The sequence below is a fragment of the Arctopsyche grandis genome, chromosome 10 (assembly GCF_051622035.1).
Source record: "Arctopsyche grandis isolate Sample6627 chromosome 10, ASM5162203v2, whole genome shotgun sequence".
Lineage (NCBI taxonomy): Eukaryota > Metazoa > Arthropoda > Insecta > Trichoptera > Hydropsychidae > Arctopsyche > Arctopsyche grandis.
Window position 1 is genome coordinate 6,416,570 of NC_135364.1, and position 144,179 is coordinate 6,560,748.

The window sequence follows — 144,179 nt, forward strand, 5'->3', positions numbered from 1 at the left end:
TTCGCGCCTTGAGCGTGATTGGCTGTCGCCTAGTTTTTGGACCAGTCAATTTTTAACTGGTCATGGCCACTTTAACGGCAAGCTCGCATCTATGGGCTTGGTATCTGAATCCTTTTGTCCGTGTTCTTTTCCGGAGCAGGATGCAGATCATATTCTGTGGTCCTGTCCTGGGATGGAGGCTGAGAGGAGGGTTCTGCTGGACAGCGTCAGGGGTTCTCTCATTGGCCCCCTACATCATGGGGATCTAATAATGAGTAAAGCATCGCTTAGAGCTTTCGAAAAGTTCGCGGAATGCTTTGGGAAGCTGTGTTCCCCTGGATGCTACTACTCCACTTAATTGCAAAAGCATTTATGTGTTGATTTATTATTATTATTTTTTTTAATATTATATTCTGTGAATGTGTGTGTGTGTGAGTGTGCGTTTGATTTTTAGGTGAGTGTATGTATTTGTGGTTTATGTGTGTGTGTATGTGTGTGTGTGTGTGTGTGTGCTTGCGTGCTTATGCACGCATAATCATGCGTACATGTATGTTTACTTGAGGTGTGCGTGCATTCGCACGGCACATCTCAGGTTTTGTTTCCTACCGCATGCGCGCTTTATGTGTTCATGCGTTGTTGTTAATTTTGTACTTGGTTATGTACAGTGTGGTTTTTTTATTAGAACAGTGATGTGCGGTTGTTCTTGTGCGATATTCATGAACAACCGTCTCGTTCTCCGACGAAAGGGTCTCTTGGACTGTATTCGTCGGGGGGGGGGGGGGGGGGGTGGCCTCATGTTGAGGGCTTTAAGGGTCAAATTCCGTGACCTTTAAAGCGGACTTAGTATGTATTAGAAGTTCATTCAGAATTTAAAAATTATATGAAAACTTTTTTTAATTTGTTTTTCAATTTATGATTAATTCAATATTTGATGGTTTATTATCCTGGAATCATTTGACATATGGCACATCATGTATTTTGGTTATATTATTTTATAAATATTTTGTTTTATATACTTTTTTCACTTCTAGATGTTTTGTATCGTGATCAAATTATATTCTTGATTATTTTCTCTATTCTTGTAACTATGGTAGTTTGGGACAACCATGTGCACACCGTGTAGTGTAGTTATATCTACATATGTATGAATATTCATGATATACATATATTAAATATTAAATATTTTAATAATACGTAAATTGTCTATAAATAAAATTTTATTATATTTTATCATAGTGATATGAATAAAATTAATAAATTAAATAAATAAAGATGATAAATAATATGATTCTTATTAAAACTATTCGGAGTGGAGCCGAAGTGGGGTTGGAGCAAGTACTGATGTGTCAGAGCGGAGCTGAAACGGAGCAACTCAAAAAAGTGGTTGCAATCTCTGATTTTGAAGTTATATTAAAATTTTTTGACTGGTTTATTAAAATTTATGGAAATATAATTTAAGTGTTAGTAATGAATAAACAAATACATACATACATACAGATTGTTTCTAAAAAAATGAAGTTTGTGAGTAAAAGCCACATTTTCTGAGAAAAATAAGTGCTTTGGTAAAAATAAGATAATAAAAATTAATTAGTTAATCTTTCGTATTCATTTTTTATTTTATATTGTTTTATTTAAATCGAACCTTTAAGGTCCAAACCAGTGCCGGTTTTAGGAGGGGGCTGGGTTGGGCGGCGCTCGATGGCACCAAATAAGTTAGGGCGCCGCTCGATGCGTGAAAGACGCTTTAAAATTTAAAATTAGAGCGCCCAAAGCCATACAAAATTTTAGATTAGAGCGGCAAAGGCGGAATTTTTTCTAAGGGTGTTTAGAGAAAAATTGCCCGAGGGCGCCATTGGGTGTAAGACAGGCACTGGTCCAAACGCACTAGGTGACAGTGCGCTGGAGCGACGCAGCGCAGCACGTCAGAGTTGGTACAAAAGGTCATGGATCGTACTCATGGATCGTACGAACTAAGCCATCGAAGGCAAACTTAGTTGGGACCAATAGCGTACAAAATTTCGAAATAAAAAGTATACATCGAAAATTAAATGAAAACTATAATTATTATATTAGAATTAAAATTAAATATTGAAAGTTAAAACAGAACATACACAATTTAAATACATTTTCGAGATCGAGCTAAAATTAAATTATCAACAATCATATACAGGTAGTCCTCGACTTAAGATGCTTTGACGTACGATGATACGCACTTACGATCGAAAAAATATCAAAGATACTCCGAAAATTATTTTTTCGCTCTTTTTTCGCTTTTAAACAATAAGTCGCACTTTAAATTTGATTTCTTTTGATTTATAATTGATTCAATTTTAATTTTAATATAATTATTATAATTTTAATTTTAATATAATTATTATAATTTTAATTTTAATATAATTATTATAATTTTAATTTTAATATAATTATTATAATTTTAATTTTAATATAATTATTATAATTTTAAATTTGATATGCCGCTGGTACACTGCGGAATAGAGGGCGGATTCTGATGCAGCTAAAATGCAGATAAAATACAATTTTTATATTTATACTTATTTGACTTTCTCTGAGCTTACCAACTTTTCATCGGGCTCAGCTTTTAGGAACGAATGTGCGATAACAGTTTAGAAATAATCTAGTAGTTTTATATTCTAGAGATATGGGTGTATCTATTTTTATTATTATTCTAAGTTTTGTAGTTTCAATTTTTGATTCAATTAAAATCCCGTAAAAATCACTCAACGTCATTTGCTCCTTTTGCAATTTCATCGTGGAATCTTTTAATGGCCGTAATATCTCAAAGATGACATTAATTTCGATCCATTTACATATGTTCTAGGAAGTAGTACTCCATATAGTTTACAACTATTTTTGAAAAAAATTCTATACATAAAAATAAAGAGTTTAACATCGAATAGAATTATTCCATCTAGTAATACAGTCTATTGCATTTTCGTTAAATTTCATTATATGTAAGACAAGGTATTCTAAAATTTTTAACCAAGTAGCGAGCTAAAAATATAATTGTATTTAAATCGGAGTCATTAATAGAATCTTTGATTTCTAATTGTAAAGTATGTGCCACACATTTTATTCCGATGAAATGAGGGAAAGAACAGTTTTAAATGAAAGGAATCAGGTCCATTATCTGTTGTAATATAGTGGATTTTTTTTAAATATATGTATTTTTAATATGCTTTCCTGTATGTTTGTCCATTAATTCTATCATACCCAAAGTGTAGGTATATATTAATTTTAACAAAAATATCGGTTCGGTTTCGATTATCGTTCCGGAAAAATAGTGGTTATTCCGGTTTTTGGTTCGGTTTCCCTGCTATTATAGTACAGCTAGCGTTATCCTACACAGACAGAACGGACACACAGAATAGTGATATTGTATGTATAAGTGATCAGTGGGTTTGATCCGCCATACTGTTGGTTAGATTTGAGGGTATTTGTGACACAAAATAGATCGTTTCTTATCAGAGTTTGCCAATTTGATCTTATCATTGTTGAAACAGTTCCTCAAAATTGGCAAAAAATCATCTTTCCTGCTGTCACAAATCTTCTGTATTTATTGTGCGTATAATTTGTAAAAAATATGTACAAAATCTAAATCCATAGATGTCTCAATGGATTAATTATATAATTAATTAATTGTTATTTCGTGTTCTTCTGCTTCTGGAAATACAGTGATTTATGTAATAATAAATTGCATTGATTGTAATTAATTGTCCAGGAAGGCGTATTGGGGTCTTCCTGTCAAGCCTTCCTGGTATGTATCTATGTAAAAATAAAATAAATAAAATATATGATGCCTGTTAAAATTAGTATATGTATGTACATATGTAGTAAATACATGTTTGTATATTGAAATATAAAAAAAATATGAAATATTATTGGTACATTTTATCGCATCAAACCGACGAAATTGTTTGTTTTATTAAAATGTGTTGAATGTGTTGAAATCGAACGTAAAGTATAAATACAAGACATTGATTAATTGCAAAATGCAGACGCAAAAGAGAAGTTTGTGCAAATGTTTAAAATATTACTTTTTAAAATTACAAGTGCTAATTGGGCTTACGTAATACATGGATGTTTTAACATTTCAATAATGCGAAGCCTTAAATTTTTGTCAACAAGCTATCTATTAATTTAGCATAAATCTGCCTAACCAATAATACAATGAGATAGTGAGACATAAAAAAACTTTTTTTCATTATTTTTGTAAAGGTGATAGTTCATATTCAAAAGTGTCTGTTTTAGAAATTGAATACATTGATTACATAATACATACACATGTATTTACATATGTCCTTCTCTCTATTGTTGGGGCTCATTTGCACTGCATGCTATGCAGCCTGCTATCCATTTTCACACCGATCTGATATTATGTATGTACACTGTGAAACATTTATATTTCAACGTCATTCAATATTTGAATGGAAACACACTTGACATGAGCACATATTTAATCAGCTTATATAAAGAAAATTGATGATGTTGACTAGTTGTATTGAACTATTCAAAGTTTTCAAATTGTGTCTTAATTTTCTAAGCTGTTCATTTAAAATTAACATAGATACATATTACACAATTTTAATATACACATGTACATGTATGTACATACATATGGAAAATATTATATTATAAGTAAGATTTTGGAGTTTGTTTCAAACTTTTTTTTAAAATCAATAAATAATATTTGATGTTTATGTAATAACTAGTGTTGTACCCGATGAAATATCATCGCATGGGTTATAGTTAGAGACACGTATTTTGCGCACTTTGCTATTAATGCTTAATTGTTGTTAAAATTCGGAATAGATGCTAATAGATGCTAAATTCGTAATATATGCAAATAAATGCTGAAATAACAAACAAAATTGAAATTTTTGTTGTTGTTTATGAACAAAATTGAAATTTTTGTTGTTGTTTATATGATTGCAAAATTGAAGTTTATAAAATTAATAGACAATTTAGAAGGGTCTTCCTATCCTTTTGCCCGTTTATTATTTGAAGAAATTGAGGGGATAAAACAGAGCTTGCAGTTTACCATAGAGGGCGTTTTTCCTGTCGAAACCAAGCAACTGCTTTTGTCTACTACTAAAATTCATCAAAATGTTTTATTATTTAAAATTAAACTCTTTATAAAAATAGATGCTAAAATTGAACATTTTTAATGTCCTAAAACGCTAAAATGCAAAATGAAAATGCTAAAATTGACAAAAGTAGATGCCTAAAATACGGGTCTCTAGTTATGGCATATTAAGTTATTAAATAAAAAAAATTAAAAGAAATATGTCAGTGCTGTGTTCGATCTGCACGCGGTTGTATTTTTTTCATATACCTTTTAAATATATTTAATTTAATATTTATATTTAATTGTTTAATATGAAAAAAGGTAAAAAAAACTACCTACATACATACATACATATAAACAATATAAAACACCAATAGACAAATTCATCATTTAATTAATTAAATTTTCAATAGATGGCGTTAAATGCTCAAAGAATTATTTCCTTAGAGGAACCGTTGGTAGTAAACAGAATCTATATATATATATATGCTTTTTCTTTTATTATATTTGTATTGTATTCGTAAATTTTGTTGGCAGTGTTTTATCTGTGACATACACATGTATGTCGAACCGAAACTAGTATTATATTACGGTGAGCGTTATCTTACACAGACACACATACACACAGAATAGTGCCATTATATGTATGATGCAACATAATATGTAAATATTATGTTGTGATAATATATAAATATTCATTATCATCCATTATTTATTATTTTAACTATGTTTTTGTAATTGTTCTTTTTTGTTTTCTTTATATTGCCACGTGGTGTTCACTGTACCTACTGTTTTATTTTATATTTTATTCTGTATGTTTGCCAATTTCAATAAATAAAAATAAAATATTGTATAAAAATGATTATACATAAATGCTATTTGAAATAGATGGAATGATTTAATCCAAATGGGTTTATTTGAAAAGATAGAATGAAGTTGAGAATGATGTTTATAAAAAAAATGTTTATAAATATATAAACAAAAGCAAATATTTAAAAACATTACCAACAAAAATATGTATGTTGGATCATTTTCAGTTGATTTTTCAAAGAAAAATCTGTTAAACAGAAATAATTTTACACAGTTTAAGTAATGTATTTGGTTGCAACTTTCTTAATTTGTCCCAGACGACTGTAAAAACTGATGATAGCCTTGACGCTACCTCTACTTGTTTTTTCTATTTGCAGTTACATAAGTTCAAAACAAATGTGACACAGTTTGAATTATTATTTCATATCCTATATAAAATCCAGAGTGTAAACGAATAAATGCATACAGTATGTTGCATGTTGAAAAACAAAACACACGTTATATTTGATTCTTACCTAATAGACAGACATATGAATAATTAATGGCCTCGGTGACAGATTTGACGTGTTGACATATTATAAATATGTATATGAACTAAACAAAGTTCATTAAACAGGAGCGTAAATATTTTTCTATGGAAATTTGAGAAGCGCTGATGTCCAATATAAGGTGTATCATCGTTTAAAATCTTCGTGAAAGCTTTTATACTTTGGGCATCGCATAAGGTGAGACAAATTTTGTAAGCACGTTGGTTTTAGTGGTGAAGTTGAAATCATCATTTCGACATGTTTATTATCGAATCAAATACAATTATGGGGTGTAGTCGAAATTAAATTAAAATAAAACCATCTATTGTTACCATATATATAAGTATAGTAATAGAAAATAAATAAATAATAGATAAAGTAAAAGAAAATATTTTTTTAATTGATGTGAAGCTTCTATTTAATTTCAAAAGAGTGATCTTCAGTATATTTTCTTTGATACAAATTTTTTTGAAGACTGAAGCTAGTGTTTGTCCCGTTTAATAGTGAATAAAGTCTACATAGAATTTAATAGTAATTTTAATTTAATAGCGAATAGAGTCTACAAAAAAATAGTGTTTTAAATAACGTGATATATATGTATATAAAAATATGAATTCCATTAAAAGAAGAATATATGTAAATAAATACTAAAATATTGATGAGTATGCTTTTATCAAAAGTTTTAAGTTATCCAGATGCTTCAAATTACTTTCGATGTTAATTTATTCGACTTTAAATTACATCTTATTTAAAATTTAAAAAATATTTTAATATTTTATGAATTGTGTATGAATTGTGCATGTATATTTTATTTCATTTTAATTTTTTAAAATCAATTTTAATTATTGGAGACGACAATATTCAAATCTTTATATAATTAGAGTGTAGATAAATATGGAGTGCTACAATATTCAATTAGTAAATATTAAAAAATAAATTATACAAATACACATGAAAATATCGCTTTAACAAAAGTTCAACAACTCTAAAAAATAAAGAATTAATATCATTAAGGGCATCATGGCAAGTCTTCTAACTATCGGGAAACTTTATATGATAATAATACACATAAAAATAAATATTGACTTAAGTAAATTTGGTTAACTTTTTTTTATAAATAGTGATTTATGTTTAAAAAAAATTATAGTATCTTTATTTATATAATAGTGGTCTTACCCGGCTTCACACGGTATTTGTAAAAAGCCATGTGAAACGTAAAGGAGGTATGTAATAAAAACCGCTTAACCCTTTGACTGCTACAACAACGATAAATCGTTGTTTTGAAATAGGCGAAGATTGCTACGACGATCGTTGTTGTTGTCATTAATTGTCGTATTTCAATACTTTCTTTGAGTCGCCAGCGCATCAGTGGCAAGAAACATTTTTTTTATATACGTATTTATATTTATTTTTCAATCATGCTTTATAAATATTTATCAATTTTTTAAATAAAAACTCTTCAATTTCGGGTTCATCATCAAAGTAAATTTCGGGTTCGTTGTCAATGTCATATAAGGAGTTATTACTTGGGAATTGATTATTGTCGATAAATTAATTTTCAGAATCAGTAGAGCTGCTGATTTGTCGAGTTCCTCGGCGAGGAGCTATTATTTCGCTTTCATCACTTTCACTGTCCGATATCATTTTGCAGAGTTAAAATAAATGGCAAAAAACATTAGAAATCCGCTTTCAATTATATAGGTCACGAGACGTCACGAATTCGTGCAATCAATCAAATGCAACTGAAATGCATACAAAATGTTTATGATACATGTTGAAAAATTATTTGATTATTAGAAACTTCGCATCCTTGTGTGTCTCGCTCACACGTACACAATTAAAACCAAGAAAGAAAGAGAGAAAGACCGCTACCTGTTTCGAATATATCGCATGTTGTAAGGATTCATCGATGTCTAAAAATAGATTGTTGAAAAAAATAGAGCGTCGGAAAACAATCGTCAAAACTTATTTAGTGTATATATGTAGGTATCTCTTTCGCACGCACGCATGTAAAAGCAAGACAGAAAGAGAGTGCACTGCTTCTTAAAAATGTATATAAAGTATTATAAAAATTACGAGCGTTCGGCGAAGTAAGTATGTAAAAAAAAATATTATATTTATTTTTTTTCAAAATAATTACAAATGTTAGCATTTTTCGCTTGGACATTGAAAAACCTCGTAGCAGCCAAAGGGTTAAACATCGCTAATCTAATAGGTAACAATAATTTGTTTTTTTTATTCCGGAACTGAAACGGGAATTCAGATCTGGAAATTAAACATGCATCCGGATCCGGAACTGAAACAGAAACCGAAAAGGGAATCGGTATCTGGAACTGAAACAGGAATCGGGATCCGGAACTGAAAAACGAATCTGAATCCAGAATTGAAAACCAAATCTGGATCCGGAACTGAAAAGGGAATCGAAATCGAAAACGATATCGGCATAGAAACTTTGATTTGTTCGATGACGGAACGGATTATACGAACCAATACTTACATACAAAGTCACTTTCGAAATTATATATTAAGATATCTTATTATATAAATAGTAAAACATCAAAATTAATGTGGCAACAAAGTGAAAAAATTCTGGTTGGGTTGATTTATTTAAATACAGTCCACCCTTATATGTTTATGACGCGTTGGATCGATTCAGAAAAATGGGCGTTAGAAATGTTATATATTATACATATACAAGAATCTGAAATTCAAATCGCATTCTACTTGCATTGGATTATAAAATATATTCTAAATAATTTCAACGCAGTTAATATTTCTTTTTCAAATTCTTGTTTCATAGCTATGTATTTTTCATTACATTTTCTAAATATACTGTTAAATAACATGTCACAATGATTGCTCTCACTGGGTCTGCGTTTAACGAACAAAAGCCGAAGTCAATAGTCATCCACCTGTTCCAACACATTTATTATACATTGTATTTAAGATTGATTCGTTTTGTCACGTTTACACTGTCGGCATATAAAAGTGTAGTCCACGTTGTTAATGTGCGCTTAAATTTGGGTTTCCATCTTTGGTGCAGTCACCATCCAAACCAGCGTCAGTGACATCTTTGGCAGATCAAGATGTCCAGGTTCTTACACCTGGCTGTGCTTGTAGTGGTGGTGTGCAGCGTAGCAGCCACGGTTATTCCTCAACCATCTTGTAATGGTGGTAAGTAAATGAGTGGTAGGAATAATACTCTTTATATCGCATGAAAAAATAATAAGAAATATTGAAGAGTAACCAAACGAATCATTTCAGCCTCCAAAGAATATCGAAGACCAACAAGGCCAACACCGAAACCATGCAATGATCAAACACCGAAACCATGCGATGAACCACCACCTCCACCTCGTAACTAATAATACATTTTTTACAAAATAAATACTTGATTGAGTATTAATAATTATAATTTTTAGCACCAAAATGCTCAAAGGCCAATGAAATATACATTTTGGCAACGACTGGTGAGGCTACCTGCGACGACTTGTCGCCTAGAGGTTGCGCTCCGGTCAAAGAATGCCGGTGTAGAGATGGATATGTGAGATACAATGGCAATTGTATTAAGCCGTGTGATTGCCGTAAGTTAATAAATAGCTAAAGCTAATTGAAGAACGGTTGGAAAATTGAAGGTTTGACTGAAATAATATTTAAATTGCAGCCGTCAAGTGTAAGGATCCAAATGAAGAGTACGTTTTGGCTAGAACTGGCGAACCCACTTGTGATAATCCAAATCCATACTCATGCGTTCCAGTCACTGAATGCCGGTGTAAAAGTGGATATGTAAGAGATAGGGGAGTTTGCATCAAACAGAAATACTGCCGTAAGTGTTGAATGTCATTATTTAATTACACTGTTCGACAAATGACGACTTTTTTTGGTTCAGAGACGAGATATGACTTTTATTATAGATATATACCCAGTAAATACGAATCTGGTAATAAAAAATGTTGATTGGCTCGAGATTCGGATATATATGTGTTTTTTAAATCGCGCGATTTTTCTATATCTTGGTGTTGTTAGGTCGATGTCTCAAAATCTGTCAATTTCCTGCTCAAAATAAATATTGAAATCTATAGTCGGGTATTTTATCTTTTGTTAGTAGTACTTTTCAGCTTTCAAATCTCTCTAAGTAGTTGTCTAGTTCAAATCAAAAGTCAAAAGTATGTATTTTCACTTGAGATTTTTTCCCACTATTAATACTATTTTATATTGAGTTTTTTTCTATTGAAACATATTTATTGAGATAGTGTTCTGGCCACACTATTTTTTCTCTTCGTTTAAAAGGGTTAATTGGAAATGTGCTGAACTTTAAATTGGTAAATTTGCGAATAAAAAGCTCGTACTGGTATGTACATCACTGGTATGTATATTTACTCGGGTTTGGTGCATCCCCTCTAAAATCGCCAGATTAACAGAACGGCAGCTTTAAACGTAATTCTCGTTTTCTCGAATGATAGATTTCACATCAGATGACGAGTAACCTTTCGATGTGCACAGATGCAATTATTAAAATTGAGTTGGATCTTTCTGGCGAGTTTAATAAGGCAAGATTCGAATTACTTATCGAATCTTGCCTTATTAAACTCGCCTGAAAGATCCAACTAAATTTTAATAATAACCATTTTAATAATTGCATCTGTGCACATCGAAAGGTTACCCGTCATCTGATGTGCAATCTATCATTCGAGAAGATGAGAATTGCATTTAAAGCAGCCGTCCGTTAATCTGTCGTTCAATTTGTCTGACGATTTTAGAGCGGATGCACCGCATCCATTTACTTGTATTTACACGAATCTGAATTGAATTAATAGGGATAATATATTAAATTATATTTATATGAGAATTAAATAAAATTGCACTTAGAAAATTCATATTTCGACTATTCTTGTGGATATATCTATAATATTTACACATGTGTACATATATTTCATAATATATTTTACATTTACAGCAATCAAGTGCAAAGATGTCAACGAAGAAGTCGTATTGGCTAAATACAGTGAACCAAGCTGTGACGAGCCAACGACCAAAGAAATCACCCCAGTCGAAGAATGCCGTTGCAGGAGTGGATATGTTAGATACAACGGAAAATGTGTTCTACCAATTGAGTGCCGTATGTTTATCAAACAATAGTTTGTCATTATTGTCACGTATACATTCTGATTCATTTATTATATATGTATGTACAGCATCCAAGTGTACCAATATGTTTGAGGAATATGTTACTGCTAATATGAGCGAACCAACATGCAGCAAGCCAGTAGCAGTGCCAATTGCCTGGGTCAAGGAATGTAGATGCGCTCAAGGATTCGTCCGAGACAACGGAAAATGCATCTTGCCAATCACTTGCTGTAAGCAATATACAGAATTTTAGTCCATATGTACATATATACACTTTTCAATAATATGGGATTCGTTATATATAATATTTTTTTACTTACAGCATGCCCCGTAAATGAAATGTACATCACAGCCATATTCAGTGAACGCACTTGCGACAATCAAACACCTAAACCAATCGATCCCCCAGTCAGTGGTTGTCAATGCACTGGTGCATACGTTAGAGAAAATGGCAAATGTATTTTGCCAAGTGATTGCCGTGAGTATTGCAAAATTAAAAATAAATATACCGTTGTTCTAAAAGAAAAATATAATCAATGCATCGGATGTACGAAATAGATTTAATGCTGCACAAAATAATAAGGTTCCTGCATATTTTAAAAAGTTTGAGAACATTTTGATTTCGACTTATTTTTTGGGAAGGCATCAACAATGTGACAACTAGTAAAGCTGTTCGCTTGGTGTAAACACACCATTAGAATATGGGTTCATATGTTGCTAATTTGACATACTTATTAGTACCAATATTATTACTATTACTACTAATTGGGGAATACTAAATATTCATCGAAGAATATTTGTATTATTTATATGCATTGTAAATTTATTCCTTGAAATGGTCCAGTTCGAAATCTTGATAAGCTTAATTTTGATTTAAAATTGATTGGGCAAGAAAAAATTTTAGGGCATTTTAGAGTTACCAGAGTTGTGCTCAAAGACAGTATTGGAATTAATAGACGTTTTTTCTATTGATTGTGATATTTCATTGGATTAGAATATTTTTTATTAATTATCTAGCAAATTTTAAAAGTCAAAAATATATATACATATATTTTTTACCTAATTTTCCCCATGCGTTTATTTGGCCAATATATAAGGACTAGTTTTATATTTCAATATTTTTTCTAAGCATGCTAATTCAAGTGGTAAATGATTCCAATACTTACTTTGATCACAGTAATACTATATTTTGATGTTAAGACTGTAAAAGCTAAAAAACTGTAAATAATTGCGTAATTTGTATGCGCTTATATCTCATAAATGAGGGCGAACTACAAAAATCATTATCTTATTCGAATTCAGTAGGTCAAACTTAATAAAGATTGATTGGCTCCACTGTGGTAATTTTCAATGGATAATAATTTATAGAGTACAATATTTATTTTATTTATTTTATGATCAACTTCACAGCTATCAAATGCGCTGATCCAAATGAAGAATACATCAACGCCATTTTCAGTGAAATGACATGCAGTGAACAAGTGCAACGATCCATCTCTCCAGTCAAGGAGTGTCGTTGCAAACCTGGCTATTTGAGAGACAGTGGAAAGTGTGTTCTTCCATCGACTTGCCGTGAGAGCACTTTTAAACCATTTGGATCGTATTTATGTTTCATCGGTCTGATTTTATACATTTAATCCACATTTCCAGCCGTGGTATGTCCCGACCCAATGGAAGAGTACGTTCAAGTCACTTTGAGTGAGCCAAGCTGTGCCAATCCAAGATCATACCCAGTCCAACCGACTAAAGAGTGCCGATGCAGATCTGGATTTTTGAGAAACAACGGAAGATGCATTATTCCAAATCTCTGCCGTGAGTATAATAATGCTTTTACGCTTACATAACGACATAATTCAAGTATGTAATATTGAATTTGCAACTCATACAGCTTGCAGTAATGTCAACGAAGAGTTCGCAACTTCAAATCTCAGCGAACCAACTTGTACTGATTCCTTACCAAAGATCGTTCCAGAAGTTATTGGATGTCGATGCAAAAATGGTTACGTAAGAGATGGTGGCGTGTGTATTCCACCTAGCGAATGTCGTAAGTATTTTTTCATATTATTTAAAAAAAATAGCTTCTTTGTTTAGTCTCTGTTACCATTTGGTTGTCAGCACCTGATCATACAAGAGTTGATATTTTAATCAGTACTGCCTTTTACAGCACCAATTTGCACTGAAAATGAAGAATATGTCATGTCATTGTTCAGCGAGCCAACATGTATCGATACCGTACTTAGACCAGTTACTCCAGTTAAAGAATGCCGTTGCAAACCTGGATTAGTTAGAAACAACGGAAAATGCGTTACCCAAAGTGAATGCCGTAAGTTGGAACAGGCAAATATGTATTATGACAAAATCAATCAATGCTAAGATTGTTGTGTCTTACTTTCGATATCATTCCAGCTGTCCAGTGTCCAGATTCAAACGAAGAATACGTCATATCTCAATACAGCGAACCAACCTGCACCAACACTATTCCTTCACTAATTGTAACAGTACAGGAATGCCGTTGTAAGAATGGATATGTCAGGGATAGTGGAAGATGCATCCTGCCAAATTCTTGCCGTAAGTATTATCGCACGACTTTCAATTCTGATAATTGTAATTGATTATATGTATCTAGCGTTTTTCTTTATACAGCTGTAATATGTCCTGATGAAAACGAGGAGTACGTGACATGTTTGTTCAGCGAACCATCATGTGTTGATCGAGTACCAAAAACGATCACACCTTCTCAAGAATGCCGGTGCAAGCCAGGATATTTGAGAGACAATGGAAAATGCGTTAGAGTAACAGATTGTCGTAAGTATTTCATGTTTTTACTTTACCTATGTATATACATATATGTACGTAGTAACAATATATCAAGTTTTGTGATCGTGCCAAAAATTCTACTTTGAGATTTTGACTAATTCAAACTCGGAATCGATCATTGATCACGATTTAACAGTCTAAAACAAAGAGTGTGTGCTAATATAATATTTTAGAATGTGTGTTTGTGCATTTTGGAGATTTTTTGAACACGCTAGTCCTAGAAAACCGAAACTTGGTATCAAATACTGAAATGCTTATCGACACGACGTAATTTTTTTTTCAAATTTTTAAGTTGGATATTAGTGGTACGTAACCTTATAGGTGTCCTCTTTTTAAAGTTTTGGATTCAATTATTTAAGCCACGTAACGGATCGGATTCAATTTTTTTTACGTGTAATAGAAATGATACATTCAAATATTTTAAATATTTTTAGCTCAACCGGAAGTTCTCTACAGTACTTTTATTCTAAAGAATCGAAATTTTGTATGTTTTTATCAGAAAATTTTCAGTATATTAAACCGAAATTTCATATCTAGAAGTTTTAGTTTAATACCATGTAGCATATTAAATTTAGTGAAGATGCGTCAACCGTCAATGGTAGTTTACTCTTGTTTAATTTTTCTTCCACTATTTTTTTCGATTCTTTGAATATATGTGCAGTTTGAAAAAAAAATCCAGTATAATTCTTGTATCAATGTTATGTAATTAAAAAAATAATCAATAAGTTTGATCAACCGAAAGTGGGTGTTTTCACTGTTAGAAAAGTCAAAAATGTTGTGATCGAGTTGAAAATTTGAACTACTGAACATATCGAGTTGAAATTTATATTTGAATTCTTTATGTACTTAGACTTGATAAGGTTATGGATAAAATTCGTAAACCGAAAGTAGTAATTAAATAATAAATAAAAATTGAATAAAATTCGACTACGGGAAGTAAAACTTTTGGGTAGCTGAAAGTCGAAAATATTTGATTCCCTAGATTAGCGCTCTAACGAGAATGTTTTTATAGCCGCATTTCAGTCATTATCCAATTTTGTTTTTGACAATTCTTATTTTACCCAAATTTATATGAAGGTTGGTGACAACCGATGTTTTTTTTATCATTGAATTACATATTTGCTTTGAGAACATTGGTCCTTATACATTTGATGCAACACTGCATATTGACTGCAATTCAAAAGGCCTACTAGTAATTTTCTTACGAAGTATTTTTGGTCTATTCAACTTGGCTATTCTATTTTTCTGATTATCATGTATTTTGTGTTTTTAGCCGTAGTTTGCTCCGATTCAAATGCTGAATACGTGTTGGCACAATTGAGCGAACCAACTTGTGCAAATCCAACTCCATTTTCGATCGCTCCTATTAAAGAGTGCCGTTGCAAAGCTGGATACGTCAAATATAATGGAAAATGCGTATTGCCTACCGACTGTCGTAAGTTTGAAAAGTGTGTGAAACATCTGTACAAAGACTTATGCACGACTGATTGTTTGTTTTTTTTTTATATTTTTGATATTATAGCCGCAGTATGTCGCGATCCAAACGAAGAAAATGTTCTTACATACTTTTCTGAGCCAACTTGCGCAAATCAAATACCAACATACATGTCAGTACCAGTTCAAGAATGCCGATGCAAAGCTGGATATGTCAGGGAAAATGGAAAATGCATTATGCCGTCCACTTGCCGTAAGTAAAATAATTGGCTATTTTTCATAAAAAAAGCTATACATATGTATAGGGTAATGATGGGGATACAAATTATTTTTTGTTTAAATTATAAAGTATCTTCTTGAATACATATATAAGTATTCTAATATACACTATATAAAAATTTAAATATTTAAAAAAATATCTCTAGATACTTCATAGCAGATGCGACTGGTAAGATTTTCTATATGTAAGGCGCAGACGTACAGAATTGTACGGCACGACATGCCTAGGTAGACTCCAGCTGTGAACGGGCGTGCCTTATTTAATTGTTAATTCGTACGACTTTATTATTTCAACGAGTTTTTGCTTCATTTCTTCAAATATGGGAATCACCGTTATCGATCACTTTCAAACCTATGTCAATTCAAAGAAAACACTTCAAGGAGTGAGTTTTAGACTTGAAATTATCAGACGTGCTAGTATTTTTTGCGTGTGCAAAACAATAATAAAATGGTGTCCAGTCAAAAGCGCTCGCTACAAAAGTGCCCAGACGTAACCGCCCCGACGTAACCGTGAGACGTAAAAACTAAGAGAGACAAAACCACGCGCAGAAAAACCACTCCAGCAAAAAGCGCTGGCGACAAAGCCGCGCCAGAATATATGACAAAATTAAAATATCGAATTTGACTTTGTTTGTAGTATTTAAGCGATTTGGTATTAAAAAAAATAAAAATATTATAATTAAGGAAAGGCGGTCAGTATGCTTTTGCCCAAAAAATGGGTTTACTATTGTCAATTTCTATTGTGAACCCTTTTTTTGCTCTCTAGCTTTGTAGGACAATAGTAATTGACAGTAGTTAACCCTTTTTCTTGGGAAATGGAAAATTATTTATGTGGGATTTTCCGCTTTCGACATTAAATAACGCATCGGGCCGCCTTGTACAAACATGTACATATGTAAATTGAGGGGCGAAATTGATATTTGTTTTGTGGTGGGGCGGTTTAGTCTCGCACGTGTTTGGCGCTATGTCGGGGCGCTTTATTCTCTCGCGCCAAAGTCTCGGTGCAAAAAGAAGAACACGCGCCACGTACCACTCTGTGTGTCTGCGCCTTTAATAAGTAAAAAAATATTAAACAAAACAAATATATATATATACATACACATTAAAGTTTTTATATAAGAACACGACAATCTCAATCTGCAGGCGATAGCTGAATGTACTGCTAGTATTTATAATATTTCAAATATATTGAAAATGATTTCGTTTTATAGCTGTCGTCTGTAATGATCCTTTCGAAGAATATATTATCACAATGTACAGTGAACTCACGTGTGTCGAAAGCATACCCAATGCTTTGAACTCACCAATCCAAGAGTGTCGATGCAAGAGCGGTTATGTGAGAGATAACGGCATATGCGTATTGCCGACGTCATGTCGTAAGTTTGTTTGTAACAGGAATTCACATAATTGAAATTAAAGCTAATTATAAATAATAATTAAACCTTAAAATAATAAAATATTTATAGACTTCACTTCATTTTACTAGGCAGTAGGCAAATGCGGATTCTAATTGGTCGATGACTTGATATTTGTTATGAAATTTGCACACACGTCAAATAACGTCAGTTTATTATATGAGACAATAGCGCGTTTATTTACAAAAACGTTTCTTAATGTAAAGTGAGTAATTGTTTATCAGATCTTGGGTGTAAAATCTCGGTAGAAATCGAAAGGTCAATTCGATATTCTAGATTATTTCTATTTCTATTCTAGATATAGAACATATGTAGTTGGTAAGCTCTCGATGCTTTTAAAAACTCTTGTCAATTTGCTAGCTTTATCTGACAATAAAAACCATTCTTAATTAAACTTCATTACATAGTTCAAATAGTACAAATGTTCGACGACCTAAATCGAGTTTAAAATTATATTGACTTTTAATATGATTTAAATGGTACCCTGACTTAAGTGTGAGAGAGAAAACCGCGCCAGAAAAAAAGCGCTCGATCTTGCTGTCGAGCGCTTTTTGCCGGCACAGTTTTATCACCGCGCGGTTTTGTCTCTCACTGTCTTGACGCCTCGCGGCTATGTCGGGGCGATTACGTCAGCGCAATTACGTTAGAGTGGTTTTTTCCGGGCGATTTTGACACCGATGTTAACAGTTCTATGATTATTCCTCACAACAGGATAAGGGATTATGAAGTTATTAGGAAATTATTAGGAAATTAAACGGACAGCACGGAACTGTAAAATCTCAAGTGATGAGACGCTTGGCCATAACATCGATATTTCGATCGACAATGATATCGATAACATTCATTATTAACACTTTGAGTGAACTAAAAATAAATATGAGAGATAACGAGAACCTATAATGCAAATTTTATAAAAAAAAGTGAAAAAAGAAAAAGTTATAGGCGTTTAAACTATTAAAATCTGACATGGCCAGATGACGGTGAAAAGTAAGAAGGGGCCAAAAAAAAGCGCTCAATAAACGTTAAGAAGAAATACAAAGTATTTTCAAACGTTTACAATATGATATTTTTTCACCATCGTAATGGTGGATGACACTTCCAATTATATTGATGATCAAGATGAGCAAAATGGAAAAGTATGAAAACCCTCGGATAAGATCCAAAATTTTCCTTAATGGTGATCGTAAGTGAATAGTAATCATCTTCAATTTTGATAAAAACTTGAATTCAGAATTCAGTGAGCTTAGACCAGACGAAGAGTGAAAGTGAATCGCAGAAGCGACACTTGTCGCGCTTGTATTAGAAAGTTCGGCAACTTCCGCTTGGCCTCTGACGGTTCACGTATTTATTTTTGCCTACTGCCTAGTTAAGATCACCGTTCATAGCTCCATACAAGCAACATCAGATAATTAATTATAAGCTGTACATTTGAATTTTGTAGCTGTTATATGCAACGATCCATTCGAAGAGTATTTAATCACTTCGTATAGTGAGCCGACGTGTGTGGAACAGATTCCAAGATCGTTGCCCGTGCCAGTGCAAGAGTGTCGTTGTAAAGTCGGTTATTTGAGAAGCGACGGAAAATGCATACTGTCGTCTCTATGTCGTAAGTTTGTTTTGACAGGATTATGCAGACTATTATCTATTATCATATAATCCGAAATTAAATTTGGATAGCCAATGTTTTGCCAAGATGGTCTGTTTTATAAACAGTGTGTGTGTGTGCCTTTCAAAATATCCTTGTTTGCATTTCAGCCGCCGTATGCTCCGATCCCAATGAAGAGTACATATTGGCATTTGTTGGTGAATTGACATGCGATAGTCAATTACCAGCACCATGCTCACCTGTCAAGGAATGCCGCTGCAAAGCTGGATACGTCAGATACAATGGCAACTGCGTACAATTGAGCGCATGTCGTTAGTATTTTTTTTTATTTTTTTTTTTATTGAAATAAGCGTTTTAAATAAATATTTTTTTGAATTAAAACTTATTATGATAAATTCGAGATTTATTTCAGGAATTTTATTTTTTTCGCAATTTAAAATTTCCAGAATCCTTTTGGAAATCAGTATTTTTTTTTTTAATTTCAAGTTATTTAGATTTAAGTATTTTAATTTTTTTAAAGTACCTCAATTTTTTTGATATATTCTGCTCATTGAATAATAATGTAAAAGTTTTTTTTAAATGTGTCGACCATGGTTTAATTTAAGATGAATTATATTCGATGTGTACTCCATTGTGTAATATTGGTTTTTGTATTTTTCGGGTCAGAGAGTTTTATTTCATTGGTTAGAATTTATATAGTGATTAGAATTTATTTTAATATGTTTGTGGTCAGAATTTATATAAAATTGGTTAGAATTATATAACTTTGGTTAGAATTTATATAACACTGGTCAGAATTTATATCAAACCGTCACAATATATAGGCCAGAATACCTACCTATAAATGGCCAAAATAAATATTATATGGTCAGAATTTATACTGATTGGTAAGAAATTACATCAAATGAACCGCCACCACTAGGACTTTGTCTTTGAATGAACTATCGCTGATATACATAACCTTGGGCATTCTCTCATCCTGGATACGATTCATTTCACTAAAAGACGCTTAGTTACCAGTTGGAATTATTACGTTTCAACTATTAATAAATACTATTTTTTTTACTTAATACACTGCTAAGCTAATTTTTGAATTTCATTAATAACCAAATTATAAACATTATTTTTGAACATTTTGACCATTTGAAATTTATTTCAAATAAGAGTAGGTGGCTTATTTGGTAGGAACCATTTCAACAATGAAATCAGATAAATTGAAAAACGATTGACCTGGAGTCAGATACATATAATCAAGGTCTGGCCAGCAACACTAGATCAGGGATCGAACCCGTGACCCTAAAGTTGCTAGTATTATACGTTAACTACTGAGCTATGTTGATGTATAGATACATATGTACTATGTATTGGAATATTTTTTTTTATTGGAAACGCGTTGTTGCGATCTTGAAAGAAGTCAAAGCTCCTCTCTTTATATTGTATATTTTATTTTTCTAATCTTGATTGAAAGCTATTGGGGCTCAATAACATCAAGAAAATTTAATCATCTAAAATATGTCCGCAATTCAGCTTCCAGATGCGGCGATCCAAATGAAGAATATATCACAACAATGTACGAAGAAAGAACATGCGCCAATCCAAATCCATCCATTTGTTCAACAGTCACAGAATGCCGTTGCAGAATGGGAATGCTCAGAAGTAATGGAAAGTGTATAATGCCAAGTGAATGCCGTAAGTACTGTTCAATAAATCAACTGTTGAATATTATTCTAGATTGAAATTAAATGAATTGTGATTTTAGCATGTGGTCCAAACGAGGTCTACAGTCTTCAAAGCCCAGTTGAAGCAGAGAGCTGTAGCAACCTTGGTAAACCACGTTGTCCTGATACCAAACCAGGATGCATGTGTATCAACGATTATGTCAGAGACTGCTCGAACAAATGCATTCCAAAATGCGACTGTCCAAGGCAACCCTATGGCTATTAGACGACGTGATGTGTGAATTCTTGTCTGCTTGTGTAAATAAAGAATTAATCATATGTAGTTTTTGCTTTATTTGATTGATGCGTACCAAATATTACGAATGCGTGTACTGTGAATATTTTTTCGTATAATTTTGTATAATATTACATATGTTATAGTATGTAGGTGTAAAATGTTTTAATAAGACTGATCAAAATGTATGAGATATTTAATGGGTGGTTTTTGAAAGTAGGAAAATCGATATAATAGAATATTTCAACTTAAATCATGTACATACGAATTTGCATGAAATTTGAATTTTGAACTTTTAGCGTAGCTTCAAAGAAGCAATATGCTAAATTGTTTCTCATAAATAAATAAAGATAATAGAGGTTGTGCATAAATGTCAATGGAAAAATGGTGGAATAATGACTGAGAATGAATGAATAATAATGATGGAATAATGAATGAGAATGAATGAATAATAATGGATAATGAATGAGAATGGATTTGAACTAATTGACTAAACTATGCTTATATTATATTTTAAATGAAATAAGATAATATAATAGTCATTTTAAATTTGACGACCTTTTCATATAAAGAAGCTTCTAATAAACAAATGTTTTCCAATACATTAAGTATAGCCAGCAGTATAGCCCGCTGGTTGGGTTAATGCTAAACACTGAGAGGTTCCCGGGTTCAAACCCTGGGGTTATCTCGATTGAAGAGAATTTATTTGGAGTAGATCTGCAGTGCTGCTGATCAGACTTGAATATTTGTGACTCCAAGTATATCATTCCCTATCAGAGTTTGCCAATTTATCTGATTTTATCGTTGAATTGGTTCCTTATCAAATTGGAAAATTGCAAATTTAAAATTTACAATCTATAAATATAAGTTTAATACCATAGGTGTCACCTAGGAGCAACCTGTAATGCAACCTACAATGGTAAAGATATAAACTTTTCGTTTAAAATTGTAATGTAACGTGGGAACATGGAAGAGATTATCTAATATCTAATTGTATTTGTGGGTAAATTATGCTAACGGGACTTAGTTAGTGCCCGAACAAAGGATACGCTGGAGTTCTCACAGACCTGGGTGATTGCGTGCGTTAACAATAGACTCGCCAGGGTAGACCTTTACGTGTTTAGAAAATAGACACATTAATGGATCGGGGAAGCTGTGCTGTGCAACTTGTCCTTTATAAGGAGGTACACACGGCAGATCAAATATTTTGGAGTGAGCGGTGGTTTTGTGTGGACCTTCTGAATCATTGAATAAATGCTGTGAAGCGACTTTGGCCTTTCATTTGGAACTTGAACCCACCCCTACGCAACAGTAACAAACTTCAGTGGGACACTAAAAAGGTTGCCCCTTGTCTCTATTATTAAAAATACCCCATAAACAAAACCTGTGTATTTTTTCCCAAAACTAACTACAGTTTTGTTATGTACAGGAATATCTTTAAAGAATATTGCTTAAACAAATCGAAATTAATGAAAAAGGAAGATCAAAATGCCTTGACAGTCAAAGGGTTACCACATACGTATATCCATGTGCACCAATTACTAGTCCTTAATTATTCATAATATGAACGATATCGAAGAATTGATTGCGTTTTCAAATATCTGTGTAAATAATTTTGATTAACAACTGTGTGCTTTGTTGACACGTGTGTGGTTTCTCTGTTGAGGGTTATTTATTATTATATTAAACATTAATCATTTGCCGTGTAATTTATGGAGGTGAAAATAGGCAAGCACGCTCGTATTTTATTATCTGAATAGGTAAAGGGTTGGATATTCCACAATGAACATAGTGGGGAATGTCAGGAATTAATGCATAGAAAAAAGTGATTTATTACGGTGTGAGGTCAACGATTGTAATATTAAAGGAATGGCAAAATGCATTTATGTAATGGAAAAGAGGTCTAAAATTAGCGAATGGAGTACAAAATATTGCGCTGATAATATTTATGTTAGTAATGTATATACTTTGCATTTTATCAGATGGTTACGATTTTTGATGAACAGTTCGCTTTTGTCTTTATTTGTGCCACAAAAACAATTGAGTTAAAATATATTTAAATTTTAAAAATTTAAAAATAAAGAAATGTTACCAATTCAGCTTTTGGTTTATTCGATTGATGAAAACTTAAGTTCTTTCGAATTCACCTATTTTCAAATAATTCTCTTTATTTTAGTTCAATGTCTTAGGTATTTTTTAAACTCATAATGGATGGGTATTTTAATTATTTTATGCCGCATAGTTTGAAAAATGAATTGTTGGCGTTGTTTAAAATAATCGATATGTTTATTTCTTATAAATAACTCAAGACAAATAAAGGTTATTCTAATAGGCCGGAACGAAAGACACGATTTTTGGATTTTCATCGTACCTTTTGTCGTATCAAGGGAACGTTAAATAAAAAAAATCATTGCTTTTGAACAATGTCCTGTGCCTATAACCAATGTACATATTTATCTCGAAAAATGTGGTTTTATTTCATATATTTCTTTTTAAAAAAATAGTTTCGGTTATTTTACTATTTTTATGGGGTGAGCGTTTTTTTTTCAGAAAGCTGTAATTTTTTTCATGTTCTCGTAAATATATTGAAAACAAAAGTCACTGAAAGCTTTCTTGGGTGTATATACATGTTGTTACGTACGCCGCGGATTAAGCGAATAGAATCCCAGAGTCTATGTGACCGTTCAAGGGTTATCTGTTAACGGATTAACTAAGTGCTTGCACTTACACCAACGGATATCTGTTAACGGATTAACTAAGTGCTTGCACTTACTTCCAGGATTATATCTGGACTCTAAGTACATTTAGGCTAAACAATGACCGTTATTTGTCCTTTCTCAGAATCGGTACGGGGAGACCCAATGCCGGGGGAATACATATCCGAATACGTGACTATACAACAGGTAAACAGATTACACGTCCTGAGATATCTACCCTTTATAAGGCGGTACGTAGGCGATATCAGGTCATTCTGGACTGAGCACTGCCAGTGCGTGTATCTCCTTAATCATCAATAAATGCTGTGAAACGACCGTTGGCCTTTGACTAGGATCCTCCACCCACCCCTACGCAACAATATATATTTAATTTGAATACAAATAATACCGAAAAAATTACGAATTTCAAGAAATATAGGGAGGCCAAAATAACCTATTTTAACGAAAAATGTTTTACGTCAAAACATATCATTATGGCCTTTTTTCAGTAATTTTCAATACAGAACATTTCATAATATTCGTAAATTTTTTCAGTATTTTTTGTAATCAGATTAAAGATTAAAGATCCAAAATAACTCTCAATGATTTTTATTTTCAAAATAATAACGAGAACTTGAAAAAAATAACAATTTTCTGAAAAGTACCCTGCCTTCCCATACTAACAAACATTGCAAACTAGGCACGATTTTTATGGGGACTTTTGAACGAAATGGTGACTTCGAATTTTTGTTTATATGTAAAAACTTCGACCGATCAAAATAAACTTAAATAGGTGAATATTAAGTGTTTTTTAAATAATAAAAAAATCGAAACTATTCTTGAAAAAGAGATATGTATACGAAAAAAACGCACTTTTAAGAATTTTTTGTCAAGATAAATCGACTAGATTAGAAAATACAAAATTCGTATTTTTCATTCCAGTCTATCATAGTACATACATATGTATGCACATAAATGTTAATGCAAATATTTTTTCCACTAAAATTGACTAAATTACACTTATATTATATTCTTAAAGGAAATGAAAATATAAAAAATTTCAATATAGAGAGAGAGAGACATTTAGAATTCAAAGCACTTTTAACATACGGAATTGTTTCATTTGAATATCTTCTTTGATCAAAAATGAATCAAAGTATACTCGATAAAGGAACTAAATAATTTATTTTAAATAAAAAGTATTGAGATTTCACAAAATCTATGATTCATATCGTAGTGTATAAAATACGGTAGTCTTTCCTTGAGTGGACAGTTGTGCTGACATTTTCGTAGTAGATTTTCGCTCGTATTATACATATCACAAGATTGTAAAAATGTCAATGGAAAGTATTATCGATGAAGAATTTGCCGAAACATTCAGGTTGACAGAATCCATCATCATACTGCTTGGTCTACGTGTGTTTTATAAAAAAGAAAAAATGAACATATTTTCATGGATAAAATATAATATCGTTTTCATTTTAACATGTATTGGCGTGATTCAAACTATACAAGGTGAAATTACGTACACGTCAATTAATTGGGGAACGGATTTTTCAGAAATTGTCGACACAATGATGTGCTTTTCGTTTTCTATCGTTTGTATGAAATTTATTTTTGTTTATCGATAGCATTTCTAAGGTCCAGTTTGTATTTTCATCATTAATGGTGGAATTACGTAATTTCAGCACTTGTAAAGGTAGTCGGAGTTTATACGGGTAGAAATATCACACGAAGTTTCTTCGAAGATGTGCGTAAGATGTGGCCGCCACCAGATTCTAGACAAAGTGTGCTCGATATCAAAGAACGATGTATTAAAAGATTGAATTTCACTATAAAAAGTAAGCTCAATTCTTCAATAGATATAGAGTCGTGATCCAATATCTCAACTAAGTTTTTCCAGCCTCCAGGAGTTTTTCACAAAATGAGCTAATCTATTTTTCCCCAGTCCATTTAGCATATTCTTCTTGGGAACCTTTCTGTAGACATCCCGATAACGCATCTGAGATAGTAAAACTGAAATCTCTGCATATAAAAAATCACTAATTGGATTCTAGGGATTTCCTGACATCTGTGCTACCTATTTGCTCCCATTATACATATATGTATGTAGGATGTTTTAAGAAATCGTATTATTGAATTTCAGATTCGTCATCCTTTATATAAAATAAATGGTATCCAGTCAATTGCACTCGGAACAAAAGCACCGAAATAAGTGAAGGGCCTAAAGCCCTATACGCACTTGCGATTGTCGATCACGCGATTTTTTTTCTTGCGTGACAGAAACCGTGGCTGTGATTATTTGGTCGCATATGCGCGCAGTTGTATTTGAAACGGTAATTGGATTATTAGTCACATCACGATTGCCCAAAATACAATTGTTGCCATGAAAATCGCGAATACAGAATATTTGGCACTCGAGTTCTCTTTATGTAGTATGATAGTTATCGTTAGTATGACGGACTTTTCGGCTGCCAGATGTTCCGTTATATACATTTTAGTGACTATTCCGCGAGCATTTTGTGGCCAATAATCACCGAACCATTTTAAACTGTAAGTTCTATTTTTGCGACAAAGTGAGCGCACGACAAAAAAATCGCATGTGCGTATAAGGCCGAAGACGTCAAAATATCAAGAAACAAAACCACACGGCGACAAAGCCGCGCACTAACAAAACCACACTAGCAATAAGCACTCAGTGTCAAAACCGCACCAAAATATAAGATAAAAATATCGATTTTGTCGTTGTTGATGTGGGAATTCCCGTTTTCAAGGTTAAACAACATCTCAAATAAGGTTATGTTGAGACGGTTACATCGGGGCGCTATTGTCTTTCGTGCTAAAGTCTGGATACCGCAATATACCTAATATGTACTGTCACGTTCCAATGAAAGAATAAATAAATTTTCCTTTTTTAAAACTACTTGGTTAACTAACCAAGATTTCTTTATTATTATTAAAGTGTTACATTTATCTTATTGGAAGAATTCAATTATGGAACGGAGAATTTAAATGAGATACGTAGAACTGTTTCACTTTAACTTTGCTTCACTCTTTAACTTTGTTCTGCTGTTGATGTGTTGACTGCTACTCTTGGAGTCTCGATGGTGATGACTACCACTCTCGCAGTCGATGGTGATGATTAGCTTAAATTCTAACAGTAACGAGTTTATATACTCTCATTTAAAACAATGAAGTGTTGAAGACACGTGTCGTATAATTTTGGTTAGTTAGTGTTACTTATTAAATTAGGTGTGCCAAATCAATGGTGCTACTTAATAAATTAGGTGTGCCACAGATCAATGGTGTGTCTTATCCCTTCTGGTTAGTCGACTACATTGATAAGAGAGGTACATAACAGTACATACATATACATACATATAATGTGGTCTGTAAATATCTTCGTCAGTTTTATTTTTTTGCTATCAAGATTTTCATTGGAGCATTTTGAATATTACATACATGTAACTTTGACTTTACAGGTAATTATTAACTCATTCGCTATGCTTAATTTCAGCAATATTCTTCGTTTACATATCGTTTTTAACATTTTATAATTTCGACCCACTGATCGCTGTATTGATCCAGTACATCAGAAAGGGTCAATGCGTCAGATTAATTCCATATAACATTTGGTATCCTGTAGATATGAGGAAAATATATCCTATATATTACCTTTATCAGGTGTGGGAAGGTGATTGTTTAAATTTACACAACATATGTAGCAGATACCAAGTTGACAATTGGGCCATTCGGTGCATGAGTGAAATGGTTCAAATATTTTAAGTCAAAAATATAAAAGAACAATTAGCTGTTTTGAAAGATTAGTTGACTTAGTCACTCATACTATCAAAGGTTCAACGGTCGAACGTTTGCAATATTTTATGATGTACATTGTATGTGCACTTTGGGTTATGTAAATTATAGCAAAATTTGATTGTTTCAGGATATTCTAGTGCATTGGGTTTCGTAGCACAAGATTGCGTTTTCCAGTTAATGTGTTCTCATCTTGCTATGTTGCTAGAGATTCTTCAAGATGATATTCTAAATATTGTTCCAGAGGAGTGGACTTATAATGACGTGGTGAACAATGAAGCGTTATTGAAACAGAAAATGAACGATATTATTAAACGTCATGAAAAATTGATATTGTAGGAATTTAACATCACTTTAATTTTTTTTTATTTATTTATTTTATAATAATACCTACAAATTTAATGAAAATCCGTCTTCTTGTCACAGTGAAATTATAATTTCATATCCATATTACGTTTTCACTGGCCCTTATTAGTGAAATTATAATTTTTGACAGTTGGATGATAGTGCGTCGCCGATACGAATCGCGCCACCCCACGTCACAACCCCGTTCTTCTCCATCCCTACTCCAATGTCAAACTCACGCTCACACACCCTCCCCGCAACCCCACTCATGTCCATTCCCACTCTCCTCTAGGTCCACCATCTGTTTCGATTTGGATTTTTTTGATCCCGCATGTGTGGGACTGGATGTGGAAGCAAACATATCATAATATTATATCTTAGCGCGCAGCATTTTTTTTAAGGTTAGGTTAGGTTAAGTTAAGTTGGGGTTGGTTTTATTTATTGAAGATTACGTTGAAAGGGTTGGTAGTACGTATATATATAATTCGAATTCATACATAAATTCTATTCTTATATCCGTACTCACTACTCGAGTCAGTGAAATTATAATTTCACTGACAATAACAGTTTCATTGTAACATATATGTACATTGTTTTATTTATCTCCTGATAATTTCATTCAACTCATCTCAATATCTTTTGGGTTCAGTTCCCGTATATATTTTTTCGCGTTTAAAAAGCTACTATTTTCGGAATTGTGAATTGATACTATTATATAAAAAAAAACTACAACCACCAATTTTTAAATTCACAGAATGACCGAAGGTCTTGAGAGTGCTTGCAGTTTCATCATTGCATTGAATATGGTCACGGGATCAATTATCATTTGTTTTATGGGATTCTTAACAACTGTATGGCTTAATATACAATTTTAAAGTATATTTATTTAATTTCGATGAAATTTTTTTACGTATATTTCATGTAATAGGTGATGGGCTTAGCTAATGTTGTGAAATATTTGTATTCAACTTTTTCTACACTGTTGCAAGTGTTCATGGTGACATGGTACGCAAACCTGTTGATTGAAAAGGTATATATTTATGCATTTACATTCATACATATATATATATATATATATATATATATATATATATATATATATATATATATATATATATATATAAAAATATAATATTTTATATAAGAATGAACAAAAATCATACTTTTTTTGGCAAACAGAGTACTGGTTTATCAGGTGCTGCATATAATAGTAGATGGTACGATTGCAGTATTGGTTTCAAACGCTCGATGCTAATATTAATGATTAGGTACGTTGAATATACGTAAAATATCATTATGGTTTGATATTGATATGATTTCATTTTGTGTTTAACAGATCAGATAGACCTCTTCACGTTACAGCTATGAAATTTTCAATGATATCATTAAACACATTTACTAGGGTATGCAAAATATTCATTCAAAATACATTCGTATTGTACTTATGCGTTAAAAATATCATAGGAATTGTTTAAAATAAGGAATATTAATTTCATTTTCATTTGTTTCAGATTGCAAGTTCTTCGTGGTCATACTTTACACTTTTAAGGAAAATTTACGATCCAGAATAATTTAAATATAAGTTTCGAATATGTAAATAAATAATTATCAACTGTGAATTTTAATGTATTATAGTTGGCTCGTTTTTATGAAATGTTTTGATTTCATTATTTCATTATTATTTAATTTGACGAAATGCTCTCCGACTTTTTAAGCACTGCATACAAATAAATTCTGATTGTTTACATACTACACATAGTATTAATCGCAAGTGCCTGAGTAGCAGGTAAACTGAAGCTGGCGACCACGGGACCACTGAAGATAAACGACTGCCCCGAACTGAATTATGAACCGGCTCTGCTCACCGCGTTTTGAGTGGGATAATGAAACACTTATTGACTCTTGACAAGTCACCAACAATATATGTACAAATTTTCTTTTCTTTTCGAGCTAGAAGTAATGTATTTGGGGTAGTGCTCCGGTTGCCCTTAAAAACAAACCTCTCCTGTATAAACATATGTATGTTTGTAATTGGCATATATATGTAGTTGTATCGTAGACAGTGATTTTAGTACAACTGATCTTTTAAATTTGGTTGGATATTTAAATTCGAAGAATTTTAATATGTATATGTATTGTAAAAGTTTTAGATCATTTTTATATATGTACATATGTAGCTGCACTCAAGTTTGATGAAAATAAAAACATTTAAAATAGATTGATATAAATCTTACAATTTTTTTGTCCTTAAAAGATTAACCACACACTAAATCAATAAATTCGAATATTCTGCATTTGTACAATTGTAAATATTGATATTCGATGTATGTATGTATGTATATTTTCACTAATATTAGACATTAGCTATTCTGAACAATTGATGAATCCATGTAGATACATATAATATATTAATTCTAATCCTCTAAAATCTTATACCTGAAATTTAAAAATATCAACCATTATATTACAATAAATACAAATTGTTGTCCATATTGATATTACTCACACGGATTAACGAAGTTTAGAAATCAGAATCGGCCCTACCTTATAAGTGGTAGTGGTAGTGGATTGTTATGGTATGGTCGGACGCGGCGTTCACTTGCACGGACTTACCATCTTAATTCTGTTCCCTTCGCGGTACTAGCCAATTGTTATCTATAAATAAATTGTATCTAAATAATATTCTGATTTGTGTATCAAACATCATTCAGAGCCATATTTTTTGTTAAAATAACACATAATTTACACATAACTTTTTGAATACGAGGACTCGATTACCTCAGAACCAGTGGCGTAAAGTGAATTCCAGGCGCCCCCCCGCAAAATATTTTAAGGTGCCCCCCCCCCCCCTCTTATACACATATTATTTCCTTACAGGTGTTCCATAAATCTGTTCTTGTATTTTCGCGCTCAAATAAGTCACAAAACCTGCTTTACATATATTCCAAAAGTGGATCATAAGTTTTATAAAAACTAGAAAATTTCCTGGATGTTAGAAGAAACAAAACAATCTTGATGTCCATCGATATGCCAAATTACTCTTAGCCAATGTTAATATGACACTAATAGCACGATGAAGGACTTGACGCCAATAATTTACAAGACTGCAATTCTGACGAGATATACTATTCAATTTTGTCTGAATTTTTCCATAAATTGTACGTAAAACAGGATCCTCAGAAATGATTTGACCACTTTACCAGAAATGACTGAGAAAGAAGGTCTATGATCAGTTTGCATTAAGTTCGCCGTATTATCCGTAACTGCAGGTTCGATTACATCTCCATTTCTTGAAGAAGAGCTAGGTTGCTTTTCTGATAAAACTGCTGAAGGACTTAATTCGACTATGTCACTAGAGACTGAATTTTTAGTCAATTTTATATTTTGGTCGCGTTCTACTATTTAAGTCTGAATAAATTAAGATAAAATAATATTGTGCAAGATTTGGATGTACATTTGAAATTTTGCTTCATTTGATTTCATATGTTTGTAAATATTTCCAAACGGAGTCACGTACTATTAGCCATTCAAAGGTCACCAGTTGACGATGACCGCTTTAAATCGCAAGCCCTTCATTTGAGTGGTAAATCACAAGTGCTGAGGTCTTCCATAAATATCGTTCTGTCGACCGTTGCTTTGAGGCTATTTTGTTTCGCCTCGCACTCTGATGGGGTGTGAACGAAGAAGTTTTTCAAATGCCAAACTGGATTATCCATATTCAGGAAGCACTTCCTCCCAAATATATATAAGGGAATACTTAAGTAGTGTTGCTGTAGCCAATCGGAGAGATTAGTGCAAGAGAGTTGGATGTTTGTTGACAGAAATGCAGCAGACAAGTCTCTAGCAATTTAACTGTAGAAGTGGTTTATCAGTAGGGTGACCATAGATCCAGTTTTGGCCGGGACAGTTCCGTTTTTATGAGATTTGTGTCCATCCCGTGGTTTTCCGAAGTTTAGAAAAGTTAATCAATACCACGAATTACCACAACATTACTTGTGACTAGTTGAAGAGTTCTACATAGTTCTATGAGAGATAATGAGGGCATATATTACAAATTTTATAAAATATAGAGTGAAAAAAGAAAAAATTACAGGCGTTTAAACAATTAAAATCTGACATAACGAGAGGGTGGCGAAAAGGGAAAAAATGATCGGAACAGTGTGGAAAAATGCAGCAACGTTGATGAATACGGCAAATAGACGTCACCGATGATGATAATGGAGTATTTTCAAACGTGTCTATTACGATTATTTTTCACCATCGTAATGGCGGGTTTGATTTCCACATACATATATTGATGATCAAACCGGGCAAAATAACAAAGTTTGAAAACGATCGGAAGAGTGTGGAAAAGAAACGAAATTTCGACCGACGAAAAAATCAAAAGCGAAGTTAGAAGAGGCTAGTAAAAAGTTGAGTGCGCGCATTACACGCTCACCTATCCAACCTATTCATCCATTTGAAATGATTAATGAATGTGTGTGTACCTTCGTGGATGTGTGTATGTGTGTACGTTCACATCGCTGACGTCAATTGTGGTCGGCCTGACGTCGCACATGTCACACGCTCCACACCCCCCCCCCACTTCCACGCAACCCCGCATCCCGCGTCTCTTCGACCACTTGACTCTGATTGGCTGTGCGCCTCTGTGACTTTGATTGGCTGTGTCTCCACGCGTCCGTCACAAACATATCCACATCGCGTTCATTTTTGTATATATTATATACTAGTGTTTTTACCCGGCTTCGCTCGGTATTTGTAATATAAACAACTTAAACATGGTGAAACTAATACTAAATATTCATTTGTTTTTTTAATAAATTTATTTGAATCAAAAAATTGATATTCAATATTATCGATATCGTCGTCATAGAAACTTTGATTTGTTTTAGATGCTCCCAACCAAATATATTAACATACTTACATACATAGTTAAAAAGTCTCTTTCGAAATTATGTATTAGATTTACATAAATAAAAAAACCGAGTTATATATTTGTTTTTCAAATTCAAATGCACTTGATTGTGGACCGTTATACGGAGATATTTGAATATTTTTGGTTAAAATTGGTATTAAAATCAAAATTTAGTAGTTTTCTTAAAATTAATTTTAATATGAATCATCCGTTCTGCAGATAAGATCAATGTTGAAAAATAAATAATAATATATCTGCAACTTTATGTTTTTTTCAACTGTAAGAATAATTGATATAAATACCCAAAAGTACTACAATATGCATTGTTACACAATTTCCTACACAAAAAGGACAACTGGGTGATGTGTTTCACCAGTGTGTCGTTTCTACCGATCACGTGAATAATTCACCGGCCTAAATGAACCCATTTTACCATCGAGATGACCTAGATTCAGCCTCCAAGTGTAGAAATAAGTATTCGCAGTATTTTCGGTGTTTAATACCAACATTTTATCGAACAGTTTCTTTTCCTCTTTTATCGGCGTGAACTTATACAAATGATACGTAGCTGCGAGTGGTAATTTGAGTCGACGGTCATTAGCGTTCGGATCACGCAAGACGCCAATTAAAAAGCCGGTTTGTGAAGTGTTAACTTTTGAGACGGTAAAATAATTATGTGATGTAATAAATACATTATGTAAGTTCAGTTTATATACATATATGAATGTATGCATCTTTGTGTGTTTATTCAATAAAAATATTGTAGAATTGTAGATAGTTTAGTGTCAATGTATGTATATATTATATATTTTTTGCTTGCTACTGAAAAAATATTTGATTTATATCCATATAATATTTGATATTTAGCAATAGATAAGAACTTGTATTTCATAAAAATTTAAATAAATTTATGTACCTTGATTATTACATACATATGTAATAATCAAGGTAATGTAAAAAGGTGATGTAAAAAATTTACAATATTATGGTGTGATTACTGTTGTGTAATATTATAAATATGCTAGTGATAAGTCCGATGAACTATCATCTCTTATGACGTATTAATTAATATATTTGTCATGTAATTAATGGAAGTGATAATATTCGAGGACAATTGAACTATGAACATTTGATGTACTTTAAATTAATCGATGTATTTTATTTTGTCTCATAAATAACAAAGGACAAATAATGATTGAATATGAATATTACTGCAAATATTTTTTTCTATGCATTTGACTGTTGAACAAATTATATTTTTAAAGGAAAAAATAAAAATAATAATTTTTTTGAATAGAGTCATTTTACATAAACTCTTTTAACACTTTACAGTCCGATTCGAAGCGTGAATTGTTGTCACCTCAAGTCCGGAAATGCGAGACTTTTTTTTATCGGAGTCCGGGCCGATTTAAAAAACAACTATTTAGTATCTAATCCTAAAGTATTCCGATCGTTTTGAGGCTTTGCCATTTTGCGCGTTTTGGTCAACGATGGAAATTTAAATGGATTCTGATAGTTCGAAGGTGGAAAATAATCGTAATAGACACGATTAAAAATGCAAACATTTTGGACATTTTGACGTTTAGCGGTCAGTAACCTTGACTTGTTTGACTTTCCGCCACCTTCAGATTTTTTTTTACTTCACTAATAAATTACATATATAATGAATGAAAAAATGTTTATATTATAATTCAATATTCGTCTTATGGCCAAACGCCGAGACTTCATTGTTGACATTCATGTCTGAAAGTCGGACTTTGTTTACAACTCTCGAAGAGATCAATCTGCGATATTTTACGAGATTTATATTTTTATACATAGAAAAGCCTTGTTTTTAAAAAACTATTACATATATAAATTTGTTTTTACGGTTTTGATTACTTCTAAATTAATAATAGTAATGTAATGATATTTTGAAACAGTCTTCAATATGTTACTCTGCCTTTTATCTGGAAGGTAAAACCAGAACTTTTAAACTGGAGTTCGCGAATTAATGCTAAAAAATAATAAATTACGTAAATGTCATCTGAATAACCTTTGAATATAAAAATAACATAAAATTGAAGATTTTAGTAGTGAACAGTAATAGGCGGACCGTGGAAAATCAAAATTCCAAAAACGTGAAGAATAAAATCATTTTTCATACATTTCAAAATGAGACAATTTAAAACAGAATATGTGACTTTTTCAGAATAACACTTGCTTAGGATAATGTTCAAACATCATTTTCGGTTTTAATTTAAATTAACTGTAAGGTATAAGAAAAGTCATATCTCGTCTCTGAACCAAAAGAAAGTCGTCATGTGATATACCGGGAGTTTCAAGCATTCTTGACCATTAGTATGACACCAATCAATAAGATATTGCATGATCATTTGGCCGTAAAAAAGATTTTTTCAGTCAAACGCGCAGAAAGAGGCTTGTTTGAAAGAGATTGGTGCAAGGAAATGTTGCAAAAATGTAATCACGGTGCATCAAATGCTGTGTATAACATCTACACGGGTGACGAATCATGGATCTATGCATATGAGCTTGAAAAAAAAAACAGCAGTCCACCGCGTGGGACTTCCAAGATGAATCGAACCCGACAAAAGTTGTTCGCCCACGAAGCACTTCGAAGCAAATGATCGCCTGTTATTTCTGAAAAACTGGAAATTTCGCAACCGTACCATTGGTGGAATGTAGAACGGTCAATTCTGAATGGTACACAACCATTTGTTTGCCAGAAGTCTTCGGAGAAATAAGGAAAACCAACCGCCAAAGTCGAATCATTCTCCATCATGACAATGCGAGCTCTCACACATCAGCTCAAACAACCGTCTATTTGAGCACTCAAAACATCGAATTGATGGATCATCCACCATACAGCCCTGATTTGGCACCCAATGACTTGTTTTTATTCCCGCACATAAAAAATAAATTACGTGGTCAACGATTTTCGAAGCCCGAAGAAGCGGCTGAGCGTTCAAAACGCTTGTTTTGGAGGTACTTCAATCGGATTGCAAAAAGTGCTTCGAAAATTGGTTCCAACGCATGCAAAAGTGTATTAATCTTCATGGAGAATATTTAGAAATGATAAATATTTGTTTTTTCATTACTAGGCTAGAAACTTACAGATAATCCTGCGACATCATTTGGGGATTTTCAAAAAATCTTTTGCGAAAGCGAACTAATAAGAGTTTTGTAATAACTTCGTCTATTGTTACTAATTAAGAAAAAAAAAACTTTTTTAAAAACATACCTCTTCTATAATTTGTATATAAAATTATTATTTTGAATAAAATACCAATAATTTTATTTTACTAACGCCATCTATGTTTAAAACTAAAAACTGAATAACGTCAGGCACTTTTCAGAAATTCAAATTTCAAACGCGTCTAAAACGATATTTTTTCTCCATTGTAATGGTGGAGGATACATTTACTTATATTGATGACCAAAATGAACAATATGGTAAAGTATGAAAATGATCGGATATTTTTTTAGGCAATTTTTTTCCTGAATTGTAATCGTAAGTGAAGTATAAAAAAAAGAGGTATGTAAAAAAAAGAATCGAGATAGATGAGAGTTGGACAAATCTATAGAAATCTTTTTAAACTTTTATTGGATTATATGATAATTTTAAATTTTATTTTACATTTAGTCATCATATATACTTATATGCAGTGGCGGCTCGTCCATACGCACTGCGGTACTGCAGCACCCCCAAGGAAATTGAGAAAAATTTAATATTATTATATACATAAATGTATGTGTATTATATGAAAATATCAATATTATTTAAGCGTGTATTAAGCTCACCCGCACACCGATACATCCAATAATGATCATACATCGCGGTACTAATATCAGAAAGTGAGGCATCGTTTATGATTTTGTGCAGTACGGTTTTCGATGGAATATGCCGAGTGGGCGAAGGAGGGGCGCGGGGGCAGCTAGAAGCTTGATCGGTACTGCACTCCCAACAGTATTATACACATTTCTTGTTGCGTTCGTGTGCGCGCCGCGCACTCGACACGCTCCTCACTTTTCCTCATTTCTTCTGCACCTTTTGTCTTTCCTTCTACACCTCTTACACTTTCTACATTCTACACGTCACTTTAAAATGGTATCAAAATCAAGAGAAGCTGAGCCAATGTTTTCAAGAACTTAAATATTCTTCCGAAAATACTGATAAAAAAATAACAGATTCTACCAATTTACTGAATAAATTTTTTTATTTTAGTCAGAACTTTTTCATAAGTTAATGCCGCATCTAGAAATTATTTATAACCAAATGCAATCTAGTAATATCGATGCATTTTCAATTAAAGAAAACATAAAAAGTTTTACTAATGTCATTATACAAATATGAGATTCTTAAAGCGAATAGAAGCCAAAAATATGTGATGCATATATTATCGCACATATTATCGGAGCCAAAAATATGTGAGATGTTATTATTAAGGATATAAAAGAAAGATATACTTTTTCTAATTATTTAATAAAGAAGTTTTGAAAAATACTGAAAGAAAATGCCAATGGACGATCTACTACTAACCGTTGAATCATATCGAATGCTAGATAAAGAAAAACTTCAAACTGAATTAGAAGTGTTTTACTCAAGGAGAGAAATGCATAGTATTAATGATATATTAATATTTTTAAAACTTATTTTTGCAAACAAAACTTATTCAAATTCTGCTTATAACTTCAACTGCCTCTGAGCCAGTAAGATGTTTTTCATCAATAAATAGAACAAAGACATACATATATAAGAAACACAATGGTTTAGGACAGATTAACAGCTTTGTCTATGCTGTAATTGAAAAAGAATGATTATGAACAGTGAAAAATTTAACAAAAAGGTGATAGACCTTTTTTCAAGAAAAAAAGACAGAAGAATCAATTTTATAATGAAATAAAATACATATAATGTTTAATTTTGATCATTTTGATGTTAATAGGAAAATATAATCCAAATAAACATTTTTTTTATTTTTAATCAACCGCAGCACCCCCAGATATCTTATCCACGAGCCGCCACTGCTTATATGTATAATATCGATATTCTGTCTGTCTGTCAGTCTGAGATAACGCTCGCCATACTATAATAGTCGTACATAAATATAAAAAAAAAACTCGCTAGTTTACATCATGCACAAGGATCACAATAAATAAAATTATCTTTCAATTTCTTACTTATTTTCAATTTATTATGTTAAAAAAGTATTATGTACATACATATGTAAATATGTTAAAATTTGTAATTATAAAATAAAGTTTATATAATATAATTTATAATTTCGAAAGAGACCTTGTATATATGTATGTAACCTTCGTTGGTTGGTTCGTAAACAACACATTCAATTTATTTATATTTTCGATTCATAGGCGCCGATTCGATTTTTTTTCGATTCAAAGGTTTCGAAAGCCTCGGGGGCGAAGGCCCAGAGGGACGTCATTTGGGGTGGGGGGAGGGGCATGGCATGGCAGTTGCCATGCCTTAGTTTTGGAATAGCGTGAATTTAGAAAATAGTAAGAATTTAACGATTAATGAAATAATATTTATTTATTTATTTTAAACAGACCATTGTGGCATAACAGGAATTCCTAAAGCGCCACAGTGGTCAAAAAATATAACACAAAAAAGAAAAAAAAACAAAATAACAATTAAACATAAACATAAATACATCCATACATAAACATAAAAAATAGCATTTAATAATAACAGATAAAGTAATAATATCAAATAAAATATAGCATAAGGAATGCCTTGCACCTACAGCCAGTTTCAATAAATATGTAAGAAACAACTACAAATACAAAACATCCCTGTAAGGCCCAAATGGAAGAGAGTTAATCAAAATTTCACTCATAAATCACAATCAATCATGAAAACAATGATGAGCGCAGACTACCAGATAAATGGGTTAGAGTAATTTCCGACAATTTACGCTCACTAAGGTGGAAAATATCACATTCAGTCTCGGCAGCAACGATTTCATTAAGAAGTCGGATAGCTCTTGGAATAGGAGCCATTCGAAAAAGGACTGTGCGGGCAGGAGGTACAGCCAGCAAAAGATGATGTCTACCACGCACATAGTGATTAGGGACATAAAGTCCCAACTGCTCCAGCAACAACGGGCATGACGTATTACCACGTAAGAGCAGGAGAACGAAACGAATTAATGAGAAGTTTCTCCGAAGTTCAAGGGAATTATACCCAAGCATGCCCAAAAGGAAAGGAGTGGGGTAGAGATATGGGTAATACCCATATTCTTTCCTATATAGGAAACGAAGAAATGCTTTTTGCACTTTCTCAATCATCAGAGAGTAATTTGCTTCATGCGGATTCCACACAATCGCATTATACTCTAGCTTACTTCTCACAAGCGAATTGAAAAGCAAGCGAGAATAATCTTGCATATCTCAAAACAAATCCAAGTCGACGAAAGGAAACGTCAGCGACTTTCTTGATATGGTTGTGAAAGGTGAGCTGAGGATCAAAAGTGATACCCAAATCGACAATAGATTTCACACGCTTCAACAAGACGGATCTAATGGAATATCCGTGACAATAGAGCGAATGTGCACGTCCATAGCTCATAATTGCACATTTGTTTAAATTAAGTTCAAGGCCTAAACTAGAACTGAACTCCAAGACAGCGTTAATATCAGCTTGAACGAGAGAGGCTTGCCTCTCATTCTTGACATCAAAAAATAATTTAACGTCGTCAGCAAACAAAAGACATGATGAATTACATAAAACTCTAGGGAGGTTATTAATAAGAATTGTAAATAGTAATGGGTCTAAAGTGGACCCCTGAGTAACACCAGATCGAGTAAAAAATGAAGGAGATTCATTAAGACCATATCTAACAAATTGCTTCCTATCACTAAGATAAGAAGCAAAGAGTTTAAGAAGACGCGTTGAAAAACCCACTTCAGCTAACCTGATCAAAAGAGCGTCATTATTGACTTGATCAAAGGCTTTACGAAAGTCAAAGTAGGCTACATCAACTTGCTGACCAACGTCAACTTTAGACATGATCAAATGTGTGAAGCAGGCGAGATTAGTGGTAGTGGAACGACAGGGTGTAAAACCATGTTGCTCATCACACAATAATCTTTTAAACTGCGCAAGAATCAAACGGTGAAGGATGATGTCAAAAATTTTGGGAATAGCCGAGATATGATTATATGATTGTTATGTTATGTTATTTTTGAGTAGCATAGACTAGGCCAGAAATAGAATTGCTGCAATAAAGCTATGTAAAAAAAGGGTATATTTTGTTTTGTTAAATGGTATTCCTTGGGTAAAATTCTTAGAAATTGTTCGACCTGTGGAGCGAAGTGTTAGAAAGGTCCACCTCATTTTATTTACAGCTGAAACGGTAATTTGTTTATGACTTCCCTTCGTAGAATTAACGGAACCGAAAATACAATTGCAAGAAGATTTACTTATATCGATACACATTGAAGATAAAATCCATCTCATTCGTTGTTTTGTGTGAGAATGGGCGTCTGCAAATAAAAATACGAGTAATAAAATACAGATTCAATAAAATATTAATTTAAAATCTTTCTTGAAAACAAAAAATCCCGTCCTGCTCTAAGTTAGTACATAAAGAATACAAATATAATTTTTCAGCTTAATACGTTCAGGGGTGTGGACAGGATCCAGACGACAACATTTTTGACCTTCCTTCCGGAAGCTTCCGGATGGGAAAAAATCCCACTTCCGGTTTATTAAATTTAGTGATTTTTTTTTTATTTTAATCACATTAATACGAGAATTATACTTGAATTTTTTCGTGAAGATCACACATGCTTAAGGGGTCGAAAAAAATAGTGGAAGAAAAATCGAACAAGAGTAAACTGCCACTTCCGGTCGACGGACGCTTACCAAATTTTATACATAACTTGGTATTAAGCTTAAACTGATCGATATGAAATTTCAGTTCGATAAATCAAAAGGCTTTTGAGAAAAATATAAAAAACCTCGATTCTCTAGAGTAAAAGTACTACTTCCGGTTCAGATAAAAATATTTAAAAAACATAAAATTATAAAAATTATTATTTCTAGTACATATAAAAAATTCAGTCCGATTCAATTAGTAGTTTGGGAAAAAATCAAATTAAAAAACTTAAAAAAAAGTTTTTTAATTTATAAGGGGAGGTACCATTTTCGGTCAACTTAAAAATTTGAAAAAAATTTACGTAGTGTCTATAAGATTTTCACACACACATTTTTTCTAGATCATAAAAACGTGATCAGTAATCGATTCTGAGTTCGAATCAGTCAAAATCTCGAGTTCGAATTTTCGCATGATCACAAAATTTCATCTATTGTTACTACGTACATAGATAAAGTAATAAAATAAGGTAACTAATTAATAGAGAAAATTATCAATTAAATGAGTTGAATTGCAAAATTGTTTAAATAAACTAAATAAAGAGTTCGATCGGGCCATTGTTGTAGAGCATCGTGACCAGAGTTGCTCATAAACGAAGCATACTTTTGAAATTGATTAGGAATAGGAATCAGGAATCGAAATTGAAGTTGGAATCGGGAATCGGAACTGAAATTGGAATTGCGATTGAAATTGTACATTAATTTAAAAAATTAACGTTAATTTTATATAATAGGTAATGGGTCTAGCTAATATTTGTGTTCGACTTTTTCAACGTTGATGCAAGTGTGCATATTGACATGGTAAGCAAATCTATTGATTGAAAAGGTATATATTTTTGCGAAAGCATATTTTATTTTATTTATTGCTTTTTTAAGAATGGAAACTTTTTCCTGTCCACTGTATTCCAGAAGTTTTCATTTTATGTAAAGGATTTTAGCATAATATCATTCTGAAGGTCCAAAATCTCTAGCTGCCGTTCTGTCCTTACTTGAACAAGCTCTGCAATGTATACATCTTCTTTCATTATATTTATTTGATAAATAAATAAAGACCATTGGCTCGATTGTAGTAAACTGCTGAAATCTCATTTCCAACTGTTCTTGAAGCACTTGAAGGTGTTTAACCAATAATGATAAGTTGAATTCACTGTCACCTGCCATTTTCTTCATATTTGGGAAATGCACGAGAGACAAAAATGAGTTAACAGAACCTATTATTTTAGCTACATATTTGTATTTTCCCTGTAGCTCCCAAGTTTAAAGAATTTAATTTTTCCTTATATAACTCATGAAACTTACATGAGTTATTGTGTGTATGCCCGTGATGGTTCCAAAAACGGGAACGGGAACGGGAAAACAGAAATGAGTGGCATTGCAACGCTATAATTTCAAATGTGTTCGCGTCGCCATCTGCGTTGTTAGGGTAAAATAAACAAACAATTGAATAATTTCAATGTTTTCAAATGTGTTTGCCGCCTGCGTTTTTCCGACAAATTATCATTACTGTAATTTAATATGATTATTGAGTATTAATTTGAAACTGAAACATTTACTTATCGAAACACACCGAGGAACGGGAACGGGAACGGGAATTGCATGCGTTATTGTGGCATTGAAACGCATGCCGGGTTCAGCTAGTATTCATTTAAAATACATTTGTATTTTAATTTTTATATTAATTGTAAATATATATTTTTTTCATTTGTTTTCGATTGTATGTACTTCGTGGGCATACTTTACATTTTTGAGGAAAATTTACGAATCAGAATAATTTAAATGTAAATTTCGAATATGTATATAAATAATTTTGAACTTTGATTGTAAATATGTTCGGCATGCTTTTAGGAATTGTTTTTATTTCATTATTAATGAAATTTTCCTTAATTCAAAGAAATGCTCTTCAACATTGTAAATACTGCGTTAGTACTGCATACAAATAAAGGCCTTTATGTACATATGTATGTACATATATACCTTCAATCAGTCTGAATTCTTGAAGTTGGATTTCAAATTGAATTGTAACAAAATATTTATGTAAATATGTATGTAGTATGTACATCACGCAAGAGTGAAAAATGCGGATATTGGATTTCCTACGATGTGCCTAGCGGAAAACTTGCGTCATATCAAAGGACCGTTCAATAAATACATATAATATATGCGTCAATTTCAGACAACGTTTGCTGTCAAAAATATATTTTATTAATCAATAATTTCAACAAAAAAAAAAAAAAAAATAGGATTTTTTATATGAATATTTTTTTAAGAATATGGTTTCAATTTTGTTTACTATTCAATAAAAAATTAGCATCTAATATGCATGTATATGAGGGAACACTTAGCGTTGTAGTGGCACATTTTATTAAAGATGGCCATTCACAGTTCGTTTATTTTATCGAGGTAAGCCAGTTATCGACAGAATTTTTGTTATTAATTAATCCACAAGAATAGTCGAAATATGATTTTTATAGTAAAATTTTATTTAATTCTCATATAAAGACAATTCAATATATTATCCCTATTAATTCAATTCAGTTTCGTATAAATACGAGTAAATACTAGTACAAGCTTTTAGCTCGCAATTTTACCGATTTAAAATTCAGCACACTTCCAATTAACCCTTTTAAACGAAAACATAAAATAGTGTGGCCAGAAAACTATCTCAATAAACATATTTCAATAGAAAATACTCAATATAAAATAGTATTAACAGTGGGAAAAAATCCCAAGTGAAAATACGTACTTTTGACTTTTGATTTGAACTGGACGACTACTTAGAGAGATTTAAAAGTTGAAAAGTACTAAAAATGAAAGATAAAATACCCGACTGTAGATTTCAATATTCATTTTGACCAGGAAATTGACAGATTTTGAGACATCGACCGAACGACACCAAGATATAGGAATATTGCGCAATTTAAAAAACACATATTTCTCCGAATATCGAGCCAATCCACATTTTTTATTACCAGATTCGTATTAACTGGGCATAAATCTATAAGAAAAGTCATATCTCGTCTCTGAACCATTTTTCATGTCGAACAGTGTAATCGATTGTTGATAATAATCTAATATACAATTTTCATAACGAGCAACATAGCCCAGTGGTTAACATGTAATAATTTCTTCTGAGGAGTCATGGGTTCATTCCCTGGCCTGGTGCTGCTGGCCAGACCTTGGATGTATGTATCCAGTTCAATCGAATGGAGAGTTTACCAATTTTTTCGTATTATACATATATATGAAACGTTTTGTTGGCAGTGGTTTAGCTGTGACGTACATACATATGTATTTCGAATCGAGTCAACTATTATAGTACGGCGAGCGTTTTCTCAGACAAAAAGATAGACAGACACACAGAATAGCGATATTATATATATGACTAGTGTTGTGTCGTTGATATATCAACGGGTGTTTGCGGAAAAGGAATTCATTAAAAAAATGTTATATATATAATTACATATAATTGTCTGGTATATCAGAACTGTAATTGGAACCAAAATCGCAGTCAAAATCAGTATATGTTAATAATAGCTCTTGATAATTTTTAAATTTGTTTTTTGAAATCTCCAATACTCGTCAATGTACTCGCCACATACCTACATACATACATACATTCCGTCCGCTTTTACATACACATACATATATGTCTGAAACATTAGATTTTTCTCTAATGTGAGAATTATTGATATAATGACACAAAAATACTACATTTTGCATACAATTGTATTTTATTAAAATGTATCTTATTTTTAATATGAAGTCAACAATTTGCAACAATTGTATTATGTACATATACATACTATGTATGTATATGTACATAATACAAACGAACATAATATGTTATTGAAAATGTGTAATTCTCTAAAATATAAATAAGTACTATTACATATTTTTATTATTACTTAATTATGTTCACAATATATGTTATATCTATTTTAATAGCTTCTGTTCTACTGATCATTTTCTATTTTACAATTTCAATTTAATTTTGTTAGTAATCACAGTATTATATTATTCTAATGTTAATGTACAGCATAATAGGAAAAAGAGCTCAAAAACCTATTTACAATTCTTATAAATGCTCATAATATTAACACGTTTATTTAAAAATAAATGTGGTTATGTAGCTATTTGATAATATCAACACAGTAAAAATTATTTGATTAGCATCGTAAAAATCTTATTGTTGGAAAATTGAAATGGGCACGCGAGATGAAAAAAAATTGACAAATTGAAATCAAATATAAACAACGAAATGGCACGTGCGCCAGCCAGTTCGACTTTTGATCTTGAACTGGAACCACCATACCATGGCAGATTAATTTATTTCGAAAAGAGTGCACGTTGTGATGGGAAATTTCATGAAAAATCTACTCGAGGAGGGGAGCAGCTATCCAGCGAAATCGCATCCATCCTTCAGAACTCAAAATGTGCACACTCCAGATGATTGGATTGCGGGGAAAATTGCAGACGATGGTGCTGAAGGATTGTGGAGGATTCACGACCGTCTATACGATTTCAGCGACTTTCAGGACAAACATCCCGGTGGGGAAAGTTGGCTAGCGATGACTAAAGTGAGTGTAGAATCAGTTCATATATGTACCTATACACAATAAGCTAGTGTTTTATGTACCATTTTTAATTTTCTGTCAATTCAAAGGGGACCGATATAACGGAAGCCTTCGAATCCCATCACCTGAGTACGATCCCCGAAAGCATGCTGGAAAAGTTTTACATCAAAGATGCAACTGTGCCGAGGTATTCTCCGTACACCTTCGAAGAAGACGGTTTTTATCGAACTCTAAAAGCAAGAGTAAGGAAAGAGCTGAAGAATATACCCGTTGAAGAACTTCAAAAAAGGTCGCACGTAATTATCGAAGGGCTCGCCTTTTCCATGGTGGTTTTTTCAGTGGGTTCTTGTTGCTTTGAATGGATCGTGGCCAAGGTTTTCTTCTCGTTGATGGCGTCCCTTTTCATGACCTGGACCATAAATTGTGCCCACAATTTCCTACACAAAAAGGACAACTGGAGGATGTATTTCGCCAGCTTGTCGTTTTTGCCGATCAGGTGAATAATTCAGCGTTCTAAATTAACCCTTTGTACCATATCGAGATGCCCTCGATTCAGCCTCTATTTTTAAGAATAAGAATTCGCACTATTTTCAGTGTTTAATATTAACAGTTTATGAAAAATTTTTTGTCTTTTGTATATGTGTAAAGTTAACGTCGGTCATTAGAAATCAGATAACACAAGACGCGTTTATTAAGTGCCGGTTAGTAATGTGTTAACTTTTGATCTAAATAAAAAGAAAATTAATATCTATACATTAGCAAAACCTTTTATATTTATTTTATTTATATATTATCTTAGCTATCAAGCTAATTTAAATATACATCTTAATTACTTAACTCTAAAATTTATAATTAACTTATATGTACTGTCCCTCACAGAAGTGTCTCTTCCCCTTATTTATTATGTACATACTTACAATATTTAGATATAAAATCAATTCGAAAATAGATTATGATTGTAAAAATGACAAATTGAAATCAAATATAATTGAAAATATGATTGAAATAAAAAAAATGCACGATGTGGTGCGGAATTTGAGTCACCGCTCATTAGCGGTCGGATCAAACAAGACGCTAATTTTAAGAGCCGGTTAGTAATGTGTTGACTTTCTTCAATTAATATCTACATATACATGATCAAATCCTTTTATATGTACATATATTACATACTTACTATATTTGGATATAAAATCAATTAGCATATCAAGTAATGCGAAGTTTGAGTTGCCGGTCATTAGCGATTGGATCAAACAAGACGCTAATTTTAAGAGCCGGTTAGTAATGTGTTAACTTTCTTCAATTAATATCTATACATGATCAAATCCTTTTATCTCTATTACATACTTGCTATATTTGGATATAAAACCAATTAGAATATCAATGAAGATTGTAAACATGACAAATTTAAATCAAATATAAACAAAAAATGCACGTTGTAATGCGAAGTTTGAGTTGCCAGTCATTAGCGATTGTTAGTAATGTGTTAACTTTTTTCAATTTATAAATTATCAAATTATTATTTAAAGATGAAATTTATTTGAATATTGATTACGTTATTTGATTAAAGACTTTCAATTAAACATAGATTTTTTTTTATTAAAGAGAATGGAGAGTTATTCACGTACTTTCACATCATCTTTATCCGAACACTCTAGTTGATTTAGAGATGGCCTTATTTGAACCTTTCTTTGTTTGGATGCCAAGGAAAAGTAAAGGATTCTTTATGAAATATATGCCCAGATTATACGCCATTTTTATATATATTGCCATATTCGATTCACAACTTTTGAGGAGGTAACATTATTATGTATGAAATTCAATCGACATATGTATGTATGTATATGTTTGTGTCTATTAATATGAAAATATTGTAGAATTATAGATAGTTGGAGATATAAGTTGGTTTCACGCTTTGAATTAGATGATTTGGTGCCGTTATTATTGCCCATAGCAATGTACACACTTGGAAAGAGTGATCTTAAAGAAGTTCTCATAACTTGGATCATAATATGGCATTTATCTAGCCTTTGGTTTGGATTCATAGATTTACATGCCGCTCATCATCATCCAGAGATATTTCACGATGGAGATATCGCCAGGTATACATACATATCATCACTAATTGCTCGTCAGACGTTATTGTATAACTTAAATATTTATTTTTTAGGGATAACAGGGATTGGGGATTGTTTCAATTGGATGCTGTGGTCGATCGTATCGACATCAACAGTTCCTTTTTTATGGTTTTGACTCACTTCGGCGAACATACTCTTCATCATGTGTTCCCGACTTTGGATCATTCGGTGTTGACGAAATTGCATCCAGTGTTTGCAAAAACGTGCGAAGAATTCAAAACTAAATTGAGAATGACTACCCAATTGAAGATGTTCATTGGATACTATCAACAATTCGCAAAAACCGAACCGAAAAACTTTAACGTTGAATTGGATGAGAGCAGTTGTGGTTTGTAGATTATTAAGAATTGTAATTGGATAACTGTGATATGTTGATACAAATTAAATAAATCTAGTTGTAAAATAATCAAGACAGTATTTTAATTTGGTTAAAAATTAACCCAAGTAAGATAACATATATGTAAAAAAATAGTATGAATTTAACTATAAATGCATTACAATGTACATATGTATATATGTATTTACAATATTATATTTTTTAATGCTTTTTATTATTACGAAATTATGTTCACAATACATCTTATTTATATTTCAACAGCTAATGATCTACTGATCATTTTCTAGTTTACAATTTTAATTTAATTTTGTTAGTAATCATAGTATTACATATATATTATTCTAATGTTAATATACACCATTTTAGGAAAAAGAGTTCAAAAACCTATTTACAATTCTTATAAATAGAGGTAGGATAGCCAAGGTGCCGCTCATTGTTCCATTGTTGTAAATCATTTGTAAAAAAGGTTCGGCAAACCTTTAACAATGCATTTACAATCTTTGAACAATACACGGCCCCCTCAGGCTCCGGTGACTACTCATAATACATCTATACATAATGTTAACAAAGACTTTCTAAAGTCGACGATCTATACCAGATTGTGTTTAGGTAAGCTGAGTTTATACTCGAAGGGTATAGACATTTTGTTGTAATCACCGAGACTCTTCACAAGTGTGTTAGTATGGTTATTAGTAGACACCGGACCCAGAAGGTGCCGCGTATTGTTCAAAGGTTGTAAATGCATTGTTAAAGGTTTGCCGAACCTTTTTTACAAAGGATTTACAACAATGGAACAATGGATAGCACTGTGACTATCCGGTGTCTAGTTATTAGTGATTCTGTCATAGAATCTACTGGTTAATTTGTTAGTAATTTCTGTGACTAACAGATTATTATTTATGGCATGCAGTTTTTTCAAGTTTGTATACATATATGAGTTTGTTATAAATTATTTTTAGGGATTTATTTTGTATTATTTGGAGATTGGAAAGGTTAGTGTTGGAGGCGTTATTCCATTCAGGTGAAGCATAGGTTGATAATTGTTTAATTATATAATTGTTTAATTTTATATGAGATTTTTACGATACTTTTCTTTGATTCTAAGTAATACATTCAAACTTTATCGTTTTAGTACTATGCAAACATTTTTTATTCGCTCAGTGACTGTTTAAATATGCTTAAATAATTTTTCCTTATAATTGTCGAGTATAAATTACGACATTGTTGACCGGAATATTTTAAAAAATTGTCCCAGCTTGTTTCAAGGTGCATTTGAAGATGAGTAGTCGTTTCTTAATATTTAGCCGAAAATATATAAATGTCCGTATTTGCATGCGATGATTGGGTCAAATGCGCACTAAACGTTGTCATTTTATTTGTTCGACCAATTGAAGTTTCCTTGCGAGTTTAAATTTTATTTGTTGATACGAGGATAATTTTATTTATCAATGTTTTTGATATATTAAATATAAATACCTACATATATGTACTAGTATAAATTGAATGTACAAATGCCAAAATGATATTTGACTATTATATAAATACAACAAGGATATGCACTATGAAAATTATGTCATTATTAAACAACACACGCGATTTGGATATTTATTTACTTTATAAGACAATGCCATATTATTATATTCAATAACATTTCTTTACTGTTAAATTAGTAATTAAAAAATATGTGTTACAATAAAGAATGATAGTTCGCTGACGAATTTATATTTTTTTGATATTTCAACAAGTCTCATATTATAATGTTTTTATTTAAAAAAATATGAAATTGAATATGTATTTCAACATTTAGATGCTATTAAAATTATTTTGCTAATTTTTAGACTTTTTATGGTTAAATTTTCATATTTATCCATAAAAGACAAACTTTATTAACCGTCTGCATAATTCAATGAAAAGGCAAATTAAATTAATAGCACTGAGTAATTTAATTAAATTAATAGCAATAATAAATTAATAACTGAGCAATAAAAAAAATACCAGAGCGAAGACTAACCAATCTTTACTAAGTTTGGCCCACTGAAGTCGAATATGATAATGATTTTTGTTGGTTAGTGATCGTTTACGAGATATGAGCGTTTAAAAAACTGCACAGTTTTTACAGTTTTTTTGGCTTTTGCGGTCTTTAAATCAAAATCTAGCATTGTTATTTATTTATTTATTTTATTTAAGGAAAACCGGTCAATCGGCTACTTAACCTTTCCTTAAGTATAAATGAATAGAATTACAATATAAAATATGAATATTTGTTGCCTAAATCAGATTCAATATTAAGATTTTGTTCATATTTTTTGTAAAATTTTAATCCAATTTTTACTGTGAGCAAATTTTCAATTAATTTTAAAAATAAATCACAATCTTCACATATACATATATACCTATACATATGTTTGTATGTATGTACACACAATGATCTCGCCGGGCAGATTTAAAACGCGTCTTACATGATATTTTTGCACCATCCTAATGGCGGAGGATCCATTTACTTATATTGATGACCAAAATGAGCAATATGGCAAAGTATGAAAACGATCGGATAAGAGGCAAACTTTTTCCTGAATTGTAATCGTAAGTGAAACGTAAAGGAGGTATGAAAAAATAGATAAATTGTACGAGACGTAAAATGTACATGCTATCGCATTCACCCCCCACCTGACCCGCGATGGCCAATTACATTTCGTTTCAGCTTTGCATTACATTTAGTCAGGAAATACGACATTTTTCATGCGTATAGCGGTCGTTAGAATTTGACTTTTATTTTTTGTTAGTTTTGAGCTCGTGTATCGTATTTTGAAATGTATGTATACATTAATAAAAATTAAAAAAAAAAACACGTAAGTTGTTGATATTATCAATTTATTTATGGAATACGTATATATTTTATATATATTTTATATTTTATATTGATGGCAATTTATATTGTTTAGACGATAAAAGCAATTGTCAATGTCATGGTATGGACAGAAAAGCTTACAGTAATATTATTAAAGACCTTGCATCGAATTATACTGTTTTAATATTATATAGTTAAATAATAAATAATTAAAAAAATAAGGAAATTATTTTACATCCTTTCAATGTATATATAATAACACATTGCATTAACGCGACAACAGGTTTGGTTCATGGATCGACTATAATGTAAGTGTAATGCTTTGAATAGGAATGTTATTTTACGCTCACTGAATAAATTTTTGATATTAAGAATAAACACAGTTCTATTATTACTACGCGAACGTCAATCCGTTGATGTGAAATTTAATATGAGGTTAATTAATTTGCGCAGTGTTGATTTCTACCGATTCGCGCTCGCTCTTGCCATTTGCGGGGCGCAAGTGGCGCCCTCTAGCGGCAAAACGACTAATCGTAACTGTTTGAAATTCGCATTCCACGATGGGTGGGGGTGGGAGGGCCAGAGAGTACCTATTAGACCTGAAATTCTGAATTTCCCTTTCAACGTACGCCTCTGGCTATATCATCGCATCGACAATGGATAAAGTTTCGCTGAAATCGAGATACATTTATTTAATTTCAAAATTTAAGTATGCTTGTATATATAATTTTATATTATAATTTAGTTTTTATTTTAAATAAAGACCTATTTTCGGAAGGTATCGTGAATTATTTTCATGTGATCGAACGTGTAAAGGTAAAGACACACAGAGATACGCAGCACATGTTTTTTTATAGATAGTTTTGCACGTGCTTAACTTTTGAAGGACGGAGCGTCGAGATCAAACGAGTGTCACGAATCGGGGTCGATAAAGACCGCAGTATTTTTTAATCAAAATACAGCTTTTCTCAATACAAATGGGTTCAATATATATCTTATTAATCATTTTATACATCAACATAAAAAAGTTTTAGTCCTATAGCATGTTTTTGACTATTTTTGTATTAAAAAATAGCGACAAGCAGCGACACGCAAGCGCACATAGGTAAGGCCAACAGGCGACTGCATGACTCAATAGCCACGCGCCAAAAGCGACGAAAACAATATTCAAATTCATGATTTTAATAAAGAAATTATTTAATTTCAATTTATTAGTGTATTTACTTCAATAAAATTGAAGACCAGTTGACACAAAGAAAATAATAAAAAGAGTCGGAGTAGGTTGATTTTTTACGACTTTGACTCCAGTTACGACTCCACAGCCCTCGTTCATACCATAAGGAATACATACATTTGTGCAACGCCAAAACAATAAAAATTAAATCACAAACCCGATATTTGCTTTGTATTTAGGGTTGCCATAATTGTGAAGCATTGATACGGGACATTTAAGTGCTACATAAATAAAACATGGAAAAGTAGGTAGGTAATAGTTTATTTTAAAAAAATAGTCTTTTTTAGCCCAATTCAACTTTTTTAATTAAATCGTTTTCCTCTTTTACATGATGATAAAATTGGGCGCAAGTCATTTTAAAATTATACTGGCAAACCAAAATTGCCTCAACTGTCTCAACTGCCAGCTTACTTCTTTCATCCGACCATTGTGTTGACATCGGGGAAAATATTCTCTCCACATTGGCATTGTGGGCTGGAATGACAAATATATACTCACATAGTTTTATTAAACATGACTTCTGTTCAATATGCTTGGTATCTCTAAAAAACTTCAGCCATTTCTCTTCCATATTCAATTTTAGCGTTGTCTCCCAGTTTTCGTTGGTGTTATTTTTATTTAAATAATCTTTTAAATATACGAACTGGTTGAAAAGAAGCTCACTGTTTCCAACATCGATGTTCCTTACTTACAAATATTCAACGGTTCGTTCTATTTCCCCCCATTCAGGAACTTGCTTGAGAGTCATCCAATCGAAAGCATTACATTTTTTGAATGATTGGGACCACTTATCAATGTATTCCACAGCAGTGTTAAATCGACAGTCTGTTTTTGGAGAAAAGTTTCGGGAGAAAACGGGACAAATTGAAATACGTGACGTATGGCAACCCTATTTATATTGGACGTTAGCTTCATTTAGGCGGCTCTGCTTGAGAATTAAATTAGAATTCAAATCCATCCGTAGAAACATTGATAATAAACTAGTCTTTAAAATACTTACGATTGTGTAGTACATTTATTTTTATTTAATTTCAACCATTTTGATTTATGTTTTTGAATGTGAACAATAGAAATCTACTTATGCAATATAATGACTAATCATTATTTAAATTAAATTGCCAGTAGTGTATAATTTTATAAACGTAAACCTGATTTTTTCTATACAAGGTCGACATCTGACATTGATATGAACATTTATAAAGGGACAGGTTTGACAAAAACAAGTTTATACACTGCAAATCTGTGACCGAGATGGTTCGAAATAATTTACTATAAACGGATTTTCATACAGTTTAAAACTATTGTCAAAAATACCAAACTGCACATAGTCAAAATTGGTAAATTTAATTTTCCCCGACACCAATAGATGTCACTTTAAAATAATAATATTTACAGAGAATTATCGCCATTTTAAAATATTCCAATTAATCACGTGTATTGTGTTTTGCAAAATATGTTTACTACTATTATTTTTAAACCACTATAATCAGCAGTGTTATTAGGGGTCATTATCATACTCGGCATGGAAAAACGTGTATTATTATTTTTTAGTATACACAAATGTAATCGAGAAGTATGTCAGTGCAGTGTAGTGACTAGTGTTGACACTCGTATACGTATTTATAGTTGTTGTTTACATACATATTTAGTTGTTGTTCTGATATCCATAAACATCAATTAATCATTTGAATATTGTACAAATATAGATAAGTATGTGTCTAGTTTAGTGTGGAATGTTAAAAAATAATGACTCAAAAATACAGTGTGTATTTACATATGTTTGCATAATATACCAAGGCTATATTCTATCGCTATTAATTAATATAGAAATATATTTCATTTGCATAAAGACAATTAAATAATAAAGAGAATATACATACAAATATTAATGATGGGTCACACTGTACTTATTATTGATAATAGTGTTTTTCAACTCACTGATAAGGTCAATGCTATTTTTTGTAAAATAACATTCCGGATTTGAGTGTTATATTGGTTCGTTGTCATAAGCAGATATTTTGCTGGAAACAGTGGTATTTTTTATTCGTTTTTTTGTTCCAATTTAAGTTTATAAATGATTCGAATATCGTATCAGAAATTCAATGCTATGTATGTATGTATGTATGTAGTTTGAATATTTATACAATGTAAATGTGTTTTTATATGTATATTTTGAGTACTATATAGCTGCATACATATGTATGTATGTTACATACATATATGTATATTCGCTGTATGATTTATTCAGTTTTGATTCAATTCCATTTTGTAAATCAAAGCTAAAATTATTGTCTTTTGGGGTCATCGATCAATGTGCAATTTTTAATCGTTGTTTTGATAGATATGACTTTTTTGGAATTTTTTTATCATTGTATTTTGTGTTTAAAATTGTAACACATGTAAATGATAACATCATTTTGTTTTCTGTAGAAATTTATGATACTTTTATTAACAATATATTTATATTTATTAATAATTGTATTTATATTTATGTAAGTATGCCATTTTATTGATCAATGTATATATTCCTTGAAATACTGAAATATTCATCATAAATTTGACAAGACATTTTACAAATTTTAAACATTTGCATACTAATTATAATGCAAATTTCGTTTCTCAAAGATGGATATTGAATAATGAAATTGCGACTTCTTTTAAATGTGTAATTTTTAATAATAATTTTTCAGACAAAATTTAAACAAATGTGCTAACCCAGTGTTGTTCAATGTGAAATTATTTGATATTGATCTCTCCCTATTTTTTACTATTTTAAAATATTGTTTTTATGTACATGGGTTGTACATTGCTTATCCATATACACTTAGGTCTTTTTTTACGCCATATAGAAAATTTAGGGATGCGTTTCGATGTATTAGTGTGATTAAAGTTTGAAAAGGAGGGGAATATCACACAGGAATGCCAAATTTCACCTGTTTGGGTCACATTATACTGGCCATGGCCCGAGTGTGCACAAAACAAGGCCGGTTGGGCTTACCTTCCACCTTCCCCAACACTGACACGGATACATGACAATACCCCAATGCGCCTTCCTAGACAATTCATTACAAACATTGCAACATTTTTATTACATACATCGCTGTATTTCGAGATCCCGAAGAACACAAAATTAACAATTAATTAATTAATTAATCCACAGAGAGATCTATGGATTTATGCCTGTACATATTGTTCATAAATCAAATTTAGATATTTGTGACAGCGGGTAGGATGATTTTTGCCAATTTTTTGGAGGAACCGTTTCAATAATATAATCTATAATTGGGCTCGGTTATTTTGTTACATTTATTCTTTATTTTTATGCATTTCTACATCTGTTGTCTGTTGATTTTTCAATAAATAAATGAATAAATATGGAATCACTTAAATTGACTAACTATCACTTAAGACACGATCGACTTTGAATCACAACTATCCAAGCCTGACCAGCAGTATTAAAGATTAGCACGGGATCAAACCCGGTAACCTCTCGCTGCTTAACATAAACGCAACTACCGAGCCATACTGCTGAGATATGTAGGTTCATAATGAATTTAACTATATTTTTACATACCTCCTTTTAGTTTCACTTACAATTACAATTCAGGAAAATATTTGCCTCTTATCCGATCGTTTTCATACTTTGCCATATTGTTCATTTTGGTCATCAATATAAGTAAATGTATCCTCCACCATTACAATGGAGAAAAAATATCGTTTTAGACGCGTTTGAAATTTGAATTTCTGAAAAGTGCCTGACGTTTATCCAGTTTTTAGTTTTAAACATAGATGGTGGTAGTAAAATAAATTTATTGGCATTTTTATTCAAAATAATAATTTTATATACAAATTATAGAAGAGGTATGTTTTTAAAAAACTTTTTTTTATATATGTTTTTATTATTAGCCAGCAGCGTGGCTCGGTCGTTAAGCTTCTGCTTAACACTGAGAGGCGCCGAGTTCGATCCCTTGAGCTGACCTCGATTGAAAAGAATTTTTCTGAGTATATCTGTAATGCTGCTGGTCAGACCAGGATTTGTGACTCCTGGTTGATGGTTTCCTATCAGAGTTTGCCAATTTTCTCTGATTTCATTGTTGAAACGATTCCCGATTAAAAATTGGCTAAAAATCCTTCCTACCCACTATGTCACCACTATTTGAGTATGATTAATGTAAATATTACAATAAAAATGTATGTACAATTCATAGATGTCTCGTTAATTGTCGAGTTTAAGTCAGTGTCTCGTAATTTAGTGACTTATATAATAAAAAAAATGCTGTATTGTTTGTAATTTGGCCAGGAAGGCGCATTGGGGTTTACCTGTAATGCCTTCCTGGTATGAAATAAAAAATAAATAAAAATAAAATAAAATAAAATTATACAGTAGTATAAAAATATAATTCAAAAGTACATGTAGGTCGAATTTTCAAGAAATCATATTAAATCTGAATTAAATTAAATTCCATTTATACGTATGTATTATTGATATATCATAATATAAACTTCGGGGACCTTTGTAAGCTTCGTTCCTCTTTTGATATGTAATTTATTTTTGTGGGGTATCTTTGAGCTGTACGACAATGAGCTTATATGGGTTTATAAACATAGGTATAATACAAAAAATATATAAATTGCACTGTTTAATAGGAGAATGCCACCCAATTCGGAAGATCGCCGTCAAACCAGCTTTCCCGAATTGAAGTATCCATCGCTTCGAGATGAAAAGTTGAAGACTTCCGATCAATGGCTCAGAGGGAAATCGTTAGACGACGGAGCTGAAGGATTATGGCGCGTTCACGACAAACTTTACGACTTTTCCGACTTCGTAAAAAGGCATCCAGGCGGCGAGGGATGGCTTCGATGGACCAAAGTAAGTGGGAAAATGACATAAAAAAAAATACTACTTTGAATTGAGCAGAACGAGACTGGAGTGCAGAGTCTGGTTTGATTTAAGGGCACAGATATAACGGAAGCTTTCGAATGTCACCACATATCAAAGACACCGGAAGCGATGCTGAAAAACTTCTACGTGAGGGATGCAACTGAGAAGAGGAATTCGCCTTTCACGTTCGACGAGAATGGATTTTATAAAACGCTCAAAAGAAGAGTCGCTGAGGAAATGAAGGATATACCAGTGGATGTGCTGTCACGAAAGTCGGAGAGAATCATTGAAATGCTAGGCGTTGCCACGTTTGCTTGTTCTATAGCGGCCTGCTGTATGAGCTCGAATGTGGCCAAGATTGTCTGGTGCATGGCAGCATCGTTGTTCATGGTTTGGACTGTGATTTGTGCTCATAATTTCACACACAAAAAGGACAATTGGAGGATGTACTTTTACAATTTTAATTTTGTTCCGTCACGGTGAGGAATAAATAGTTTATATTGGCCTGCACTGAGTTTAGTACTTGTGAAGCTATTCGTTAATTCTTCGGCATGATGTTCTCAATTTATCCCTGAGAAACTTCATATAGTATACATACATATATATTTATATTTTTAATTATTTTAGGGTTTGGCGGGTGACTCACGTTTTGTCGCATCATTTGTATACGAATACGCTTCAGGATTATGAGATTTCAACTTTCGAGCCAATTTTTATATGGATGCCGAATAAAACCAAAAATTTCATCAATAAATATGTCGCTCAAGCGTATGCAATTATTGTGTACATTTTTGTATCTGATATGCAAATATTGATGAGGTGAGTGTTTTATTTAATTTATTGTTGATGATTACTTTAGTATACACATTTTAATACTCCGTTCTTAGGGTTGATTTCACTTTTTAATTATGTATGAAAATTACCAAGTAATTGATAAAAAAAAAATCTTCCCGATCAGCTCGAATAGTGATAGAATATATTGTGAATATATATGTAGGTACACATGTATATAAATTTATTTTCTTCAAAATTTATATTTTACAAAAATTCATTTTTTACATACCTCCTTTACGTTTCACTTACGATTACAATTCAGGAAAAAGTTTGCCTCTTATCCGATCATTTTCATACTTTGCCATATTGCTCTTTTTTGTCATCAATATAAGTAAATGGATCCTCTGCCATTACGATAGAGATAAAATATCGTTTAAGAAGCTTTTAAAATCTGCCCGGCGAGATACTCGGTGACGTTTACCGTTGACGTTTGTTTATTAGTTTTAAACATAGATGGCGGTAGAAAAAAAAATGATTGGTGTTTTTATTCAAATTAATAATTTTATATACAAATTATAGAAGAGTTATGTTTTTAAAAAACTTTTTTTTACTTGATATTTTCTTCAGTCTTGTACATATGTATTTGAAACTACATATATTCAAATAGTGGTAGAATAGTTTTTCCAATTTGGTGGGGAACTGTTTCAATAATGAAATCAGATTAATTGGCATACTCTGATCGACTTAAAGTCACATACATATGTACACAATATTATTTTAATTATGAATATTTATTCCTATCTGTTTTAAACAGCTTAAACATGACGAATCTAATATTAAAATATATTTATTTTTTATTAAATTTATTTGAATTGAAAAAAAATATATAACGAATCAAAACCATATCGAATCGACGTCATAGAAACTTTGATTTGCTTTCGATGTTACCAAACAACATTACATATACATATACTTACAAAGTTTCTTTGGAAATTATATATATATTTATTATATAAATACGTTGTATTATTTTAGAATTTTTTTTCTGCAGTACAACTATGTAGTTTTTCTCAGTGAAATTTATTAATGATTGAGACATTTTTTATTTATAAATATAGTCGTAAGTAATTTGTAGACATATGTATTATTATTTATTTAGAGAAATGTTATACCAGAAAGTAATTATTGTCTATATTTTTAATTTTATACATATATATGAGAATACAAATCTAATCTGGTGATATATGTATGTACGTGTTCATTCATAAATGTAATATAAACATACTCATGAATAAGATTATTATTTTAATTTCAGATTAGTACAAACATTCAAATTGGAAAATCGGATGAAATTTGAAATGGAAGATCTAGTTCCTTTTTCTCTTCCGATTGCGATGATTCTTTTTGGAAATTGTGATCTGTTGGAAACGCTAAAGTTATGGGCTCTCATATGGCATTTGGAAAGCTTTCTGTTCCACTTTATTGGCGTGAACGCTGCTCACCATCATCCGGATATATTTCACGACGGAGACGATCCAAAGTATTAAAAATCAAAATCTCTATGTACATATATATATATATATATATATATATATCCCACACATACAGACCTACAGTTTGTATTTGTATTATTGTAATTGGTTTAATTTTATTAATTACGGGTCGGTTTTAAATTCCCGCAACAGTTTAAATCACTTTGTAAATCAGCATAATTTCCACAGGCCCGAAACCCTTTCGGTTTTGTGAAAATTCAGAAATTAAACATATAAACAAAAACGAATATTCAGCTTGGTCGTGTGCAAAAGTTATCGCAGATCCGATTTAATTTTCGAAATGATATTGCGTTTGTGAAAAAGCACAAAAAAGACAGCAACAACATACATACATTTAATTTTGGCTACGTGTTTGTTTGCACACGAATGCAAAAAAAAATACAAAAACAAATAAGAAATACAGAGGTTCCACTGAAAATTTTAAACATATCCTGTCTGTATGCAATACCATGAAACCGAGTATTTTACGCCATAAAGATAAGGCAGACTTGCATCGTTCAGATTTTTATGGCACGTACAAGTATGTACCTTGATAGATACGATACGGATCGTTGATTTCAAATTGAGATAAAACTTAAATTAAACGCTTTTATACAAAAATAAAAAATAGCATGGTGATGATATGATTCTTGTAAATATTTTTGGGTGAGAAAATTTGCCAAATAAATGAAAAATAGTCGAGTTAAATATTAAATACTATTTTTTGTATGTAAATTTATATGTACGCTGGATGATTTTTTGGAAGTGCTTTGATGTATGAACAGTTGCACTAACTGCAAGTAAATACGGTTGAACTTACGATTTAAAATTGATAAATGGACGTTGTGAAAATTGCCATAAAAATTTGAACGATATGTAGAATTTATACGCTCCGCGTAAAACGAGAGCGTCACCTGCTCCATGTTGAAAATTTTATCAAACACAACGGTTTTCAATATTTTTGTTTGATCTTTTAGGGACGATCGAGATTGGGGTGTCCATCAGTTGCACGCCGTCATGGATAGAGTCGAAATAAACGGTTCACTTTTTAGGGTTTTGACAAATTTTGGCGAGCACGGCTTACACCATTTGTTCCCGACGTTGGATCACGCCGTTTTACCCGAACTGTATCCGACGTTTTTGAAAACGTGCCAAGAGTTCAACACGGAGCTTAGGATGACCACTCAGTTGGACTTGATCCTGGGACAGTTTCGACAGCTGGCCAGAACGGACCCGAAAAAGAAATCTAGATAGCGCGATGCTCGTACTTGTAACCAGTGTTGTCATTCAAATACGGCAACGACGGGTTTCTAAACCGAAAGCTCTTTCAATTCAAAGTTGCAAACACCATTTTTCAACGCCAATGCTAATGCCATTTAACAAGCTTCTAGAGATTTTTATTTTTTAAAAAAACACTTCCGGAAACCATCAAAAGCCAGTATAGGATGACAGCTCTACATACGACCAATCAAAATATTGATTACATATGAAATTCTGTATATTATATAAATTAAAATATGTTTATTAATAACGTTCTGGTTATATTTATGTCGTTGTATTGTCTTGAGATGCGTACTTTGTATGGTTTATATAGAAAAAGTTGAAAGCTCGAGGATGTTTCCCAGGACGAAGTTTTAAACGCCACTATTTATTATGACGGGACGAGTTTAAACGAGCTGCCCACAAACAAAGTTGCGCAATTTGAAAGTGGCCTTCCGGTCAAAACTGAAGTGAAAATATCACAGTGTATTAAAATGACGATGCTTTTAACGAGTTAGAAGCGATACGGCAATTTCATTTATGCAAGGAGTATTGATCGATTTTGCCAAAGTGTATATGTATGTACATATATCGAGAGACGAATAGTCCATTGATTTTTAGGGGTATGGAAGTTTTAATGGATTAATTTGTTTGCTCACATGATAAGAGGAATGATTGGGTAAAGTTTGGATTTAATTTGTATTGAATATTTTAAGCTTAGTCATATTGTATTGGTCAATACTGTCTGGACAGGTGTTTTCAGCTTATGGTTCGTAGACCCTTAGGGATATAAAATGTATCATATGTATGTACTTTTCGTAGGTTTATAAACTTGATAAAAGCGATTTAGTGCATTGTGCAAACATGTTTCCAAGAATAACGTGATCTTTATATGAAAATTTCATATGCAATACATATTCTCAGTTCTAAAATAGCTGTTGTGTGTGGGTTTATTTAGAAATGTACATGTACGTATATCCATTGTAATATATTTTGGCGTTTCATCGTTTTTATAAATATATAAATATATTTTGCCGTTTTTTTTTTTGACTTTTTAAAAATCACAAAGTAGTATGCTATAATGTTTATTTATTTATTAGTTTACATATTAGCCAAAATGACTCTACAGAATACTATAACGCGTCACTGTAACCAGACAAATAAGCATATATTTGATTTTTATATGTTTTTTATTATTGCTAAATTTTACAATTCTTATAAATGCTCATTATACATCTAATACATAATATTAATTAAAGACTCTCTAAAGTCGATGTGCTAAAGCAGATTGTGTGTAGGTAATCTGTGTTTATACCTGAAGGGTATAGACATTTTGTTGTAATCACCGAGTCTCTTCACAAGTGTATAATTCCTATAACTTGCATTGTAGCATACATATATTTACATTTTATTTTTAAATGCTTTTTATTATTATAAAATTATGTTCCCAATACATATTATATCTATTTTAATAGCTACTAATCTACAGATCATTTTCTATTTTACAATTTTAATTTAATTTTGTTAGTAATCATAGTATTATATTATTCAAATTTTTATGTACAGCATAATAGGAAAAAAGAGCTCATAAACATACATATTTACAATTCTTATAAATGCTCAAAATACATCTAATACATAATTTTAATTAAAGACTCTCTAAAGTCGACGATCTAAAGCAGATTGTGTTTAGGTGATCTATGTTTATACCTGAAGGATATAGACATTTTGTTGTAATCACCGACACTCTCCACAAGTGTGTTAGTATGGTTATTAGTGATTCTGTCATAGAATCTACTGGTTAGTTTGTTAATAATGTCTGTAACAACCGGAATATTATATATGGCATGCAGTTTTTTCAAGTTAGTATATGTATAATTGGGTGTATTATAAATTATTTTTAGGGATTTATTTTGTATTATTTGGAGTTTGGAAAGGTTAGTATTCGAGGCGTTATATGATAAGTTGAACTATGTAAATGGTATTCAAGTATATCTGAAATTGTGTCAGTTTATAGGTTTCAGTTTCAAGCCGACGCTTATTATATTATAAATTCTTCAATTAATATTAAATCATATCGAGACAGTCGAGACGTGATAATGCCCCACGCTTAACCAAAGAAAGCGATTCAATATTGTGGAAAATGTGCGTCGGATGAGCCATTCAACGGTAAAACTGAAAATTTTATTCGGCACTGAGGAAAATGGAAAAACTTCTTACAAGACAACGCACCAACACTCCACAAAGGAATAAGTAAACAAAAGGATCGTGTTTAGTATGTAAGTGTGAGTGTGTTCTTATTGCAAGTTTCCCCGTCGGCCGTTAACGATAGATAGTTGAAAGTTGAGACTTGGATATATAACAAAGTTTTAATATATTCATAACGATAGTTTCACGCGTCAATACGACACGAACAGCACAAACGCTAAGACGTGACACTATCGAGTTTTAGAAATTCCTTAAAAAATAGCACTTTCCGTATACATAATGTATACAGCCTCCAGCAGAATGAGAGTACATTATTTATTAATTTTATTTTTACATCCATACACTTATATTAACCAGTCTCGTATAGAATTTCATAAGAGCATTCAAGAAAATAAATTCTTTTTTTGTTAAACGTGCATCCAGGATTCATTAATATTCGTATTTAGAAATATGTTTTTGGAAAAAATATTTTCGATTCATAATTTTTTGAATTTGGAACAAATATTTTACATATGTACATATTGTAGCATATGCTAAAATGAGCCACCGTTTTAATCGGTTTTCGAGGATTATCTCCAGGCTTAAGTGCATTCGGCTAGCAATGGAGACCCCCGAATTGACTTAGTGGTCGGCAACGGCATTCGGTCACTTCTCACTTCGAGTTCTCAGAACTGACAGCGCGAAAGCGTGGGACTGCATGCCGACCTGCCCTTTATAAGCAGGCCATACCAAGGCATTCTGGACGAAGCACTGGCGGTGCTTGGATCTTCTTAATCAACCAATAAATGCTGTGAAACGACTTCGGCCTTTTATTTGGATCCTCCACCCACCCCTACGCAACAATATATATGTACATATACCAGCAGCGTGGTCTAGTGGTGAGTGTTATATTCTTTCGTGCAAGGTGTCACGGGTTCGATTCCCACTAGAGTCTCGTTGTTGGCCAGACATTGGTTTGTCGAGGTCAATCGTTTCTTGTCAGAATTTTCCAATTTTTATGATTTTCATTGAAACGGTTCCTGTAAAATTGGCTCTTCCTACCCAATTTTCTATTGCAAACCTTGAATTATTATTGTACTATCTCAGGTTTCGCCAAATTTCTCTCCATATATGTCTCTGTGGATGATTATTGAATGTAAAAATTCGTATTTTTACATGAAAAATGTTATTAATTGTATTGTTTACGATTTTTGTAATATCTGACCATAGATATCAGGTGCTGTTTAGATTTAAATGTGTATATATGTATGTATGTAATAATTAGGTGTTTAATATATGTAATATATAATTTCTAGAGTCTTAATCTGTTTAGCACACTTTGCCGCTTTGTAGCAATCTGTTAGGCGAGTGTGTATGATTAATCAAAAATAAAACAAAATAAATACCAGGAAGGCCTAACAGATAAACCCTAACGCGCCTTCCTGGCCAATTACAAACATCGATATACAATTTTTAGAATAATTTTAACAAAGCATCATAGGGACATCTATGCATACATTTTTATAAACTAACTTAGTTTCAGAGAATTTTTTATATAAATCTTCAAATTTCGAAATTTGTGAGATATTTATGGACAAATTTGCAGCATTTTATATACGAATCAGCGAAATTCGAGATGCTTAAAACTTGAAAATTGTAAGAAACGGATAAAGGTTGCCAATTTGATGGAACAATTGTAATGAAAATCAGATAAGTTGGCAAAATCTAATAGGAAATGATCGACCTGGAGTCACAAACCAAGGTCTGGCCAACAGCAATCGAACCCGTGACCACTATATTTGAAAGCTCTTATGCTATTCATTAGTCCATACATATAGATATTTTTCTGAGAATCAATTTACATGTGAAAGTCCACAAGTCTCTGACAATATATCTCTTTTAAAGTCTGTTATAACGTTTTTAACTATGAAAAATGTCGGAACCAAAGACCATACGAGAGACTGCAGAACGAACACCATAACTTTGCTACTTGAAATTGTACTCATGACTTGAGGATATGTGTTATACGCTTTCGCACATTAAAAGTTGGGTTTGTTGATGAAATTGCATTTATCGCCGTAATTTATCCACACACATATGTACGTACTTTATACTAATATTTATATAATGGTGTTGCCGTGAGTTTAAGGTTAAGAGGGTCATCAATACGAAATGTCTTAAGGATGATTTATTGTCGGCGTAAACAAAAGGGATGAACAAGTCCTCCATGATAAAATGGGAACCGGAAATGTACTCGTAAATTTTCGAGTCGACCTTACAAATCACACATTTCTTTTCATTACATTTCGATAGCGCCACATCATTCTGTTTCAAATCGAATCGGTTGAAAAAAAATTGAAAAATCGGGTGAGTCCAAACCACGACTTTTATATAAAAAATTCGGGTGTGACCAACCCATGACTTTATCTATGTATTTGAGGAATATAAGAAGGTTACAAAACAAAATTCGATATTGAACTGATGACTATGATAGCGATACAAATTGAGCGCAAATGTATGGAAATTTGCACAAAACAAAAGTTCTACTTCCGGTTGTCTGATTGTGTTCAAATTTTTTTTATTACTAAAAATCACTATCAGTATCATACTCATTAAATATCAAGAAAATAAAAATAATTTTAAAGGTCAAAATAAAATATTGAAATATTGTTTTAAAAAAAAATACTACTTCCGGTTTACGAATTCTGACCAAAACCCTACCAGATCTAAGTTAGTACATAAAGGATAGAAATATAAATTTTCAGCTTAATACGTTCAGGGGTGCGGACAGAGTAGTGGGCACAACATTTTTGACCTTTCTACGAGGAAAAAAATCCCACTTCCGGTTCATTAAATTAAGTAATTTTTTTTTATTACTTTATCTATGTTTTTACTTAAAACCACTATTTTTATTATACACAATAAATATCAAGAAGCTTAAAACAATTTAAAAGGTCAAATTAAAATAATGAAAAAATAATGAAATATTGTTTTAAAAAAAAATACTACTTCCGGTTTACGAATTCTGACCAAAACCCTACCAGATCTAAGTTAGTACATAAAGGATAGAAATATAAATTTTCAGCTTAATACGTTCAGGGGTGTGGACAGAGTAGTGGGCACAACATTTTCGACCTTTCAATTTCCATAAGAATTTCAGTAACCGATACTAAGTTTCAGTTCGATAGGACTAACGGTGTTAAAAATATCCCCAAAATACACACCCACACAGACACACACACACACACACACATATTTTTTCTAGATCATGAAAACGTGATTAGTGATCGATTCTGAGTTCGAATCAGTCAAAATCTCGAGTTCGAATTTTCGCATGATCACAAAACTTCATCTATTGTTACTACGTACATAGATAAAGTAAAAATTCGGATGTGACCAACCAACGATTTTATCTATGTATTTGAAGAATATGAGTAGGATAAAAAACAAAATTCGATTATCAAACATACATACACGTTCACACATGCCGGCTATGAGAGCATTTTCGGTAAAAATTGAGAGCAAATGTAGGGAAACTTACACAAGACAAAAGTTCTACTTCCGGTTATCGGATTTTGTTCACAATTATTTTATTAATTAAAAAAACTATAAATATTATAAACATAAAGTATTAAAGAAGACAAAAATAATTTCAAAGGTTAAAATAAAATAATGAAATATTGTTTAAAAAAAAATACTACTTTCGGTTGAAGAATCCTAACCGAAACCTTATCAACTCTATGTTAGCATATAAAAAAATACAAATATAAATTTTCAGCTTGATACGTTTAGTGGTGTGGAAATAATCGTGTGGTCACAACATTTTTGATCAACCTAAGAGGAAAAAATCTGAATTCCGTTTTATAAAATTTAGTTATTTTTTTTTTATTTTCATCACTTTGATACAAGAATTATATTTGAATTTTTTCGTGAAGAGCATACATATTTAAAGGTTCGAAATAAATAGTGGAAGAAAAATCGAACAAGAGTAAACAGCCACTTCCAGTAAAATCAAGAAAAAAATATATAAAAAACAAAACTTAGCCTCCAGGAAATAAAATTAAAAAAAAAAAAAATATATATATATATATATATATATATATATATATATATATATATATATATATATATACATTTTTAGAAAACCATAAAGTATATGTATGTTCAAAATTTGCCGCAGCGAAAGCGATTGAGCACGACTTATATTTTATTTTATTTCTCAAAATATACCAAAATGCAGGGTCTTCATATTGCATGTATTCCTCATCAAAATTTGTGTGTATCCAATTATGTCATTACGAAAGAATAAAAAAATGTCAATATCATAGTTATTATTATTATTATATTAACAGAAATAATTATTTTAGGGGGAGGCCCCTTTTATACAGATGCGAGATGCGAGGCATCTATGTCTCACAGATGCGAGAGAGAAGAGGAATTCAGTACGCGCCACGCTCAACGGTCAGAAATGATATCCGCCTTGGAATTCTGAAGACTGTGCCATTATTTTTTCATTTCTTACACTTATTTGACATTTAATACACGATTAAATGATTTTTAATGCTAATTACAATAATTAACTTCGCAAATTTGCTTTATTTCAACTTAAAACACACATTTTTAACTGGACGTTTCGCGTCCTGCACAGTGGCTAGCGGATTTTTTTAGCACAGTTAGGCAAGTTTTAAAGAGGTTTAGGTTACTAGAAGCTTCAAATTAATTTGGTAGACTATTCCAAATTTTAATCAATGTATTTGAAATTAAGGATGTCGCTATTAGGAAAATGATTATGAAATATAATAATTATTAAAATAAAAATGAGTAACCATTTCTGGTTGATGGCTTAAGTTTATTAACTGAAGCTCCAATTACAAAAACAAATTAATTTTTTATTATTAGGTTGATATTTATTTATTTATTTTACAATTTACCATATTTTCCTGTGGCACGTACCAATTTGATGGCTTCGTTGCCTGTTGCAAGGAGCATCAAGCTTCTCAATCAGATTTCTGCAAGCTTGGATTTTTTAATCTTAAATATGCTGATCTGGCTGAGGGATTGTTTAATTTTAAATCATAAATGTGTTTGTCATAAATCATAAAATTGGTTTATTAAAATCATAAAATTATATGAAATCATAAATCATAAAATTGGTTTATTTGTTTTTTAAAAGTGTTATTTCTTATGTTTTTTTCTTTTTACTTTATTAATTATAAATTTATGTTTTTTTTAACCATTGTGACGAATTGGACCTATTCTACATATGTACTTAAATTGTTACTATAGCAAAATTATAAAAATAAATAAATAAATATGTATTATAATATGTACATATATATAATTTCGAAAGAAACTTTGTATACATATATGTACATACATATGTATGTATGTATATGTAATTGTCGTTGGGCACTGTGTACACAGATAAGTTTCTATGACGATATATTTTCTTTTCGATTAAAATAAATGCGCCTCCAGCCCCGGGGGGCACCGGAGGCTCCGGGGTCGAAGGCGCCGGGGGCGAAGGCGCCGGGGGCACAGGCACCGAATTCTGATATACATATAATTTCGAAAGATACTTGGTAAATATGTTTGTTTGTTTGTGGCAGTCAATTTAATAAAAAAAACAAATGAATATTCAAATAAATTTAATAAAACGTTACCTAAAAGATTAGTCATGTTTAAGCGGTTTATATTACAAATACCGAGCGAAGCCGGGTAAAACCACTAGTAATATCTATAAATAAATATGTAGAAAAAAATGAATTTAAAAAAACAGCTTATTTTGTTTATTATTTTGTTTAGTTAAGTCATTTTTTGAATAATCTTACTACTAACTGTGAAATTTATTACTCACATTTAATTATTTAATTTCTCTGTTTTTTCTTATGTTAATTTCCAAATTTTAAGTATGACTACATGTGTGTTTACCCTTTAGTTTATTACTACTAGCGGAAACCTATAATTGGTATTTGTTAATGTATTTTATTATTTGTTCTGTTTTGATTTAAGACATATATGTACATAGAAAAATATTCAATATAAATAATTAAATATTCAATTATTTGTATAGTTATTATTTATAGGAAGTTATTTGGTTGGTGTACTTTATTTATAAATTTACGAACGACTGCTAATGTAAGTGGATCATTTGTTTTGCAACTAATTAAAAGTTCCAAACTCAATCCCTCTGAAGAAACAGAAAGAAATATTCAATTATCTCGTCAGTTTTGATCGTTCTTATATATGGAAAATATTTAATTTAATTCCAAATTGGAATTACCTTATACATACGTATATCTCAACTCTATATTTAATGATTATAAAATGTGTAGGTACTTATACTATCGTTGAAGGTGATACTATGTATGTACATATCATAGTGCGTACTTTGGTAGCATTTCTTGTATACTAAGCCCGCTTTAAAGGTCACGGAATTAGACCCTTAAAGCTCTCAACATGAGGCCACCACCCCCCCGAAGAATACAGTCCAAGAGACCCTTTCGTCGGAGAACGAGACGGTTGTTCATGAATATCGCACAAGAACAACCGCACATCACTGTTCTAATAAAAAAACCACACTGTACATAACCAAGTACAAAATTAACAACAACGCATGAACACATAAAGCGCGCATGCGGTAGGAAACAAAACCTGAGATGTGCCGTGCGAATGCACGCACACCTCAAGTAAACATACATGTACATTTCTTGTATATAAAATTTGGAGACACTTTGGATAATTGTAAGTATAATAATAGACAGCAAATTCGAGTGTATGAATTTGCTACTAAATGGAGCAGCCGACACATTTTCTTGAACAATATACTTTTATAAATTTTTCATAGTCGTCGACAACATCAACGTGCGCGCTTTTGAACAAAAGCAGTCTTTTGTGTTAGTAACAAAGGCTTGCGACAATACCTGTGGGGCATATTGATCACATATTGTCTCGTTGGTAATATTATATCGATAAAAATGGTTTGAATAATACTATTTTGCGAAAGCGCACAATACGGTTGGTGAAAAGGGTGGGTACTTCGAAAATTCAGAATGGGGATTTTTATTACTTAAAACCGTTTATTTTGAGACTGAATTAAAAAGTTTTGCGCATGCTGAAAGTGCTCTTGGGGGATCTTCGTTTTAGAATTGTCTTATGCAACTTGGAAAAGTTTTTGCATTTTACTGCAGTTAGCGAACTACTGCGGTATATTTTGCGGTAACGGAAAGTCACTGTCGTAATCTGTTTGCAATCGATATCCTATTCTGGAAATAAGTGAAAACAAAATAATATTAGATGCGGTGCATCCGCTCTAAAATCGCCAGACGAATTGAACGACAGATTAATGGACGGCTGCTTTAGATGCAATTCTCACCTTCTCGAATGATAGATTGCACATCAGATGACGGGTAACCTTTCGATGTGCACAGATGCAATTATTAAAATTGAGTTGGATCTTTCAGGCGAGTTTAATAAGGCAAGATTCGATAAGTTACGAATCCAACTCAGTTTTATTAATTGCATCTGTGCACATCGAAAGGTTACTCGTCATCTGATGTGCAATCTATCATTCGAGAAAACGAGAATTACGTTTAAAGCTGCCGTTCTGTTAATCTGGCGATTTTAGAGCGGATGCACCAAACCCAATTATATTATATATGTAATGTAACGAAACTGGGCAATCTATTGAATAAACGAATTAAATATTCGAATAATACATATGTATTAACTAGCAGCGTGGTCTAGTGGTGAGAATTGAATTCTTTCGTGTTTGATGTCACGTGTTCGATTCCCACTAAGAGTCTCGTTGTTGTCCAGACCTTGGTTTATCGAGGTCAATCGATTTTCATTGAAATGGTTCCTGTAAAATTGGATTTTCCTTCCCGATTTTCTGCTGCAAACCTTGAGTTATTGTTATATCTCAGGTTTTGCCAGATTTCTCACTATAGATGTCTTTGTGGATGATTATTGAATGTAAAAATTTGTATTGTTACATGAAAAATGTTATTTATCGTATTTATACGATGTTTTTAATATCTGACCATAGATGTCAGGTATTGTTTTGATTTACATTTGTATGTATGTAATAATTATGTATTTAGATGTCACGTTTTGAGTTTTCAATGTCTTGTAATAAATTAGCCATAGTGACGACCTGGAGCTAATCTGTAATGTCACTATGGCGAAAATCTAAAAAATAAATAAATAAATATGTATGTAATTGTGTATGATTCGAAATACATATTGGGGCGTGGAAGTGTAGAAGGGTTTATGAGATCTGAGTGGAAAATGCAGCGAGTAGTGGTATAAGTAGTTTATTATTCTTGATACGTCGACCAGCTCTGAATTAATGCACAGAACAAAGCCGCCGAATATACACAGCGTGTACTCTCAGCATATATAGGTCATTGGTCGATGGGTCGCGACACCTTATTGGCTGTTGTATTCAGCCTGCTCATTGGTCGACGCCTTTTGGCGCGAACGCGTGATCGGATGATTAGTGATGGTAAATCAGCGGTCCACGGGCACCAATGACCTAATCTCTACAATCGTTACAATGTTTTACAAAGAACCAGCAGCGTGGACTAGTGGTTAGCATATTATGATTTTGAGCGGATTGATTACAGTTTGATTCCCACTAGTAGCTGTTGGCCAGACTTTGGTTATTGACTCAGGTCGATCGTTTCCTTTCAGAGTTTGCCAATTTTTCTGATTTTAATTGAAACGGTTCCCGTATATTGGCATTTTCTTTCCAATCTCTCTTGCAAATCTCAAGTTATTCAGCGTCTTGAGGCTCGCCAATTTCTATAATAAAATTCTGCAAAAAAAAATTCTATGATTCACATTGTATTATAAATGCTTGTATTATTATAATGTATTTGTATTATTACACTCATAGCTTTGAAGCGATCTGTAAAGGTGAGTGTACATGTTCGATTGAAATAAAATAAATATTATCTTAATTTTTAATTTGTACAATACAAGAGAGTTTTTGAAATGATTTGGGATGTGAATCTTTTTCAAAAATTTAGAATTGATTCAAGGGAAAGCCTTTCGCATAGTTGACGAGTGTTTTGGTTCGAAATATATTGTACCCATTGTATTTTCTATAAGGTTTTGTAAATTCATATATGTATTTTCGATGCTTAAAGAAAAGTCTTCAGTTTGCATAATACGATGGAGTAATAAAATTTACTGGAAGAAATCGAGACAAGATGATGCGCTTCGAATTTATGTAGTTGCACACAAGCTCTTTCCGCAATCTGGTTCGAAAAAAGGTAAAAAAATAAAATAAAAAACCCTTTTAAAGAAGACGGCGTAGCCATACATACATCTTAACTAAAAGAGTTGACAAAGGAAATATTTTCTCTAGTTTTCAGCCAAATGCATCGAGTTTTGAAACGTGATCCACATTCTAGATAGCCTGGGGACGAGTTTTATGTCTCAGAATATTGTGCCAACGAACTAAATCGAATCACAGCTTTATGGTCACAATTTTAAATTGGGTACCTAGTGACTCTTACTTACACTGATGGAAAATTCTATCGTGGACATGGGTACTTCGTAACTTTTCATTTTACCAAATCGAATAGCATCAATGTTCACGTATTTATATAATCACGTTTAAATTCATCAATCAATACTTTGTAAAATTTTATATAATATTTTACGATTTCAAAAATATCCCAAATGTAAGCTAAGAATCTAGTATTTTTAATATTGATTGAACGTATTATTTGAAAGTTCATATAAATGGTTTACTTTATAATCGAATGGTTTTAGTTGAATATACATTTTTTAAGAAAATTCGATCGATAAGGGTCGTGAAAAGACGATGAAATCACCTTGATGTATGAAATCGAGGTTGAGTCAAAGCTTAAGGTATCAAAAAGAATTGAGAATATTGTATCTATAGTGCAAATTTGCCGAGCCAAGTTCGAAACAAACAAACGTGACCGTATTTTGGTCGATATTTGGTTAGTCGAAGGATGTGCCGGAAAAAGAAAACGAAAAAGGTTTCGTCACAATGTAAATATGGGTATGTGTTTTTACAATACGTATAAATGTTTTTATTCCACGAGAAAATTGATTATAAAAAAGTATCTTTAGTATTACATATTGTGAGAGTAGTACTGGAAAAAATCGTTCAATTGATCTTCATAGTTTAACAGTGCTAATTTTTAAATGAAAATAAATAAGAACATTTTCTATATCTATCTATCTATTTTATTCATGTTGAGGGTCGTTTAGGTTATGGAACTTAAATATCATTTATTATTGAAGCATTTTGCATTGAAAGGAAATAATGCATATTTTATCAAACTATCGTACGACTGAAAGTTTGAATCGTCAATCTTATTATTTTGCCGTTTCAAACATTGAATTTTTTGATTTATTGATCGCAATGAAACGGTTTCTGAGTTTACTCATACCTAAATATTAACGACCGGTAGTTAAATTCACCGTTAAAATTGAAAACTAACCGAACTCGACAATCGCATAAGCACAAATAATTACACGATTGTATTAATTATTAAAATATAAGAAATATAGCTTTGACTTAAAATAAAATATAGCTTTGATTTAAAATAACATTATATACATATATCACAGTGGAGACGAAAATTTACTGTTTGTTTCAATTTGATTATTTCCTGTAATTTACATCTAGTGTTTGTATTACAAGACTATCTGGAATTGACATCTTCGATTTTCATGAAATCAAAATAATGACATGTAGTTCAGTATATATACATAAATATTCTAAAACATCCTAATGGTAATTGATATTAATTGAATTCTTACTTTTGTTGAATATAATTTTTTCTAAGACGATAATCGGAAGTTCGAACGAAATCGTCAATAAGTATGCTATGAAAATCGTAATAATGACATCGCCAAAAATGTAACAACCTAAGAATTTACAATTAAACATTATTAATGAATACGTTCAAATTACACACAGAATTGATTTATAATACCGTATTATAATTCGAAAAATAAATTGCAGTTCTAGCAGGTGGCGAAAAGGACGCTTGGACTAATCCATGAACCAAAAACATGAGTGTGGGAAATCGTAAGAATATGACAATCTTCTTACGATTTCTCACACTTGCAAGCATAGGAACCAGTTGACTGGACCTAAATATATATATATAACATTTGATGTACATACCATATGTTAGTGTATCTTCCAGTTTTAATATATGTATTTTGACTAGCTGGAATATATGAGTATTCCATCTAACCTGGTACCAACTGGCGTTATACATAGTTGAAGTCTATTTTAAGTAATATATTTTGACTTGGAGTATATTCTGCATAAAATTTATAAAATTAATAGACAATTTAGAAGGGTCTTCCTATCCCTTCGCCCATTTATTATGTGAAGAAATTGAGAGGATAAAACAGAGCTTGCAGTTTACCATAGACGGTGTTTTTCCTGTCGAAATCAAGCAACTGCTTTTGTCTACTACTGTAAACAAAAGAAGATAGTTGGAGCTGTGTATCCAAAAGGCTGCTCAAAAAAGCGACTTAAAACTAGACTCGCACTCAAGACTGAATGAACATTGAGTAAACTATTCAATCCACCTGTGGCAGGTACAAAATCTAATATTAATGTTAAAGAAACAGTTGTGTTTTTAAGAAACCTGCCATTGTTTAATGTATTAACAGAGGCTCAATGTTGGGAAGGATATCAGCACTTTTTTAGACAATTAATGGAGAATAAAAAAGTGAATCCACGCCGGATATATTCCTATTATTGATGGAAACAAAAATTAAATATGAGGAGTTTGGTTGTGCAGCTCTAAAATCTATTTTGTGTCCCGTCAATAGTGTGGATGCTTAAAGGTATTTTAGTAAATACAATATAATTGTTACCGATCGTCGCACGAATCTCATAAAGAATCTGTAGAAATATGCTCCATGTTGAGTTTTAATAAATTTTAATTGGTATTATATTTTTATATTCATATTTTTTGTCTTTGTATTTTTATATTCATATTTTTTGTATTTGTTTTTTAATATTCATGTTTTTTTCATTGTAATTTTAAATCCAAAACATTTTTTAATTTTTCTATTATATTTTAATATTTGCGTTATCTTTAAATTGTACATATATATGAATATAAATTTTATTAAAATTTATCGAAATGTTTTATTATTTAAAATTAAACTCTTCATAAAAATAGATGCTAAAATTTAACATTTTTGAATTTCATCAGTTTTACATTTATGAGGCATGCAAATGGCTATGAGTATTGACAGTCGATCGTATGCATCGAAATTTATTAGTCTCGTACTATGTTTCAATAAATAAATATTACCCATATACATATGTATTTAATATATAAAGAAGAGTATTGCCAGTTTTTTATGTAATATGAAATAAATACTTCGGTCCATCGTGTTTTGATAAGGATTTTCGTAAATTTGTGACGCGAATTATTTCCCTATACGTAATATCGGACTCCGCAGAAGGAAAAATCGGTATTTTAGCTTCTGTTACAATATTTTCCTTTTATTTGGCGATCGTTTCGATAGAGATGATCAATTGCTAGACATTCATCAAATTGCCCGATATTGAGAGCTAAAATACATGAAGGTAATTTGCCGCTAGAAGCAAACAATGAAAATAGAATTGTATGGAATATGTTTTTTTAAATATATTTAAAGAAAAAATCAACTGAATTGAAAACGAAAAAATATCACTTTTCCAAGCCATAATATCTCGAAAGCATTCTGTGAAAGTATGTTGATCAATATTTTGTTCAACATATTTGCTCAATTCGTTCAACACTCCACTACTGAAGATTTGTTTGTATATATGTACTTTAAAATTGCCGTCACTTTCGCAATTCGTGATAGTAAACGGCGTGCTAAATATGAGTATAATGAAATAAATTTTCCGAAAATTAAGCATTTTGATGTTGCAATACGAAAATAAACAAAATATGCACACATGCAAATACATACACTACTACTATGTAGACAGTCACAAAATTAAATGAATGGCAATGTGAATAATATTTAGATTTTATCATTCATATTGATTCACTTAAAATATCAAATTCAATCTTAAAAATGTATGCATTTTATTCGAAAACAAGATTATTTCAATGAAGATAAAAATCGATATTATAGATATCGAAAAATATTAAAATGATTGAAATATGATAATTTAAAATTAAAGCAATAAAAAGTCACAGTTATAAATTACCAGAGTAGATATTAATCAATTTTAACTCACTTAATCGAATATGATGAAAATTTTTGTTGGTTCAATCTTGCGTATAAAAAATGTGCAATTTTTACAGTTTTTTTTTGGATTTTGTGGTCTTTAAATCATAATAATTTACCGTTCAAGTACTTAAGTTTATATAAAAAAAAATTGAGATGGAAAATCAATTATTTTAAAGGCGGTGAAATACAAAACTGGACAAATAAATCCATTAAAGCTAGGGAAAAAAATTTTTTGAAGTATTTTAAAGCAAAATTTAATCATAATTAATAGTGAAAACATCTGAATATTAATTTCAATATTTTTTTTGAGCACAGCGATACTTTTTGAGTTTGAGTTAAATACTTGTGTAAAAGTTGAACAAAAAGCGTACCAACAAAAATCATTCTCACATTCGAATTCAGTCGTTCAAATTTTGTAAAGATTGATTATTTTCCACTTTGGTATTTTTTTCATTAGTCAACGAATTATACGATGCTGATAATAGATAAAAAACTATTCTAATTTTTGAGATTTATAATCGTCATTTTATAGATTTTCAAAAGGAATATTACCATTTTGTATATGTACAAATGTATGTACAATAATGATTAAGCCTTATAAAACAAAATACGATATTAATAGCTAAATAGAACTTTTACATTATTATTAAAGGTATGTAAATACATATAAGTTTATTTTAGTAAGCACATATTGTATATTACATATGTATGTATTTGAATCAATTCTTGACTTCTACTGTTTGTACTTGAAGATCACCTGGTATTGACATTTTCTTCCGTTCCATTAAATTTGGTTTTTCTGGAAGAAAAAAATTCAATAATTTTTATTTTATTTTATTTTTAATTTAAATATGTATACTAGAAAAGCCTAACAGGTAACCCCAATGTGCCTTTCTGGCCAGAAACATTATATTACACATTTGATTCAAGTATTATACAAAGTAAATATGTACGTATCAATAAACAACAACCACACCTATGGTCAAATTTGTAAATTTGCAGCATTTTTAAAAAATTACACAAAACAAAGTAAATACAAAATTAATTAACTTTGACAGAGACATTTTATAAATTTGCAGCATTTTATACAATTCAGCGAAATTCGAGATTGGTGAAAGCTCGAGATTTGCGAGAAAGTGGGTAAGGTTGCAAATTTGTTGGAACCGTTTCAATGAAAATCAAATAAATTGGCAAACTCTGATAGGAAAGATCTACATGGAGTCACAAATCCAAGGTCTGGCTAGTAGAAACTAGTGGAGTTTGAACTAGTGACTACTTTGTTTATAGCATTAAATGCTAATCACTAGTCTGTTCTGCTGGTTCGTAATTATATAGTTTATACTCTCAGTTTTTATATACATATGTAAGTAACACTTTACTTACTTCTATGGAATATAATTTTTTCTATAGCAATAATAGGAAGTTCGAAAGATATCGTCAACAAATACGCCGCAAAGAGTGTCATAACAAGATCACTAAAATATAGCGAAACCTAAAAATATCACAAATTTTATAACAATTTCATAACAATTAAAATTTAGACAAAATAATTTTTAGCAAACCGTATCAAAATTTGAAAAATAAATTGGATATCTAGCAGGAACTGATTGGGCAGTTTCAATTAATCCGTGAATCAAATACATAGAATACGACAGTCTGCCTAATATTTCCCACACTTCCAAACTCAGGAACCAATTAACTGGACCTGAATAGAATGATTTCCACATGCAGACATAATAATACATATATTAAGATACGAAAAGATTGGTGACCGGAAAAATGCACTCGAGATAGTTGCACTCTCGAGACATCCAAACTTTCAAAGATACCTAAGGAGAACTAACGCAATAGAATTCCACAAAAAAGCGTCAAGGGGTATTTGTATGTGATCCGAGGGTGCCAACCTTTTTTTGTGGAATTCTATTGCGTAAGTTCTTTTTGAGTACCTTTGAAAATTATGACTTCTAGAAACTGCGCTACTATTCAGTGCAATTTAGTGCATCTTTCCGGGAACCGACAAGATTAATATCAAACCTCCATATCCACAAGTGCACGCGATTATAATCCACAAGATTGCAAGAGACCATCCAGTTTTGGAAAATGCGTTATAAAAAGTATCCTCTCCATGGCTAAATTCATGACTGAAATCTTGCAAAGGCTGCATTCCAAATACTACAGCACCCAAGATTATGAGAGATGCAATCCACCCAATGACTACTACAAACTAAAAAATACTTTTTGTTTGATCGAAATCAAATTTGATATGAATTCATAAATAAATACGATTGAATTGAACCTTATTTATTTTTATTTCAGCACCCGATGTTAAATAGATGAAGTAGCCTACAGCAAATCCCATAAGCCATGGGGTAGCACGTGTGTGAGTTGGGACGTAGAAGTGTGATCCATAGTTAGGAGGGTTCCCTCGTCTTATGTAAATTTAATAAAATCACGTACATTATAATATAAGAGTAAGATATATGTATGTATGTAGAAGTATATCTTATTTGATAAGTACATTGGCAACATGGCGCCAACCCATTTGTTTTCAAATTGATTGATTACAAATCATTGATTACAAATACCCCAGTCTGTAAAAGTAGTGTCCAAAATACTATATTTGACAATCCGAAACGTTTCCACTTTAACAATGGATAAATAACTATTGGAGATAAAATTAATAGTTGCATATCACAGCTCAAATACCATGTTTGATCCATGCACTGAAATAAAAAGTATCTGTCGAACTTTTATGTATACAAGTAAAGTATGTAGCATCTAAAGCTATTTGTATACCATTTCATTAGGATTGACATAGTTTTGAACGTAGAGTAAAGATGACCACCAATATTTTTCGCAATTTGCAGCCTCATCATAAACTATGGTGTTCCACATGGGACCATTCGAGACGTATCTAAACAAGGAGACTTGAAAGAAAATCACTGCTGCTAAAGCTGGAGTCAATCTTAAATAACGATGAAGGTAGAAGAGTGGAATATTGAAGCATTTTTCTGAAATTCAATTCAATAAACAACCGCAATTTGTATTTAGACAATATGTTTTTGAATATAGTATAGTACATATATAAAACTTACTTCTTTCGAACTGTCTGAATGATATGTAAGCAACTAGTAAGCCACTTAATATGAAAAACGTGTCTACTGAAATTTGACTTGAAAGAATAATCGTACTGCTGCTTGCTTGAATCCACTGAAAATATGTAAATATATATGAAAGTAAGTATTATGAATGAATTTTAATTGATTTTAATAGGATTTCTACTCGCTTCGATAACGTGGTCGACGTTTATTTTCGGAAGTTTTCCCGAAGTTATGAACCGATGACCGAGAATGACCCACAGAATGGATAAAGCTCAAAGCATTTCAAATTTTTTGAATTATTTTTGTTGATCGAGAATAGTTTCGATGTGTTGTTCCATATTGAAAATGAGATGAATACATCGTGACGAATATTCCTTTCTACATCTGAAGAAACGTTAAGAAATAGTAAGTACGTATATAATGATATAAAGGCGGGCCAAGCCTCTTAGTAATATATTTAATTACATTAGTTTGAACCGGGATCATAATTTTGATTGAAATCTTTTTGATTGAAATCCTTATCATGAAATCCCACATATTTTATATATTTATAGTTTATATTGTCGTATATTTGTAATTGAAATATTGTTTAAATTTCCTTTTTATTTTATTTTATAATTGTTTTTTTTTATATTTAAGTACATAAGGTTTTTTTATATTCATTTATTTTTTATATATGTATTGTCTTAATTTTATAAACAAAATATTAGAAGAGGCTAGTTTTTTAAAAACTTTTTTTTACTACTTTTTTTTGTAATTATATACTACGCTTAAAAAGAGTGGAAATTTTCAACTTATTTCTTTCTTAAGTCCTCTGTCCGCTTATCATGGAAAATATTCTTTTTACATTGGCATTTTTTTTTACAGATAAACCCATTTTTACAGTAAAAAACACTATATAACTATATACCCGGCTTCGCTCTCTTACACTTTTGACGCTCTCTTCCGTTTTACCACGGATATAATAAAAGCACTTGAAATGGATATATAATATAATAACTTGAAATGGAAATGCAGTCTAGTAGTGAGAATACCGTCGAACTACGAAAAAAATCTTTATTTATATGAATACTAGTTGTTTTACCCGACTTCGCTCAGTATTTGTAATATTACCAGCTTAGACATGACGAATCTAATAGTAAATATTCATTTTTATTTTTATTAAATTTATTTGAATCGAAAAAAATATAATATTAAACCAATTGAATTGTCGTCATAGAAACTTTGTATTGTTTACGAAGTTCCCAACCAAAGATACTTACATACATACATATATACATATATACTTAGATACAAAGTCTATTTCGAAATTATATATTGGATTATCTCACAACTGACCAATCGCGAATGTCTTTGACCAATCAGAAACGACTTTGAAGACAGCCAATCAGAAACGAATTACAGACGACTTTTCGGTGTTATATATATATTATATAAGATCATATCGTATAAATTATTTATGGTTAAATTCGATTTACAGCAAATTTTTGCAAGAAATGCATACATATGTAAGTGGGTAACATATTTATGATTATAAAAAATGCTACATACTGCATAGATATGTAAAATTGAGTTAAGTTGCAACTAGGTGAATTTGACATTGTAATATATGTAACTATTTGTGTTTTAGCAATAATATCACTGAACAACAAAAAATCACGTTTTTGAGTTACCAGAGCGGAGACTAACTAATCTTTACTAAGTTTGACCCACTGAATTTGAATATGTACGAACGCAATTACCGATTGAGTTAGTAAGTTTACATAAAGAAAAAAATATTGAGATAGAAAACCAATCCTTATGAACGTGGTGAAATAAACGCAAAATAGCACGGAGAAAAATTCATTTTTGACATTTAAAATTCGTTAGACAATTAATTTTAAGTATTTTAAAACAAAAAAAACACTATTAATATAAAAAAAAATATCCGACTATTGATTCCAATACTCACTTTAAGCACATAAATACTAGATTTTGAGTTAAAGACCGCAAAAGCCAAAAAACTATAAAAATCGCGCGTTTTTTTAAACGCATATATCTCGTAAACGATCACTAACCAACAAAAATCATTATCATATTCGACTTAAGTGGGTCAAACTTAGTAAAGAATGGTTAGTTACCGCTCTGGTAATTTTTTTTGTTGCTCAGTGTAATTTACACTGATTTTACGTGATTGAAGCGATAAAGTGTATCAATAATAATTTAAAGCTTACCTTTTTTGAAATTTTTTTTGTAATAAGATCGTATCCAGTACTTAATAATAACAACACTCCAAAAAATACAAAAAATGCGCTGAAATATTAACACATGATAATTACATATTTTTGGGCATAGTAATATCATGTATGTACTTCACGCAAACTTACAGTGCTCCCCAATCTGTGGGCGTCCAAGTGGGTGGTTCTGCAGTTACACATTGATTTTCAGGAATCGTAATAGGTGGTTTTGCATCAACAGTGACATTCAAAATTTTCCCCAGTATCATTTGTATTTCTTTAGTGTTACACGTATGAGGTATGCAAACGGCCATCACGAGTGAAAGTCGTCGATATTCGTATATGTTCATCATTCTTATGCTATTTTTGTAAATAAAATAGTATAAATTAATTGAAATTGTATAATCTGTATTTTTGGTGAGACTAAGGGCGAAAACACACTGAGTGGTATGGGACGTCACGTCCTTGGTTTCCCGCTGTGACCGTAAACAGTAGGTGTTTCCTAAACCGAATTCGGGTGTAGTTGCACGTGCAGAATACATATGTTTGGGAGGTCACACGTGTATGCATATCCATATGCAACCGACAAGTTTCTCCTACATTTCTTTAAATATGGGATTTACCGTTATAGATCACCGTCAAACTAGGATAAAATATCACTGAAAACACACCAGGGGGTGATTTTTGGGACTGTGCACCATGTACATGGGCTAGAGGTGTTGCGTTTTTTCGCATGTTTAAAAGTATCTAAAAAAAAAACAACACGTACCACGTACCACTCAGTGTGTTTTCGCCTTTATCTTACTGTGGAGTATTCTTAGCACCTCGGTCCAATATGCGTCGGAATAGATTTTTGCAAATTGGTAAATCGCGTTAAATTTGCATACTCGTTGTTGGGTTTAAGTTTGGATATTGGTATTGGTATCTTGGCCAGACAGTATTTTCCTTTTATCTGACGTTCGTCACGGTAGAAATGGTCGATTGATAAACATTCATCGAATTGTCCGAAACTTTGAATGTTGGATGCTAAAAGACCAGGAGGTATCTTACCCGCGGAATCCAACACTGGAAAGAAATAAAATTAATTTGATTTAAAATTTTAAAATATGAATTAGTATTGTGGCGTGGGCTGGGGGTTTTAGAACTCGGAGTGAAAGACAAAGTGAATAGTAGTAGAGGTAGTTTATTGTTGTCCCTCCAACGATCCAGCTCCAAATGAAGCACGGAACAGATCCGCCGAAAATTTATACACAGCGTGTACTTTCAGCAAAGAGAGATCATTGGTCGATGAGTCGCGATACCTTATTGGTTGTTGTAAACGGTTTTTTCATACGGCGAGGTATTTTTGGCGCGAACGCGAGATCAGATGATCAGTGCTATGACCAGTGGTCGACGAGCACCAATCACCTAACATCTACGTTTCAGTAATGCGATTTATGTACTTACTAGTGTTGTACCTGATGACATATCATCGCATGGGTGTTGGCATATTTAGTTATTAAATAACAATAATTTTATTTTACTACCGCCATCTATTTTTAAAACTAAAAACTGGATAAACGTCAGGCACTTTTCAGAAATTTGAATTTCAAACGCGTCCAAAACGATTATTTTTCTCCATCGTAATGGCGGAGGATACATTTACTTATATTGATGACCAAAATGAGCAATATGGCAAAGTATGAAAACGATCGGATAAGAGGCAAACTTTTTCCTGAATTGTAATAGTAAGTGAAGCTAAAAGGAGGTATTTAAAAAAAAATCAAAAGAAATGTGTCGGTTTGATCCGAACGCGGTCGAATTTAATCTACCTATATGTAAAAAATATAAAAATTAATTAATTAAATAAATTTTCGATAGATGGAGGTAAATTCTCTGCCAAGAAGATATATTTTTAGCAAATAGTATATGTATATAGAATTTTTTTTTCTTTTGTTATTGTATTCGTATATACATTTTATGTACATATGTATAGTACGGCGAGCGTTACCTCAGATAGACACACAGACAGAATAGCGATATTATATTATATTTATTTATTACATTAAAATAGTGAGATTTATTAATATTTGAACTTATTTTTTAAGGGCCATGTTTTATTCAAAAAATCATGGGTCCAAGCAACGATATCTCGAATACAGTGAGAGACATCATATTGATTATTATTTTCTTCTAAATATCTGCCAAGTTCTTTCAATAATCCGCTGTTGAAAATTCTTTTGTGCGTTTGAAAATCATCATCATCGCTTTCACATTTCACAATAGACAACAATGCGATGGTTAAAAATAACAAATAAATAGTCCTTCTAAAATTACACATGCTTTTACTATGACATCACAACGTTAAATGATCTCACAACATTATAAGTTATAAAATTCTATTTTTTTTTTAACAAAATCTGATAAATAGATTGCCAGACGAGTGTTATTGCACACATTGATTAAGAGATAGGCCTTATACATATTTGATTGATTTACGTTTCTGATAAAATTTGGAGAAATTCCATGAATTATACTACATATATTGGAATTTTAACTCGAGTCAACTTTTGAGAAAGAGTGAGAGTAGTAATGAAATGACTGTAGTCGTTTGCAACTATTTTGTTTCGAAAATTGCACATATTTCCCATTTGCCCTCACGTTGCGGCTTTAAGGTTACCGCAAACCATTTTGCGGCCCTCTTGTTTGTTACAGCGAGAAGTATTTAGTGCTGTAAATATATGTACATACATACATAACGAGTAATTAATTTATATAATTTATTTTTATTTTAATTCATTTCAGGCTCAATATTTTATATTAAAGTCATTAATACAACTGCATTACAGATATACTGCATTACATAGATATATTGTATTATATACATATTATTATTTATTAATAATTTTTTGAACGTCATCTATGGATAAAAACGAAAAAAATGTTCAATTATATTACGAAAATATATTTGTTTATTTAATGCAAAAATAATACACGTATAAATACATTATATACAGGCTATAAAATACTTGAGATATAACTTCCTCACTTTGGATATGTTTAATATAATTTTCACAATTTCCATAAAGTCTATCTTGGGTCGAAACTTCTCGCCTTAGTGTTTCAAGTTCTTTTGAAACTTCCTACTTGAAACTTATGAGCGCGACTGAAAGCATTCATCAACATTTTAAAATTACACGTAACTATTTCTTCTTGGAATCGAATATATTGTTTAATTTAGGGATTTAATGCCTCTTTGGAGCCGGTGATTTTTTCTGAAAGTACAATGAAATACATTATTATTAAGCATACATTTACCTGGTTAAGTTGATAAATATATAACAATTTATATACACCCACATGTACATATGGATATTAAAATTAAATGAATGAAAACGTCTATGAATTGAATTATGTCATTACAAAATAAAATCATTGATCAATATCAACAGAAATAATTATTTTCACCACCACTTCGTCGCCGGGCGCTCACCGATGGGTACATGAGCTAGGTTCGAAATCGCCACGCGCCCTCCCGTGGGTACATGCATAGTCGTTACATCTTAAATTTAGCTAAATTTATTTATAACCGCATATATGAATACTTTTTAAAAAGTAATAAAGTTTAAAAAATTCTGTATTTTTCGTGTCTTTTTAAAAAAACTCAATAGAGGTATCTACAAAAGCCGGCGGCGATGAAGTAGTTAAAGTGAATTCAAGTAAAATGAATCATGATTAAATAAGAACGAGAAATATACTCACTTCTTTGAAATAAAACTTTTTCCAAAATCAAAATCGGCGATTCAAACATAATCGTAACCAAATATGAAAGGAACAGTACTACAACAACATCGCCAAGAAATAAATGCACCTAAAATCAAATTTAAAAAACCATTAATATTTACATTAAAAAATGAGATGAAAATATCAACAACATGAGGAATTACATACAATAGAAAGATTTGAAAAATACGGAATTTCCCTCATCAAAGATGATGTCCAAAATTGAAAGGAGAGATGTACGAGAAACATGGAATATGAGAGCCGGCCTATAATTTGCCAAACATCCCAACTGAGAAACCAATTTACAGGGCCTGAAAAATAAACACACACAAGTTGAAAAATTGAATAACTAAGCCAGATCCATTTAAATCTAGAACTGTAATTTTTTATATGCACATAGATTTTTCCCGCAAGTCTCAGTTTGCATACCCCTGATTTAGAAGAATATTCAAACCACACTATGTATATGTATATAGGACAATAATTAGCTTCATTTACCTCCATATCCATGCGTACAGGCAATTACTACCCAAACTAGTGCCACAGTCCATGCGGTTCTCGAGAAAGCGTTGTAAGTGGTGTCCTCGAGATGGGAGAATTTATGGGATATGTCTTGTAGGGACTTCATGCCGAAAACCACAGCACCCATAATTGCTAAACTCAAAACCCAACAAACTGCCACGAGTGCCTAAATCATTGCCAATTGCTTAAGCTCGTTATCGGGGAAAGTGAAAATTGCGAGAGCATATTACGCACATTTAAGTATTATATTTAAATAGGATATACCTTGCGTATGCTAACTTCCTTTTTAGACTGGAGGTGCAGATAATATCCAGTGGCGAATCCTATTATCCATGGGGTAGCTCGCATGTGGGTCACCATGTAATATTTTTCATTGCGAGTCTCTGCACCACCTCTGGATTAACAATTATTATAATTCAATCCATATTTTATTTGTAAAATATTAAAATTAAAATTCTAGAACGCTGCGTACTAGAGATTCATAAATAATTTTAAAAACCAACGCACCCTGGAAAGGTTATATATATCTATCAAAGTATTATCATATATGTATGTATCCATCAAAGTATTAGGGCGAAAACACACAGGGATGAACATGGCACATGGTTTTAAGCGTGCGAAAAAAATGTGGCGTGCACATATTCATGGCACGTCCAGCACGTGCCGTCCCAAAATCACCCCCTGGAGTGTTTTCGGTAAAATTGTATCCTTATATTTATCCTAGCTTGACAGTGATCGATAACGGTGTATCCCATATTTAAAGAAATATAGGAGACCCCACACAGCGGGGAGCCAAGCATACGACGCACACTGGTTGAAACTACATATGTGTGAAAAAGTCCAAAACGAAGTAGATGTGTAAATACCAATAGTTTTTATACCATAGAATAAATAAGTTATTCTTAAGATAGCATAATTTTTATATCTGCTTAATAAATAAAATACATATCGCTCACAAAAAAAGTTTTTGTGACCGCAATATTTGTCACCTGAATTAGTCTCGTTTTAAACGTTAAAGTGAACGCACTGCTTTCAAAGTTCTTAAGTGAATTTTTTATTTTAAAACTATGGATTTTCATCTACAGGTATGTACTATTTTTTTGCATAACTTTAGTATAATATTAATAATTATTTAGTAGCAGTATTTTTAATTCAAAGTTAGAGAGTCATTTTTATCAATATTTTAAGATATTTTGTATTTTATTGGGCTAAAACATTCCTTATCCGCATATATCCAAGCTAGCATATTTTTTTTATATATTAATTATACGTTAAAGTATACAATCCATACAAAACTATTTAAAATGCGTGCCGTTTTTACCTGTGTGATTTCGCCCTTAATCATCGTATTTTGACAGACTATTGATTGCGAGGTTCATAACAAAAATCAAGATCTTACGTCAACGGAATCGAAGCCGCTGACCATTCGTTCAGGTAACAAATAATATATTGCGTTATTTGAGCAACCAACAGCCAAAATATGATATTCGCAAGTCCAATTTTTGTTTTTTTCATCAATGGATATATAAGGATTGGAGATAGCACGTACAGTTGAGTGTCGACGCTCAAATACCAAGACTGTCCCAAGCACTGAAATGTGACAAACAAATATTATATTTAAGTATGTAATGCTGTGAAATCATCAGCAGTAATGGTTTGATTTACATACGATAGTTGAATGGGCATAGTTCTGTATGTAGAGTAAAGTGGTCCACCAGTGGGTTTGACAGGAGGTGACGAGTCCGTCATTGAGCAGGTGCCACAGGGGTCCTGAACCTGTGTGCTTGTACAGAGTGGCTTGTAAGAACACGACCATAGCTAATGCCGGTGTCAATCTTATAAATCGATGCAGGTAGAACATTGGCAGGTTGAATGTTTGTTCTGTGAACGCACAAAGCATTATTTACCAGCTCAGAAGAAGAAAGTAGTGAGGCATAGAAGAGCAAAGATTGAAATTGTCATAATTTATTTTGTTTTTATGGTGTTTTTGGGATGACATTAAGAGACAAACAGATCGAGATGAATACCCGATAGAATTACAGCTGTGAAGGTGGATCCTAATGCCATGCTGTAGGGGGTCCACCAAGTGTGCACATATCCGAGTCGGCCAAAGTGCACCATGCACATGCAGATATACATATGTAAGACCAATGTTTCACTGGTATTCATTATTGTCATTAAGATAATAAAATATCACGTAAATATAGGGAGCCATTTATGTTTTTAGTGTCGATGATAGAAGCTAAACTATTTTTCACTTTTATATATACTGTTGTATATATACTGTTATATACTAATATACTGTTGCGTAGGGGTGGGTGGAGGATCCAAGTAAAAGGCCAACAGTCGTTTCACAGCATTTATTGATGATTAAGGAGATACACGCACTGGCAGTGCTCAGTCCAGAATGACATGATATCGCCTACGTACCGCCTTATAAAGGGTAGATCTCTCAGGACGTCTAATCTGTTTTTCTGTTGTATAGTCACGTATTTGGATATGTATTTCCACGACATTGGGTCTCCCCGTACCGATTCTGAGAAAGGACTAATAACGGTCATTGTTTAGCCTAAATGCACTTAGAGTCCAGATATAATCCTGGAAGTAAGTGCAAGCACTTAGTTAATCCGATAACAGATATCCGTTGGTATAAGTGCAAGCACTTAGTTAATCCGATAACAGATAACCCCTGAACGGTCACATAGTCTCTGGGATTCTATTCGCTTAATCCGCGGCGTACGTAACAATACTATTCATGAAAATAGGGCATGAACTTATGCAACCGTCAATATAAACATTTGAAAACAATAACGGAATATATGCATGTAAATATACATACATTTTCAAATCGATTAAATAATACTATAATAATAAAAAATGAGCTTACCATTTTTGAATTGTTTAAACACGACATAGCATATTAGCAATCCACTCATAAAGAAGAACGTATCGACGGCAAAAGGTGCAGCCAATATTAACATACTTCCGAACGTTGTACTCCACTGGAAAACACGTTAGACATTAAAATTAAATTCAATGTAAATTTAACGTATGCATGCACGTTCAAAGGTGAGTATTTACATTTAAAGCCTCGTTTGTGTTGATCAAAGGGAATAGGATAGTAGTGAGGTAGCGATGACCCAAAACGATCCACAATATTGAAATTGCTCGTAAACCGTTCAAACACGTCAAAGATTCTGGATTGTGGGATATTTTCAACAGCTTATAAGTATTTGACCATATCGAAAATGAAACCAGCGCTTTGTGATAACGATGTCTGTCTGAAAGTAAAAAGTATACGAATAAGCATATGTACAATGAACGATCAAGCGAAAGATTGTTTATGATTTATCACGGAACTTTTGATGAAAAATATATTACCATTTGAATAAATTGTAGTGGAGACATCGTACGACGTGCTCAAGAGTAAAATAATTACAAAAACGAAGATGACAACCCTGAAAAAAGAGGCGAAAAATAAGCAACATCGAAATATTGTATTACGTATTAGCGAACGGCGCACTTTGATGATGAAATTTCGCACGGAAAAACTTTTCGTAATGGAAATTGATAGTTTTGTCATTGACGAAAATAAACGAGCTCAGAAAGTTGATTCTGTAAATTAAAATCAATACGGATATCCCAAAGATTCACTGACAAAATACTGACTATTGTGAAATGCGATATTGTTTCCTAATGAAGGGTCGTTAATTAAATAACCTACAGGCATATCCAGTCGGCGACTGACCACGGAATTGGATCGGAAATGCTGCACAGTTGTCCAGGCACTGAAATCATATCCGGTGTCGTCTCGTTTCCAGTGGTTCCAAATATGTGATTGATTATACTTTGAAGGTCGCTTGCGGTGCAAGTATGAGGAACACACAAGCCCAAGTTGAACGTTATACGTCCTTGCGAATCTATATTGAAAAGCCTAAAAAAATCATAATATCAAATAAAATACCAGTTTTAAGTGACTGGTTATGTATTGAGAAAATTATGTATATATAAGCCGTTATATTTGAAAGTGGCGGAAGTCCAATTTCCGGTTCCAAAAACACTTCTGTTTGACTTAATTCACAAATTGTTATCATTTTTTTTAATTCGATTGTCAATAATCTCGGAAAAGTAGAATAAGCGTATTACAGGCCACCAGTATTTTTAAATATTGTTAAACGCAAAACCTTATATTTAATGTTTTGCGAGATATATTTATTTGATGTTGATTTATGCCAATTTAAATAAAATGACCATTATGTTTATTGTAATTTTTATGCAGAACTACGCTCATTGGATATACATAAATCCAAAATTATCTCTCGAATGGAAATATCGTTGAATTGAAACAACACTATATTTAAAATTTATATAATAATAGTTTGACCTGATGATTTACAGTCAGTTTGCAATATTTCAGCAAAGTTATGCAAATAATGTACATAAGAACGCACGTACATGGATTCATCTTTATAAAGGAAGTTTTAGATCAAACAAAAAACCTTTTATAAAACGAATAAAATTAAGCAATTTTGATAACATTTTATGATTTTCATTACTTGAAATACAATTTTGGTTTGAATTTAGTTTAATAATCAAAATTAAACTCACTGCATTCCGCCGACGTCTGTAACATGGCTTTCTTCAGCTTTATATACGCTTTTTATAATATCGACTTTTTCATTTGATTCTATAGGAAATTTTGCGACGCAATATTTTCCTTTTATCCTTGAATCAGTCGAGGCTTGGAAGTGATCAACATTCATGCATTCATCGAAATGTCCCAGACTATTTATGTTGAAAGTTAAGAAGCCGGAAGGAATTTTTCCGGCCGCATCCAGCACTAAAATAATTCAATGAATTTCATATTATTGTCTAGAAAATAACTGTCAATATTATATTAAAACAATTTTAGAAATGGACGGTTGAATGTTTTTTATATTGATTTTTAACCAGTCGATGATGAAATTTGCTTCCAAGATTACAAAAGATGAGCATGACAACAATTTCATTTGAAATAAGTGCTTGAAATATTTATAATATAATATAATCACGACAGGTTAATGTGGTCATTAAGACAGTGTAGTGTTTCAGTCTTGCAAGGTAGTGCAAGACTGAAACACTACCTTGACTGGCAAATTTCGGAATCGCAAGCTGGATTTTCGAAAGGTACAAGATAAAATTTTAAATAACAAATAATCAAGAAAAATTCATGGTTTCCGTAATACTTTGCTTCATAGATCACACAAAAGTTTTTGACTGTATCAACTGGAATTGCCAATGGAAAGTCTTAGAAGAGATGGGTCTTCCGAAACAACCAATAACACTCATTCATAATTCATATACAAATAATACGACAACAGTAAGAGTATGTATGTAGATGAGTTTCTTTCAGAAAAAATTCAAGTGTAAAAAGGCGTCTGACAGGCATGTGTGCGGTCTCTTGATCTTTTAAATATATATGGGGAATATATGTATAATGATAACAGTGCTTCTCGGATAGGAAGGTGGAATAACAATAGGCGGCAGAAAGATTTTAAACATAAGATTCGCAGACGACACGACGTTAATGGCCAGAAATGAGGATGAAATGGCTTAACTACTTCGTAGAATAGAGATAGAGAGTAGACACCTGGGTCTGGAGATAAACAAAAATTTTATTCGTTGACAGATTTGAGACTCTCATAAGGCCAAACGCTATAAAAGACTATGAGGAAGTCAACGACTTTATCTAGGTATACTTAAGTGTCTTGATCTCAAGGGAAGGAGGATTACAATCGGAAATGCGCAGAAGAGTAGGAGTGGTGAAAACGGCGATGGTTAGTCTGGTAAAAATATAGTAGGACCGATCTATAATGAGAAGAACGAAAATCCGTCTGGTGTTCCCCATTGCATTATATGGAGTCGAGACATGGATCCTGGAAAAAAGAGAAAGGAACATTCTAGGTGCATTCGAAATGGGTGTTGGAGTCGGATACCGCGTATACCATGGACCGAAAGACGCACAAACATCTCCATCCCCAAAGAGCTGGCAGTCTCAGAGAAAAATCTCCACAACATGTAGGAAAATGGTTCTTTACTATTTTGGGCATATGGCCAGGGAGAATGTGGAGTGTCTGGAGATGTTTTAATAACCGTAACGCTGGAGGAAAGGCGAGTGAGAGGACGATTTCCTAAAAGATGGTCAGACCAAATCAAAGAATCAACTTGGAAACAAATCCGTTCAACTTGGAACAAATCCGGAAAGAGTGGATGCGGAACGTTCATCCAATCCAAGATGGCTTAAATGACCACGACGTATAAACGAGGAAGAAGAATTCAAATAATAATCGTTAATTTGAACTGAGAGGGTGAGGTATTAAACAGTCCAAAACAAATAGCATATGATCCCAGTAAAAGGAACACTAAGAAGCGCAGAAGTATGACATGATATTTATTCATATTTAAAAAAAAAAAAATAAGATATAAAAAGAAATAACTGAATTCTGTTTAAATATAAATAATAAATGATTTTAATATGCAGTAAAATCACATAAAAATTAAATCTAATAAGAGGCTTGTAAAAATATATTGTACTTACTTTCTTTAGCCCATTTTTCCGTTCTCAAGGATGTGATCCAAGTCATGATGTCTTTGTAACATTGTGGACTTGTCGGTTTTATGTCAAAATCCGCCATTTTTGATAGTAGTTGATCCTTTGAAAACATTTTAATCGGGGTCCACTGCACGTGGGTACATTTAGATTCGAAAAGTAGTATAAAAAATATTTGGATATATAAAATAAGCTTTATATTATACATTTTTCAATTAAAATATTCTTATAAACGCAATATATCAAGTCGACAAGGGAATTGTGTGAATGATAGTTCAAATTGAATCAATGTGGTCATATTTAGTTTATCATTATGTATATATATACAGTTTTTACATCAGATTATAGAATTTAGGTAAGATTGAACAGATTGTGAACCTTTTCTTAGTAAAGTGTTGCAAATAAAATTGTGCTTTATCGAGTTTAAAATATGCATCAGATAAATATTCATGTTCACGTGAAGTTTTCCAATCACTTTTTTTGAATAAGTTAATTTTTAATAAGCCGAGCTCGTTGATTAGTTTTCCGCGGTTCAAGAGAATTATTAACTTTCCAGAAAATTTACAGACTTTCATGAAATCGATTAAGTGCTCTATAAAATTGAAAGCAGGTTTTTTGATTTTTGTGGCGTATAAAAATACAAAAAAAAGATCTAAAATATATATATATATATATATATATATATATATATATATATATATATATATATATATATATATATATATATATATATATATATATATATATATATATATATATATATATATATTTAATTATGTTTGATTTAGTCTAGTAATTCGGCTCATTTGCCGATATTACTACACTACTGCATATTCAGGTTCATTGAACTGCAGTTGAGGTTATCGACAGATTAAAATCAAAATTATGATGAACTGTTCAATCACAGAATCTGACAGGTTTGACATATGTATACATAATTTGTATAAATAAAATGAAATATATCAAGAAGTAAACAAAATCTTTGTTTCAACGAAAAATCAACTCATCAATAATATTATCACATATTGCATACATCGGTCGTGTATCATATTTACGTTTGTGTAAATATATTACGTACATATTTATTTATTTTTTATTATTTGGTTTACATGCCATAGATATATATAATCGTGCACACATTTCTGACCCGAATACTTAAGCAAAATAAGGTCATTTTTTATTGTTCTGAGATGAAAGAATTTTGAGCAGATGATAAATCTAATGGTCCGTACGCACCAAACCAACGACGATTTTGGGCCAACTTTTAAAACCAGTAGCGTACAAAATATCGAAATAAAAATTAAATAAAAAAATTGAAATTAAATATCAAAATTAAGCTAACGAGCGAGATTGAGCTAAAATTAGATCATCGTTGATGTTTTGAATTACAACAATGTTTTGAATTACGACGATACGCATTACAACCAGAGAAATATTATAATTACGAGCGAAAAAAACCTTGTTATTGTTTCTTATAAGTCGTCACGATAACTACTGTGTTTCCCCCTTCGGAAATATTTAACCAACGACGATTTTGGGCCAACATTTAAAACCAGTAGCTTACAAAATATCGAAATAAAAAAATTGAAATTAAATATCAAAATTAAGCTAACGAGCGAGATTGAGCTAAAATTAGATCATCGTTGATGTTTTGAATTACAACAATGTTTTAAATTACGACGATATGCATTACAACCAGAGAAATATTATAATTACGAGCGAAAAAAACTTAATTATTGTTTCTTATAAGTCGTCACGATAACTACTGTGTTTCGCCGTCGATGAAATATTTAACAAAAAAAAATGTCGGTGATTTGTCAAAGGGTATTTTTTTCTTTCGTCGAAATAAAATTAATAATCACACATTATCCGATAAATTTTACCTCTGAGATGGATTTAATTATTTGATTTATTTCGACGAGAGAAACAATTGAAGACATTATCCGATAAAATTTACCTCTGAAATGATTTAATTAATTGATTTATTTCGACGAGAGAAACAATTGAAGACTAAAAAAATTTCGTTTGATAAACCGACTACGTGCCGGGTTGGGACCATCGCTCGGTCACCCATACTAACACATGATATATTCTCAGTAACTGCGCATTACGGGGAAGTAAAAATAATAATTCTTTGATTTTTTTTTTCGATCTTAGTGCGTATCTTCGTAAGTCAAAACATCTTCGACAAACAAAAGTCGAGGATTACCTGTATATGATTGTTGATGATCTAATTTTAGGTCAATCTCGAAAATTTATTTAAATTGGGCATGTTCTGTTTTAACTTTCAATATTTTATTTTAAATTTAATATATTGATTATAATTTTATTTTGATATTTAAATTTAATTTTAATATAATAATAATATTTTTAATTTTGATATTTAATTTCAATTTTTAAATTTTATTTTTATTTCGATATTTTGTACGCTACTGGTTTTATCCTGCTGGTTAAAACGTTGGACCAAAATCGTCGTTGGTTTGGTCCGTACGCAGCATAAAACAGCGTAATTTTGTGAGGTAAGCATTTATTTTATAAGGACTTTCTTATTTTAATGTGCGTTAAAAATATATACATATACCTTTTTAAAACACAGTTAAAATCTTTTTTTATGAAATTTTTATGTAGACGTTAAAATAACATTTAATACCCTATTATGCTAGTATACAGCTTATTTTATGATAATTTGAATGATACTATAATTTAGTGTAATTTTTTCTTTCGTGTATTAGTACCCAACTTTCTTTTATGCAACATTTAAACGATTGAAGCAGTGGCTTGCCGTGACTTTTAAAAAAGGGGACTAGGTATAGACAAAAATATATAAACATATACATACATAGATATAAATAAATATTAATTTTTGAATTACTTTGAATAATTTGTTTTGAAGTGATAGGTATAATTTTTAATTTTTTTGCAGAACAGAAATATCCTAAGTAGCCTAATTTTCTTAACAACATCTTGTTTGTCTTCAAAGGTTAATTGTCTGAATGATTTGTCGAATAATCGATAGTGAATGCAACATTCCAAGGCCTTGTTATTTGTTTTCTGCCCGGACCGCACTGATCGTTTCGCAAGCCGATTTCCTTAAAATATTTCTACTGTAAAATTTTTACTATATACATAAGTGTTTAAAAAAAAAATAAAAAGTTCAAAATGATGTTTGAAAGACACAAATCAGAATATTCATAGTGAAAATTTCCCAAATGACTGAAGAGACGAATAAATTAAAAAAAAAATTGTCTTCGATGGAACGCCTATTATATTTACCGGTCTCCGTGACTTGGCAGAATGTTAAATGACAGAAAACGCAAATATCGGAAGGCAAAGATCGAAAATCGAAAGATTTTAAGTCGAAAGATCAAAAAAAAAATGGTGCATGGTAAACGGTACATACTCACTTAATTTGCGTGAGCAGGATACAACGGGAACAAGAGGAACAGGCTTTTGCGCTGCGCGCGCACATTAATACGGGAGGACCTGTTCGCCGTAATCTGGCCATATCAGATTTTAATTGTTTAAACGCCTATAATTCACTCTATATTTTATAAAATTTGCTCTATAGGTTCTCATTATCTCTCTTATACATATATTTAGGTCACTCATTTTGTTGTAAACGTTGATCGTGATATAAGCGAAAGTAAGAAGATTTTGGTGGTAAAAAAAGTTGTTACGACCTATAGTGGCTTCGTCTCATAACGGTTCATTTCATTTGACGTTTCTTGCGGACTGTTTTGTTTTGTGATTTTCGCTGAATCTGAATCTGAATCTGAATCTGACCGTTCCGCAAGAATTTCAAACTATTTTTATACCACTTTGCGATATTTTTACTTTTAATAAGGGTGCGTGCCTATAAATTACCTTGCACTACATTTAAATATAACATATAACTTTAATTTAATGTTCAGTAATCAGTTGCTTTCCGAAACCACCCACTCAAATCAACGGGCACAACTCTAATACATAATAATTTGCCATCACTGCTAAGAAATAGGGACCGTGAAAGCGAACCACGCGGTGGACCATACCATAACGATCCACTACCACTTATACTAGGGCCGATTTCGGTTTTTGAACTTCGCTAATCCAAGTGCACAATATCAATATGGACAACGATTTGAATTTATTTTAATTTAAATGTTTTTAAATTTTAGTCAAATATTTAAGGGGCCTAGCTTAGTCCTTATAATTCAATGACGTCACGCCAATGAATTGAAGTATCATATTAGCATGAATCGTAGACAAACACATAGATCAGAGTACGGTCAATGACATAGTCGTATCAATCAAAATGTGTAATGAGATCACACTGCAACGTTATCTAACCGTTATCGCTCGTCTAAAAAAACACATAATAATATCTATGGTGTGAACAACCGTTAAGTCAATAGTCGATTACGAAAGTCAAGTTCGTTTACCGATTTGCGAGAAAAATAACGCTATCACATCATCGACGGAGATCACTAAATCGATATGGACGTCGAAGAAGGGAAAAAAAATGAACCGAATGGAAAAAAAGGGTTGGTTGATTAGATTGATGTATTCCGTGTATTAAGTCCGTGGATACGCCGACCGAAAGCGTGCCTCGATTTCAAAATAACCGATGTTTATATTTGCGTATTCGGTTCACGGGTATCGCACAAACAAGGGTGTATTTGATTTCCCGGAATTGTATGCTTCGCATTTACCCGATCGACGAGAAGAATGTGCCGGTTTCGGTATAGCTAGCTAGCTGCCTTTATTGAGATTAAAATTTAGCCGAAACCATAGAAATGTATTTGTTATATGTTATTAGGCGGCCGGAAAAGAGCGCTTTTATGGTGGAATTATAATAATAATAGCAATGGTAATTTTTGCCAAAGAAGGCAGTGTAATCGTTAGAAACTTGCTGGTTACAAGATGGAGAGTAAACAAATGGGGGAAATGAGAAAAAGTTTGATAAAGTTTGAACTTATGAACAAGTATGTACAAGCTTATACCATTTCTGTGAATTAGTATGGAATGAATTTTAAAATAATAATAACAAATAAATAAATGATAATCTTCTAATATAAAATTTGGAAACAAACTTTGTATGTACATATGTAACCTTCATTCGTTGTTTGTTGGTTCGTAGTTCGTAGACAAATTCAATTTATTTATTTTTTTGATTCATAGGCGATTCGACTTTTTTCGATTCAAAAAATTCGAAGTCTCCGGGGGCGAAGCCTCTGGGGGCGCAGCCGCCGAGGGCATAGCCCTAGGGGGCAAAGTCTCTGGGGGTGCAGCAGCCGGGGGTACAGGTGCCGGATTCTGGTATACATATAATTTCGAAAGAGACAGTATATGTATATGTTTGTTTTTTCGTGACAGTCAATTTAATAAAAAAATCAATTAGTATTTAAATAAATTTAATAAAATGTTTACTATTAGATTAGTCATGTTTAATTTCCAAAGTTTATATTACATGTTTATATTACAAATACCGAGCGAAGCCGGGTAAAACCACTAGTATAAAATAAATAGGAAAAAAAAAATACCATTGAATTGATCTAATTTGTTTTCAAAAAGTCAAATTGATGAAAAGTCAAAATCGTTCTTTGAGACAAAAAAATAATGTTTGATATTTACTTTTGGAGTTTGGAAGTGTGAACTTTTAGATGCGTATTTTATTGAACGTTAAACGTTATTTATAATGATTATTTCCTTTTTTATTTGTATCGTATTCAATGCGGAGAGATTTATTCTTTTTGATCTCTCATTATATGGATTTAAGTTCGGAAGGCATTTTTGCAATTCGGTTTGAATATATATTTTATAACGAGGGTTCCCAATACTATCAATAAATTCCAGTTTGTGACTAATAAAAGTTGCACAGATTAAAACATTAAATTCTATTCAATTTTGGAACACATAATACGCAACAATATACTATTAATAACACTGAGCAACAACAACGAAAAAATTACAGTAGTGGAGACTAATTAATATTTACTAAGTTTGAGCCACTTAATTTGAATATGATAATGATTTTCGTTGTTTTCTTCACATATATTAGATATGAGCGTTTAAAAAATGTGCTTTTTTTTTTTTTTACAGATATTCGGCTTTTGCAGAATTTAGCTCAGAATCTAGTACCGCTGTGAAAAAATTGAGTATTGAAATGATTAGTCACATATTTTTTCTCTTGATTGTGATTTTTATTGCTTTAAAATACTTACGAATTTATAATGTCAAAAATATACTTTTTTTAATAATTTATTCCTCGAGGTATTATTATGTATACATCCATTGGGCCAGATTTATATTTTACGACGTTAACAAGAATTTATTTTCAATCTGAATATTTTGTTAATTCGAACGTACTAATTCGAGCGGTAAATTATTTTAAATTACATTATGAAATATTCTAGTGAAATACAAAAGTGGCCAAATAAACGCATAATAGCTCTAGAAAAAAAAATCAATAGATTGCAATTACAATCAACAGAAAAAAAACATCTGACTATTGATTCACTTTTGGAAATAAATACTAGATTTTGAGTTAAAGAGTGTAAAAACCAAACATGTGTAAAACTGCACATTTTTAAACGCTTATAACCATAGAAGTAGAATACATAGAATCGCTCTCAGCCTCCAAAAACGTTGCTACAAAAACTCTGCGCGGCAGAATTTGTTCATTGTTTGCTAAACTTCGTCTCTCTCTTCGATGGCTCGCTTTTAGACGGTACTTTTGTTAACAATGACCATTCTATGCATTCTACTTCTATGCTTATAACTCATGAACCAGAAGAAACTTATAAAAATTATAGTTATATTCGAATTTAATGGTTCAAACTAAGTAAATATTGATAAATCTTCACTCCGGTAAGTGAAAACCTTGTTTTTTCATTGGAAAATAATTGAAAATGTCAATGTTGATTTTATTTGAGATTTCAAAATACAATGAAAATGTTTCATGTTGATTCAAATAAAGAAGATGTAAATAATCACAAGAATATACATACATATGTACATATGGTATTGTGTTTTTTTTATTTTTATTATTACTAAATTATAATCACAATAAATCTTATTTCTATTATATCTATTTTAATTACTGATCTACTAATTTTGATTTAATTTTGTTTGTAATCTAGTATTTTATTATTATAATTTTAATGTACAGCATAATAGGAAAAACAGCTCAAAAACCTATTTACAATTCTTATAAATGCTCATAATACATCTATTGCATGATATTAATTAAAGACTCTCTAAAGTCGATAACCTAAAGCAGATTGTGTCTAGGTAATCTGTGTATATACCTGAAGGGTATAGACATTTTGTTGTAATCACTGAGACAAGTGTGTTAGTATGATATTGTATTGCATAAAAAATACCGCATGTATAAAATACTGCAAAAAACATTAAGAGTCTATATAGTTTGGAAAAACATTTTTATTGATATTTTTTGTTAGACAATTATTTGATTTAGTATGTAAAGAATTAACTTGTTGTATTTTCGATGATGAAACTTTGCTATAAATCAAGTTTTGGGTTGTAACTTTGGCGTAATAGTCACCAGAGCTTTGGGACCCGTCTGCAGTTCGGACGCTTACAGATGGCGCGAGATTTCCTCGAAAGCTTCCAACGTCTAATATTCTGAAACTATTAATCATCGGGTTGAATCTTGGTTGAAATTCATTTTTACATTATTAAATGTATGATATTGTAAATGTCACTTTAAAGCTGTAGCGATTTCAAATTCGAATGTAAATGTAAAGATCCTGCGAAAGGCGGATAAAATCGAAATTGTCTTTTTGCAGTAATTACAACCACTATGTCACTTTTTGTGAGGACAATTCAAAGCGTGAAGATGGTGGAACTTTGAAAAATGGATTATTCTTTGATGAAAAATTGGCTGTTGGTGCAAATGCATCATCCGAAAAATTTCTCGGTCAGGGAAGCCGCTCGAATAGAAATTTTATTTTACCAATTCTAAGTAAGAATTATTGAGCTATTAGAGGTATTTTATATGTTTTATGGTAGACTTAAATTTATGTGAATTTTATACTTAAATAAAGGCTGAAAATTTTTAACGATTCCTTGAAATTTAATATTTAATAATTCGTTCTGGTTTTTACATACATACATACATATAAATACCTTTTTTGATATTTATATTTTATATTTTTAAGCTTTCTGAATAAAAAATCGTAAAAAAGCATTTCATTATGCTTTTTGTACATACATACATATGTATGTATGTATAAAATTATTTTAATTTATTATTTTTAATTAATTACAAAATAATATGTTTTTTTATGCCGTGAATTCCCTATTAACCAGCGTAAAAATAGAAAATAAATCTTTGCGTCCTCTTTGCTTTGAATAATTTTTATGTTGAAGGGATGGTTTCAGATTTTGAATATTAAATATGTATTCAATTTTATTTATTAATTTTATTTTTTTTATTTTTACATATATACCAGGAAGGCCTTACAGGAATTAAATTGTTAATTCCTGTAAGGAATTAAATTGTTAATTCCTGTAAGGAATTAAATTGTTAATTCCTGTAAATTAATTAAATTGTTAATTCCTGTAAATTAATTAATTGTCAAGTGAAAAAATACGTTTCCGAAAAAATTAGAAGGCGGCAAGGGTTGTTATGATTAACCATAATTTATATGATAAATTGGTCTCCGTGACGAGACAGAATTTTAAATGACATTCGATCTTAAGTCGAAAGATCAAAAAAAAAAGGTGCATGGTAAACGGTACATACTCACATAATTTGCGCGAGTAGGATACAACAGGAACAAGAGGAACAGGCTTTTCCTCCCGTATTAATGTGCGCGCGCAGAATTAGCTCAGTGATTAGTGTATAATGCTATTAGCTGAGGGGTACTGGATTCAATCCCTGTGACTCCAGCTTGTATGTGACTTCAGTTTGATCGTTTCCTATCTCAGAGTTTCCCAATTTATATGTTTTCATTGTTGAATATTTTCATTAAACACCATTATTTGAATGTATGTACGTAATTTCCAATTTATAATGCTATAAATTTATATCGATGGCTTGGTGCACAAATATTGTACGTCCATTTTTAATTTTGTGTCGAATTTCCTTTCAAGGTTATATTTGTGGTATACATAAAACTAGTGATTAGCATGTGACATCAGGACAACAGCAGTTAGTGGTCATGGTTCGATTACCACTAGTAACTGCTGGCCAGATCTTGGTTTGTGACTACAGCTCGATCGTTTCCTATCAGAGTTTTCCAATGTTTCTGATTTTCATTGAGACGGCATCTCTGAAATAGGGAGCTTCAAACTTCTTAATTTTCGAAAAAATTGATTTTCTCAAAACAAATATTTCTGAAGGATTTCTGCCATTATACCGACTTATATTTAAATTTTAGGGGTTGCCGTAGTTTTACAGAATTTATTTTTACAGAATGTTAAATTACAGAAAAAGGCGTGGTCAGGGGCAGAGTGATGGGTGGAGTCAACGAATCCCCCGTCATACCCCCCATACCCCCCGAGTTCGAAAATTAATTAATTAATTCGAAAAATATTTTCCATTCTCCTAGGAGTACACGTACAGGAAGGAGAAGGATACGATACGATAAAAATACTACGTGTAGTATTTAAACCATATGTTGTAGTATTTAAACATGCGTAATATTGCCGAAATTCGTTGTGTATGTATCCGGATAGCAGAATGGTAAGAGAGCTAGCCACATGCGTGCGAAGAGTATATCCGAGTACATGTGTGCGATAGAGCGAGAGATGCACTTAAAATTATAAGTGAGGTTAGGTTAAACGTTTGGTACATCTTGCATTGTTGAATTCTTCGATTCCGGTGATGGTTGGGTTAGGTTGGGTTGGGTTAGGTTAGCACGTTAGTTGTATATCAAGCATTGTTGAATTCTTCGATTCCGGTGATGGTTGGGTAAGGTTGGGTTAGGTGAGGTTAGGTTAAACGTTTGGTGTATATCTTGCATTGTCTAATTATTTGATTCCGGTGATGGTTAGGTTGGGTTGGTTTGGTGAGCATGTTAGTTGTATATCTAGAAATGTTGAATTCTGTGATTCCTGTGATGGTTGGGTTAGGTTAGCACGTAAGTTGTATATTTAGCATTGTTGAATTCTTCGAATCCGGTGATGGTTGGGTTAGGTTGGGTTAGGTGAGGTTAGGTTAAACGTTTGGTGTATATCTTGCATTGTCTAATTATTTGATTCCGGTGATGGTTAGGTTGGGTTGGGTTAGGTGAGCATATTAGTTGTATATCTTGCATTATTTAATTCTTTGATTCCGGCGATGGTTAGGTTAGGTTGGGTTAGGTGAGGTTAGGTTTAACATTTGGGTGTATATATTGCATTGTCGAATTCTTTGATTTCGGTGATGGTTAGGTTGGGTTGGGTTAGGCACGCTAGTTGAATATCTAGCATTGTCTAATTCTTCGATTCCGGTGATGGTTGGGTGAGTTTAGGTTAAACGTTTGGTGTATATCTTGATTTGTCGAATTATTTGATTTCGGTGATGGTGAGTTGGGTTGGGTTAGGTTAGCACGCTAGTTGAATATCTAGCATTGTCGAATTCTTCGATTCCGGTCATAGTTGGGTTAGGTTGGGTTAGGTTAGGTTAGGTTTGGTTAGGTTAGGTTTTCACGTCTTTAATCCAAGGTGTATGTAATCGTGCTGAGGGATGCATGGCCTGAAGACGTTAAATAACAGGTCGTTAACGAGGCCTCAGTGGGCACGCCGACCCACTGAGTGTATTTAGGCTTAGCCGGCCAAGCGGGGCTCTGGTCGGTTGGACTTTTTTTTCCCTAGCTAATCGATGGGAATCAAAATGAAGAAAAGCATTCATATACAAAACACAATAAGCGATATTGGAGCGGATATTGAAAGCCTACAAAAATTCATGAGCGGAAAAAACAATGTCCATATTATAATAAAAGATTCTTTGGCATCTATCGCTGCTAAGTTCAAAAAATTGGAAAACTGGCAGGAAGACAGATATGACGCCTATTGCCAAACATCTACTGAAGACAAAAGCAAGATGAAAAGAGAAGAAAAGGCGAAAACCAAAAAAAAAATTCGGGTGTGACCAACCCATGACTTTATCTATGTATTTGAGGAATATAAGAAGGTTACAAAACAAAATTCGATATTGAACTGATGACTATGATAGCGATACAAATTGAGCGCAAATGTATGGAAACTTGCACAAAACAAAAGTTCTACTTCCGGTTGTCTGATTGTGTTCAAATTTTTTTATTACTAAAAATCACTATCAGTATCATACTCATTAAATATCAAGAAAATAAAAATAATTTTAAAGATCAAAATAAAATATTGAAATATTGTTTAAAAAAAAAATACTACTTCCGGTTTACGAATTCTCACCAAAACCCTACCAGCTCTAAGTTAGTACATAAAGGATAGAAATATAAATTTTCAGCTTAATACGTTCAGGGGTGTGGACAGAGTAGTGGGCACAACATTTTTGACCTTCCTACGAGAAAAAAAATCCCACTTCCGGTTTATAAAATATAATAATTTTTTTTTATTTTCATCAAATTGATACAAGAAATATACTTGAATTTTTTTGTGACGAACACACATGTTTAAGGGGTCGAAAAAAATAGTGGAAGAAAAATCGAACAAGAGTAAACTGCTACTTCCGGTTGACGGATGCTAACTAAATTTTATAATTAACTTGGTATTAAACTTAAACTTCTAGATATGAAATTTCAGTTCAATAAACCAAAAGGTTTCTCAAAAAAACATAAAAAACTTCGATTCTCTAGAGTAAAAGTACTACTTCCGGTTCAGATAGAAATATTTAAAAAGAATGAGGTTATAAAAATTATTATTTGTATCATATTTAAAAAAAATTCAGTCCGATTCAGTTAGTGGTTTGGGAGATAATTGAATTCAAAAACTTAAAAAAAGACACCTATAAGGCGAGGTACCATTTCCGGTCAACTTAAAAATTTGAAAAAAATTTACGTCGTGTCGATAAAAATTTCAGTAACCGATACTAAGTTTCAGTTCGATAGGACTAACGGTGTTAAAAATATCCCCAAAATACACACCCACACAGACACACACACAGACACACACACACACACACATTTTTTTCTAGATCATGAAAACGTGATCAGTGATCGATTCTGAGTTCGAATCAGTCAAAATCTCGAGTTCGAATTTTCGCATGATCACAAAACTTCATCTATTGTTACTACGTACATAGATAAAGTAAAAAGAGGAAGACAGTGGACTCCAGCCCTTTGCCACTGGAAGAAAAGAAAAAACAGAGTGTACCTCCACCGCCGAAGCCCAAGTTACAACCCAAGTCCAGGATTAAGCCACGTGAGAGGACGGAAGCGATTGTCATCAGGCCACACACAAAGGTTGCTGGTGCCGCTGGCACGGATGTCACTACCACTCCGTTCTCTTACGCGGCCATACTCAAGGCCGTGAATGAAACGTGGTCGATGGGCTCTTTCCGGAACACCCGGAGCGAGCGCGAGCGCTTGACGTCCCAACTGATGGTGAGGAATGCCGCCTGTTCCAAAAGGGCGAACTGGAGCGGGCCCTGAAGGGCCTTAAGGCCCACAAAGCTCTGGGCCCGGATGGAGTCCAGAACGAAATAGTCTCGGCGGTAGGGAGGGCCTTCCCCGATGTCCTACTCGACGTCTACAATGCGTGCCTGCGGGAGGGGACCTTCGGCGGGGCTTGGAAGAGGCAAAAGCTCGTGCTAATACCTAAGAAGAACCCTGCGGTGGGACCGTCCTCTTACAGGCCGCTGTGTATGCTCGATGGATTCGGGAAGCTCCTGGAGAGATTGACTCTCCAAAGACTTCAGCCGTTCCTCGAACATGATGCCACGGGACTCTCCCCGCTTCAAAACGGATTCAGGTGGGGCCGATCAACGATCGACGCCGTCAACCATATCGTCGGAACAGTACGATCGGCATGGGAAGGATCTGTGAAGCGGAGCAAGCATGTCGCTCTGGTGGCACTGGACATCCGAAACGCCTTCAACTCCTAAGAGCCGTCGGGGAGGACTATCGGGTGCCACGCTACCTGACGAGACTGCTGGAGAGCTACTTTGAAGACCGACTGCTGGAGTACCGGTGCGGCACTACCGGTGATCTCTCCTCACGGCGACTCTCGTTGGGCGTCCCGCAGGGCTCTGTCCTCGGACCAATCCTGTGGAACGCTTTGTATGACGGGTAACTGAGGGTGGAGCTCCCAGAGGGTGCCAGCGCCGTTGCTTTTGCTGACGATGTCGCAATCATGGTGGTTGCGAAATCCCTCAGAAGCGTGGAGATCTGCGGCAATGACGCGCTCTATCGGGTGAAGACATGGCTAGATCGCGCTGGGCTGAAATTAGCAGTCCAGAAGACGGAGGCAGTGTTCTTCACCAGACGAAGAGGTTTCGGCCCGCCAAAATTGGAGCTGGAGGGTTTTGAGGTGCCGTTCCGCGATTCGGTGCGATACCTCGGAATCCAGCTCGACCGAAAGCTCAGGTTCACGGAGCATGTGGGGCGGGTATCCACCAGGGCAGACGTGACGGCCTGTCAGCCCGCCTCATGTCGAATGTGGGTGGACCTAAGAGTGTTAGGAGGAAACTCTTAAGCTTGGTGGTGCACGTCTGGTGTGACTCCCTTTAAAGTGGAGCGCACTAGGCGGAAAATGGCTGGAGTGCAGAGACGGAGCGCTCTGAGGGTCGTTTCGGCGTACCGCACGGTATCGAAAGATGCCGCACACCGCCGTGAACGTGCTTGCTGGCACACCGCCTGTGAACCTGCTTGCGGTTGAGCGAAAGGCGACACACGGCGGGTTGAAAAAAAGCGAAGCGAGGGATGCTACCATGAAACAGTGGCAGCAGCGGCGAGAGTCAGCTACTGGAAAGAGGTGGACACAAAGGCTCGTCGGTGACCTGAAGCAATGGTGCAAAAGGACACACGGCGACCTGAGCTGTCACCTCACCCAGTTGTTGACAGGACACGGTTGCTTCGGAACCTATCTGCACAAGACAGGGAAAGAAGCAACACCAAGCTGCCACCACTGTGAGGCAGCTGACGATGACGCGGAGCATACATTGCTTCACTGTCCTGCGAAGGATGCCCCGAAAGAGGCCCTCAAAGCAGCGATCGGGGAGGAAACGCTATGGACGGGTACGTTGATGGGTTCCATGCTCCGCGACAGAGGGAGCTGGACGGCTTGGGAGACCTTTACTGCCTCCGTGATCGGGGAGAAGTTGCAGTCCGAAAGGGAAAGGAGACGCCAGGAGCCTGCTTCGGAGTCATAGGACTCGATAAGAGCACCGCGACCTGATATGGGCCTCTGCCGTCTCCTGTGTGAGCGCATTGCGCAAGGCCAGCTGCTGCCTGGTAATGCTTAAGTGCGGGTCCGGCAGCAACTGAAAGAGAAAGGGGTTTCTAGTGAGTAAGAATCTCAAACTCCCCCTGAAATTCGGGGGGGGGGGGGGGCCTATGAAAGGTTTTCCCCTTTAACGAAAAAAAAAAGTAAACGTTTGGGTGTATATCTTGCATTGTGGAATTGTTTGACTCCGGTGATGGTTTCGTTGGGTTGAGTTAGGTTAGCACGTTAGTTGTATATCTAGCATTGTTAAATTCTTCGATTACGGTGATGGTTGAGTGAGGTTGAGTTAGGTGAGGTTAGAGTAAACGTTTGGGTCTATATCTTGCATTGTGGAATTATTTGACTCCGGTGATGGTTAGGTTGGGTTGAGTTAGGTTAGGACGTTAGTTGTATATCTAGCATTGTTGAATTCTTCGATTCCGGTGATAGTTGGGTAAGGTTAGGTAAGGTGAGGTTAGGTTAAACGTTTGGTGTATATCTTGCAATGTCGAATTATTTGATTTCGGCGATGGTTAGGTTGGGTTGGGTAAGGTAAGCACGTAAGTTGTATATCTATTATTGTCGAATTCTTCGATTCCGGTGATGGTTGGGTAAGGTTGGGTTAGGTGAGGTTAGCTTAAACGTATGGTGTATATCTTGCATTGTCGTTTGGTGTATATCTTGAATTATTTGATTTCGGTATTGGTTAGGTTGGGTTGGGTTTGGTGAGCACGCTAGTTGAATATCTTGCATTGTCGAATTATTTGATTTCGGTGATGGTTAGGTTGGGTTGGGTTAGGCACGCTGGTTGAATATTATGCATTTTCGAATTCTTCGATTCCGGTGATGGTTGGGGTAGGTTGGGTTAGGTGAGGTTAGGTTAAACGTTTGGTGTATATCTTGATTTGTCGAATCATTTGATTTCGGTGATGGTTAGGTTGGGTTGGGTTAGGTTAGCACGCTAGTTGAATATCTAGCATTGTCGAATTCTTCCATTCCGGTGATGGTTGGGTTAGGTTGGGTTAGGTGAGTTTTGGTTAAACGTTTGGTGTATATCTTGCATTGTCGAATTATTTGATTTCGGTGATGGTAAGGTTGGGTTAGGTAAGCACGCTAGATGAATATCTAGCATTGTCGAATTCTTCCATACCGGTGACAGTTGGGTAAGAATGATGTGAGGTGAGTTTAGGTTAAACGTTTGGTGTATATCTTGCATTGTCGAATTATTTGATTTCGGTGATGGTTAGCAAAGTTTGGTAAATCTTGCATTGTCAAAATCTTTAATTCCGGCGATGGTAAGGTAAGGTTGGGTTAGGTGAGGTTAGGGTAAACGTTTTGGTGTATATCTTGCATTGTCGAATTATTTGATTTCGGTGATGGTTAGGTTGGGTTGGGTTAGGTTAGCACGCTAGTTGAATAACTTGCATTGTCGAATTATTTGATTTCGGTGATGGTTGGGTTGGGTTGGGTAAGGCACGCTAGTTGAATATTTAGCATTTTCGAATTCTTCGATTCCGGTGATGGTTGGGTAAGGTTGGGTTAGGTGAGGTTAGGTTAAATGTTTGGTGTAAATCTTGCATTGTCGAATAATTTGATTTCGGTGATGGTAAGGTTGGGTTGGTTAAGGTTAGCCCGCTAATTGAATATCTAGCATTGTCGAATTCTTCGATTCCGGTGACTGTTGGGTTAGGGTGAAGTAAGGTGAGTTTTGGTTAAACGTTTGGTGTATATCTTGCATTGTCGAATTATTTGATTTCGGTGATGGTAAGGTTGGGTTAGGTAAGCACGCTAGATGAATATCTAGCATTGTCGAATTCTTCGATTCCGGTGACTGTTGGGTTAGGGTGGGGTAAGGTGAGTTTTGGTTAAACGTTTGGTGTATATCTTGCATTGTCGAATTATTTGATTTCGTAGTGGTTAGGTTGGGTTGGGTTAGGCACGCTAGTTGAATATTTAGCATTGTCGAATTCTTCGATTCCGGTGATGGTTGGGTTAGGTTGGGGTTAGGTGAGTTTAGGTTACACGTCTGGTGTATATTTTGCATTGTCGAATTATTTGATTTTGGTGATGGTTAGGTTGGGTTAGGTTAGAACGCTAGTTGAATATCTAGCATTGTCGAATTCTTCGATTCCGGTGACCGTTGGGTTAGGGTGGGGTAAAGTGAGTTTTGGTTAAACGTTTGGTGTATATCTTGCATTGTCGAATTATTTGATTTCGGTAATGGTTGGGTTGGGTTGGGTTAGGCACGCTAGTTGAATATTTAGCATTTTCGAATTCTTCGAATCCGGTGATGGTTAGGTTAGGTTGGGTTAGGTGAGGTTAGGTTAAACGTTTGGTGTATATCTTGATTTGTGGAATTATTTGATTTCGGTGATGGTTATGTTGGGTTGGGTTAGGTTAGCACGCTAGTTGAATATCTAGCATTGTCGAATTCTTCCATTCCGGTGACTGTTGGGTTAGGTTGGAGCTAGGTGAGTTTTGGTTAAACGTTTGGTGTATATCTTGCATTGTCGAATTATTTGATTTCGTAGTGGTTAGGTTGGGTTGGGTAAGGCACGCTAGTTGAATATTTAGCATTGTCAAATTCTTCGATTCCGGTGATGGTTGGGTTAGGTTGGGTTAGGTGAGGTTAGGTTAAACGTTTGGTGTATATCTTGCATTGTCGAATTATTTGATTTCGGTGATGGTTAGGTTGGGTTGAATTAGGTAAGCACGCTAGTTGAATATCTAGCATTGTTGAATTCTTCGTTTCCGGTGATGGTTGGGTTAGGTTGAGTTAGGTGAGGTTAGTTTAGGTTAGGTTACGTTTGGTGTATATCTTGCATAGTCGTTTGGTGTATATCTTGAATTTTTTGATTTCGGTGATGGTTAGGTGAGGTTAGGTTAAACGTTTGGTGTATATCTTGCTATGTCGAATTATTTGATTTCGGTGATGGTTAGGTTGGGTTGGGTTAGGTTAGCTCGATAGTTGAATATCTACCATTGTTGAATTCTTCGATTCCGGTGATGGTTGTATTAGGTTGGGTTAGGTGAGGTTAGGTTAAACGTTTGGTGTATATCTTGCAATGTCTAATTTTTTGATCTCGGTGATGGTTAGGTTGGGTTGGGTTAGGTTAGCACGCTAGTTGAATATCTAGCATTGTCGAATTCTTCGATTCCGGTGATGGTTAGGTTAGGTTGAATTAGGTGAGGTTAGGTTAAATGTTTGGTGTATATCTTGATTTGTCGACTTATTTGATTTCGGTGATGGTTAGGTTGGGTTGGGTAAGGCACGCTAGTTGACTATTTAGCATTGTCGAATTCTTCGATTCCGGTGATGGTTAGATAAGGTTGAGGTAAGGTAACTTTAGGTTAAACGTTTGGTGTATATCTTGCATTGTCGAATTATTTGATTTCGGTGATGGTTAGGTTGAGTTGGGTGAGGCACGCTAGTTGAATAATTGGCATTGTCGAATTCTTCGATTCTGGTGATGGTTGGGTTAGGTTGAGGTTAGGTTACCTTAGGTTAAACGTTTGGTGTATATCTTGCATTGTCGAATTATTTGATTTCGGTGATGGTTAGGTTGGGTTGAGTGAGGTTAGCACGCTTGTTGAATATCTAGCATTGGTGAATTCTTTGATTCCGCGGATGGTTGGGTAAGTTTGTGTAAGGTGAGGTTAGGTTAAAAGTTTGGTGTACATATATCTTGATTTGTCGAATTATTTGATTTCGGTGATGGTTAGGTTGGGTTGGGTTAGGTAAGCACGCTAGTTGAATATCTAACAATGTCAAATTCTTCGATTCCGGTGATGGTTGGTTAAGGTTGGGTTAGGTGAGGTTTAGTTGAACGTTTAGTGTATATCTTGCATTGTCGAATTCTTTGATTCCGGCGACGGTTAGGTAAGGTTGGGTTAGGCACGCTAGTTGAAAAATTAGCAATGTCGAATTCTTCGATTCCGGTGATGATTGGGTTAAGTTGGGATTAGGTGAGGTTAGGTTAAAAAGATTTACACCAAACGTTTAACCTAACCTCACCTTACCCAACCTAAACCCAACCATCACCGAAATCAAATAATTCGACAATGCAAGATATTCAACTAGCGTGCTAACCTAACCCAACCCAACCTAACCATCACCAAAATCAAATAATTCGACATTGCAAGATATACACCAAACGTTTAACCTAAACTCACCTAACCCCAACCATCCCAACCATCACCAAAATCGAAGAATTTTACAATGCTAGATATTCAACTAGCGTGCTAACCTAACCCAACCCAACCTAACCATCACCGAAATCAAATAATTCGACAATGCAAGATATACACAAAACGTTTATCCTAACCTCACCTAACCCAACCATCACCGGAATCGAAGAATTCGACAATGCTAGATATTCAACTAGCGTGCTAACCTAACCCAACCCAACCTAACCATCACCGAAATCAAATAATTCGACAATGCAAGATATACACATAACGTTTATCCTAACCTCACCTAACCCAACCTAACCCAACCATCACCGAAATCGAAGAATTCGACAATGCTAGATATTCAACTTGCGTGCCAACCTTACGCTACCCAACCTAACCATCACCGAAATCAAATAATTCGAAAATGCTAGATATTCAACTAGCGTGCTAACCTCATTCAACCCAACCTAACCATCACCGAAATCAAATAATTCGACGATGCAAGATATACACAAAACGTTTATCCTTACCTCACCTAACCCAACCTAACCCAACCATCACCGGAATCAAAGAATTCGACAATGCTTTATATTCAAATAGCGTGCCAACCTGACCCAACCCAACCTCACCATCACCGAAATCAAATAATTCGACAATGCAAGATATACACAAAACGTTTATCCTAACCTCACCTAACCCAACCTAACCCAACCATCACCGGAATCGAAGAATTCGACAATGCTAGATATTCAAATAGCGTGCCAACCTGACCCAACCCAACCTCACCATCACCGAAATCAAATAATTCGACAATGCAAAATATACACAAAACGTTTATCCTAACCTCACCTAACCCAACCATCACCGGAATCGAAGAATTCTATAATGGTAGATATTCAACTAGCGTGCTAACCTATCCCAACCCAACCTAACCATCACCGAAATCAAATAATTCGACAATGCAAGATATTCAACTTGCGTGCTAACCTAACCCAACCCAACCTAACCATCACCAAAATTAAATATTTCGACAATGCAAGATATACACCAAACGTTTAACCTAAACTCACCTTACCCCAACCTAACCCAACTCTCACCGAAATCGAAGAATTCGACAATGCTAGATATTCAACTTGCGTGCCAACCTTACCCTACCCAACCTCACCATCACTGAAATCAAATAATTCGACAATGCAAGATATACACAAAACGTTTATCCTAACCTCACCTAACCCAACCTAACCCAACCATCACCGGAATCGAAGAATTCGACAATGCTAGATATTCAACTAGCGTGCTAACCTAACCCAACCCAACCTAACCATCACCGAAATCAAATAATTCGACAATGCAAGAAATAAACAAAACGTTTGTCCTAACCTCACCTAACCCAACCATCACCGGAATCGAAGAATTCGACAATGCTAGATATTTAACTAGCGTGCTAACCTAACCCAACCCAACCTAACCATCACCGAAATCAAATAATTCGATAATGCTAGATATTCAACTAGCGTGCTTACCTAATTCAACCCAACCTAACCATCACCGAAATCAAATAATTCGACAATGCAAGATATACACCAAACGTTAAGTCTAACCTCACTTACCCAACCTGACCCAGCCATCACCGAAATCGAAGAATTCAACAATGCTAGATATTCAACTAGCGTGCTAACTTAACCCAACCCAACCTAACCATCACCGAAATCAAATAATTCGACAATGCAAGATATACACAAAACGTTTATCCTAACCTCACCTAACCCAACCAAACCCAACCATCACCGGAATCGAAGAATTCGACAATGCTAGATATTCAACTAGCGTGCTAACCTAAACCAACCCAACCTAACCATCACCGAAATCAAATAATTCGACAATGCAAGATATACACCAAACGTTTAACCTAAAGTAACCTAACCTCAACCTTATCCAACCATCGCTGGAATCGAAGAATTCGACAATGCTAGATATTCAAGTAGCGTGCTAACCTAACCCAACCCAACCTAACCATCACCGAAATCAAATAATTCGACAATGCAAAATATACACAAAACGTTTATCCTAACCTCACCTAACCCAACCATCACCGGAATCGAAGAATTCGACAATGCTAGATATTTAACTAGCGTGCTAACCTAACCCAACCCAACCTAACCATCACCGAAATCAAATAATTCGATAATGCTAGATATTCAACTAGCGTGCTAACTTAACCCAACCCAACCTAACCATCACCGAAATCAAATAATTCGACAATGCAAGATATACACAAAACGTTTATCCTAACCTCACCTAACCCAACCTAACCCAACCATCACCGGAATCGAAGAATTCGACAATGCTAGATATTCAACTAGCGTGTTAACTTAACCCAACCCAACCTAACCATCACCGAAATCAAATAATTCGACAATGCAAGATATACACCAAACGTTTAACCTAAAGTAACCTAACCTCAACCTTATCCAACCATCGCTGGAATCGAAGAATTCGACAATGCTAGATATTCAAGTAGCGTGCTAACCTAACCCAACCCAACCTAACCATCACCGAAATTAAATAATTCGACAATGCAAAATATACACAAAACGTTTATCCTAACCTCACTTAACCCAACCATCACCGGAATCGAAGAATTCGACAATGCTAGATATTCAACTAGCGTGCTAACCTAACCCTACCCAACCTAACCATCACCGAAATCAAATAATTCGAAAATGCTAGATATTCAACTAGCGTGCTTACCTAATTCAACCCAACCTAACCATCACCGAAATCAAATGATTCGACAATGCAAGATATACACAAAACGTTTATCCTTACCTCACCTAACCCAACCTAGCCCAACCATCACCGGAATCGAAGAATTCGACAATGCTAGTAATTCAACTTGCGTGCCAACCTTACCCTACCCAACCTAACCATCACCGAAATCAAATAATTCGAAAATGCTAGATATTCAACTAGCGTGCTTACCTAATTCAACCCAACCTAACCATCACCGAAATCAAATGATTCGACAATGCAAGATATACACAAAACGTTTATCCTTACCTCACCTAACCCAACCTAGCCCAACCATCACCGGAATCGAAGAATTCGACAATGCTAGATATTCAAATAGCGTGCCAAACTGACCCAACCCAACCTGACCATCACCAAAATCAAATAATTCGACAATGCAAGATATACACAAAACGTTTAACCTAAAGTAACCTAACCTCAACCTTATCCAACCATCGCTGGAATCGAAGAATTCGACAATGCTAGATATTCAAGTAGCGTGCTAACCTAACCCAACCCAACCTAACCATCACCGAAATTAAATAATTCGACAATGCAAAATATACACAAAACGTTTATCCTAACCTCACTTAACCCAACCATCACCGGAATCGGAGAATTCGACAATGCTAGATATTCAACTAGCGTGCTAACCTAACCCAACCCATCCTTACCATCACCGAAATCAAATGATTCGACAATGCAAGATATACACCAAACGTTAAACCTAACCTCACTTACCCAACCTGACCCAGCCATCACCGAAATCGAAGAATTCAACAATGCTAGATATTCAACTAGCGTGCTAACTTAACCCAACCCAACCTAACCATCACCGAAATCAAATAATTCGACAATGCAAGATATACACAAAACGTTTATCCTAACCTCACCTAACCCAACCTAACCCAACCATCACCGGAATCGAAGAATTCGACAATGCTAGATATTCAACTAGCGTGTTAACTTAACCCAACCCAACCTAACCATCACCGAAATCAAATAATTCGACAATGCAAGATATTCAACTAGCGTGCTATCCTAACCCAACCCAACCTAACCATCACCGAAATCAAATAATTCGAGAATGCAAGATATACACCAAACGTTTAACCTAAAGTAACCTAACCTCAACCTTATCCAACCATCGCTGGAATCGAAGAATTCGACAATGCTAGATATTCAAGTAGCGTGCTAACCTAACCCAACCCAACCTAACCATCACCGATTTCAAATAATTCGACAATGCAAGATATACACAAAACGTTTATCCTTACCTCATCTAACCCAACCTAACCCAACCATCACCGGAATCGAAGAATTCGACGATGCAAGATATTCAACTATCGTGCTAACCTAACCCAACCCAACCTAACCATCACCGAAATCAAATAATTTGAAAATGCAAGATATACACAAAACGTTTATCCTAACCTCACCTAACCCAACCATCACCGGAATCGAAGAATTCGACAATGCTAGATATTCAACTAGCGTGCTAACCTAACCCAACCCATCCTCACCATCACCGAAATCAAATAATTCGACAATGCAAAGTATACACATAACGTTTATCCTAATCCATCTAACCCAACCTAACCCAACTATCACCGGAAACGAAGAAATCGACAATGCTAGATATTCAACTAGCGTGCTAACCTAACCCAACCCAACCTAACCATCACCGAAATCAAATAATTCGACAATGCAGGATATACACAAAACGTTTATACTAACCTCACCTAACCCAACCATCACCGGAATCGAAGAATTCGACAATGCTAGATATTCAACTAGCGTGCTAACCTTACCAAACCCAACCTAACCATCACCGAAATCAAATAATTCGACGATGCAAGATATACACAAAACGTTTATCCTTACCTCACCTAACCCAACCTAACCCAACCATCACCGGAATCGAAGTATTCGACAATGCTAGATATTCAAATAGCGTGCCAACCTGACCCAACCCAACCTCACCATCACCGAAATCTAATAATTCGACAATGCAAGATATACACAAAACGTTTATCCTAACCTCACCTTACCCAACCTAACCCAACCATCATCGGAATCATAGAATTCGACAATGCTAGATATTCAAATAGCGTGCCAACCTGACCCAACCCAACCTCACCATCACCGAAATCAAATAATTCGACAATGCAAGATATACACAAAACGTTTAACCTAAAGTAACCTAACCTCAACCTTATCCAACCATCGCTGGAATCGAAGAATTCGACAATGCTAGATATTCAACTAGCGTGCTAACCTAACCAAACCCAACCTAACTATCACCGAAATCAAATAATTCGACGATGCAAGATATTCAACTAGCGTGCTAACCTAACCCAACCCAACCTAACCATCACCGAAATCAAATAATTCGACAATGCAGGATATAAACAAAACGTTTATCCTAACCTCACCTAACCCAACCATCACCGGAATCGAAGAATTCGACAATGCTAGATATTCAACTAGCGTGCTAACCTAACCCAACCCAACCTTACCATCACCGAAATCAAATAATTCGACAATGCAAGATATACACATAACGTTTATCCTAACCTCACCTAACCCAACCTAATCCAACCATGACTGGAATCGAAGAATTCGACAATGCTAGATATTCAACTAGCGTGCTAACCTAACCCAACCCAACCTAACCATCACCGAAATCAAATAATTTTACAATGCAAGATATACACAAAACGTTTATCCTAACCTCATCTAACCCAACTTAACCCAACCATCACCGGAATCGAAGAATTCGAAAATGCTAGATATTCAACTATCGTGCTAACCTAACCCTACCCAACCTAACCATTACCGAAATCAAAAAATTCGAAAATGCAAGATATACACAAAACGTTTATCCTAACCTCACCTAACCCAACCATCACCGGAATCGAAGAATTCGACAATGCTAGATATTCAACTAGCGTGCTAACCTAACCCAACCCAACCTCACTATCACCGAAATCAAATATTTCGACAATGCAAAGTATACACATAACGTTTATCCTAATCCACCTAACCCAACCTAACCCAACTATCACCGAAAACGAAGAAATCGACAATGCTAGATATTCAACTAGCGTGCTAACCTAACCCAACCCAACCTAACCATCACCGAAATCAAATAATTCGACAATGCAAGAAATAAACAAAACGTTTGTCCTAACCTCACCTAACCCAACCATCACCGGAATCGAAGAATTCGACAATGCTAGATATTTAACTAGCGTGCTAACCTAACCCAACCCAACCTAACCATCACCGAAATCAAATAATTCGATAATGCTAGATATTCAACTAGCGTGCTTACCTAATTCAACCCAACCTAACCATCACCGAAATCAAATAATTCGACAATGCAAGATATACACCAAACGTTAAGTCTAACCTCACTTACCCAACCTGACCCAGCCATCACCGAAATCGAAGAATTCAACAATGCTAGATATTCAACTAGCGTGCTAACTTAACCCAACCCAACCTAACCATCACCGAAATCAAATAATTCGACAATGCAAGATATACACAAAACGTTTATCCTAACCTCACCTAACCCAACCTAACCCAACCATCACCGGAATCGAAGAATTCGACAATGCTAGATATTCAACTAGCGTGCTAACCTAAACCAACCCAACCTAACCATCACCGAAATCAAATAATTCGACAATGCAAGATATACACCAAACGTTTAACCTAAAGTAACCTAACCTCAACCTTATCTAACCATCGCTGGAATCGAAGAATTCGACAATGCTAGATATTCAATTAGCGTGCTAACCTAACCCAACCCAACCAAACCATCACCGAAATCAAATAATTCGACAATGCAAAATATACACAAAACGTTTATCCTAACCTCACCTAACCCAACCATCACCGGAATCGAAGAATTCGACAATGCTAGATATTTAACTAGCGTGCTAACCTAACCCAACCCAACCTAACCATCACCGAAATCAAATAATTCGATAATGCTAGATATTCAACTAGCGTGCTAACTTAACCCAACCCAACCTAACCATCACCGAAATCAAATAATTCGACAATGCAAGATATACACAAAACGTTTATCCTAACCTCACCTAACCCAACCTAACCCAACCATCACCGGAATCGAAGAATTCGACAATGCTAGATATTCAACTAGCGTGTTAACTTAACCCAACCCAACCTAACCATCACCGAAATCAAATAATTCGACAATGCAAGATATACACCAAACGTTTAACCTAAAGTAACCTAACCTCAACCTTATCCAACCATCGCTGGAATCGAAGAATTCGACAATGCTAGATATTCAAGTAGCGTGCTAACCTAACCCAACCCAACCTAACCATCACCGAAATTAAATAATTCGACAATGCAAAATATACACAAAACGTTTATCCTAACCTCACTTAACCCAACCATCACCGGAATCGAAGAATTCGACAATGCTAGATATTCAACTAGCGTGCTAACCTAACCCTACCCAACCTAACCATCACCGAAATCAAATAATTCGAAAATGCTAGATATTCAACTAGCGTGCTTACCTAATTCAACCCAACCTAACCATCACCGAAATCAAATGATTCGACAATGCAAGATATACACAAAACGTTTATCCTTACCTCACCTAACCCAACCTAGCCCAACCATCACCGGAATCGAAGAATTCGACAATGCTAGTAATTCAACTTGCGTGCCAACCTTACCCTACCCAACCTAACCATCACCGAAATCAAATAATTCGAAAATGCTAGATATTCAACTAGCGTGCTTACCTAATTCAACCCAACCTAACCATCACCGAAATCAAATGATTCGACAATGCAAGATATACACAAAACGTTTATCCTTACCTCACCTAACCCAACCTAGCCCAACCATCACCGGAATCGAAGAATTCGACAATGCTAGATATTCAAATAGCGTGCCAAACTGACCCAACCCAACCTGACCATCACCAAAATCAAATAATTCGACAATGCAAGATATACACAAAACGTTTAACCTAAAGTAACCTAACCTCAACCTTATCCAACCATCGCTGGAATCGAAGAATTCGACAATGCTAGATATTCAAGTAGCGTGCTAACCTAACCCAACCCAACCTAACCATCACCGAAATTAAATAATTCGACAATGCAAAATATACACAAAACGTTTATCCTAACCTCACTTAACCCAACCATCACCGGAATCGAAGAATTCGACAATGCTAGATATTCAACTAGCGTGCTAACCTAACCCAACCCAACCTTACCATCACCGAAATCAAATGATTCGACAATGCAAGATATACACCAAACGTTAAACCTAACCTCACTTACCCAACCTGACCCAGCCATCACCGAAATCGAAGAATTCAACAATGCTAGATATTCAACTAGCGTGCTAACTTAACCCAACCCAACCTAACCATCACCGAAATCAAATAATTCGACAATGCAAGATATACACAAAACGTTTATCCTAACCTCACCTAACCCAACCTAACCCAACCATCACCGGAATCGAAGAATTCGACAATGCTAGATATTCAACTAGCGTGTTAACTTAACCCAACCCAACCTTACCATCACCGAAATCAAATAATTCGACAATGCAAGATATTCAACTAGCGTGCTAACCTAACCCAACCCAACCTAACCATCACCGAAATCAAATAATTCGAGAATGCAAGATATACACCAAACGTTTAACCTAAAGTAACCTAACCTCAACCTTATCCAACCATCGCTGGAATCGAAGAATTCGACAATGCTAGATATTCAAGTAGCGTGCTAACCTAACCCAACCCAACCTAACCATCACCGATTTCAAATAATTCGACAATGCAAGATATACACAAAACGTTTATCCTTACCTCATCTAACCCAACCTAACCCAACCATCACCGGAATCGAAGAATTCGACGATGCAAGATATTCAACTATCGTGCTAACCTAACCCAACCCAACCTAACCATCACCGAAATCAAATAATTTGAAAATGCAAGATATACACAAAACGTTTATCCTAACCTCACCTAACCCAACCATCACCGGAATCGAAGAATTCGACAATGCTAGATATTCAACTAGCGTGCTAACCTAACCCAACCCATCCTCACCATCACCGAAATCAAATAATTCGACAATGCAAAGTATACACATAACGTTTATCCTAATCCATCTAACCCAACCTAACCCAACTATCACCGGAAACGAAGAAATCGACAATGCTAGATATTCAACTAGCGTGCTAACCTAACCCAACCCAACCTAACCATCACCGAAATCAAATAATTCGACAATGCAGGATATACACAAAACGTTTATACTAACCTCACCTAACCCAACCATCACCGGAATCGAAGAATTCGACAATGCTAGATATTCAACTAGCGTGCTAACCTTACCAAACCCAACCTAACCATCACCGAAATCAAATAATTCGACGATGCAAGATATACACAAAACGTTTATCCTTACCTCACCTAACCCAACCTAACCCAACCATCACCGGAATCGAAGTATTCGACAATGCTAGATATTCAAATAGCGTGCCAACCTGACCCAACCCAACCTCACCATCACCGAAATCTAATAATTCGACAATGCAAGATATACACAAAACGTTTATCCTAACCTCACCTTACCCAACCTAACCCAACCATCATCGGAATCATAGAATTCGACAATGCTAGATATTCAAATAGCGTGCCAACCTGACCCAACCCAACCTCACCATCACCGAAATCAAATAATTCGACAATGCAAGATATACACAAAACGTTTAACCTAAAGTAACCTAACCTCAACCTTATCCAACCATCGCTGGAATCGAAGAATTCGACAATGCTAGATATTCAACTAGCGTGCTAACCTAACCAAACCCAACCTAACTATCACCGAAATCAAATAATTCGACGATGCAAGATATTCAACTAGCGTGCTAACCTAACCCAACCCAACCTAACCATCACCGAAATCAAATAATTCGACAATGCAGGATATAAACAAAACGTTTATCCTAACCTCACCTAACCCAACCATCACCGGAATCGAAGAATTCGACAATGCTAGATATTCAACTAGCGTGCTAACCTAACCCAACCCAACCTTACCATCACCGAAATCAAATAATTCGACAATGCAATATATACACATAACGTTTATCCTAACCTCACCTAACCCAACCTAATCCAACCATGACTGGAATCGAAGAATTCGACAATGCTAGATATTCAACTAGCGTGCTAACCTAACCCAACCCAACCTAACCATCACCGAAATCAAATAATTTTACAATGCAAGATATACACAAAACGTTTATCCTAACCTCATCTAACCCAACTTAACCCAACCATCACCGGAATCGAAGAATTCGAAAATGCTAGATATTCAACTATCGTGCTAACCTAACCCTACCCAACCTAACCATTACCGAAATCAAATAATTCGAAAATGCAAGATATACACAAAACGTTTATCCTAACCTCACCTAACCCAACCATCACCGGAATCGAAGAATTCGACAATGCTAGATATTCAACTAGCGTGCTAACCTAACCCAACCCAACCTCACTATCACCGAAATCAAATATTTCGACAATGCAAAGTATACACATAACGTTTATCCTAATCCACCTAACCCAACCTAACCCAACTATCACCGAAAACGAAGAAATCGACAATGCTAGATATTCAACTAGCGTGCTAACCTAACCCAACCCAACCTAACCATCACCGAAATCAAATAATTCGACAATGCAGGATATACACAAAACGTTTATCCTTACCTCACCTAACCCAACCTAACCCAACCATCACCGGAATCGAAGAATTCGACAGTGCTAGATATTCAAATAGCGTGCCAACCTGACCCAACCCAACCTCACCATCACCGAAATCTAATAATTCGACAATGCAAGATATACACAAAACGTTTATCCTAACCTCACCTAACCCAACCATCACCGGAATCGAAGAATTCGACAATGCTAGATATTCAAATAGCGTGCTAACCTAACCAAACCCAACCTAACCATCACCGAAATCAAATAATTCGACAATGCAAGATATACACAAAACGTTTATCCTAACCTCACCTAACCCAACCATCACCGGAATCGAAGAATTCGACAATGCTAGATATTCAAATAGCGTGCCAACCTGACCCAACCCAACCTCACCATCACCGAAATCTAATAATTCGACAATGCAAGATATACACAAAACGTTTATCCTAACCTCACCTTACCCAACCTAACCCAACCATCACCGGAATCGAAGAATTCGACAATGCTAAATATTCAACTAGCGTGCTAACTTAACCCAACCCAACCTAACCATCACCGAAATCAAATAATTCGACAATGCAAGATATACACAAAACGTTTATCCTAACCTCACCTAACCCAACCTAACCCAACCATCAACGGAATCGAAGAATTCGACAATGCTAGATATTCAACTAGCGTGCCAACCTAACCCAACCCAACCTAACCATCACCAAAATCAAATAATTCGACAATGCAAGATATACACAAAACGTTTAACCTAAAGTAACCTAACCTCAACCTTATCCAACCATCGCTGGAATCGAAGAATTCGACAATGCTAGATATTCAAGAAGCGTGCTAACCTAACCCAACCCAACCTAACCATCACCGAAATTAAATAATTCGACAATGCAAAATATACACAAAACGTTTATCCTAACCTCACTTAACCCAACCATCACCGGAATCGAAGAATTCGACAATGCTAGATATTCAACTAGCGTGCTAACCTAACCCTACCCAACCTAACCATCACCGAAATCAAATAATTCGAAAATGCTAGATATTCAACTAGCGTGCTTACCTAATTCAACCCAACCTAACCATCACCGAAATCAAATGATTCGACAATGCAAGATATACACAAAACGTTTATCCTTACCTCACCTAACCCAACCTAGCCCAACCATCACCGGAATCGAAGAATTCGACAATGCTAGTAATTCAACTTGCGTGCCAACCTTACCCTACCCAACCTAACCATCACCGAAATCAAATAATTCGAAAATGCTAGATATTCAACTAGCGTGCTTACCTAATTCAACCCAACCTAACCATCACCGAAATCAAATGATTCGACAATGCAAGATATACACAAAACGTTTATCCTTACCTCACCTAACCCAACCTAGCCCAACCATCACCGGAATCGAAGAATTCGACAATGCTAGATATTCAAATAGCGTGCCAAACTGACCCAACCCAACCTGACCATCACCAAAATCAAATAATTCGACAATGCAAGATATACACAAAACGTTTAACCTAAAGTAACCTAACCTCAACCTTATCCAACCATCGCTGGAATCGAAGAATTCGACAATGCTAGATATTCAAGTAGCGTGCTAACCTAACCCAACCCAACCTAACCATCACCGAAATTAAATAATTCGACAATGCAAAATATACACAAAACGTTTATCCTAACCTCACTTAACCCAACCATCACCGGAATCGAAGAATTCGACAATGCTAGATATTCAACTAGCGTGCTAACCTAACCCAACCCAACCTAACCATCACCGAAATCAAATAATTCGACAATGCAAGATATTCAACTAGCGTGCTAACCTAACCCAACCCAACCTTACCATCACCGAAATCAAATAATTCGACAATGCAAGAAATACACAAAACGTTTGTCCTAACCTCACCTAACCCAACCATCACCGGAATCGAAGAATTCGACAATGCTAGATATTTAACTAGCGTGCTAACCTAACCCAACCCAACCAAACCATCACCGAAATCAAATAATTCGATAATGCTAGATATTCAACTAGCGTGCTTACCTAATTCAACCCAACCTAACCATCACCGAAATCAAATGATTCGACAATGCAAGATATACACCAAACGTTAAACCTAACCTCACTTACCCAACCTGACCCAGCCATCACCGAAATCGAAGAATTCAACAATGCTAGATATTCAACTAGCGTGCTAACTTAACCCAACCCAACCTAACCATCACCGAAATCAAATAATTCGACAATGCAAGATATACACAAAACGTTTATCCTAACCTCACCTAACCCAACCTAACCCAACCATCACCGGAATCGAAGAATTCGACAATGCTAGATATTCAACTAGCGTGTTAACTTAACCCAACCCAACCTAACCATCACCGAAATCAAATAATTCGACAATGCAAGATATACACCAAACGTTTAACCTAAAGTAACCTAACCTCAACCTTATCTAACCATCGCTGGAATCGAAGAATTCGACAATGCTAGATATTCAAGTAGCGTGCTAACCTAACCCAACCCAACCTAACCATCACCGAAATCAAATAAATTGACAATGCAAAATATACACAAAACGTTTATCCTAACCTCACCTAACCCAACCTAACCCAACCATCACCGGAATCAAAGAATTCGACAATGCTAGATATTCAACTAACGTGCTAACCTAACCGAACCCAACCTAACCATCACCGAAATCAAATAATTCGACAATGCAAGATATTCAACTAGCGTGCTAACCTAACCCAACCCAACCTAACCATCACCGAAATCAAATAATTCGACAATGCAAAATATACACCAAACGTTTAACCTAAAGTAACCTAACCTTAACCTTATCCAACCATCGCTGGAATCAAAGAATTCGACAATGGTAGATATTCAACTAGCATGCTAACCTAACCCAACCCAACCTAACCATCACCGATTTCAAATAATTCGACAATGCAAGATATACACAAAACGTTTAACCTTACCTCATCTAACCCAACCTAACCCAACCATCACCGGAATCGAAGAATTCGACGATGCTAGATATTCAACTATCGTGCTAACCTAACCCAACCCAACCTAACCATCACCGAAATCAAATAATTCGACAATGCAAGATATTCAACTAGCGTGCTAACCTAACCCAACCCAACCTTACCATCACCGAAATCAAATAATTCGACAATGCAAGATATACACAAAACGTTTATCCTTACCTCACCTAACCCAACCTAGCCCAACCATCACCGGGATCGAAGAATTCGACAATGCTAGATATTCGAATAGCGTGCCAACCTGACCCAAGCCAACCTCACCATCACCGAAATAAAATAATTCGACAATGCAAGATATACACAAAACGTTTAACCTAAAGTAACCTAACCTCAACCTTATCCAACCATCGCTGGAATCGAAGAATTCGACAATGCTAGATATTCAAGTAGCGTGCTAACCTAACCCAACCCAACCTAACCATCACCGAAATTAAATAATTCGACAATGCAAAATATACACAAAACGTTTATCCTAACCTCATCTAACCCAACCATCACCGGAATCGAAGAATTCGACAATTCAAGATATTCACTAACGTGCTAACCTAACCCAACCCAACCTAACCATCACCGATTTCAAATAATTCGACAATGCAAGATATTCAACTAGCATGCTAACCTAACCCAACCTAACCTAACCATCACCGAAATCAAATAATTCGACAATGCAGGATATACACAAAACGTTTATCCTAACCTCACCTAACCCAACCATCACCGGAATCGAAGAATTCGACAATGCTAGATATTCAACTAGCGTGCTAACCTAACCCAACCCAACTTCACCATCACCGAAATCAAATAATTCGACAATGCAAAGTATACACATAACGTTTATCCTAATCCACCTAACCCAACCTAACCCAACTATCACCGGAAACGAAGAAATCGACAATGCTAGATATTCAAATAGCGTGCCAACCTGACCCAACCCAACCTCACCATCACCGAAATCTAATAATTCGACAAAGCAAGATATACACAAAACGTTTATCCTAACCTCACCTTACCCAACCTAACCCAACCATCACCGGAATCGAAGAATTCGACAATGCTAAATATTCAACTAGCGTGCTAACTTAACCCAACCCAACCTAACCATCACCGAAATCAAATAATTCGACAATGCAAGATATACACAAAACGTTTATCCTAACCTCACCTAACCCAACCTAACCCAACCATCAACGGAATCGAAGAATTCAACAATGCTAGATATTCAACTAGCGTGCCAACCTAACCTAACCCAACCTAACCATCACCAAAATCAAATAATTCGACAATGCAAGATATACACCAAACGTTTAACCTAAACTCACCTTACCCCAACCTAACCCAACCATCACCGAAATTGAAGAAGACGACAATGCTAGTAATTCAACTTGCGTGCCAACCTTACCCTACCCAACCTAACCATCACCGAAATCAAATAATTCGAAAATGCTAGATATTCAACTAGCGTGCTTACCTAATTCAACCCAACCTAACCATCACCGAAATCAAATAATTCGACAATGCAAGATATACACAAAACGTTTATCCTTACCTCACCTAACCCAACCTAGCCCAACCATCACCGGGATCGAAGAATTCGACAATGCTAGATATTCAAATAGCGTGCCAAACTGACCCAACCCAACCTCACCATCACCGAAATCAAATAATTCGACAATGCAAGATATACACAAAACGTTTATCCTTACCTCACCTAACCCAACCTAGCCCAACCATCACCGGGATCGAAGAATTCGACAATGCTAGATATTCAAATAGCGTGCCAACCTGACCCAACCCAACCTCACCATCACCGAAATCAAATAATTCGACAATGCAAGATATACACAAAACGTTTAACCTAAAGTAACCTAACCTCAACCTTATCCAACCATCGCTGGAATCGAAGAATTCGACAATGCTAGATATTCAAGTAGCGTGCTAACCTAACCCAACCCAACCTAACCATCACCGAAATTAAATAATTCGACAATGCAAAATATACACAAAACGTTTATCCTAACCTCACCTAACCCAACCATCACCGGAATCGAAGAATTCGACAATTCTAGATATTCACTAACGTGCTAACCTAACCCAACCCAACCTAACCATCACCGATTTCAAATAATTCGACAATGCAAGATATTCAACTAGCGTGCTAACCTAACCCAACCCAACCTAACCATCACCGAAATCAAATAATTTTACAATGCAAGATATACACAAAACGTTTATCCTAACCTCATCTAACCCAACTTAACCCAACCATCACCGGAATCGAAGAATTCGAAAATGCTAGATATTCAAGTAGCGTGCTAACCTAACCCAACCCAACCTAACCATCACCAAAATTAAATAATTCGACAATGCAAAATATACACAAAACGTTTATTCTAACCTCACCCAACCCAACCATCACCGGAATCGAAGAATTCGACAATGCTAGATATTCAACTAGCGTGCTAACCTAACCTAACCCAACCTAACCATCTCCAAAATCAAATAATTCGACAATGCAAGATATACACAAAACGTTTATCCTTACCTCACCTAACCCAACCTAACCCAACCATCACCGGAATCGAAGAATTCGACAATTCTAGATATTCACTAACGTGCTAACCTAACCCAACCCAACCTAACCATCACCGATTTCAAATAATTCGACAATGCAAGATATTCAACTAGCGTGCTAACCTAACCCAACCCAACCTAACCATCACCGAAATCAAATAATTTTACAATGCAAGATATGCACAAAACGTTTATCCTAACCTCATCTAACCCAACTTAACCCAACCATCACCGGAAACGAAGAAATCGACAATGTTAGATATTCAACTAGCGTGCAAACCTAACCCAACCCAACCTAACCATCACCGAAATCAAATAATTCGACAATGCAGGATATACACAAAACGTTTATCCTAACCTCACCTAACCCAACCATCACCGGAATCGAAGAATTCGACAATGCTAGATATTCAACTAGCGTGCTAACCTAACCAAACCCAACCTAACCATCACCGAAATCAAATAATTCGACAATGCAAGATATACACAAAACGTTTATCCTTACCTCACCTAACCCAACCTAACCCAACCATCACCGGAATCGAAGAATTCGACAATGCTAGATATTGTTATAGCGTGCCAACCTGACCCAACCCAACCTCACCATCACCGAAATCTAATAATTCGACAATGCAAGATATACACAAAACGTTTATCCTAACCTCACCTTACCCAACCTAGCCCAACCATCACCGGAATCGAAGAATTCGACAATGCTAAATATTCAACTAGCGTGCTAACTTAACCCAACCCAACCTAACCATCACCGAAATCAAATAATTCGACAATGCAAGATATACACAAAACGTTTATCCTAACCTCACCTAACCCAACCTAACCCAACCATCAACGGAATCGAAGAATTCGACAATGCTAGATATTCAACTAGCGTGCTAACCTAAGCCAACCCAACCTAACCATCACCAAAATCAAATAATTCGACAATGCTAGATATTCAAGTAGCGTGCTAACCTAACCCAACCCAACCTAACCATCACCGAAATCAAATAATTCGACAATGCAAAATATACACAAAACGTTTATCCTAACCTCACCTAACCCAACCATCACCGTAATCGAAGAATTCGACAATGCTAGATATTCAACTAGCGTGCCAACCTAACCCAACCCAACCTAACCATCACCAAAATCAAATAATTCGACAATGCAAGATATACACCAAACGTTTAACCTAAACTCACCTTACCCCAACCTAACCCAACCATCACCGAAATCGAAGAATTCGACAATGCTAGATATTCAACTTGCGTGCCAACCTTACCCTACCCAACCTAACCATCACCAAAATCAAATAATTCGAAAATGCTAGATATTCAACTAGCGTGCTTACCTAATTCAACCCAACCTAATTATCACCGAAATCAAATAATTCGACAATGCAAGATATACACAAAACGTTTATCCTTACCTCACCTAACCCAACCTAGCCCAACCATCACCCGAATCGAAGAATTCGACAATGCTAGATATTCAAATAGCGTGCCAAACTGACCCAACCCAACCTCACCATCACCGAAATCAAATAATTCGACAATGCAAAGTATACACATAACGTTTATCCTAATCCACCTAACCCAACCTAACCCAACTATCACCGGAAACGAAGAAATCGACAATGCTAGATATTCAAATAGCGTGCCAACCTGACCCAACCCAACCTCACCATTACCGAAACCTTATAATTCGACAAAGCAAGATATACACAAAACGTTTATCCTAACCTCACCTTACCCAACCTAACCCAACCATCACCGGAATCGAAGAATTCGACAATGCTAAATATTCAACTAGCGTGCTAACTTAAACCAACCCAACCTAACCATCACCGAAATCAAATAATTCGACAATGCAAGATATACACAAAACGTTTATCCTTACCTCACCTAACCCAACCTAGCCCAACCATCACCGGGATCGAAGAATTCGACAATGCTAGATATTCAAATAGCGTGCCAACCTGACCCAAGCCAACCTCACCATCACCGAAATCAAATAATTCGACAATGCAAGATATACACAAAACGTTTAACCTAAAGTAACCTAACCTCAACCTTATCCAACCATCGCTGGAATCGAAGAATTCGACAATGCTAGATATTCAAGTAGCGTGCTAACCTAACCCAACCCAACCTAACCATCACCGAAATTAAATAATTCGACAATGCAAAATATACACAAAACGTTTATCCTAACCTCATCTAACCCAACCATCACCGGAATCGAAGAATTCGACAATTCTAGATATTCACTAACGTGCTAACCTAACCCAACCCAACCTAACCATCACCGATTTCAAATAATTCGACAATGCAAGATATTCAACTAGCATGCTAACCTAACCCAACCTAACCTAACCATCACCGAAATCAAATAATTCGACAATGCAGGATATACACAAAACGTTTATCCTAACCTCACCTAACCCAACCATCACCGGAATCGAAGAATTCGACAATGCTAGATATTCAACTAGCGTGCTAACCTAACCCAACCCAACCTCACCATCACCGAAATCAAATAATTCGACAATGCAAAGTATACACATAACGTTTATCCTAATCCACCTAACCCAACCTAACCCAACTATCACCGGAAACGAAGAAATCGACAATGCTAGATATTCAAATAGCGTGCCAACCTGACCCAACCCAACCTCACCATCACCGAAATCTAATAATTCGACAAAGCAAGATATACACAAAACGTTTATCCTAACCTCACCTTACCCAACCTAACCCAACCATCACCGGAATCGAAGAATTCGACAATGCTAAATATTCAACTAGCGTGCTAACTTAACCCAACCCAACCTAACCATCACCGAAATCAAATAATTCGACAATGCAAGATATACACAAAACGTTTATCCTAACCTCACCTAACCCAACCTAACCCAACCATCAACGGAATCGAAGAATTCGACAATGCTAGATATTCAACTAGCGTGCCAACCTAACCTAACCCAACCTAACCATCACCAAAATCAAATAATTCGACAATGCAAGATATACACCAAACGTTTAACCTAAACTCACCTTACCCCAACCTAACCCAACCATCACCGAAATCGAAGAAGTCGACAATGCTAGTAATTCAACTTGCGTGCCAACCTTACCCTACCCAACCTAACCATCACCGAAATCAAATAATTCGAAAATGCTAGATATTCAACTAGCGTGCTTACCTAATTCAACCCAACCTAACCATCACCGAAATCAAATAATTCGACAATGCAAGATATACACAAAACGTTTATCCTTACCTCACCTAACCCAACCTAGCCCAACCATCACCGGGATCGAAGAATTCGACAATGCTAGATATTCAAATAGCGTGCCAAACTGACCCAACCCAACCTCACCATCACCGAAATCAAATAATTCGACAATGCAAGATATACACAAAACCTTTATCCTTACCTCACCTAACCCAACCTAGCCCAACCATCACCGGGATCGAAGAATTCGACAATGCTAGATATTCAAATAGCGTGCCAACCTGACCCAACCCAACCTCACCATCACCGAAATCAAATAATTCGACAATGCAAGATATACACAAAACGTTTAACCTAAAGTAACCTAACCTCAACCTTATCCAACCATCGCTGGAATCGAAGAATTCGACAATGCTAGATATTCAAGTAGCGTGCTAACCTAACCCAACCCAACCTAACCATCACCGAAATTAAATAATTCGACAATGCAAAATATACACAAAACGTTTATCCTAACCTCACCTAACCCAACCATCACCGGAATCGAAGAATTCGACAATTCTAGATATTCACTAACGTGCTAACCTAACCCAACCCAACCTAACCATCACCGATTTCAAATAATTCGACAATGCAAGATATTCAACTAGCGTGCTAACCTAACCCAACCCAACCTAACCATCACCGAAATCAAATAATTTTACAATGCAAGATATACACAAAACGTTTATCCTAACCTCATCTAACCCAACTTAACCCAACCATCACCGGAATCGAAGAATTCGAAAATGCTAGATATTCAAGTAGCGTGCTAACCTAACCCAACCCAACCTAACCATCACCAAAATTAAATAATTCGACAATGCAAAATATACACAAAACGTTTATTCTAACCTCACCCAACCCAACCATCACCGGAATCGAAGAATTCGACAATGCTAGATATTCAACTAGCGTGCTAACCTAACCTAACCCAACCTAACCATCTCCAAAATCAAATAATTCGACAATGCAAGATATACACAAAACGTTTATCCTTACCTCACCTAACCCAACCTAACCCAACCATCACCGGAATCGAAGAATTCGACAATTCTAGATATTCACTAACGTGCTAACCTAACCCAACCCAACCTAACCATCACCGATTTCAAATAATTCGACAATGCAAGATATTCAACTAGCGTGCTAACCTAACCCAACCCAACCTAACCATCACCGAAATCAAATAATTTTACAATGCAAGATATGCACAAAACGTTTATCCTAACCTCATCTAACCCAACTTAACCCAACCATCACCGGAAACGAAGAAATCGACAATGTTAGATATTCAACTAGCGTGCAAACCTAACCCAACCCAACCTAACCATCACCGAAATCAAATAATTCGACAATGCAGGATATACACAAAACGTTTATCCTAACCTCACCTAACCCAACCATCACCGGAATCGAAGAATTCGACAATGCTAGATATTCAACTAGCGTGCTAACCTAACCAAACCCAACCTAACCATCACCGAAATCAAATAATTCGACAATGCAAGATATACACAAAACGTTTATCCTTACCTCACCTAACCCAACCTAACCCAACCATCACCGGAATCGAAGAATTCGACAATGCTAAATATTCAACTAGCGTGCTAACTTAACCCAACCCAACCTAACCATCACCGAAATCAAATAATTCGACAATGCAAGATATACACAAAACGTTTATCCTAACCTCACCTAACCCAACCTAACCCAACCATCACCGGAATCGAAGAATTCGACAATGCTAGATATTCAACTAGCGTGCCAACCTAACCCAACCCAACCTAACCATCACCAAAATCAAATAATTCGACAATGCAAGATATACACCAAACGTTTAACCTAAACTCACCTTACCCCAACCTAACCCAACCATCACCGAAATCGAAGAATTCGACAATGCTAGATATTCAACTTGCGTGCCAACCTTACCCTACCCAACCTAACCATCACCAAAATCAAATAATTCGAAAATGCTAGATATTCAACTAGCGTGCTTACCTAATTCAACCCAACCTAATTATCACCGAAATCAAATAATTCGACAATGCAAGATATACACAAAACGTTTATCCTTACCTCACCTAACCCAACCTAGCCCAACCATCACCCGAATCGAAGAATTCGACAATGCTAGATATTCAAATAGCGTGCCAAACTGACCCAACCCAACCTCACCATCACCGAAATCAAATAATTCGACAATGCAAAGTATACACATAACGTTTATCCTAATCCACCTAACCCAACCTAACCCAACTATCACCGGAAACGAAGAAATCGACAATGCTAGATATTCAAATAGCGTGCCAACCTGACCCAACCCAACCTCACCATCACCGAAATCTAATAATTCGACAAAGCAAGATATACACAAAACGTTTATCCTAACCTCACCTTACCCAACCTAACCCAACCATCACCGGAATCGAAGGATTCGACAATGCTAAATATTCAACTAGCGTGCTAACTTAATCCAACCCAACCTAACCATCACCGAAATCAAATAATTCGACAATGCAAGATATACACAAAACGTTTATCCTAACCTCACCTAACCCAACCTAACCCAACCATCAACGGAATCGAAGAATTCGACAATGCTAGATATTCAACTAGCGTGCCAACCTAACCTAACCCAACCTAACCATCACCAAAATAAATAATTCGACAATGCAAGATATACACCAAACGTTGAACCTAAACTCACCTTACCCCAACCTAACCCAACCATCACCGAAATCAAAGAAGTCGACAATGCTAGTAATTCAACTTGCGTGCCAACCTTACCCTACCCAACCTAACCATCACCGAAATCAAATAATTCGAAAATGCTAGATATTCAACTAGCGTGCTTACCTAATTCAACCCAACCTAACCATCACCGAAATCAAATAATTCGACAATGCAAGATATACACAAAACGTTTATCCTAACCTCACCTAACCCAACCATCACCGGAATCGAAGAATTCGACAATGCTAGATATTCAACTAGCGTGCTAACCTAACCCAACCCAACCTCACCATCACCGAAATCAAATAATTCGACAATGCAAAGTATACACATAACGTTTATCCTAATCCACCTAACCCAACCTAACCCAACTATCACCGGAAACGAAGAAATCGACAATGCTAGATATTCAAATAGCGTGCCAACCTGACCCAACCCAACCTCACCATCACCGAAATCTAATAATTCGACAAAGCAAGATATACACAAAACGTTTATCCTAACCTCACCTTACCCAACCTAACCCAACCATCACCGGAATCGAAGAATTCGACAATGCTAAATATTCAACTAGCGTGCTAACTTAACCCAACCCAACCTAACCATCACCGAAATCAAATAATTCGACAATGCAAGATATACACAAAACGTTTATCCTAACCTCACCTAACCCAACCTAACCCAACCATCAACGGAATCGAAGAATTCGACAATGCTAGATATTCAACTAGCGTGCCAACCTAACCTAACCCAACCTAACCATCACCAAAATCAAATAATTCGACAATGCAAGATATACACCAAACGTTTAACCTAAACTCACCTTACCCCAACCTAACCCAACCATCACCGAAATCGAAGAATTCGACAATGCTAGATATTCAACTTGCGTGCCAACCTTACCCTACCCAACCTAACCATCACCAAAATCAAATAATTCGAAAATGCTAGATATTCAACTAGCGTGCTTACCTAATTCAACCCAACCTAATTATCACCGAAATCAAATAATTCGACAATGCAAGATATACACAAAACGTTTATCCTTACCTCACCTAACCCAACCTAGCCCAACCATCACCCGAATCGAAGAATTCGACAATGCTAGATATTCAAATAGCGTGCCAAACTGACCCAACCCAACCTCACCATCACCGAAATCAAATAATTCGACAATGCAAAGTATACACATAACGTTTATCCTAATCCACCTAACCCAACCTAACCCAACTATCACCGGAAACGAAGAAATCGACAATGCTAGATATTCAAATAGCGTGCCAACCTGACCCAACCCAACCTCACCATCACCGAAATCTAATAATTCGACAAAGCAAGATATACACAAAACGTTTATCCTAACCTCACCTTACCCAACCTAACCCAACCATCACCGGAATCGAAGAATTCGACAATGCTAAATATTCAACTAGCGTGCTAACTTAACCCAACCCAACCTAACCATCACCGAAATCAAATAATTCGACAATGCAAGATATACACAAAACGTTTATCCTAACCTCACCTAACCCAACCTAACCCAACCATCAACGGAATCGAAGAATTCGACAATGCTAGATATTCAACTAGCGTGCCAACCTAACCTAACCCAACCTAACCATCACCAAAATAAATAATTCGACAATGCAAGATATACACCAAACGTTTAACCTAAACTCACCTTACCCCAACCTAACCCAACCATCACCGAAATCGAAGAAGTCGACAATGCTAGTAATTCAACTTGCGTGCCAACCTTACCCTACCCAACCTAACCATCACCGAAATCAAATAATTCGAAAATGCTAGATATTCAACTAGCGTGCTTACCTAATTCAACCCAACCTAACCATCACCGAAATCAAATAATTCGACAATGCAAGATATACACAAAACGTTTATCCTTACCTCACCTAACCCAACCTAGCCCAACCATCACCGGAATCGAAGAATTCGACAATGCTAGATATTCAAATAGCGTGCCAAACTGACCCAACCCAACCTCACCATCACCGAAATCAAATAATTCGACAATGCAAGATATACACAAAACATTTATCCTTACCTCACCTAACCCAACCTAGCCCAACCATCACCGGAATCGAAGAATTCGACAATGCTAGATATTCAAATAGCGTGCCAACCTGACCCAACCCAACCTCACCATCACCGAAATCAAATAATTCGACAATGCAAGATATACACAAAACGATTATCCTAACCTCACCTAACCCAAACTAACCCAACCATCACCGGAATCGAAGTTTTCGACAATGCTAGATATTCAAGTAGCGTGCTCACCTAACCCAACCCAACCTAACCATCACCGAAATCAAATAATTCGACAATGCAAAATATACACAAAACGTTTATCTTAACCTCACCTAACCCAACCATCACCGGAATCGAAGAATTCGACAATGCTAGATATTCAACTAGCGTGCCAACCTAACCCAACCCAACCTAACCATCACCAAAATCAAATAATTCGACAATGCAAGATATACACCAAACGTTTAACCTAAACTCACCTTACCCCAACCTAACCCAACCATCACCGAAATCAAAGAATTCGACAATGCTAGATATTCAACTTGCGTGCTAACCTTACCCTACCCAACCTAACCATCACCGAACTCAAATAATTCGAAAATGCTAGATATTCAACTAGCGTGCTTACCTAACCCAACCCAACCTAACCATCACCAAAATCAAATAATTCGACAATGCAAGATATACACAAAACGTTTATCCTTACCTAACCTAACCCAACCTAACCCAACCATCACCGGAATCGAAGAATTCGACAATGCTAGATATTCAAGTAGCGTGCTAACCTAACCCAACCCAACCTAACCATCACCGAAATCAAATAATTCGACAATGCAAAATATACACAAAACGTTTATCCTAACCTCACCTAACCCAACCATCACCGGAATCGAAGAATTCGACAATGCTAGATATTCAACTAGCGTGCTAACCTAACCCAACCCAACCTAACCATCACCAAAATCAAATAATTCGACAATGCAAGATATACACAAAACGTTTATCCTTACCTCACCTAACCCAACCTAACCCAACCATCACCGGAATCGAAGAATTCGACAATGCTAGATATTCAAATAGCGTGCCAACTTGACCCAACCCAACCTCACCATCACCGAAATCAAATAATTCGACAATGCAAGATATACACAAAACGATTATCCTAACCTCACCTAACCCAACCTAACCCAACCATCACCGGAATCGAAGAATTCGACAATGCTAGATTTTCAACTAGCGTGCTAACCTAACCCAACCCAACCTAACCATCACCGAAATCAAATAATTCGACAATACAAGATATACACAAAACGTTTATCCTAACCTCACCTTACCCTACCTAACCCAACCATTACCGGAATTGAAGAATTCGACAATGCTAGATATTCAACAAGCGTGCTAACCTAACCCAACCCAACCTTACCATCAGCGAAATCAAATAATTCAACAATGCAAAATGTAAACCAAACGTTAAACCTAACCTCACCTAACCCAACCATCACCGGAATCGAAGAATTCGACAATGCTAGATATTCAACTAGCGTGCTCACCTAACCCAACCCAACCTAACCATCTCCGATTTCAAATAATTCGACAATGCAAGATATACACATAACGTTTATCCCAACCTCACCCTACCCAACCTAACCCAACCGTCACCGAAATCGAAGAATTCAACAATGCTAGATATTCAACTAGCGTGCTAACTTAACCCAACCCAACCTAACCATCACCGAAATCAAATAATTCGACAATGCAAGATATACACAGAACGTTTATCCTAACTCTACCTAACCCAACCTAACCCAACCATCACCGGAACCAAAGAATTCGACAATGCTAGATATTCAACTAGCGTGCTAACCTAACCCAACCCAACCTAACCATCACCGTAATCAAATTATTCGATATTGCAAGATATACACCAAACGTTTAACCAAACCTCAGCTAACCTAACCTAACCCAACCATCACCGGAATCGAAGAATTCGACAATGCTTGATATTCAACTAGCGTGCTCACCTTACCCAACCCAACCTAACCATCACCGATTTCAAATAATTCGACAATGCAAGATATACACATAACGTTTATCCCAACCTCACCTTACCCAACCTAACCCAACCATCACCAAAATCGAAGAATTTAACAATGCTAGATATTTAACTAGCGTCCTAACTTAACCCAACCCAACCTAACCATCGACGAAATCAAATAATTCGACAATGCAAGATATACACCAAACGTTAAACCTAATCTAACCTAACCCAACCTAACCCAACCATCACCGGAATCAAATAATTCGACATGCTAGATATTCAACTAGCGTGCTAACCTAACCCAACCCAACCTAACCATCACCGAAATCAAATAATTCGACAATGCAAGATATACACCAAACGTTTAACCTAAAGTCACCTAACCCCAACCTAATCCAACCATCACCGGAACCGAAGAATTCGACAATGCTAGATATTCAACTAGCGGGCTAACCTAACCCAACCCAACCTAACCATCACCGCAATCAAATAATTCGACAATGCAAGATATACACCAAACGTTTAACCAAACCTCAGCTAACCTTACCTAACCCAACCATCACCGGAATCAAAGAATTCGACTACGCTAGATATTCAACAAGCGTGCTAACATAACCCAACCCAACCATCATCAAAATCAAATAATTCAACAATGCAAAATGTACACCAAACGTTTAACCTAACCTCACCTAACCCAACCTAACCCAACCATCACCAAAATCGAAGAATTTAACAATGCTAGATATTTAACTAGCGTCCTAACTTAACCCAACCCAACCTAACCATCGACGAAATCAAATAATTCGACAATGCAATATATACACCAAACGTTTAACCTAAACTCACCTAACCCCAACCTAACCCAACCATCACCGGAATCGAAGAATTCGACAATGCTAAATATTAAACTAGCGTGCCTAACCCAACCCAACCTAACCACTACGAAATCAAATAATTCGACAATGCAAGGTATACACGAAACGTTTAACCAAAACTCACCTAGCCCCAACCTAACCCAACCATCACCGGAATCGAAGAATTCGACAATGTTAGATATTCAACTAGCGTTCTAACCTAACCCAACCCAAACTAACCATCACCGAAATCAAATAATTCGACAATGCAAGATATACACCAAACGTTTAACCTAAAGTCACCTAACCCCAACCTAATCCAACCATCACCGGAACCGAAGAATTCGACAATGCTAGATATTCAACTAGCGTGCTAACCTAACCCAACCCAACCTAACCATCACCGCAATCAAATAATTCGACAATGCAAGATATACACCAAACGTTTAACCAAACCTCAGCTAACCTAACCTAACCCAAACATCACCGGAATCAAAGAATTCGACTACGCTAGATATTCAACAAGCGTGCTTACATAACCCAACCCAACCATCATCAAAATCAAATAATTCAACAATGCAAAATGTACACCAAACGTTTAACCTAACCTCACCTAACCCAACCTAACCCAACCATCACCAAAATCGAAGAATTTAACAATGCTAGATATTTAACTAGCGTCCTAACTTAACCCAACCCAACCTAACCATCGACGAAATCAAATAATTCGACAATGCAAGATATACACCAAACGTTTAACCTAATCTAACCTAACCCAACCTTACTCAACCATCACCGGAATCGAAGAATTCGACAATGATAGATATTCAACTAGCGTGCTAACCTAACCCAACCCAACTTAACCATCACCGAAATCAAATAATTCGACAATGCAAGATATACACCAAACGTTTTACCTTAAGTAACCTAACCTCAACCTAATCCAACCATCGCTGGAATCGAAGAATTCGACAATGCTAGATATTCAAGTAGCGTGCTAACCTAACCCAACCCAACCGTACCATCACCGAAATCAAATAATTCGACAATGCAAGATATACACAAAACGTTTATCCTAACCTCACCAAACCCAACCATCACCGGAATCAAAGAATTCGACAATGCAAGATATTCAACTAGCGTGCTAACCTAACCCAACCCAACCTTATCATCACCAAAATCAAATAATTCGACATTGCAAGATATACACCAAACGTTTTACCTAAACTCACCTTACCCCAACATAACCCAACCATCACCGGAATCGAAGAATTCGACAATGCTAGATATTCAACTAGCGTGCTAACCGAACCCAACCCAACCTAACCATCACCAGAATCGAAGAATTCGACAATGCTAGATATTCAACTTGCGTGCTAACCTAACCCAACCCAACCTAACCAACACCGAAATCACATAATTCGACAATGCAAGATATACACCAAACGTTTAACCTAAAGTAACCAAACCTCAACCTAATCCAACCATCGCTGGAATCGAATAATTCGACAATGCTAGATATTCAAGTAGCGTGCTAATCTTACCCACTCCAACCTTACCATCACCAACAAATAATTCGACAAATCAAGATATACACCGAACGTTTAACCTCAACTCACCCAACCCCAACTTTACCCAACCATCACCGAAATCGAAGAATTCAACAATGCTAGATATTCAACTAGCGTGCTTACCTAACCCAACCCAACCTAACCATCACCAAAATTAAATAATTCGACAATGCAAGATATTCAACTGGCGTTCTAACCTAACTCAACCCAACCTAACCATCACCGAAATCAAATAATTTGACAATGCAAGATATAAACCAAACCTTTAACCTAAACTCACCTAACCCCAACCTAACCCAACCATCACCGAAATCGAAGAATTCAACAATGCTAGATTTTCAACTAGCGTGCTAACCGTACCCAACCCAACCTAACCATCACCGAAATCAAATAATTCGACAATGCAAGATATACACAAAACGTTTATCCTAACCTCACCTTACCCTACCTAACCCAACCATTACCGGAATCGAAGAATTCGACAATGCTAGATATTCAACAAGCGTGCTAACCTAACCCAACCCAACCTTACCATCAGCGATATCAAATAATTCAACAATGCAAAATGTAAACCAAACGTTAAACCTAACCTCACCTAACCCAACCATCACCGGAATCGAAGAATTCGACAATGCTAGATATTCAACTAGCGTGCTCCCCTAACCCAACCCAACCTAACCATCACCGATTTCAAATAATTCGACAATGCAAGATATACACATAACGTTTATCCCAACCTCACCTTACCCAACCTAACCCAACAATCACCGGAATCGAAGAATTCGACAATGCTAGATATTCAACTAGCGTGCTAACCTAACCCAATTCAACCTAAACATCACTGAAATCAAATAATTCGACAATGCTAGATATTCAACTAGCGTGTTCACCTAAATCAACCCAACCTAACCATCACCGAAATTAAATAATTCGACAATGCAAGATATACACATCACGTTTATCCTAACCTCATCAAACCGAACCTAACCCAACCATCAACGGAATCGAAGAATTCGACAAAGCTAGATATTCAACTAGCGTGCTAACCTAACCCAACCCAACCTAACCATCACCGAAATCAAATAATTCGACAATGCACGATATACACCAAACATTAAACTTAACCTCACCTAACCCAAACTAACCCAACCATCACCGGAATCGAAGAATTCGACAATGCTAGATATTCAACTATCGTGCTTACCTAACCCAACCCAACCTAACCATCACCAAAATTAAATAATTCGACAATGCAAGATATTCAACTGGCGTTCTAACCTAACTCAACCCAACCTAACCATCACCGAAATCAAATAATTCGACAATGCAAGATTCACACCTAACGTTTAACCTAACCTCACCTAACCCAACCTAACCCAACCATCACCGGAATCAAAGAATTCGACATGCTAGATATTCAACTAGCGTGCTAACCTAACCCAACCCAACCTAACCATCACCGAAATCAAATAATTCGACAATGCAAGATATACACAAAACGTTTATCTTAACCTCACCTAAACCAATCTAACCCAACCATCACCGGAATCGAAGAATTCGACAATGCTAGATATTCAACTAGCGTGCTTACCTTACCCAACCCAACCTAAACATCACCGAAATCAAATAATTCGACAATGCAAGATATTAAACTGGCGTTCTAACCTTACTCAACCCAACCTAACCATCACCGAAATCAAATAATTCGACAATGCAAGATATACACCAAACGTTTAACCTAACCTCACCTAACCCAACCTAACCCAACCATCACCGGAATCAAATAATTCGACAATGAGAGATATCCAACTAGCGTGCTAACCTAACCCACCTCAACCTAACCATCACCAAAATTAAATAATTCGACAATGCAAGATATACACCAAACGTTTAACCTAAACTCACCTAACCCCAACCTAACCCAACTATCACCGAAATCAAAGAATTCGACAATGCTACATATTCAACTAGTGTGCTCACCTAACCCAATCCAACCTAACCATCACCGAAATCAAATAATTCGACAATGCAAGATATACACAAAACGTTTATCTTAACCTCACCTAAACTAACCTAACCCAACCATCACCGGAATCGAAGATTTCGACTATGCTAGATATTCAACAAGCGTGCTAACATTACCCACCCAAACCTTACCATTACCGAAATCAAATAATTCGACAATGCAAGATATACACAAAACGATTATCCTAACCTCACCTAACCCAACCTAACCCAACCATCACCGGAATCGAAGAATTCGACAATGCTAGATTTTCAACTAGCGTGCTAACCTAACCCAACCCAACCTAACCATCACCGAAATCAAATAATTCGACAATGCAAGATATACACAAAACGTTTATCCTAACCTCACCTTACCCTACCTAACCCAACCATTACCGGAATCGAAGAATTCGACAATGCTAGATATTCAACAAGCGTGCTAACCTAACCCAACCCAACCTTACCATCAGCGAAATCAAATAATTCAACAATGCAAAATGTAAACCAAACGTTAAACCTAACCTCACCTAACCCAACCATCACCGGAATCGAAGAATTCGACAATGCTAGATATTCAACTAGCGTGCTCACCTAACCCAACCCAACCTAACCATCTCCGATTTCAAATAATTCGACAATGCAAGATATACACATAACGTTTATCCCAACCTCACCCTACCCAACCTAACCCAACCGTCACCGAAATCGAAGAATTCAACAATGCTAGATATTCAACTAGCGTGCTAACTTAACCCAACCCAACCTAACCATCACCGAAATCAAATAATTCGACAATGCAAGATATACACAGAACGTTTATCCTAACTCTACCTAACCCAACCTAACCCAACCATCACCGGAACCAAAGAATTCGATAATGCTAGATATTCAACTAGTGTGCTAACCTAACCCAACCCAACCTAACCATCACCGTAATCAAATTATTCGACATTGCAAGATATACACCAAACGTTTAACCTAAACTCACCTAACCCCAACCTAACCCAACCATCACCGGAATCGAAGAATTCGACAATGCTAAATATTCAACTAGCGTGCCTAACCCAACCCAACCTAACCACTACGAAATCAAATAATTCGACAATGCAAGGTATACACGAAACGTTTAACCAAAACTCACCTAGCCCCAACCTAACCCAACCATCACCGGAATCGAAGAATTCGACAATGTTAGATATTCAACTAGCGTTCTAACCTAACCCAACCCAAACTAACCATCACCGAAATCAAATAATTCGACAATGCAAGATATACACAAAACGTTTATCCTAACCTCACCAAACCCAACCATCACCGGAATCAAAGAATTCGACAATGCAAGATATTCAACTAGCGTGCTAACCTAACCCAACCCAACCTTATCATCACCAAAATCAAATAATTCGACATTGCAAGATATACACCAAACGTTTTACCTAAACTCACCTTACCCCAACATAACCCAACCATCACCGGAATCGAAGAATTCGACAATGCTAGATATTCAACTAGCGTGCTAACCGAACCCAACCCAACCTAACCATCACCAGAATCGAAGAATTCGACAATGCTAGATATTCAACTTGCGTGCTAACCTAACCCAACCCAACCTAACCAACACCGAAATCACATAATTCGACAATGCAAGATATACACCAAACGTTTAACCTAAAGTAACCAAACCTCAACCTAATCCAACCATCGCTGGAATCGAATAATTCGACAATGCTAGATATTCAAGTAGCGTGCTAATCTTACCCACTCCAACCTTACCATCACCAACAAATAATTCGACAAATCAAGATATACACCGAACGTTTAACCTCAACTCACCCAACCCCAACTTTACCCAACCATCACCGAAATCGAAGAATTCAACAATGCTAGATATTCAACTAGCGTGCTTACCTAACCCAACCCAACCTAACCATCACCAAAATTAAATAATTCGACAATGCAAGATATTCAACTGGCGTTCTAACCTAACTCAACCCAACCTAACCATCACCGAAATCAAATAATTTGACAATGCAAGATATAAACCAAACCTTTAACCTAAACTCACCTAACCCCAACCTAACCCAACCATCACCGAAATCGAAGAATTCAACAATGCTAGATTTTCAACTAGCGTGCTAACCGTACCCAACCCAACCTAACCATCACCGAAATCAAATAATTCGACAATGCAAGATATACACAAAACGTTTATCCTAACCTCACCTTACCCTACCTAACCCAACCATTACCGGAATCGAAGAATTCGACAATGCTAGATATTCAACAAGCGTGCTAACCTAACCCAACCCAACCTTACCATCAGCGATATCAAATAATTCAACAATGCAAAATGTAAACCAAACGTTAAACCTAACCTCACCTAACCCAACCATCACCGGAATCGAAGAATTCGACAATGCTAGATATTCAACTAGCGTGCTCCCCTAACCCAACCCAACCTAACCATCACCGATTTCAAATAATTCGACAATGCAAGATATACACATAACGTTTATCCCAACCTCACCTTACCCAACCCAACCCAACAATCACCGGAATCGAAGAATTCGACAATGCTAGATATTCAACTAGCGTGCTAACCTAACCCAATTCAACCTAAACATCACTGAAATCAAATAATTCGACAATGCTAGATATTCAACTAGCGTGTTCACCTAAATCAACCCAACCTAACCATCACCGAAATTAAATAATTCGACAATGCAAGATATACACATCACGTTTATCCTAACCTCATCTAACCGAACCTAACCCAACCATCAACGGAATCGAAGAATTCGACAAAGCTAGATATTCAACTAGCGTGCTAACCTAACCCAACCCAACCTAACCATCACCGAAATCAAATAATTCGACAATGCACGATATACACCAAACATTAAACTTAACCTCACCTAACCCAAACTAACCCAACCATCACCGGAATCGAAGAATTCGACAATGCTAGATATTCAACTATCGTGCTTACCTAACCCAAC

General features: G+C 34.4%; 6 protein-coding genes across 17 annotated transcripts; 5 read left to right on the forward strand and 1 right to left on the reverse strand.

The window, feature by feature from the left end:
• Window positions 1–6,337: 6,337 nt before the first annotated feature.
• LOC143917572 (zonadhesin-like) lies at window positions 6,338–22,302 on the forward strand. 9 transcript variants are annotated; one of them, XM_077439114.1, is made up of 21 exons: window positions 6,481–6,600; window positions 9,446–9,576; window positions 9,667–9,759; window positions 9,825–9,986; window positions 10,067–10,228; window positions 11,360–11,521; window positions 11,598–11,759; window positions 11,852–12,007; window positions 12,940–13,101; window positions 13,180–13,341; window positions 13,418–13,573; window positions 13,694–13,852; window positions 13,936–14,097; window positions 14,173–14,334; window positions 15,620–15,781; window positions 15,869–16,033; window positions 17,271–17,435; window positions 18,916–19,080; window positions 19,230–19,391; window positions 20,608–20,769; window positions 20,840–22,302. In XM_077439114.1, exons 2-21 carry the CDS (start codon window positions 9,489–9,491, stop codon window positions 21,022–21,024), a joined length of 3,114 nt encoding a protein of 1,037 aa, XP_077295240.1. In that variant the 5' UTR covers window positions 6,481–6,600; window positions 9,446–9,488; the 3' UTR covers window positions 21,025–22,302. The 9 variants fall into 9 exon arrangements, with proteins under 9 accessions (XP_077295243.1, XP_077295240.1, XP_077295246.1 ...); XM_077439115.1 differs by having other exon boundaries at window positions 6,482–6,614; XM_077439113.1 differs by lacking the exon at window positions 6,481–6,600 and having other exon boundaries at window positions 8,594–9,576.
• A 4,950-nt stretch (window positions 22,303–27,252) lies between these two features.
• Window positions 27,253–30,111, forward strand: LOC143917575 (putative odorant receptor 92a). Its single transcript, XM_077439125.1, has 6 exons — window positions 27,253–27,880; window positions 28,645–28,741; window positions 28,819–28,920; window positions 29,070–29,158; window positions 29,227–29,293; window positions 29,402–30,111. The coding sequence occupies exons 1-6, from the start codon at window positions 27,726–27,728 to the stop codon at window positions 29,459–29,461; spliced, it is 570 nt and encodes a 189-aa protein (XP_077295251.1). The 5' UTR covers window positions 27,253–27,725; the 3' UTR covers window positions 29,462–30,111.
• A 14,863-nt stretch (window positions 30,112–44,974) lies between these two features.
• LOC143918022 (cytochrome b5-related protein-like) lies at window positions 44,975–47,820 on the forward strand. The gene is made up of 5 exons (XM_077439669.1): window positions 44,975–45,279; window positions 45,366–45,772; window positions 46,879–47,070; window positions 47,151–47,375; window positions 47,444–47,820. Exons 1-5 carry the CDS (start codon window positions 45,055–45,057, stop codon window positions 47,745–47,747), a joined length of 1,353 nt encoding a protein of 450 aa, XP_077295795.1. The 5' UTR covers window positions 44,975–45,054; the 3' UTR covers window positions 47,748–47,820.
• Window positions 47,821–53,379: 5,559 nt separating this feature from the next.
• LOC143917574 (cytochrome b5-related protein-like) lies at window positions 53,380–63,279 on the forward strand. 4 transcript variants are annotated; one of them, XR_013261079.1, is made up of 7 exons: window positions 53,380–53,863; window positions 56,478–56,700; window positions 56,785–57,191; window positions 57,340–57,531; window positions 58,802–59,026; window positions 59,996–61,074; window positions 61,566–63,279. XR_013261079.1 is itself a non-coding variant. In XM_077439123.1 (6 exons), the coding sequence occupies exons 2-6, from the start codon at window positions 56,482–56,484 to the stop codon at window positions 60,270–60,272; spliced, it is 1,320 nt and encodes a 439-aa protein (XP_077295249.1). In that variant the 5' UTR covers window positions 53,380–53,863; window positions 56,478–56,481; the 3' UTR covers window positions 60,273–62,181. The 4 variants fall into 4 exon arrangements, 2 of the variants coding, with proteins under 2 accessions (XP_077295249.1, XP_077295248.1); XR_013261080.1 differs by having other exon boundaries at window positions 53,380–53,540; XM_077439123.1 differs by having other exon boundaries at window positions 59,996–62,181.
• Window positions 63,280–76,429: 13,150 nt separating this feature from the next.
• On the reverse strand, window positions 76,430–90,306 carry LOC143917672 (uncharacterized). The gene is made up of 26 exons (XM_077439253.1): window positions 90,294–90,306; window positions 89,920–90,151; window positions 89,060–89,245; window positions 88,693–88,769; window positions 88,393–88,592; window positions 88,199–88,313; window positions 86,981–87,192; window positions 86,711–86,901; window positions 85,576–85,705; window positions 85,288–85,477; window positions 84,958–85,100; window positions 84,769–84,877; window positions 84,259–84,281; window positions 84,022–84,149; window positions 83,167–83,354; window positions 81,852–82,092; window positions 81,178–81,387; window positions 79,925–79,943; window positions 78,806–78,920; window positions 78,507–78,721; window positions 78,276–78,433; window positions 77,994–78,139; window positions 77,745–77,882; window positions 77,273–77,415; window positions 77,094–77,202; window positions 76,430–76,509 (listed from the first exon to the last, which is right to left on the reverse strand). Exons 1-26 carry the CDS (start codon window positions 90,304–90,306, stop codon window positions 76,430–76,432), a joined length of 3,711 nt encoding a protein of 1,236 aa, XP_077295379.1.
• Window positions 90,307–105,641: 15,335 nt separating this feature from the next.
• On the forward strand, window positions 105,642–106,196 carry LOC143917673 (uncharacterized). Its single transcript, XM_077439254.1, has one exon. It carries the CDS (start codon window positions 105,642–105,644, stop codon window positions 106,194–106,196), a length of 555 nt encoding a protein of 184 aa, XP_077295380.1.
• Window positions 106,197–144,179: the final 37,983 nt, after the last annotated feature.

Excerpts from the sequence above, each read along its gene's own strand:
- LOC143917572 (XM_077439114.1), top strand. The coding sequence starts at position 9,489 with ATGTCCAGGTTCTTACACCTGGCTGTGCTTGTAGTGGTGGTGTGCAGC. Across the intron at positions 13,342-13,417 it reads CATTATTCCAAATCTCTGCC|CTTGCAGTAATGTCAACGAA; the intron begins GTGAGTATAATA and ends CAACTCATACAG. Across the intron at positions 13,853-13,935 it reads CGTTACCCAAAGTGAATGCC|CTGTCCAGTGTCCAGATTCA; the intron begins GTAAGTTGGAAC and ends ATATCATTCCAG.
- LOC143917575 (XM_077439125.1), top strand. The coding sequence starts at position 27,726 with ATGTGTTCTCATCTTGCTATGTTGCTAGAGATTCTTCAAGATGATATT. Across the intron at positions 28,921-29,069 it reads CAAACCTGTTGATTGAAAAG|AGTACTGGTTTATCAGGTGC; the intron begins GTATATATTTAT and ends TTTGGCAAACAG. Across the intron at positions 29,294-29,401 it reads CATTAAACACATTTACTAGG|ATTGCAAGTTCTTCGTGGTC; the intron begins GTATGCAAAATA and ends CATTTGTTTCAG.
- LOC143918022 (XM_077439669.1), top strand. The coding sequence starts at position 45,055 with ATGGGAAATTTCATGAAAAATCTACTCGAGGAGGGGAGCAGCTATCCA. Across the intron at positions 45,280-45,365 it reads GTTGGCTAGCGATGACTAAA|GGGACCGATATAACGGAAGC; the intron begins GTGAGTGTAGAA and ends GTCAATTCAAAG. Across the intron at positions 47,376-47,443 it reads CACGATGGAGATATCGCCAG|GGATAACAGGGATTGGGGAT; the intron begins GTATACATACAT and ends TTTATTTTTTAG.
- LOC143917574 (XM_077439123.1), top strand. The coding sequence starts at position 56,482 with ATGCCACCCAATTCGGAAGATCGCCGTCAAACCAGCTTTCCCGAATTG. Across the intron at positions 57,192-57,339 it reads TTTAATTTTGTTCCGTCACG|GGTTTGGCGGGTGACTCACG; the intron begins GTGAGGAATAAA and ends TAATTATTTTAG. Across the intron at positions 59,027-59,995 it reads CACGACGGAGACGATCCAAA|GGACGATCGAGATTGGGGTG; the intron begins GTATTAAAAATC and ends TTGATCTTTTAG.
- LOC143917672 (XM_077439253.1), bottom strand. Across the intron at positions 77,416-77,744 it reads GTGCACTTGTGGATATGGAG|GTCCAGTTAATTGGTTCCTG; the intron begins GTTTGATATTAA and ends CATTCTATTCAG. Across the intron at positions 77,203-77,272 it reads ATTTTTCAAATTTTGATACG|GTTTCGCTATATTTTAGTGA; the intron begins GTTTGCTAAAAA and ends TGATATTTTTAG.
- LOC143917673 (XM_077439254.1), top strand. The coding sequence starts at position 105,642 with ATGCCGCACACCGCCGTGAACGTGCTTGCTGGCACACCGCCTGTGAAC.